This window comes from Diospyros lotus, chromosome 15 (assembly GCF_014633365.1).
Source record: "Diospyros lotus cultivar Yz01 chromosome 15, ASM1463336v1, whole genome shotgun sequence".
Classification (NCBI taxonomy): Eukaryota; Viridiplantae; Streptophyta; class Magnoliopsida; order Ericales; family Ebenaceae; genus Diospyros; species Diospyros lotus.
Window position 1 is genome coordinate 25,618,734 of NC_068352.1, and position 126,957 is coordinate 25,745,690.

The 126,957-nt window shown below is 34.4% G+C and overlaps 10 protein-coding genes and 1 long non-coding RNA gene across 12 annotated transcripts; 6 read left to right on the forward strand and 5 right to left on the reverse strand.

Moving 5' to 3' along the window:
- Positions 1-20,752: 20,752 nt before the first annotated feature.
- Positions 20,753-22,547, forward strand: LOC127792478 (uncharacterized). The gene is made up of 2 exons (XR_008021138.1): positions 20,753-21,551; positions 21,651-22,547. It is a non-coding gene; the product is annotated as an uncharacterized LOC127792478 (long non-coding RNA).
- Positions 22,548-38,795: 16,248 nt separating this feature from the next.
- LOC127791665 (14-3-3-like protein GF14 kappa) lies at positions 38,796-39,059 on the reverse strand. Its single transcript, XM_052321642.1, has one exon. The coding sequence runs from the start codon at positions 39,057-39,059 to the stop codon at positions 38,796-38,798; it is 264 nt and encodes an 87-aa protein (XP_052177602.1).
- Positions 39,060-41,413: 2,354 nt separating this feature from the next.
- Positions 41,414-46,714, forward strand: LOC127791666 (uncharacterized). Its single transcript, XM_052321643.1, has 3 exons — positions 41,414-41,515; positions 45,056-45,620; positions 46,068-46,714. Exons 1-3 carry the CDS (start codon positions 41,414-41,416, stop codon positions 46,151-46,153), a joined length of 753 nt encoding a protein of 250 aa, XP_052177603.1. The 3' UTR covers positions 46,154-46,714.
- Positions 46,715-64,584: 17,870 nt separating this feature from the next.
- LOC127791667 (14-3-3-like protein GF14 kappa) lies at positions 64,585-65,286 on the reverse strand. The gene has a single exon (XM_052321645.1). The coding sequence runs from the start codon at positions 65,284-65,286 to the stop codon at positions 64,585-64,587; it is 702 nt and encodes a 233-aa protein (XP_052177605.1).
- A 615-nt stretch (positions 65,287-65,901) lies between these two features.
- On the forward strand, positions 65,902-69,111 carry LOC127792114 (frataxin, mitochondrial). 2 transcript variants are annotated; one of them, XM_052322471.1, is made up of 5 exons: positions 65,902-66,162; positions 66,408-66,480; positions 67,218-67,265; positions 67,346-67,440; positions 68,784-69,111. In XM_052322471.1, the coding sequence occupies exons 1-5, from the start codon at positions 65,930-65,932 to the stop codon at positions 68,971-68,973; spliced, it is 639 nt and encodes a 212-aa protein (XP_052178431.1). In that variant the 5' UTR covers positions 65,902-65,929; the 3' UTR covers positions 68,974-69,111. The 2 variants fall into 2 exon arrangements, with proteins under 2 accessions (XP_052178431.1, XP_052178432.1); XM_052322472.1 differs by having other exon boundaries at positions 68,797-69,111.
- A 378-nt stretch (positions 69,112-69,489) lies between these two features.
- On the reverse strand, positions 69,490-78,099 carry LOC127791668 (14-3-3-like protein GF14 kappa). Its single transcript, XM_052321646.1, has 4 exons — positions 77,973-78,099; positions 72,749-72,845; positions 69,840-69,951; positions 69,490-69,621 (listed from the first exon to the last, which is right to left on the reverse strand). Exons 1-4 carry the CDS (start codon positions 78,097-78,099, stop codon positions 69,490-69,492), a joined length of 468 nt encoding a protein of 155 aa, XP_052177606.1.
- Positions 78,100-84,225: 6,126 nt separating this feature from the next.
- LOC127791367 (eisosome protein SEG2-like) lies at positions 84,226-86,835 on the reverse strand. The gene is made up of 3 exons (XM_052321190.1): positions 86,139-86,835; positions 85,531-85,853; positions 84,226-85,010 (listed from the first exon to the last, which is right to left on the reverse strand). The coding sequence occupies exons 1-2, from the start codon at positions 86,715-86,717 to the stop codon at positions 85,545-85,547; spliced, it is 888 nt and encodes a 295-aa protein (XP_052177150.1). The 5' UTR covers positions 86,718-86,835; the 3' UTR covers positions 84,226-85,010; positions 85,531-85,544.
- A 10,451-nt stretch (positions 86,836-97,286) lies between these two features.
- LOC127791502 (calcium-binding protein PBP1-like) lies at positions 97,287-98,052 on the forward strand. The gene has a single exon (XM_052321415.1). The coding sequence runs from the start codon at positions 97,481-97,483 to the stop codon at positions 97,838-97,840; it is 360 nt and encodes a 119-aa protein (XP_052177375.1). The 5' UTR covers positions 97,287-97,480; the 3' UTR covers positions 97,841-98,052.
- Positions 98,053-102,511: 4,459 nt separating this feature from the next.
- LOC127792529 (putative F-box/FBD/LRR-repeat protein At4g03220) lies at positions 102,512-105,013 on the reverse strand. Its single transcript, XM_052323049.1, has 3 exons — positions 103,946-105,013; positions 103,163-103,348; positions 102,512-102,814 (listed from the first exon to the last, which is right to left on the reverse strand). The coding sequence occupies exons 1-3, from the start codon at positions 105,011-105,013 to the stop codon at positions 102,512-102,514; spliced, it is 1,557 nt and encodes a 518-aa protein (XP_052179009.1).
- Positions 105,014-113,700: 8,687 nt separating this feature from the next.
- LOC127792345 (fasciclin-like arabinogalactan protein 21) lies at positions 113,701-115,193 on the forward strand. The gene has a single exon (XM_052322811.1). It carries the CDS (start codon positions 113,767-113,769, stop codon positions 114,832-114,834), a length of 1,068 nt encoding a protein of 355 aa, XP_052178771.1. The 5' UTR covers positions 113,701-113,766; the 3' UTR covers positions 114,835-115,193.
- Positions 115,194-120,034: 4,841 nt separating this feature from the next.
- On the forward strand, positions 120,035-120,811 carry LOC127791669 (uncharacterized). The gene has a single exon (XM_052321647.1). The coding sequence runs from the start codon at positions 120,035-120,037 to the stop codon at positions 120,809-120,811; it is 777 nt and encodes a 258-aa protein (XP_052177607.1).
- The last annotated feature ends 6,146 nt before the right edge of the window (positions 120,812-126,957 follow it).

Genomic DNA, 126,957 nt, shown 5'->3' on the forward strand with positions numbered 1-126,957 from the left:
TAAAAGCCCAGTAAAAAACAGACCAGGATAGTGGATTTGGGCAGCAAATATGGGTGAATTTAGGGTGGACAGATGTGGTGGGTTGGATTTGGACTTGAATAGGTTAGATCTAGCTAAATAGATATGAAGTGGGATGGGGCAAATCTGGACATGATTTGTTGGATCTGGGCCAAGTTTGGAAGGCTGTCGTTAATGGCAGAGGATGAAGGAGGGCCGACGGTTATGGTGAGACTTGGCGACGATGGCGGAGAGCAATCGACAATGATGGCGAATAACGATGAGGTATTCAGTTGATGTCAACAAAGGAAGAGGGCAGTCGATGATATAAAAAAAAAAAGAGATATGGTGAACAGACTGACATAGGAGAGAAGGGCATGGATTCAAATTTACATATAAAAAGAAAGTTTTCCAATTTCACGTGAGATTGGGTTCGGGTTTGGAAAACACTTAAATTGGACTCATTTTTGGTTTTAGTTTGTCCCCTAATCCTAAGAGAAGGTTACTTGCTTTATATTTTTTTTCCTTCTTTATATTTATTGTTTATATATTTTTAAGAAATAACTCATTACCATCTGTACATTATAATAAATTTTGAATTAAGAGATATTTAAAAATACTTTAATAAATAGTTTATTGGGCATTTTAATTATTAGAGCACTAATAATAATGTAGTATGTAATTGTGTCCCAAAAACATATTGAGACACTTACAAGTGTCTAAAAAATAACTATAAATTTAAATTTATTATGGCACTTAAAAATACCTCAAAATTTAATATAAATTTATTTTTCACATCTCTCATAAAGTCTTCTCTTAACTCTAACGTACCCCGCCCCTCAGTTCGAACTTTGAATATTTCCTTCTGTTTGCATGTGAGTTGTGAATTGTGATTTCGAATTTTACCTTGTATAAGAGTTAAAGGTCTAATCTGTAATTTACTTAGATTACTTCTCTAGCACAATCAAATGCACAGACATCGGAAGCCGCGGATCATGATTCCAAGATTCAAGTAGATAATCAGATAGTTAAATCTAACTTTTACTAACCCATTACCTATAAACAAACAAACACGCTTCTAATTTTATATTCAAACACGCTTCTTCTTCTTCACAATAAAACCAATAATCAAATAATATCAAATTAAGTTGTACCACTGACTAAACCAAGTTTGGAAGAGTAATTAATTATAATAATCTCATAAAAAATGCTAGAAGAATGAATTAAAATACAACCAATCTCATTAATTAAAAGAATAATGAATATTAATGAACATTCTTGATGAAAGTGTGAACCTAATTCTATGTCTACAACCCAATTCCAAAAGCTTTGAGACTCAATCTCTGATTTATGGATCTCCTCCTGGCTGTTGTCAACATCTTTTGAGATGACCTACAAAGCATCGCGGAGAGGGACGACCGATCGGGACGAAGTTGACGATGAAGGTCTCCAAGAACGAGCTACCGTGTCTTCGTAGCTATTAATCAAATCCACAAAGCAGCCATGACCATTAATGGCACCATCCTGGCTAAAATGGAAGTTCTCAACTCTAACATAGCATCACTTTCCAAGATCAGGAGTCGACTATAAAATCATCTTAATCGTGTTTAACACATCTTTTACCTTAAATGGTGAACTTTTGATTTTAGTGTGGAAAAGCGAGAGTTGGCGACACAATCTATCGCCATATGTGCAGTGCAGACAAGTTTTCGCCTGACCATCTCCTCGACTACCTGAACATAAGCTCTGAGCACGAGGCACTCGAGCTTGCATACAAAGTGGAGGGATCGATGTATATATATGGAGGCGTAAAGCCTGCATGAGCCACTCAAAAGCATCGTGGGACATGGTGAAAGACTTCATGTCAAAAATAGATCGAACTGACAAGGACCGGGTGCTGGCAGAGAGAGCAGAGATCTTCTTTTCTTGTCTCAAAAGGTGAACTCGCCCACCCCAGGCGCCCCTCACCCCCGGCCCGACAAGAATATGAAGGAATGTTAATCATGGTAACTCAGTTGGGCATAGAGACTAGACCAGTACTCATTGCGCATAAGGAGCCCCTCTCACATAAGAGATTGCTCCCACATTGCCGCTAGTGAGATTCGATCCTTGATTCTTGTTCCAAACTTCACCACCTGCGACCAACTGAGCTGCCCATGTGATATCCTAAGCTTGCACAGACAAGCCTTGATGTGTGCAAGATACAATACAACAGGGTAAGCAATTAAGTCTCCAATTTACTAGTTAAAAATAAAAAAGAAGAAGCAAAATTAGTAACTAGTAATTAATAAACATTCCAGATAAAAAATTGACGCTTGTGTTAGATAATAGTCTATCTCGTCAAATTAAACAACATGAATTCTTGATAAACAAACCAACAAACTAAAACTATGTAGCCAATTACGTATACTGAGATTAAAAATTAATGTGTTATTATTTATAATAGTAGTAACCGAGATAAAGATTTGCAGTCAATTTGCTTACAAAGAACAACTTGCTTGCAGTTGCAGAGCGAGAAAGCAAAGCATAAGGAGAAGAGGACACACATACATATATATAGGGAAGCTTTCCAAATACTACCTCATATAGGATTCTATTTAAATTTTAAATCCTTTCCTACTAAGATAATTAAGGATATATAGTACGTTGCTTTATTTTTCTTTACTTTTATTTTGTTATTAAAATGAAAAATAGTAATTACTACTTTTAGTTAAACTTTTATATATATATATATATATGTTTATTAACATTATTATTTATTATTCAGATAGGATGTAACACATTATCTCTATTATTATTATAAATAAATAATAATAAATAATTATTCAGCTATTGGAGCTTCTGGAAAAGGAATTGGAACATCTGTCTGGTCGACTGCTAGGATTTAGAATTTAAAACAAATTATAATTAAGCCATCACCAACTGATGAGGGAATATTTACAGGGGGCAATTTTACTGTACTACCCCTGGGAGGTTACCATTAACTCGGAGCCATGTGTGCCAGTAAAGACCAATATGCGATCGCCACGTGTCAAGACTTAGGAGCTCTGCTTATCTTTATAATCTTTATTATGATTTTGAACTGCAAAGAGATAAAGAAGAAGATTAAGTCAACCAATGATATCTTTAAATATCCCAAGAATTATCTCTATTATGGAAGATTATCTTTTCTCCCCATGGAAAGGGGATCAACCTCTCCTTTTGAAATATATCTTATCTCCTAAGGAAAAGGCCACGGGACATCTATAAATAGAGGGCAACCTCTACAGGTATGGGCATCTGATCTGATCTGATCTGACTCCTAAGGGACTCATATATTATTATACTCCTCAAAAACCCTATGAACTGACTTGAGCGTCGGAGGGATCACGGGGAGCAAGTCCCCACCCTTTTTGCAGGTACTTGGTCCGAGACAGAAGAAGGTGATCGGCTCCGCATCATCAATTGGCGCCCACCGTGGGGCCTTCGTCTTTTCCTTCTGTTTTCCAAGTACAATTTCAAGCCGTAGGAAATCTATTCAACTCAATTACACGTATTTGCTGATTGCATCATGGGTACGCTTGTTTCTCTTTTAATATTTTTTGTGCCTCCTACGATTTTATTTTTCAATTATTGTTTTATGTAAAAATAATTGAAAGAGAAGGCCAAAAGATTCATATATATATATATGTTCAATCACATAAAAGAAGCGTAATTCAGCCATTACATTCATATTATATGAATATATATATGTTGGAGAAAAGCTTATCATGGAAGCCTAGCGGAGTAAATAAGAAAAGAGGTGTTATATTATAATATTAAAGGGGAAGACTTCTTGGAAAAGGGGTATATACCCAGAAACCACCATGGATGAGCCAGGCAATGGCCGCAGCAAGCAGCGATAATGGTTGCGACGGAAGCTCCGTTAATATCGCTTTGGTTAAAACTTATTTCCCTTGTTTTATCATTCTAGTGTTTTAACTACTATTTATTGGAGAATTGCTAGATATATGCAAAAGGTTTTAATTTGAATTGCTTGATAGATATGCTCCAATGACTTGAATTTTAATTGATTCTGTTAAAATGTTCGGGATTAATAACGTTAGCAGACGAAAGGCTCGCCCCGAACACCTGCGGATGTAGACGTTATGCCGAACCGCAAAAATAAAATACTCTATTTAATTGCGGACGTAGGCGTTACGCCGAACCGCGAAAACAAAATATTTGTTATTCTTTAATTGCGGATGTAGGCGTTACGCCGAACCGCGAAAATAAAATATTTGTTATTCTTTAATTGCGGATGTAGGCGTTACGCCGAACCGCGAAAACAAAATATTTGTTATTCTTTAATTGCGGATGTAGGCGTTACGCCGAACCGCGAAGACAAAATATTATTATTCTTTAATTGCGGACGTAGGCATTTCACCGAACCGCGAAAATAAAATAAGGATATTATTTGAAATCCCGTCATCAACTACAATCCAAGCCAGCATGTGCGCATGAAAACCGAAGGTCCGAAAGGCCTCAACAACGCAAGAGTAAAGGATCAGATGTGATCCTCGGGGGGCCCCGAACCCCCGAACACTAAAAAACAAGGGATCAGATATGATCATCGGGGGGCCTCGAACCCCCGAACACTCAAGATGAAAGGATCAAATGTGACCCTCGCAGGGCCTCGAACCCCTAACCAGAAAACATGAACGACTCAAAGGGGACCACCCCTACTAATTAAGGCACCAGTTCGGAGGCTACGAACCTCCGCCAAAAGAAAACCAAAGGGGACCACCCCTACTAATTAAGGCACCAGTTCGGAGGCTACGAACCTCCGCCAAATGAAGACCAAAAGGCATCAGTTCGGAGGCTACGAACCTCCGCCAAATGAAGACCAAAGGGGACCACCCCTACTAATTAAGGCACCAGTTCGGGGGCTACGAACCTCCGCTAAATGAAGACTAAAGGGGACCACCCCTACTAATTAAGGCACCAGTTCGGAGGCTACGAACCTCCGCCAAATGAAGACCAAAAGGCATCAGTTCGGAGGCTACGAACCTCCGCCAAATGAAGACCAAAGGGGACCACCCCTACTAATTAAGGCACCAGTTCGGGGGCTACGAACCTCCGCCAAATGAAGACCAAAGGGGACCACCCCTACTAATTAAGGCACCAGTTCGAAGGCTACGAACCTCCGCCAAAGAAGACCAAAAGGCATCAGTTCGGAGGCTACGAACTTTCGCCAAACGAAGACCAAAGGGGACCATAGCCTCAACCAACACAGCTTCGGCCAAACGGCCCCGAAGATAAGGCAAGCGGCCTCGGCCCCCACAGCCTCAGCCAACGGCCTCCGAAGACGAGGCACGCAGCCTCGGCCAGCGGCCCCCAAAGATCAGGCATGCGGCCTCGGCCACTATAGCCTCGGCCAGTGGCCCCCGAAGACAAGGCACACAGCCTCGGCCAGCGGCCTCGAAGATAAGGAAAATTCTCGAACGTCACTATCACCTCGAGCGACCTAATCACCCTTTGCATGGGAATACTGAAAAGGCACCGGGAAACTTAAAAAGCGAATTCAACATCCGAGAAAAACAGTGACAACTACTCCTTCAGCTGCCCAACCTCCTTACTCGATCAGCTCAAGGAGTGGGGGGCAAGTGATGAGGGAATATTTACAGGGGGCAATTTTACTGTACTACCCCTGGGAGGTTACCATTAACTCGGAGCCATGTGTGCCAGTAAAGACCAATATGCGATCGCCACGTGTCAAGACTTAGGAGCTCTGCTTATCTTTATAATCTTTATTATGATTTTGAACTGCAAAGAGATAAAGAAGAAGATTAAGTCAACCAATGATATCTTTAAATATCCCAAGAATTATCTCTATTATGGAAGATTATCTTTTCTCCCCATGGAAAGGGGATCAACCTCTCCTTTTGAAATATATCTTATCTCCTAAGGAAAAGGCCACGGGACATCTATAAATAGAGGGCAACCTCTACAGGTATGGGCATCTGATCTGATCTGACTCCTAAGGGACTCATATATTATTATACTCCTCAAAAACCCTATGAACTGACTTGAGCGTCGGAGGGATCACGGGGAGCAAGTCCCCACCCTTTTTGCAGGTACTTGGTCCGAGACAGAAGAAGGTGATCGGCTCCGCATCATCACCAACCAATACAACCGAACATAAAATTTTAACGTGAAAAACTTAAAGTAAAATATTATTGAGATAATATTAATAATAATTTTAGGATATTAGACACTTATTTATAGATCTAACACTCATATGTAGGTGTATATAATAAATTATACTCTAATCAGAAGATGAGCCACGAAAATAAATCTTTAAATGAAGATGAATCCCAATCACAATCAAAATTGAACTCTTAATCACAGACAATTTAGAAGTTTTCAATCACGGATGAATTTGAATTTTAGATCACAATTAACACAATCTCAACTTTGACACAAAATTCAAATATATAATTTTTTATAATTCTTTCTTCCAATAATATCATGGAAAACTAATTTTCTCGATGAATATTAACCAAATCCACAACAACAAAGAATACGAAACAAATTCACACAATATTCACTATAGTGAATATCTTTAGTCACGCTTAAATTATATGTAACAAAATTAGTCTCAACATACCTTTAAGGACCTTTAATATTTTTTCTGAGTCTGTCTTTTACAATACAATATTTGGATAAATCAACACTTTTTTTGGGGACTTGACTAACTATGTTGACCTGTAAACTCCACCTAACTCTACTAACCTATAGGGTTATATTCTTTTAGAGACAAACTACGAAACATGACCATTTCATCAAATATAACATTTCTGCTAATCATAACTTTAGATGCTTTTGAATCTCATAACTTATAGCCCTTAATACCAAATTTATAACCAATAAAGACACACCATTTAGATCTTGGTTCCAACTTTTCATCACCAACATGAGCAAATGTAGTACATCCAAAAAATTTTAAATCTGAATAATTTGCAGGAACACTAGACCATATATCTTTTGAAGTTTTCTTATTAATGGTAAAGGAAGGAGACTGGTTAACCAAAAAGCATGTCATGTTTGCAGCCTCAACAAAAAATGACTTAGGTAAATCAGAATTAGACAGCATGAAATGTACCTCTCCATCAAGATTTTGTTTATTTGCTCGATTATACCATTTTATTATGGTGTACTTTGAACTATTAAATGCCTTAAAATTCTTTGTTTCCTACATAAATTATTAAATTAATTTGAATAAAATTCTAAACCATTATTAGGACAGAGACATTTAGTCTATATTTTAGTTTATTTTTCAATCATAGTCTTTCACTGTTTGAAGGTAGCAAAAACATTAGTTTTCTATTTCAAGAAGAATACCTAAACTTTTATAGAAAAATTATCAATGAAAGTTAGCGTATATCTGGCACTATCTTTAGAAGGTACTTTGGCAGGACTCTAGAGATCAGAATGAACATAATTTGACTCATTTTTGTTTACCAAAGACAATGCTCGTAGAACTCTATTTTTTCAGTACTCTACCCTTTCTAGAAGTCATCTTTTACTTAATTCTATTGTTATACTTTTGTACAATAGTTTTAATGATGAAAAACATATATTAGTTTAATCCCTAAGTCATGAGTCAAGTATGTGGTTTTCAATATATATTAATTTCAATATCAAGTTTCACTTTGTGAAAATAAAAACCCTATTTTGACTAAGTCTGAAAGGTTAGCACCTTATAAGGAGAAGTATAAGATAATGGTTTCTTTTGAGATAACTAACTCCTGGTAATTTGATATCTAACATTCATTAGTGCTAAAACGATTTTTAATGAATTTTTCATTAAATAGAAAGTATATATTTTGGAAGTGGTATTATTGCTAAAACTTGAGTTTGTACTAAAACTCAAAATCTACTTTCTTATTTATTTGGATTTTGATTTTTTAAGTATTTTTATTGAATCCAAATAGAGGGTACTTCGTTATTTACATTTATGTATTAAAGTAAATGGAAGGTAAAATATAAATAAAATAAAATGAGGACATTTACTTAAACTAAAGAAATGTAAATAAGCTGTGATGTATACATGCTTTGGGTTGTGCTTTCAAGCAAATCTTTCTAAAACTCTTTCATATTTCTATGCATGTTTCGAAACCCCTTTGAAAAGGTTTTCAATATTTTCAATGTATGCTATTTCGAAACATCTATGCAATGTATGTGTTTTCAATTTAGGTTTTGAACCATGTTTCAAAACCTATGTCTATGTTTCGAAACCTCATTTCCAGAGAGGTACGTTTCGAAACCTATCATGTCATGTTTCGAAACCTCTGACATTCTGTCAGCAAATCTTTTGAAAACTGAGATGCATTTGTTTTGCAATTGTGTTTTATTCTCTATCAATTGTTTAATGCATTCTCCATGATAAGGAGATTCAAATTTGAATGTGAAAGTGGAGACCATTGTTTATTCTTAATGCCTATAAGATTCTTTAGAATCTGTCTCCCACTATCTGCTGTCTTGAAGTGCTTGTCCTGCTGTAAAGTGTTGTATGTTTCGAAACCTATGTGTAAAATTGTGATGTTTCGAAACCTACTTTTTTGTTTTGTCTCTAACGGTTATAAACAGCCAGATTTCTATCTCTTGGTATAAATAGCAGGTATTTGAAGACAAGAAGGATCTGATTGAGATTGATTGAGAAAGAACAAAATACAACAAGTGAGCACACACTAGAGACACATACAAGCACAAATGATCTAAATCCGTTTGAGAAGCATTCAACGAAGATCCATTCATTCATAGATGTGCATTCACTACAAAAAATTTGATTTTTAGCGGCGGTTTCTAAAACCGCCGCAAAAAATGAAATTTTGCGGCGGTTTGCAAACCGCCGCAAAATACTATTTTAGCGGCGGTTTTTTTTTACATTTTGCGGCGGTTTTCAAAAAATCGCAGCTAAATTTAGAAAATAATTAAATAATTAAAAAATAAAATTTAATTTAGCGGCGGTTTCTGAAAAACCGCCGCTAAATTCAAAAATTATTAAATAATTTAAAATTAAAATTAAATTAATATTTGCGGCGGTTTTCAAAACCGCCGCAAAATTCATTAAAAAATTTAATTTAGCGGCGGTTTCTGAAAAACCGCCTCTAAATTCAAAAATTATTAAATAATTTAAAATTAAAATTAAATTAATATTTGCGGCGGTTTTCAAAACCGCCGCAAAATTCATTAAAAAAAATTAATTTTGCGGCGGTTTCTGAAAAACCGCCGCTAAATTCAAAAATTATTAAATAATTTAAAATTAAAATTAAATTAATATTTGCGACGATTTTCAAAACCGCCGCAAAATTCATTAAAAAATTAATTTAGCGGCGGTTTCTGAAAAACCGCCGCTAAATTTAAAAATAATTAAATAATTTATAATTAAAATTAAATTAATATTTGCGGCGATTTTTCAAAACCGTCGCAAAATTCATTAAAATATTTAATTTAGTTTTCAAAAAAGAAATTTCCCTCCAAAACTTGCATTAATAATTTACAATTAATACTTATTGTATTAATAATTTATATTTTATAATTTGCATTAATAATTTAAAATTTTCAATTGCTTTGAAATAATAAGTAGTAATAAAATTTTTCCCCAAAATTTGCATTAATGATTTACATTTAATACTTATTGCATTAATAATTTACATTTTGTAATTTGCATCTTTATATATATAAAAGAATGATAGTTTTCGAAAAAGAAATTTCCCCCCAAAACTTGCATTAATGATTTACAAATAATACTTATTGCATTAATAATTTGTATTTTGTAATTTGCATTAATAATTTAAAATTTTCAATTGTTTTGAAATAATAAATAGTAATAAAATTTTCTCCCAAATTAATGATTTGCATTTAGTACTTATTGCATTAATAATTTACATTTTGTAATTTGCATCTTTATATATATAAAAGTAGGATAGTCTTCAAAAAAGAAATTTCCCCCCAAAATTTGCATTAATGATTTACATTTAATACTTATTGCATTAATAATTTACATTTTATAATTTGCATCTTTATATATATAAAAGAAGGATAGTTTTCAAAAAAGAAATTTCCCCCCAAAACTTGCATTAATGATTTACAAATAATACTTATTGCATTAATAATTTGTATTTTGTAATTTGCATTAATAATTTAAATCTTTCAATTGTTTCGAAATAATATATACTAATTATGTAAAATTAATAATAAATTTTAAATATACAAGTTTTTCAATGCTAATTGTTTTCTATTAAATTTGCATGAATTTTATGAGAAATATTAATAGACAACTTAAACTATTAATTAAGTCATAGAAAAGTATCTATTTATTTAATATATTATTTTTATATCTTTATTCTATGTATATTTATATAATAATAAAATATGATAGTGAAATAAAGTATTTTGCCAAATGTCAATTAGTAGGGTTGTCAAGTATTAGAGTTTTTCAATACTAATTAATATTTAAGGTATCACATTTTTAAGACTATGGAAGAAATCAAAATTCATTTTTTTTAAATTTTGTTATTATTGAAAAAACTTATTCTTACTCATATTTAAGAGTTTTAATTTATATTTATAATTATAATATAATAAATAGAAAATAACGAACGTTTTAGGTGAAAATATTATAGATTTTATAATATTTATTTATAAATAAATATAATATAATAAAAAAAATTTATAAGTAAATTGAATTAAAAGTGTTCTCCATTAGCATATTGAATAGTGAATAATTAAGTAAACTTAAATTTTTTCAATATGATTAAAGATTAAAAAAATTATAATTATCAATTTAGTTAAAATTATTTAAAATAATAAATTTATTTTTTTATTTTTAAATTAAACTCTCCCACATATCACGCGGGTTCACCACTAGTTAAAAATTTAATTTAAAAAAATAAAAATAAAAATAAATTTAACAAAATTTTAATAATTTTAAAATATATATATTTTTTTTATTTTTAATAAATTAATTTAATTCAATTAATTTATTTTTAATTTATTCCTTTATTCTTTTAAAAAATGATAAATTAATTAATATTTTTCTTTCTATATTAAAAAATATAAAATATAATTCTGAAAAATAGTGGTATATAATTTATATATGTAATTATATAACAAGGGAAGTTGGTAGATCAGGCGGTTTCAAGCATGCAATGGCATATGGGAGGTTGTGGGTTCGAAACTGGGGAAGGGGGGAGGCTGGAAATTTAATTTCCAGCCTCGCCACGTGGCGCGCGGATATGCGGCCACGTGGCTGGGCGGGTGGGCAACCATGTGGGCGCGGGGGGGTGAGAGAGTAAAATTTTTAATTTTATTTTAATTTTAGCGGCGATTTTAAAAACCGCCGCTAAAATTAAAAATTTTTAATTTTTTTTAATTTTAGCGGCGGTTTCTAAAACCGCCGCTAAAATTTTAAATTTTAATTTTTTTTAATTTTTTATTTTTTTTAAATTTTAATTTTTTTAATTTTTGCGGCGGTTGAAAAACCGCCGCTAAAATAAAAAATTTTAATTTTTTTTAATTTTAGCGGCGATTTTTAAAACCGCCGCTAAATCACTGATTTTGCGGCGGTTTTAAAACCGCCGCAAAATCAGTGATTTAGCGGCGGTTATTCCAGCGGTTGGTCAAAACCGCCGCTAAATGCTCCACGACGGCTGGTTCAGCGGCGGTTAAAAACCGCAGCTAGATGCAAAAAAAACCGCCGCTAAATGCCAGTTTTTTTGTAGTGATTGTGATGTGAAAAAGGAGAAGCAAATGCAAACAACGAGTATCATCCTCCAGCTCTCCTTACCTCAAGTTAAGAGGTTTGTACAACCATGTGGTAAGGCATTTATTGCTCTTTGGGTTGTAAAGATAAATTTGATTATCTTGATTGTTGTAAGGTTTGAGTTTAGCCTAAAACTCATTTGGTGTAAAGGTTTGAGTTGAGCCTAAAACTCATTGTGTCAAAGGTTTGAGTTTAACCTTAAAACTCACTTGGTGTAAGGTTTGAGTTAAGCCCATGAAAAACTCATTTGGTGCTAGGTTTGAGTTGAGCCCCTTAAAAACTCATATTGTAAGGTTTTGGGGTGAACCGTGATAAAACACTTGTTGTGGTGATCACTAGTAAAAGTGATTGGGATTGCAAATCCTTCAAGTGGGTAAGCTTGAAGGTAGTGGAGTAGGCGAGTGCCGAACCACTATATATCTTGTGTGCAAAGTGTTCTTTAGCTTTCATGTATCATTATTGCCTATTGCACATGCTTGCATAAGTTTTGTTATCAAAGTCTAAAATAGTTTTCTTAAGAACAAGTTTATACATATACATAGAAAACCTATCTTTGATATACAAACATCTTTGGTATACTCTTATTTATGTATATCATCTTTACCAAATATCATTAGTTTGAAATATAAGTCAAAAGATTTCGAATCAAGCAAAATAGTGAAGTAGATTTCGAAACATACATTTCATATTTCGAAACTAGTTATAACAGTAAGGTATATTTCGAAACACATATAATAGGTTTCGAAACCTACTTAACAGAAATATTTATTTCGAAACATATAGCTTATATTTCGAAATCTAGTATTCTACCAACAATCAAAGTTTTAAATTATCAAAAATCTACCTAATCCCAATTCACCCCCCCCTCTTGGGATATATTTGACATCATTAAGAACCAACAAATTCATCTATACATATTTAACTCATATGCCCAAGACGCATATGCCACAATTGAGTGATATCAGTATCTGACAATAAAGAAGTAGTAACAACAATATCACCTATAATAGTAGAATCTTACAAAACATATAATTTACTAAAAAACTTTTTACCTTTCATCACAACAAAAACACATTTACTGATCTTAATGACTCCATATTCACCAATGAACTTATACCCATTTAAATTAATAGTATTCAATGAAATAAGATTTATCTTAAGGTCAGGAACATATCTGACATGAGTTAAAGTTATAACAATATCATCAAATATCTTAATTTTAATTGTTTCAATGTTAATAATTTTACAAGAAGAATTATTTCCCATCAACATATTACCAATAGTCAAAGTTTTCATATGTTAAAAACCAATTCTTGTTAGGAAATAGAAGAAACGCGAATATTATGTCAATGATCTAATATTCGCAAGGTTTGATAATTTCATTAATTACCACCATAAGTTTCATATCACTACTATTATTTTTAACAATAATAGTTTTACCTGAAGTCTCTATTTGCTTTCTTTTATGGTTAGATTTATGTCTCTTAAGTTTGAATAGCATCTTAAAATACTTATTTTTTTGTGTCATTTATTCTTACAATAATTATAGGTTTTTTGTTTTTATTTTTAGACTTGGATATACATTTTCCTTTGTTACTAAAATTTCTATCATGTGTTATCTCTCTGATCAACAAACAATTTCCTTGATTTTTAGAATTTTCTAATAACTGCTTATCAATTTTCTTTTTCAAGAACAAACTTTCATAAATTTTATCTAAGGTGAAAGTATTGAGACTATAGAGTATGGTGTCTCTAAAAGTTGAATACGAGGTCGGTAGAGAATATAATAAAATTAAATTCAAATTTTCACCATCATATTTAACCTCCGTACTTTTCAAATCAGAAACAATTTCCTTAAAAATTGTTAAATGACTTTCAATAGTTATACCTTCTTTTATTCGATGAGAATATAACCTCTGTTTTAGATGCAACTTATTGGTCAAGTTTTTAGTCATACACAATTGTTCTAGTTTCAACTATAGAGTAATAACATTTTTTATTTTAAAACATCCTACAAAATTTAATTCGATAAATGCAGATGTATATAAAATAAGGTTTTAAGATCCTTATGCTATTTTTTTTTAGTACTCCATGATTGTGATATTTTATCAAACTTCAAAAGTGCATCATCTAAATCTATTTGTGCTAAAATTACACGCATCTTAATATGTCATAGTGAAAATTTAATATTTTTTTCCAACAATGGAATATCATACCTTAAGATAGTCGTTAATAAGATCAAATAACTACAAATAAAGTCAAATGGTCAATAAATAAAAGCCCAGTTAAAAACAGACCAGGATAGTGGATTTGGGCAGCAAATATGGGTGAATTTAGTTTGGACAGATGTGGTGGGTTGGATTTGGACTTGAATGGGTTAGATCTAGCTAAATAGATATGAAGTGGGATGGGCAAATCTGGACATGATTTGTTGGATCTGGGCCAAGTTTGGAAGGCTGTCGTTAATGGCAGAGGATGAAGGAGGGCCGACGGTTATGGTGAGACTTGGCGACGATGGCGGAGAGCAATTGACAATGATGGCGAATAACGATGAGGTATTCAGTTGATGTCAACAAAGGAAGAGGGCAATCGATGATAGAAAAAAAAAGAGATATGGTGAACAGACTGAGATAGCAGAGAAGGGCATGGATTCAAATTTACATATAAAAAGAAAGTTTTCCAATTTCACGTGAGATTGGGTTCGGGTTTGGAAAACACTTAAATTGGACTCATTTTTGGTTTTAGTTTGTCTCCTAATCCTAAGAGAAGGTTACTTGCTTTATATTTTTTTTCCTTCTTTATATTTATTGTTTATATATTTTTAAGAAATAACTTATTACCATCTGTACATTATAATAAATTTTGAATTAAGAGGTATTTAAAAATACTTTAATAGATAATTTATTGGGACATTTTAACTATTAGAGCACTAATAATAATGTAGTATGTAATTATGTCCCAAAAATATATTGAGACACTTATAAGTGCCTAAAAAATAACTATAAATTTAAATTTATTATGACACTTAAAAATGCTTCAAAATTTAATATAAATTTATTTTTCACATCTCTCACAAAGTCTTCTCTTAACTCTAACATACCCCGCCCCTCTGCTCGAACTTTGAATATTTTCTTCTTTTTGCATGTGAGTTGTGAATTGTGAGTTCGAATTTTACCTTGTGCAAAAGTTAAAGATCCAATCTATAATTTACTTCTCTAGCATAATTAAATGCACGAACATCGGAAGCTGCGCATCATGATTCCAAGATTCCAGTGGATAATCAGATAGTTAAATCTAACTTTTACTAGCTCATTACCTATGAACAAACAAACACGCTTCTAATTTTATATTCAAACACGCTTCTTTTTCTTCACAATAAAACCAATAATCAAATAATATCAAATTAAGTTGTACCACTGACTAAACAAAGTTTGGAAGAGCAATTAATTATAATAATCTCATAAAAAATGCTAGAAGAATGAATTAAAATACAACCAATCTCATTAATTAAAAGAATAATGAATATTAATGAAATCCTTGATGAAAGTGTGAACCTAATTCTATGTCTACAACCCAATTCCAAAAGCTTTGAGACTCGATCTCTGATTTTATGGATCTCCTCCTTGCGGTTGTCAACATCTTTTGAAATGACCTACAAAGCATCGTGGAGAGGGACGACCGACCGGGACAAAGTTGGCGACGAAGGTCTCCAAGAACAAGCTACCGCATCTTCGTAGCTATTAATCAAATCCACAAAGTAGCCATGACCATTAATGGCACCATCCTGGCTGGAATGGAAGTTCTCGACTAACATAGCACCACTTCCCAAGGTTAGCAGTTGACTATAAAATCATCTTAATCGTGTTTAACACATCTTTTATCTTAAATGGTAAACTTTTTATTTCAGTGTGAAAAAGCAAGAGTTGGCGACACAATCTATCGCTATATGTGCAGTGCAGACAAGTTATTGCCTGACCATCTCCTCACTATCTTGGTCTTGTGTTATGAGATTTTCTTAGGTGTAAAAGGTGAAATTTCTCATCTTAAGAGTTCTTTACATATTGTCCCATGCACGTGAAATGAATTAGTCACGGTACACTGTAACGCATCAGGTAAGAGGCACAATACATGGTGCCCACAAGAAGCCACTCCACAAAAGGGTGAAACTCTCACGTTGCATCTGCCATGAGTCAAATCTACATTCTTGAATGTAATCTGCTACTTAAGAACCAACCGTGTTACGCCTGTGGGACAAGATTTTGATTTTCTTCTTCTTCCTCTTCGACGGCCGTGACCATTGATTATCGGTACGTTTGGTTGTAAAATGGAATTGCCAATGTTTAGTTAAAAGAAGAAAAAATAAAAAAGGATCACTGACTTGCACTTTTATAACTGAGATATATAGACACACTTGAAGAAGGGGACTTTTGCAGACTAAACATTTTGTACTTCATCAATTGGCACCTCCTGCGGGCTCTCGTGTTCCTTGCGCGTACAATATGTACAAGGTTGTGCGAGGGAGAAGGCGAGCTCAAGGAAGAGAGAAGGTGTGAAAATTGAGTTTGCTGAATGTGACCAAGTAAAATCGTAAAAATGATACTAAAGTTTACGAAATATGAGAAATAGGCTAAGGGATAAATTAGATTCTTTTGATAAAGACTTGCATTGCAAGAGAGAGTCTTAAAAAATACACAAGACTCCAAAATCTATGATAAAGATGTAAGATGAATTGTTCGTTGATTTAAGATACTATAATGAGAAAATTAAAATAAAAAATTTGTTGCAAGAAAGTAATACGCGTTAATTGACATAGAAGTTACGTTGATGAAGAAATTTTGATGGAATAATCCAATGAAAAAGAATACTATAAATAAGATAAAAAAAAAAAAAGAAATGCCAAAGTATAAGTGAGTTGAGAGATGATTGTGATAAAAATAATAAAATATTACCGCTATTAGAAGCATCGTATTGAAAAAAAAAACTTTATTATAATTAGTTATTTTAGAAAGAACTTCGACTATAAATACAAATAATTTAAATAAAATGAGAAAAAATATATTTTTATTTATTTAAATTATAAAAAGATCCTATTTATTGTGAAAAATAGAGGATTAAGTTAAATGGAGAAGGAATGTTACTAATTTATTTTTTGATAAATTAAAAAGTTAATATATATATATATATATATAAATGAAGCTGAACTGGGCTGGCCTTTGACCAGCCCAGCCCGAGAGCGAAGCAAGCAAAACTGGAATGGCCAGCCTAAGCTGCTGAATCGGGCGGGTTATACCCTGTCGGAATGGACCCCACCCAGGTCCACCTGCTCTAAAAGGGAAGATGAAAAGGAAATTAGGGTTTGGAGAAATCCTCTGCCCCGTGGCTCTCTCATCCCTCCCTCTGCACTCCGCCAGGTCAATACAGACGCTGGCCACTACCGGCTCTGCCACCATTTTCTCCCCCTTCTCCTTCCCCCCGAAAGCATCAGCTCGCTCTGTCTCTCTCTCCGGTTTGCCTTGCGCCGTCCGACCGCCGCTTGCCGAATCCTCCTTCAAGCCGGCCACCACCACCGCTTGTCCGCCATCACCGCCTACTTCATCTCTCCTTCCGCCCATCTCCTCTCTCCATCGCGAACCAGTAGCCATCATCTCCTCGTCTTTTCCGTTCTCTGACGGCCGCCGCCGCTGCCACGGCGCAACCACCATTAAAGGCGACCACCACCGAGGGCTACCACCATCACCGACCACCTCATCCATCACCGTCTCCGTTTTCCGGCGCCGCACAGTCGCTGGTCAGACCGTCGGTGAGTTTCGGGTGACCTTTCAAAGTTTTTTCGAAAATTGAAGACTTAGATCTACTAAGATTTAACTGTTAAACTTAGATCTACTAGAATGGATAGTAGTCCAGGAGAAGGTATGGGATCTTCAGAATTGAATTGACAAATCCCGAAGCTATTGCTAAAGGTGCGATTTATGTGTAATACTGGGTGAAGAATGTATTGCGTTTCATGCCAAAAAAGTCACAAGGAATGGTTGATTTTGAAATAGGAATTGGAACATCTGTCTGGTCGACTGTTAGGATTTAGAATCTAAAACAAACTATAGTCAAACCATCACCAACCAACACAAAGTGAAAATCTCAAATTAGAAAAAGGTGCTGGTCAAAAAACTAAAATATTATTAAGATAATATTAATAATAATTTTAGGATATTGAGCAACTGTATATAAATCTAACACTCGATATATATAATAAATTATATTTTAATTAAAAAAAGTCATAAAAATAAATTTTTAATTGAAAATGAATGTCAAATCACAGTCAATTCAGAAATTCCAATCACTGATGATTTTTGAATTTTACATTACTGTTATCACAATCTTGACACAAAATTTAAGTATATAATTTTTTATGATTCTTTATTTCAATAAAATCATTGAGAACTAATATTCGAGTATCAATCAAATCCACACACCAAAAAATATGAAACAAATTCACACAATGTTTGCTATAGTGAATATGTTTAACCACACTCAAAGTATATGTAACAAAATTAGCCTTAACATACCTTTGAGAATCTTTGATATTTTTTCTGACTTTGTCTTTTGTAATATAATATTCAAATAGATCAACACTTTTTTTTGGGTGAAAATTGCAAAAATTAATCACCTCTCAGGTACAAAATTCGTTTTTAACCACTTTTTGAAAAAAAAAAAAATATTTTTGACATTTCAAACAAACTAATTACATGTATCCCACTGTGCACAATGTATATACACAATGTTGCACAGTGTTTCTTTAACAATTTTAAGTGATATTATGCCTGAATTGAATCCTAATATGAATTGTTTTTTTCTTTTTTCTACAGATGGCAAACCAACAAATTAAACAATTTACTTATGTTCATGCAAACAGGGTAATACCGTCGGGAACGCGGGTCACTACGCATTGTGGGATCAAACACCTCGATACAATTTATCGCGCTTTAGAGCGATATAAGTTATTGGATAGATTCGTGCAGGGCCCATTAGGACATTTTTTGGAGATCTCTCTATCCCTCCATTTGACTGCACCACAATTGATATCTCATGTTCTAGTTAAGGAAGTGACATTTTCAGGTGCCCGTGCCGATGAAATGTGGTTTGAAATTGGCGGCACGCCATACAGGTATGGGAAACAGGAGTTCATACTTATTAGTGGACTTCGGTTTGGAGTGATTGATAAGGAAAGTCTTGAAGCTAAATTTGTTGAACCTAATAGTTTACGTGCGCGACTGTTTCCATTGCATAAAAAAGGAGTGTCTGGAGACGACATGAAATTACTACTTAGTACCAGACATGACCTAGTTTCAGAGGATGTCCTTAAACTAGTTTATATATTTGTAGTCAACATATTATTGTTAGGCCAGGATGAGCGCGTATAAGTAAATGATTTCTTTTGGACTCTGGCTGAAGATTTACATACATTTGAGACGTTCCCTTGGGGGACGTATGTCTATAGTAAGAGTCAATATTACATCCGTCTAGCCACGAGTGATGGGAAGTTGACTGGTGCGGTTGGGAAGAAAGTCAACATTTATGGTTTTGTGTGGGCATTTCAGGTACAATCAGTAATATGTTTCTCTCCGTATTGTATTATATTATATTATTGTATATGATTTGTCTAAACTGACTAAACGTTTTCGTTGTTTTGTTTTTTATTGCAATTTTTTTTTCCTTTTACAGTGGTGGTTGATTGAAGCATTTCCATGGATTCAGAATAAATGGGCCGTTAGAATATCCGACCAAGTCATTCCCAGGTGCAGAAAATGGTTATCGAATAAAAGGCCGCAAATAAAAAATTACTACGACTGCCTTACGAATGATGTAAGTGTGCAATTTAACCTAAATTTTGTTTAATTTTGTATATAACATCTATTTAAATAATACAATTTTGAAGGCACAAGGATTGAGTCCGATGCTCGAGCCCACTGATGCTGAGCGTGAAACAGAATTTTGAAGGTCTTTTAACCCTCATCACGCAGTTGGAGTCGACGTATATAAATTTGGGGGTGGAGGGGGTCACGAAGAGGAGAAGAATGGTGGAAATGAGAAGGAGGTAAGTAGAATACATGAGGACACATTGGGAATATGATGGCAATATGATAAGGATGAGGATGAGGAAGAGCTTGTACATAAAGAGGCGAGATCAGAAGTTAGGCAAGAGGGAGGACTCCCTGACAGTCCACACCACAGACAGTATGAGACTAGAGTACGATTATTATTATAATAATAGTTTTAATTTATATTTTTTTATAATTATTTTTAATTTTTAATTTAATTTTTTGCCTTTTGTAGATCACTGAGATGTTGACTTTAACGCTTGAGACACTACGAAGAATGGATGGGAAAATGAGTCAGATGAGGATACGATTTGACTAGGAAATGGGTCAAATGAGGACACAGTTGCAACGACTAGAGAATGGCCAAGCAACACTGGAGAGGAGGCAGGTAGCAATGTGTACTTATCTACGCATCCCGTATATTGACGAGTCCCTAGATCACAGCGACCCAGATCATAGCGATTATGACAATGAGCAGCATCGAGGTGGTGTTCAGATAGATCCTATATATGGAGTAAGTTTCAAATTTGCTTTTATAAGTTTTACATAACATTTTGAAATACTATTTTGTAACAGTTAATTTTTGTACAGTTGCAGGAAGAGAAAGTGGTTAGGGTCAGGAGGCAACCCGTGCGAGACAGAGTGTCATCGCAAGTTCGTCGACCACCTTATATTGATGCCACCCAATCGAAAAAAAGAAAGACGGATGTCTTGGTGGAGAGGGCGGACATGGATTTAGTGCCGGCAATACTAGACCCAGTATCGGACGTGGAGACAATGCCATTAGTGCCCGAGGAAGGGGGGGCGATGATTTTACCCTCCTTAAACGCTACACTGAATTTGTAGCTTCCAAAGAAGATATAAGGTCAGTAACAAGTATTATTTTTCTATTTACATTAACAATAAATTCTAATTATTTGTGATTGTAATTGTGACACCAATTTTCCTCTCTATCTATCCCTGGCTAACTTTCGATGTATAAAGGACGAGAGAGAATGGTTGGAGGGGCATCAAATTGATAGTTACATGTGTTGCCTAAGGCATTTATTGTCTCGTCATCTGTACAACGCAAATTACGTTATCTTGTCAACTGGGTTATTTGTGATTGCTGCACTCATCTTAAATTTTTTTTTTTTTTGTTATATCATAATTTAGGTTGCGATCAATGTTTTTATTTGATTTTGCAGGCATCTATAATTGAATTTTGGGAAATATAATATGGGGGGACAACATGAGGGTTTTTGTGCCTTTTATGGTGACTGTCTTGAAACATTTGGCCAATTTCGTCGACGAGGGCATTAACGGGAATCTACCTTAGTGGACGATCAACTATATAAATGTTATTTAATTTTATTTTATTCATGATTTCTGTACAACTAACGTATTGAAATAAATGCAGGTGTTGCTCTCATGTAATTACCAGAATTATCACTAGTTTCTCATAAAGATTTATTTAAATGATAGAAAAGTTGTCATATATGACTCCAATGCCAAGATTGAAGACAGTTGGAGGATTAGGGAAGAATCTGTACAACCACTAGTGAGCCTTCTACCTATTCTACAAAAGAGCATTGCATATTACGAGCATGTAACTGTAACCGTGACTCTAGAAAGAGAATGGGATGTGGAGAGTACTGATTCTCAGAATGTGCCTCAACAAAAAAAAACAGGTAAATTAACTAAAATATAGTCAATTGAATTGAAAATATGGTTATGTTGTTATTTGAAATGACAATTAAGTGTTATGTCTAATACATTGTCAGTTGCAGGTGCTTCGTTTTAAAATATGTTAAGGATATCTTTAGGCATAATGATGATCATTGGCAGATACAACCAACTCCAGATGTTCGCACACTCCATAGGCAGATTGAAATATTTTTTTTATAGACATAGCACTATAGTAGAATAGTATTACATCCTTAGGTATAAAGGGATATATATTTTTGTTATGTAATTAGAATTTTTCATCTAGTTCAAATGATATATATTTTGTATATAAATTGCTTAGTTGATGATTTTTGCAGATATGATGTGGTTTGTGGTGTTGTTGAGGGTAAGGGAGAAGTGGTTGTGTGGTGGTGGATTTCTAATGCAGGTTCAATGGCCAAAAATAGGGGAGAATTTGTCAAATTTTTTTAAAATTTTAATTATTTAAATGTGTAGACTCAAGAGAATGAAAAAATATATCTCGCAAAGTATGTGGTTATAATCGAATTTTGTATTTGAAAATGAATTAGTTTTAAATATTGTAATTTAAAGAGATCATAAATTTTAAATTAACAAAATTCATTTTTGTTAAATTAATTTTGGTTAATATCTTTCAATATTTTATTTAAATAATATTATTTCTTTAATTGTGCATATTGATTGAGTTACAATCCTACAAAAAAATTTAAAAATTAAAATAAATTATATTACCGAATTTAGTGGTCCATAAAACTACTTCCATTATAATTTCAAAATTACACTTCCATTGTAATAAGGTTAGTGTACGTGTTTTGCTCTATAAAATACTAATATGTTATGTAGTAAAAAAATAAATAAACATAGCAAACAAAAAAATAAATATTTTCATTCCATTAGAAAAAATAAAATGTACATGACAAAAAAAAAAAAAAAGTACAATAAAAAAATCAAAAACAAAATAAATATCCATTCATCGATTAGGTTATAAGGAATCTCCACCTTTAAGTTTGATAACTTTATAGTCAACTATGTTTTCAAAATACTTGAGTGTATGCTATTATTAATTGACTATAGATAACTTTATACTCAATGCTAATTGAGTAATTTCTTTGTGTTTATAATATCCTGAAAGTCCAGAAAAATTAGTATATATCAAGGATAGTGTAAGAAAAAAAATAATACTATCTAGATATTTTTTGGACTAAATGTTGGCAAAGATCTCCTAAATTAAACGTGCTTGACTTGGGATAATTTAAGGATGGGTGACCCCTGAGAAGTTCGCTTAGATCCATTAGGATAAGTTGTTTCAGTCCTTCCTATCGCTCGATGCAGGATGTTACAGATGGTATCAGAGCCGACCCTTGGAGAAGGCGATCCAATGAGGGTGGGGAGTGGCGCCGAGGCGTGAGGCCTGATCAAGGAGCGGCTCCTAACAGGCTTCTAAGATGGCAGCCTTCAAAAGGGAGAAGATCTGAGACCAGTTGTAAGGTCACATGACGAGGACGTCATGTGCTTAAGGAGGGGAGAATGTAATACCCCGAAAGCCTAGAGAGGTTAGTATATATAGAGGATAGTGTAAAAAATGAAACAACACTAACTGGATATTTTTTGGGCTGAATGTTGGCAAAGAACTCTTAAGTTAAGCGTGCGTGACCTGGGGTAATTCAAGAATGGGTGACCCCCTGGAAAGTTCGCGTAGGTCCATCAAGGTAAGTTGTTTCGGTCCTTCCTATCGCTCGATGCGGGATGTTACAGTGTTAATCAAGTAAAGTTTTTGTAAAAAATCTAATCGAATATACTTTAAATCTAATTGAGTAATGCTCAGATCAATTTTAAATTAGTTGATTACATGTATTAGTTTAATCGAGTAAAAATACTTTATAATCAATATCATAATCTTCTACTTGAATAATACATCTTTTTATCTTTTTAAAAAAAATAATCAAGTAAAAAATTTTTTAATTGAGTATCAATCTTTTGTACTCAAGTGAGCCTTGCATATAATCGATTACATAGTATATCTAATCAAGTAAAGATCCATATCAATAGAGTATTTTTTGTCAAATTTTGAATTTTATAACTGTTACTCAGAAAATAAAGAAATGACAATCTTTTATTTCTTTATTTTAAGAAGTTTGATCATGTAATAAGCAAAATAAAGTCATTAATTACCTTTTTTGTCGAGTTTATAGGTCAACTAAACCCGAAACTAAATTTAAACTACTTCTTTGTTTTTTGAACTATTAGTAAATGTAAAATATTTATTTACTTTTTGAAATTTGTTTTTTATTTTCTTTTTCTCGAGGTACGAGTTGTAAAACTCAAATTCGTGATTTTTAACTTATAAAATAATAATCTTATTATTAATATCATTTTCTAATTTTAACTAAATAAGTAGTTTATAAAAAAAACAAAAATTACACTCATAAATTTAAAAATTTTATAAAAAATTTTGGAGAATTTTAACATAACACATTTAAGACACTGACTTTTAAGTGTTTAGTTTTTAATTTAATTTTTTTAAAAGTAAAAATTATTTTTGTTAATTAATATGATAACATCAAATCTAAGTTATTTTACTAACAATCATATATTGAATAATATATCAAATTATTTAGACAAGTATTATTAAATAAAAATCATACATATAAGGATATATAAATTTAGATTTACGTAATAAAAAAAAATTTATACTCAATCCAAAACCTAATCGGGTTTGGTGGAGCCACGAAAGCCGATCGGGTTTGGTGGCCCCAAGGTTTGGTGCCCCCATATGAAACCCAATTGGGTTGTTTTAGGCACATAATAAATCATCTTTTTGGGTTATCTTTCTCTATTCTCTTTTTTTACATTTACTTAATTAAAATTTTATAAAAATTTCGACAAAATCTCCCTTGTTTTCGGGCTATTGAACCTACATTAGAGATTCAGTCTCTCTGTCCAACAACATACTACTACACAATCTTTCAATCATCAATTACAAGTTTAAGTAAAGGAAACCAAAATATTACCGTTGCTAAAATATGAATAAATATTAGTTTAAATAATAATGTAAAAAATAACATTCATTTCTGAAAACCTTTATATATTTGAGTGATATTGTGTCAGAAGCCTTTTGTTCATCTTCTTTTTGTCGTGGCAATGATTTTTGAGTATTGCTAAAACACGAAAGATCATATGGTCAGTAAAAAATCCATTGTAAATGTGAGTAAAAAATCACATTATTGTTCAAAAGATATAACAACTATTAATAAGATAAGTGATGACATTATGCCATACGTGAATGACTTCATGTCTATTGATTGTTTGCATTATTTCTAATATTATTATCACCTGGAATGCACAACTGTATAGGGTACTGACGACGAATGTGTCCAGTCTCTTTGCAAATGCTGCATTTTCGACTTACCCTTGCAATGGCCTCGTGGGTGACCCTGGATTCCTGAGTAGAGGCTGTGCTCAACTCTCCAATTGAGGAAGTCCATTCATTAAGGTAACTAAGATGGTTGTGTCCCTGTGCACCACATTTTCTACATTTTTTCCTTCGAGGAGCTTCCCCAATAGAAGGAATCCGACTCTCTCTCGATCTACCCAGTTGTCTTGTTTGTATGGGTGAGAGTACAACCACACCTCTGACATACACATGAATAACCCAAGCGAACTTGTTAGGGAGAGGATTGATGGGAGGTGCATGTGCGCATCTAACACAGTCTGTAGTGTAATATTAATGGCAAAACGTATGCATGTGTATTAAATTATCACATACAACAAAGAAAAACAGAGTCTTAATATATCATATTAAATAATGAATGTAATAAGTAAAGCAAAGTTATACCATGATACCTGTCAATAGCAATTGCATGAAGACATGACAATTGATCAAGATCCCACTTACGACAACTACATGTCCTCACAGCAATGTCAACTATCCCATCGCATTCTTTAGCATGTTTCACCAGATACTTGTTCCCGTGTATTATAGAAACTATACAACATCCTCGATCTAATGCTTTATCATAGACAAAGTTGATATGTGCCACTATAGCAGAGGTAACATCAGTTTCGAGTCTGACAGCAGCAGCACGCCTATTGCTAAACCATTTCTAAAGCATATGTCTCAGAAATTCACATGCATTTATTATAGGCAACCTGTAACATCCTGCATCGAGTGATAGGAATGATCGGAACAACTTATCCTGATGGGCGTACGCGAATTTCCCAGGGGCCCATCCTTGAGCTACCCTAACTCAAACACACTTAACTCCGGAGTTCTTTGCCTACATTCAGCCTAAAAAGGTATCCAGCTGGTGTTATTTCATTCTTTACTTATCCTCGATATATACTACTCTTCTCTGGGCTCTCGAGGTATTGCATTCTCCCCCCTTGAGCACATGATGTCTTTGTTATGCGACCTTACAATCGGTCTCAGATCTCTCCCCTTTCCATGGCCGATGTGGGATTTGCTTAAGGTGCCTACACGCACCTCCCTTAGGGACTCAGCGCGTTCACTGAGGTTTGCCCCACCACCACGCTTAGAGGCTCAAGGGTCGGCTCTGATACCACCTGTAGCATTCCGCATCGAGCGACAGGAAAGACCGGAATAACTTATCCTGATAGGTCTACGCGAACTTCCCAGGGGATCACCCATCCTTGAGCTACCTTAGCTCAAGCACTTTTAACTCCGAAGTTCTTTGCTTACATTCAGTCCAAAAAGTATCTAACTGGTGTTGTTTCTTTCATTGCTTATTCTCGATATATATTACCATTTTCTGAGCTCTCGGGGTATTACATTCTCCCCCATTGAGCATATGACGTCCTTATCATGCAACCTTACAACAGGTCTTAGATCTCCCCCTTTACATGGCCGATGTGGGATTCGCCTAAGGTGCCTACATGCATCTCTTTAGGGACTCAGTGTCTTCGCTGAAGTTTGCCCCACCACCGCGCTCAGAGGCTCGAGGGTCGGCTCTGATACCACCTGTAACATCTCATATCGAGCAATAGGAATGATCGGGACAACTTATCCTGATGGGCCTACGCGAACTTCCCAGGGGGTCACCCATTCTTGAGCTATCTTAGCTTAAACAAGCTTAACTCCGAAGTTCTTTGCATACATTTAACCCAAAAGGTATATAGCTGGTGTTGTTTCATTCTTTGCTTATCCTCGATATATACTACCCTTCCCTGGGCTCTTGGGGTATTACATTCTCCCCCCCCCTTGAGCACATGACGTTCTCGTCATGCGACCTTACAACTAGTCCTAGATCTCCCTTCATTACATAGCCGATGTGGGATTCGCCTAAGGTGCCTACATGCACCCCTATTAGGGACTTAGCGTCCAGGCTGAGGTTTGCCCCACCACCGAGCTCAGAAGCTCGGGGGTCAACTCTGATACTACCTGTAACGTCATGCATCGAGTAACAGAAAGGACCGGAACAACTTATCCTGATAGGCCTACGCGAACATCCCAGGGGGTCACCCATCTTTGAGCTACCCTAGCTCAAGCATGCTTAACTCTGGAGTTCTTTGCCTACATTCAGCCCAAAAGGTATCCAGCTGGTGTTATTTCTTTCCTTACTTATCATCGATATATATTACTATTATCTGGGCTCTTGGGGTATTACATAACCGGCGTGCTTTTATCTTGCATTTATTGAGAGGCTTGATAATGTTAGTGGTCATCATGGAATATCTTATTTTCAGACAAGATCCACGGGACCACTTTTCCAATGTTGCTTCCACTAATGTTAGATGCATTTGAGGATGTATCGATTGAATTTATGTTAAGTATGTATCACACTTTATTGGGGTGTAGCTATATGCTGCACAATAGAATGCATTAATCACATCCTTTCGCTGTTTACACTGTCTCTTTAGGTTTTGCTTAAGGTGGAAGAAACAAAACATATGTGGGACAAAAGGGAAGACACGACTCATCACGTTCGCAATGCTTTGGCGATGATTGGATATGATGGCCAAATCAACCCGCACACCGATAACGTCTCTCAATTTCATCAAAAACCAAATCCATGACCTATCAGACTCACCATCTCTGAATCCAAAAGCGATGGGATAAATCATCTCCTCCCCATCTTTGCAAGTGGCAATGAAAATCACTCATTTGTATTCACCTTTCAAATTGGTAGCATCAATGACAACAATCGGTCTTATGAAAGTCCGAAAACCCTGATGGAAAGCTTCAAGCGCAAAAAATGAATATAAAAAATGATTATTTTCATTTGTCTCTATTGTCATGATACTGTCAGGACTTGTTTCTTTTAACATGTGAAAATATGAGAGTAGTTGCTGAAATGATTCATCTGCATTGCCATAAGTGAGTCTTTTTGCATGTTGTAACGACCTCCAAATTTAGTGTACATGATTTGTACATTATGTTGCTCTAACAACTCCCCTATTAGCATTTTAAGTGCATATTCACCACTCGCTACTCTTTCTGAAAACAAATTTCTGATGACAATAGCTTTCTCACTCCGAAAATGTGAATCGTAGATGTTCGGAGTACATGTGTGACACGACATAAACTTCACCACATGCCAAAATGAACAATCGGGTCTGCATCTTGCACGAAGCAAAAACTTGTATGTCACATCCTTGAAATCGGTCTCAAATCGAACCCTGCATGAACGTTTAATTCGACAGTCTATCTTCACATCAACACAATAGTGTCCAAAGGTCAAAATCAGTTCCTGTTACTTTTGAATTGTGCGCCCTGATAAAAAATATCATCCTAGTAGGGAGTCGGCACTTCAAGTCGCGTTACCTCAATTGCATAATTTTCTATACTAAGAACGATCCAATTCCCATGTAAAGGGTTGTCATCAAATTGTGAAACTAAAAATCTTACTTCTGGGTACTCTAGACTGGCTCTTCTTTCATCATCACCACCATTATTATTTATTTCATTATCACCATTTGTATGATTATCATCTATTTTATTATCACCATCATTGATGTGTGTAGCGTCATTTGACAAACCAGTCATACTAAATATACTAAAATCATCATTCCACAAATGGACTACATGTAACAGTAAGTGGAATGACAACACCTGAATCCTGATTACCACCACTATATGAAGGCAATTGGTTTTGCGGCTGACTATGTAGATTAGAAACTCTAGCATCTTTGCAAATCGTATCAACATAGATCAATTCATATCTGCTTTCATCGAACATAATAAACCTGACACCATGGTCATCCTTGATAAGGAACTTGCTAACTGAAAGACTGCTTGAGGGTTCCATTACAAAACGAATGATGATATCGTATCTTGTTTTTATCAATTCTCGATACTGTGTAAACAATCTCAACCAATTCAGTAAAAGTCATATTCTTGTAGGCCCCTAGACACATCTTATTACCCCCTATATACTTATTATTTTTTCATTCCCTGTTTCACACGATGACCAAAGACGTTACATCCGTTGCTGCAAGATTCAAAGGAAGAAATTAGTCTCATTATCATTATGGGTGCAGTGGGACACACACATACGCGCAAGTCGGTAACCCATACCGGATTAAATTCCCCAATTAAACTTGGTCCTAACTAATAGTAAATATAAATGGCTTATTTGTTTTTTGAAATTTGTATTTTATTTTTCTTTTTCTCGAGAGACGAGTTGTAAAATTCAAATTCATTATTTTTAACTTATAAAACAACAATTTTATTATTAATATAATCTTCTAATTTTAACTAAATATGTAGTTTATGAAAAAAAATTAAAAATTGCACTAAAAAATTTTATGAAAACTTTGGAGGAGGCACAAATGTTAGCTTTTTAAGTGTTTAGTTTTTAATTTAATTTTTTAAAAAATCAAAATTATTTTTGTTAAGTAATATGATAAAGCAATGTGAATACAAAAATAAAAATAATGAAAAACAAAACAAATAATAATCGATACTTTTAGATTTATTGAGAATGCTTGTTGGAGAGAAAGAAACTTAGTGAATGCACCTTCAATGAGGTCCTAGTTGCGATTGATGAAGAAGTTTGAATGACCCAACAAGCAAAATTTTGAATGCAGGAAGAATGGTTGAGTAAGGGCTCACTCTCAAATATTCCAGCTAGCATAGGATATTCGAAATGAGGTCATCACAGTGATGATATAGAACAAATCATATTAAAACAAATAACTCATTTCATTACTAGCAGCGTAAACTAAAATAAGGTTCAATTAGATTTCGAATATCTCATGAGTTTAGGCTCGAATGCTATACAAAATAAATAATAGGCTCTATTGTGACTTAACAAAATAAAAACCATTTCATCACAAGCCTTACCAAAATGCTACTAAGGGTTTTCAAGTTAGGACTCGTCTCTGTACACCACTATTCCTAGGCCTTAGTCCCACTGGACTTATCTCCAATAACGACATTTTCTTTGCTTAGAATGAAAAAAAAGATCAAGTGAGCCACAAGACTCAACAAATTTGAGAAACAATGAACAATGAATCGGATCTGAGAATATGGTGAAACGAAAAAGAGTAATCAATGACTCAACAATTATATACAAGATTCGTAATTTATGACTTGATCAATTCCAAGTTAAATGCATCATGCCACCATATATCACTATGCAAATGTGCATATAAATTTAATGTCAGTATCGAATCTCGTAGGCTCGCAAGCCATCAATCAACATATGCCAAAGTGCATCATGTAAATAGAATCTTACAAATAAATATAAAGTCAACCTGCTGGGTTATGGCCACTTCATCCTGTGCTAGGTGTTCTAGGGTACCCTTTCCTTCCGCGCAAAATAATAAGTGCACAAGATATATATATATATATATATATAACATGTACATATATGCATCATGTATGTATTTTCCCTAAACCACATGCATTTAAATTCTCGTTTCCTCAATATTCATACTTTCAACACCATTTACCCATACCGGGTATTTTACGATCATCAGATAAATTCAACAAATCTTACTTCATAGCATTTACCACATACAAGATGTAAATTATAACACAGAAATAATTTTGAGAGATGATATTTAAGGTTAAATCTTGGTTCACCATTTGAGGAGTATTATAGATTTAATATGTTATTTTTCCTATCATATAATCCTTTATTCATTCAATAATTATGCTAATTTGACATTGATATGTATTATGGGAAAAATTAAACAGGACATTTTAATGGTGAATAAGTATATATGCAAGGGCTATTTGAATCAGTCATGGGCGTGTATATATATAAGGCTATTCGAATTAAGGGGGTATACATATAAGGCTATTCGAATTAAGGGGGTATACATATAAGGCTATTTGAATCAGTCAAGTATAGTTGGGGGGGTGATTCGAATGGGGTCAGGGCTTTCAAATAATGTGTATGTGTATATATGTGTGATTCAAATGGATCCAGGGGATATTCGAATGGCTTGAGTGTGTACATATATGTGTGATTCGGATAAGACATGGTCGATTTGAATGAACTTGTATGTATATATGTAAGTAGGTGACTCGAATGGTATAAGAGGCATTCGAATAGGGCATGTATGATTCAAATGGTACAAGGGCATTTGAATGGGGCATGTATGATTCGAATGGTACATGCATGATTGGAATAAAACATGTATATATATATAGGGTGATTCGAATGGACCAAGGGTGTGATTCGGATGGCTTGAGTTTTTAGTGTGGGGTTATCCCGTTGAAGCCCAATTTTGACCATGATGTAACTCGAATATCTCAAAACTCAAAGTATGAAAGTTGTAGCTCTTTCTCTTTTTATTCTATATCATCTTGAATCACCTTAATCGGAGTTCAGATAAGAGAGTTATACTCAAAATTCGAAAGGATATTAAAATTGTCTAGAATATGCATTTTTTTTATTAAAAGCCTATATATGTGTGTGTATATATCTCTATAAATCTCAGCTTCTTCGGATACAAAATGAGTGAAGTTTAGTACCCTTACCTATTATAAATTCCATTCACTAGAAAGGAATAGGGGGTGATGCAAGTCCCCACTGAAACCTCAATAAGACTTGTGTACATACATATACATATATATATATAGACAGATATGTGTAGCTTTATTATACAATAGAGCAAAATAGCATGAGGGGTAAAAATATATGTATATATATATGTGCTACGCAGAGAATTAACAACATAAAACCAACCAAGGGGGTTAAGAGAACTTGTAGGCATTAAAAGGTATACAAGAAAGAACTTGTAGAATGTTAAAAAAGGATACGGAAGGAACGTGTTGGAATAAAGAATGCATAAGATAACTTGCCTGAAGAGATGCAAAAATCCAAGAGGAGCCCCACCAGCGCAACGGAAGCAACAACAATGAACAAAGAAGAAAAGAATAACGCGTAGGAGGTGAAGACAAAAAGCAATGGAACAGTGGAATGAAAAAGAGAGGATACGACCCTAAAATAAGAGATTTACACACAGCTAACAGAAGAAAGTTTAGCAGAAAAAAGGAATGTGTACAGATGTGTACGCTGACTCCAACAATTATCAAAATGCCCTCCCCTTCATATAATAAACAAAAATATCTAGGGGCTCTAATGACAAATACTACTTTAATTTATTTTCTTTTCCATTTTCTTATTACACCACCAATTCTATTATTTTCAAATTATTTATCACCATGAGCCTAAGCCTAAACCACAAATACCCCATATATATATATTCCAAACCCACCAGGCTTAATTTCCCACTTGGGCCAAACCCATGAACTCATTACTAATTAATTGTGGCCCATTTCATTATTACCCAATTTCTTAAAGACTATATCCATACACTTATTTTTACGATCACATGAACCATAAAATAAAATTATACAAAATCTAAAATGATTTCTATACCATCAAAAAAATTTATCATCAAGTATTAAGCTACTTAGACCCACATTTAAAATGTCATTAAACTAACATTAAATAATAAAACACTTAGACCCATTTTAGGGTCATGACATTGAGTTTGGGTGGTTTCAGCAATGAAGAAAGTCAGAGCGTGAATGTTGTAAGAAAGGTAATGTGAAAGAGATAAGGGTATTTTGTAAATGAAATTGAGGGTAATATAGGCTTTTTATTTTAAAATTTCATTAAGGGTATTTTAGGTATCTTACATAAAAGTAGTTATAAAGTATAATTAGTTTATTTATTTTGGACAAAAACATTTTTTTTCCTGTAAAGAGATTAAAAACAATTTTATACATTTATTTTAGGTTAATTATAAATCCCCCCATTTTTTTGGGCTTGGCTAACTCTGTTAACCTGTAAGCTTCACCTAAATATCATAACTCTACTAACCTATAGGGTTATATTCTTTTGGAGACAAACCATGAAACATGACTATTTCATCAAATATAACTGTTGTTGCCAAAAATACGATAATTAAATTTATGATGTGGGGTCCACATGAGCTTGGTGTCCGGTGAAGTGAGGTTATCGTGAGAGAAGTTGTCTCAAGGGAGCTTGCCACAAGGATGCTCGTTGCAAGGATTTTGCCACTAGGATCTGTCTTGCCATAAGGGTTTCGCCACAAGGATCTTCCTCGCCACAAGGATTTCATCACAAGGATTTGTCTTGCCATAAGGATTTACCTACGCCACAAGGTCTTGCCATAAGGATTCGTCTTCGCCGCAAGGATTTGACTTCACCACAAGGTCTCATCGCAAGGATATGACTTCGATGCAAGGATCTTTCTTCACCAGAAGGTCTTGCCACAAGGATTTACCTCCGCCACAAGGTCTCGCCACAAAATCTTACCACAAGGATTCATCTTCGTCGCAAGGATTTGATTTCGCCGCAAGGATATGACTTCACTGCAAGGATCTTTCTTCGCCACAAGATCTTGTCACAAGGATTTTACCCTGTTGATGCTCAAAAATGGGTTAGAAGGATCGCAAGAATCCTCGTCGCTCACGATGACCCTCCGATGCCTCAATCAATGCCGGATCAAGATAACTATTCTCGAAAATAGTAAAAATACAGTCAATATGTTGAAAGTTTATCGAAATCGAAAGTCCTCTTCAATGTCTTGTAGCTAGGTATTTATAAGGCATGATTCTCAAGAATGGCTAGCGCTGACACTTGACGATTGCTGAATGGAGCTTAGGTTTCGTTGAGAAAAGGCTTTTGCTGCCAGGCTGGCCCTCGCGGCCAGCCTCTAGCTGTGAGGCTGCTCGGGGCAAGCTACTGCAAGACTGATCCTCGCGGCTAGCCCCTGCCACAAGGTAGCTTGCGGCAAGCAGTCGCAAGGTTGCTCACGGTAAGGTTACCGTGAGGCTGACACTCAAGACTATCCCATGCCGCTAGGCTGGCCCTTATGACTAGTCTCCAGCCTCGAGGCAGCTTGCGACAATCCTTTTGTCACGAGCTTTTCATCATTCATCCATTTTTTTCTTAAAATTCCACATTTTTCTCCTCCCTATTTTTCATGGCACAACAATAACATTTATGTTAATCATAAATATTGGTCCTTTAAGGTATGGCCACTTAAGAGGGGGGGTGAATTGAGTGTTTAAAATTTTTCTCCTTTTTAATAAATATTATTGATTAATTATTTTCTCTAAGAATATATATAAATTATTTTCTTTTAATTAAATTCTTGTTATTTAATTTTAAACAAATTAATATTTTATAACTATGTATATGTAAGTTTTAGATTAATAAATTGCAAGGTATAAGATATAGCAAGAATAAATAAATGAGGCACAAGACAATTTATAGTGGTTCGGTGTCTCAACACATACCTATTCCATTCTCCCAAGGTCTCAACCACCCTTGGGGTTCCACTAATCTCACCAAGGTTTTCACACTAGCTCATCTTGGAAACTAGATACACTCCTAGATTACAATGGATTCTAGAAAAACTACCAACACCAAGGTTTTCTCCCTATTTTACCTTAGAAACTAGATTCACCTAGATTTTAACGATTTTAAACGATTTTAGGAAACCTATACAATCCACAATAGTAATTTAAATGTTACAAATAATTTGTCCACACTTGAACACAAATAATCAATTAAAAACAAATTATACAAGGCAATAATATTTAAATAAATAAATAAATAAGCAGTGACCTCAGTTTGAATGGAGAAGATCGGATTCGGCTTTGCGATCTCTTTTTCTTCTCTTGCCTTGTGACTTTTCGATAAATGAACAATGAATCTTTAAGAGCCTTGAAATGCTTGAAAATTAGCTTGAGAGTTTTTGGGAGCTTTGGATGTGCAATATATGCAACGGATACTCAAAAAATGAGTTTGAGGGTATTTATAAGCATTTTAGACACTAAAGAAATGGTTAATATGAAATTTGGAATTCAAAAAATGTTTAGATTTTCTCAAACAATAAGAAAACATGTCTCATATTTAATTCAAAATATATTTACTTTTTGCATGAGAAATCAAGATTGAAAAATTCAAATATAAGTTTTTGAGACATAAATGATTAAAACAAGAAAACATGTCTAAAAATAATCTCCTTTAATTCAAAATAAATTTACTTTTTTTGTATGAGAAAGAGAAAACATGTCTAAAAGTAATTCTTCTTTAATTCAAAATAAATATACTTTTTGCATAAGTAATAAAAGCATTTATCAATAAATAAAAATTCAAACATAAACTTTTGAGACATAAATGATCAAAAAAAGGAAACATGTTTAAAAATAATCCACCTTTAATTCAAAATAAATTTGCTCTTTATACCCACTTTTAATTCAAAATAAATTTATTTTTTTATATGAGAAAGAAATACATTTATATCATAAAAATATTTTTGTTAATCATCAAAACTTAATTAATATGAGCAAGTTGGCTCAACGAGGGCTATAGGTTATGATATCCAAAAGCATCTAAAGTTATTGTTGAGCCAACTTGCTCATATTAATTAAGTTTTGATGATTAACAAAAATATTTTTATGATATAAATATATTTCTTTCTCATATAAAAAAAATAAATTTATTTTGAATTAAAGGAGGATTGTCTTTAGACATGTTTCCTACTTTTGATCATTTATGTCTCAAAAGTTTATGTTTGAATTTTTATTTATTGATAAATATTTTTATTATTTATGCAAAAAGTATATTTATTTTGAATTAAAGGAGAATTACTTTTAGACATATTTTCTCTTTCTCATATAAAAAGTATATTTATTTTAAATTAAAGAAAATTGGTTTTAGATATGTTTTCTCTTACTCATGGAAAAAGTAAATTTATTTTGAATTAAAGAAAATTGCTTTTAGACATGTTTTCTTATTTTAATCATTTATGTCTTAAAACTTATATTTGAATTTTCAAATCTTAATTTCTTATACAAAAAAGTAAATTTATTTTGAATTAAAGGTGAGACATGTTTTCTTATTGTTTGATAAAATCTAAACATTTTTTGAGTTTCAAATTTTATATTAATAATTTCTTTAGTGGTTAAAATGCTTATAAATACCATCAAACTCATTTTTTGATATCCATTGCACATATTGCACATCAAAAACTCCCAAAAGCTCTCAAGCTAATTTTCAAGCATTTCAAGGCTCTCAAAAATTCATTGTTCATCCACCGAAGAGCCACAAGGCAAGAGAAGAAAAGTTCTTCAAGTATTCTACGACAAATCTAAACTTCTCTATTTGAGGTTACAAATTTATTTATTTATTTAAATATTATTGCTTTGTATAATTTGTTTTTAATTGCTTATTTGTGTCCAAGTGTGGACAAATTATTTGTAACATTTAAATTATTATTGAGGATTGTATAGGTTTCCTAGATCCGTTAAAATCTAGGTGAATCTAATTTTCAATGTGAGCTAGGGAGAAAATCTTGGTATAGTGGTTGCCTAAAACCCATTGTAATCTAGGTGTGTGTCTAATTTCCAAGGTGAGCTAGTGTGAAAACCTTGGTGATTTTGATTTAGTGGAACCCCAAGTGTGGTTAGACCTTAGGAGAGTGGACTAAGTGTGTGTGAAGACACCGAACCATTACAAATTGTGTTGTGCCTTATTGTATTTATTTTTGTTATATCTTGTGGTTTACATTTATTATTAATCTCAAATATAATTTATTATATTTATCAAATATATATTTTTCAATAAAATCATTAATAAAAAATATTTATTAAAATTGAGAAAAATTGCAATCACTCAATTCATCCCTTCTCTTTAGTAACCATACCTTAAGGGATCAACAATTGGTATCAGAGCAGATCCTAAAATATTTGTGTTTCAAATCTCAAATCTTAGAATAAGATCTTATAATGACCTCTTATTAGCCAATCCCTAAATGATCTCTCAATTCCCTCTAGTCCTCCAATGCTCATTAGAAAGGATTATGCTTTTTGGAAGATTAAGATGGAAGCCTATATCATTTTCATAAGCTATCTTTTATGGAGACTTGTTAGGGATGGATTTGATCCATCCTCTCAATATGAGGAAGAATGGTCTGAGGAAGATCTAAGAAAAATAGAAATGGATCACAGGACAAGGTATTTAATTATTAGTTCTTTAATGTCTAGTGAGTGTGAAAAATTGTTTTCATGCTCCACATCTCATGAATTATGGAAAGAATTAGAGAGAATTTATGAAGGAACCAATAATTCTAAAATGAGTTTTCTTATGTCTCAAATCAAATATGTAAGTTATGGCTTAGTGAGAATTCATGAAGGAACCAACAATTTATAGTGGTTCGGTGTGTTCACACACACCTAATCCACTATTCCAATGTTTAACCACCATTGGGGTTCCACTAAAATAATTTCACCAAACTTTCCACACTAGCTCACATTGGAAATTACATTCACACCTAGATTACAACGAGTGTTAGACAACCACTACATCAAGGTTTTCTTTCTATCTTATCTTGGAAACTAGATTCACCTATATTTTAATGGTTCTGGGAAACCTATACAATCCATAATGGTAATTTAAATGTTATAAATAATTTGTCCATACTTGTACACAAATAAGCAATTAAGAACCAATTATATAAGGTAATAATATTTAAATATATAAAATTGGAACCTCAAATGGAGAAGTTCGGATTTGTCGTAGAAGACTTGGAGAACTTTTCTCTTCTTGCCTTGTGACTTTTCGGTAGATGTGCAATAATATTTTGAGAGTCTTTGATTGTTTGGATGCTTTGCTTGAAAGCGTTTGAGAGCTTTTGGGTGTTTTGAATATACAATGAAAGTATTTGGATACTCAAAAAATGAGTTTGAGGGGGTATTTATAGCTATTTTGGGCACTTTTCAAACGATCAAAAATTTGACCACTATGGCATGAAAACTTAGCATAACTTAAAATTAATATGTGCACTCAAATATCCAAAAAGGCTTGTATATCAGCTGGCAAGGAAAGGCTTTAACAAATAGGAGGTCTTAGGTTTAAACCCAAGTACATGCACCTAGTTGTTAAAATAATTTTTGAGATACATATGATATAAAAATATTATTTAAATTAATCTAAAATATATTTAAAAAATATTTTTAATAGAAAATAATATTTTTGATAATGCATATGCTATGAAAATATTTTATAAATTAATCTAAAAAATATTCAAAAATATTTTTAACAAGAAATAATATTTTTGGTAATACATATGTTATGAAAAAAAATGTTTTATAAATTAATAAAACATAATTTGGTACTATAATTAATATATTTAAGAAAAATACTCTTTTTGTTAATCATCAAAAATACTATAATTTGTATATTAAAAATTCTCTTTTTATTAATTATCAAGACTTAATTAATATGAGCAAGTTGGCTCAACATTAACCACGGTCAAATTAGAAATCTCAATCACAAATGAATTTAAATTTTGTGTCATAATTATCACATCAACCGTTTAATCTCTTTTTATGGATCATGGATCCCTATTTGCCCTTTCTTGATTGCATGATTGGCCTCAACATTCTAATCTTATATTGAATTTATGGAAAATTTACAACTTTTACATCTTTAAATGTTTGATGGAGATGACAACATCCTTATCTCTATGATTACACCTTTGAGGTTGTGCAACAACTATTTCATAAGCCTCTCTTTCCATTCCACAAGCGTACTCTAGTTCATGCAAAATATCGTAGTAGAAGACTGCAAAGTTGAGCATCAACTAAGCCTTGTGGGGTGTCTCAGCTCTAGTATTCTAACATCTATTGTCTTCTCAGCTGCTAGATATGAAGCCCTAGATTTCTTGGCAATCTCTATTCTTTTGCGTCTTCTCTCGAACTCTACCATGTACTGTTAGTAATCCCATTCCATCTTCAAGTAGATGACTCTCAATTCGTTTGTGGTAGCCACCGGCATTAGATGCAAGCACAAAAGCTTCATGATCCTTGTGCACAGTTTGGAAAGCTTCGATCCAATCTTTGATTTGTAGCGAAAATGGAGTTCCTTTTTGTTGTTGTTTGTGTCTTTTGAGAAGACATGCAAATTAAGCATTGCGGAAAGGGGCTTACCACCAGCGGGGATGAAGTTGATGATGAGCATCTCCATAAACATTGCCATGTCTTTGTAGCGCCTAACTTGCTCTGCTAATTGGGCCGTGTAGAGATGCTAGTATCTGGTTATTATTTGATGAGGGAAAATGCCATCGGGTTCATAATTACTCCTATATCCCCAAAATACAGCCAGTAATAACAAGGACACGTGTTTCCCAAGAAGCCAATCTAAGGTCGCCATCCAGACTAAATCTGGGAGGGACGCGTGACAGATACGTCTCAATAAACCGACTAGCCTCTTGCTCAACAAAGATTCCCTGGATTTTTCGGCCTCAATTATCATTCCGAAAATCATGGAGATGGGGATTATCCCAAACCCCTCAGAGACGATTATCATATTCATATTACCAAGATCATGGCTTTGCAAAGGACAAGATTCGGATCCCGGATGTTCAAAAAGGGAATTCTTATCTTGACAAGAGGATAAAAAGGAAGCAACTAAGACGCGTAAGAGATTCCTCTTTTCCTTGAGTTTTCAGCTACATATTTTAACTTAGATAACTCTATGAACTAATTTGAACATCGAAGTGATTACGGGGGAATGGGTCCTCGACTCTGTTTTGCAGGTACTTGATTCGAGACAGGAAAAAGTGATTGACTTCTTCATCATCATTATTGATCAGAATTGCAAAGAGAAAAATGACAAGCATTTGCAGAAAGTAGAAAAAAAAATGTTGCTTGAGATAGCAGATAAGGGCATGGATTCAAATTTATATATAAAAGAAAGTTTTCCAATTTGACGTGGAATTGGGTTTGGGTTTGGAAAACACTTAAATTCGACTTATTTTAGGTTTTAGTTTGTCTCCTAATGCTAAGAGAAGGTTACTTGCTTTATTTTTTTTTTTCCTTCTTTATATTTATTGTTTATATATTTTTAAGAAATAACTTATTACCATCCGCATCAGCGTGTGTATTAATACATATAAGAGATATATTCTTAATGACTAGAGAATATAAATCTATATGATATAGGATAATAGTGTTTTAGGAACTTACTAATATGGTACCTTAAGAACTTTAGGAATCATTACTAATATCGTGATTATTATTATTATTATTAGATACAATTTGATATACTTATCTTTTAGGAACGAACTTGTACATCAGTGTTTGATAGAAGTGACCTATTTGCGAATAGTAATAATATTTAATAACTGCATTATTTTCAAATTAATTATTTGTATCATTCTGGGCTCTAAATCATGATTATTGAGATCCGATTATGTCAATTGGTTGTTGAATTATAAACCAATCATCAAGATCAAGCGGGTCACATTCATAAAGCATGCCATAGATGTGTTAGAAATTTACCCTATTGGGATGAGTTAGAAACTTTTTCTTGAACTAATTAATACAAATTTTAATTTTCTTTATATTCTTATAATTAAAAACTCTAATCAATTTTTTTCTTTCTTTTTCTTTTGTTAAAATAAATATATTTTTGTATTAATTTCATATTCTATAATTATAAGTTATACACAAATTTTATTAAAATATAGTTTTTAAATAATGTATCTTACATAAAATAATCTTTTTATGAAATACCTCAATTTGATCATATATAATTTATTAAAAGTATTTTGTAAGTTATTTTTTAGATAACTAAAATTTTTATTCATATAATATTTTAACTTATTCAACTTGATCAAATTATACATAGATTTGTTAAATTATCTTTATATGTAATAATTACTTTATATATATATAATTTATTTCACACATAATTTTAATTTTTATATCCTTTTTAATCATTTAACATTCACAAAAGATTTACTTACATTAAATTTCAGTGGATACTTAGATAGTTAAATCTAACTGTTATTGGCCCACTACCTATAAGAACATTGAAATTGCCCGGATGATAAGCAAACAAAAATTGCTTCTCTCTCTAGTAATCAATTCTATTGAATTAGGTAACTTAATACGTACGAAAGAGAGTAAAACTTTCAAATCAATGTCAAACATGCTTCTTCTTCTTCTTGACAATAAAACCAAACAAACAAATAATTAATATCAAATTAAGTTGTACCACTGACTAAACCAAGTTTGGAAGAGTAATTAATTATAATAATCTCATAAAAAATGCTAGAAGAATGAATTAAAATACAACCAATCTCATTAATTAAAAGAATAATAAATATTAATGAACATTCTTGATGAAAGTGTGAACCTAATTCTATGTCTACAACCCAATTCCAAAAGCTTTGAGACTCAATCTCTGATTTATGGATCTCCTCCTTGCTGTTGTCAACATCTTTTGAGATGACCTACGACAAAGCATCGCGGAGAGGGACGATCGACCGGGACGAAGTTGATGACGAAGGTCTCCAAGAACAAGCTACCGCGTCTTCGTAGCTATTCATGGCGATGCATCGACGTGGGTCTGTTGTGACATATGTTCGAGAATATGTAGAGGTAGAAAGCGAAAGCGATAGCAAAAGGAGAAAAAAAGCTGAAGAGCGTGTACGTAGCATGCGAGAGCAGGCATTGATGATGATTTATAGCGAAAGCAAAATTAATATTAAGGAGAACAGAGAGAAAAGAACAACTTGCTTGCCAGTTGCAGAGGGAGAAAGCAAATCACAAGGAGAATAGGACATACATACATATGTACATACATATATATAGGGAAGCTTTCCAAATACTACCTCATATAGGATTCTATTTAAATTTTAAATCCTTTCCTACTCAGATTATAAGGATATATAGTACGTTGCTTTATTTTTCTTTACTTTTATTAAAATGAAAAATAGTAATTACTACTTTTTGGTTAAACTTTTATATATATTTCTAAGTTCATACAATTACAAACATTAGATTACATACGAATTGACTAAGAGGGTATTTGTTAATCAAGATAAGAGAGAAAAAATATTAGATATGGGAAGTATTTCGAGTGTTTGGTCTTTCTAACATGTTTGTTAAGCTTATCTGACCATTTCCAAAAAAGCTTTCACGTAACCTCTTATCTCCCCTTTTCAAGATAAATTTATCCGGACTCCCCCTCAGATAAATTTATCTAACTCTTTTAAGATAAGGTTCAATTACTTATATGCTCTTTCTAGGATAGTTAAATGCCATTTAATGCATTTTAAAATTTTAAATTTATTAAAAAAACTTATTTATTTAACTCTTATAATTAATATTATTTAATACATTTTTAAATTGTTATATGTTTTGACAATTTTTAAATTTTAAATGACATTATTTATTTCATTGATTTTTAAAATTTAAATTTCTCTCTCACTCTATATATTTTATTAACTAATATAATTCCTTTCACCAATTTTTAAATTATCTTATTTAGTTTTATATTTTATTACCTATTATTAAAATATGTTTTGGCCATTTTTAATTATCTAGGTGAAATTATTGTAATTCTAACAATAATTATTTCTACTTTTCAACTCTTTTTAAATTTATTTTTGAACATGAATTTAGAAAATAAAATATTATTTTAATCATAAATTTGGTAATAGGGATATTTTGGTAAAAAAAACTCTTATCTTGGTACTTATCATATGCATTAACAAACGTATAAAAAAAATACAATTACCAGTAAATTCCAAAAAAATTAACAAACACTCTGATAGAAATTTTGGAATACTTTTCAGCCTTATTTTAATCATTTCATATCTTAATTCAGAATACATTTCAAACTTATCTTGATATCTCTTATCTTGTTCATTTTAACAAATGTCCCATAAACAGGAAAAATTTATTAACATTATCTCTATTATTGTTATAAATGAATAAATTTAACATAGTTCAAATTATTAAACAATATGAATTTCAATTAAGTTATAATGGGTCATTGCTACAAGCCTACAAATATCTATATAATAAAATAGAATGATTTTTTAAAATGTCTAACATATATTTTGATTTAATAGTTGAGATAATTTTGAATGTTAATCAATGATTGAGATCAAATACTAACATATTTTTTCTCTCCAAAACCATCTCATCTTCTCACTACCCATCTCTCTCACAGACCCACCCAATCTCTTCTTCAAAGTCTTTCTCTCTCTCACCTACACCATTGCCCGCCTCCAAACAAACACATACATATACACACACATAGACGCATACATATACACACACATATACATATATGCACATACACAGGCATATATACATGTGTTTCGAAAAAATAGATAACCTATTGCACCTACTGTTCCTTCTGGCCATGCTTTACCAATCCACTTGGTAGTTGAAAAACATTTGGGACAGACCATGGGATGGTGGGTGACAACTATAAGAGAGCTTATAATACCTTAAAATGTACATCATGAATTGCCATTAGAAGAAGAATTGGGATATATGCCTTAAATGTAATTTATCCTTTGTTTTATTAGTCGTAAGTTGCTATACACACACATGCGCGTAGATATACATACACACACATACACATACATATATATACGCACACAGGCATATACACACACATACGCATATACACATAGAAAAAAAAAAGCAAAAGCAGGAGGAAGAAGAAGATGGGAAGGAAAAAAAGAAAATAAAGAAGAAAAAGAGAAAAAAGGAAAAAAAATAAAATAAAAAAATAGAAAATATAGAAAAAAAAAGAAAGGTTTTCGCCATGAGAAGGAGGAAGAAGATGGAAAGGAAAAAAAAAGAAAAAATAGGGAGAAGTGGCATTGTTGATGGGCGTGTTTTGACACAGGAAAGATAGTCAAAGAACGAGTGTGAGCATTTGCTGTTATTTTTGAATTATTTAAGCCTTTGATTGGTGTTATTTGGAAATTGATGATGGGTGGGTTTTGCGAGTCGGGCCTCTTTCATTGTTTTTTATTTTTATTTTTTGTAAAAATATTTTTAGATAAAATAGTTTAGAAAAATATTTAAAATTAAAAACATTATACTTATAATTTGTGTCTATTTAAATATGTTTATTAATAAAATAAAATTACAATTATAATTTGTATCTACTCGACCACTATAAAATAAAGAGTATCATAGACTATGAATTTTTTTTTTTATTTTTCTTAAAGAGTATCATTCTAAATTTTTTAATTTTAAAAACATTTAATACTTAATTTTTAAGTATTCTAAATATCAATAGTAGTTACAGTATAAGTGTAAATTTTGAAATATCATGTAAGTTTTAAATAAAAAAACACTAATAGTGAAAGTTTTAATGTATAAGAATTTGACATGGATGATTTAAAAGAAATAAAAATATCTTTTTAAAATCATTGATGATCAAATGCTATTTATAGTGTCAAATTTTATTCAAAGTAGGAAGTTTAATTCAAAATTTAATATTTTTATCTTTAGGTATTGAATCTTTGATATTTAAAAAAATGTGAAATTGCTTAATCTATCCTATTAAGTTACTTAAAGATGCAAATATTTAAAAAGAATTTTTTTTAATTCTAATTTTTTTTAATTTTTTAAAATTAAAATAATATAAAAATCAAAGAGTTCATGACTACTTATGGTTAGAGAATTCAATATTTAGGAACACAAGCATTCTTGACCACTCACGATCGAGAACTCAAGGTTCTCCAACCTTGAACCAGAGTTCCCCCACCTATTGATGGCCATGGCCATCGCTACTGGTGACGATTGGTATGTATTGTTTGATATTTAATTTTTAATTTAATTTGTTTAGATACTAGAACACTTAGTGATATGTTTTTTTATATAAATTTAGTAATTTGTTTTTATTATAAAACACTAACAAGTATATAATAATTTTAATTTTATTTTTTTTAATATTTATAATTTTTTTTATTTACTCTTATATTTTAATTTACAATATTAGTGAACATTATAAATTTTATATGTTTGACTTTTACATAGAGTTTAATATAAGAAAAATTATTATAATATAATATATAAAAATTATAATTATATTTTAATTTTAATATTATTTATACTGTATCTTTAATCATATAAATGAAGATGAACTGGGCTGGCCATTGACCAGACCAGCGCAGCCCGAGAGCGAAGCAAGCAAAACTGGAATGGCCAGCCTAGCTGCTGAATCGGGCGGGTTTTACCCTGTCGGAATGGACCCGACCCAGGTCCACCTGCTCTAAAAGGAAAGACGAAGAGGGAATTAGGGTGTGGAGAAATCCTCTGCCCTGCGACTCTCTCATCCCTCCCTCTGCACTCCGCCAGGTCAATACAGATGCCGGCCACTACCGGCTCCGCCACCATTTTCTCCCCCTTCTCCTTCCCCACGAAAGCATCAGCTCGCTCTGTCTCTCTCTGCGGTTTGCCTTGCGCCGGCCGACCGCCGCTTGCCGAAGTCCGTCGCCACCGTCTCCGATCTTCTCTCTGTTCTCTTTCAAGCCGGACACCACCACCACTTGTCGGCCATCACCGCCTACTTCATCTCTCCTTCCGCCCATCTCCTCTCTCCATCGCGAACCAGTAGCCATCATCTCCTCGTCTTCTCCGTTCTCTGACGGCCACCGCCGCTGCCACGGCGCAACCACCATTAAAGGCGACGACCACCGAGGGATACCAGCATCACCGACCACCTCAGCCATCACCGTCTCCGTTTTCCAGCGCCGCACAGTCGCTGGTCAGACCGTCGGTGAGTTTCGGGTGACCTTTCAAAGTTTTTTCGAAAAATTAAAACTTAGATTTACTAAGATTTAGCTGTTAAACTTAGAGGCCGTTTGGCTTGGCTTACCCTTTTTTATTGGAGCTTTTAAAATAGTTAGCTGTTAGTATAAAAGTTATATAGTGTTTGGATAAATGTATTTTTAAGTTGTCAGTTAATAGTTATGTATTTGGTTTGTAAAAACTGATAAGTTGTCAAAACTTGACTAAAAATTTAAAATAAACATGATGCTAAATAATATAAATAAAATTTATAAAAATATTATTTTTATAAAAAAATTATAAATTAATTTTTAAATATTAGATAAATTATACATACTTATTAAAAAATATATTAATATAATATATATACATCTTTTATTTTTTTCCTTAAAAATATTTCCATTAATATATATACAATATATATATACACTTACAGGTATATATATATTGTATATACACTTACAGGGGACGCCACTGGTGATGGAGGAAGAGGCGACGATTGAGGCTGGAGGCGGCACCTGATGGCGATTGCAATAATGGAGGAGGGTCGACGATGCACGACGACTTGTGGTGATAGATCTGGATCCAGATGCAGCGATGGCGTGACCCACCAACACTTTGGCTACTTGCGGCAACCCAGCTAGACGACGACGACGACGACGACGACGGTTATGGAGGAGGGGTGACGGCGGTAGCGGCAACGACAATAATGGCTGAAGCGGAGGGAAGATGATGGGATAGGGTATAATAGTCTTTTACTTGGTCAACATAGTAGCATTTTGTGCAAAAGCTTGGGGGTACTAGCTTTGCTCAAACGCTATTATAGTAGTGTTTAAGCTACCTAGCATTTAAGCTAATTTGGTTTCCCAAACACTTCACTCAAAAATGCTGTTTAACTTAAACGCTGCTTATGCAGCTTATAAGCGGTCAAACCATTAAGCCAAACAACCTCTTAGATCTACTAAAATGGATAGTAGTCCAGGAGAAGGTATGGGATCTTGAGAATTGAATTGACAAATCCCGAAGCTATTGCTAAAGGTGCGATTTATGTGTAATACTTGGCGAAGAATGTATTGTGTTTCATCCCAAAAAGTCACAAGGAATGGTTGATTTTGAAATAGGTAGGTAATAGGGCAATAGGATTGGATATGGTGGATGTATAAAAGTCTGCTATCCATTTGTGCCAAGGTGATTGAACTTGAAGAATGACGAATCTAATGTGAGCTTGAATGAGTTGCCTTGTAGTTCGGAAGCTGGATGAGTCTTCAAGGGCAAGCTTGGCTTTGTCAAGTTATTCTAGGATAGTTTCTTCTGTAAGCATTACTCTTTGTTTCCCCATAGCTTTTCCCATTTATAAATTTGAGCTTTAAAAGCAAGGTCACACAAACTCTTGAGGATGTCTGATCCTTTGAGTGAAGAAATGAATGATTTAACGAACAAAGAATGAGGGAACTAGCAGTCAAGGTGATACCCATGGATGGAGTCATTTGACCATTCTAATGGGTTATGTTAACATTTTTTAAGGGGATCATGACCGGTGAAGATGATGAGAATAAGAATATTGGAAACGAGAAAAGTTTTTGTGAAAGGATAGTAGTAGGGGTAATAATGGGAAAGTTTAAGAGAATGTTAAGGGCTTGATCATTATATATATGAGAGTGGGTAAAGGATAACAACAACAACAATGCTTACTTTACTCTTGGGAGGTGAGAAAATATTTTGCTAGGCTCTTAGGATTCAATGAGTATTTGAAATCTAGAATGTTTTTTGTTGATCTTCATGGAATACTTCTTAACTTGCACTAAATGAAGGAGTTCCTCTTTGTATTGTTTCATTCAATTTAAGCCATTTGCACTCTCTTGGGCTATGACTTCAATTTTCTTCTTGAAGCCTTTGATTTTCTTTTCTAGCTCATTATTTCTTTGGCGGACCATTGTTTGCCCTTGCTTGTAAAGTGATAACGAACTCTCGTTGGAAGATAACTTTTCATTAAACTCTTTTTTTCACTCATTGAGTTTAGATTACAAGGTGAGAATATTTGAGTTTAGCTCTATGCTACAATTCATGGCAATCTAGGTAGGTAAAATATGTATTTCATTAAAAGAGTAAAGGAAAAGTCCTCTCATGATTGGAATTGGCTCAAGGCAATAGCCAATTCTTGTTACATCTCGAAGGGAGGTTGGAAAGATGTTACGGAATAAGTTGCTCTTCTTTCATAAGAAAATGTACTTGGTGCTTTTGTGTGTAGAGAATGCTTTTAGGTCTTTTCATGACTTTGCGACTATCTCATTCGTTGCTCTTGTAGGTCTTGGTGGTAGGGCAGTAAGAGTTAGGGCAAAAGGATCAGTGGACGAAAATGGCCTAAGTTGGAGGGGCATACTCCATGCCTCAAGGTGATGACTAGAAGACCCCTTTCTTCCTAAATTATATTGGAAAAGAGAAAAATTGTACTTTTTATATTTCTTTTAATTGACTAGTTCCTCCCATTGCCTTACCCTGAAACCAATGGGTCCTTTCTCTCTAATGGGTGATGAGTAGGCAATATCAATTCTATACACATTGTAGAAAGAGCCCGACTATTGGGATTTTTGAGGCGAGTCCATTTTAGGAAAAAGGCCTTTTCTTTTTACCTTTTCCCCTAAGGTGTTAGGGAAAGTGGGGGGCCAGATGACCCAATCACTTGTACCTTCAATCAAAGGAATTGAATGAAAGGGGGGAGTCTCAATATGGCAAAAGCACAAGGAGCAATAGTAGTAGCTATAGGGAGCGAAATGTCAACATTTGTAAGCTCTATTCTAACCTCCAATGAATGGTCGCCCCGTAACACCCCTTCCGATTTGATAGCAAATATTGTTTAGAGGCAGCATTCGAGGTTTATGGTTACCCTAGTAGCAGATCAAGTTTTTCGTTGCCCTCACAAGTCACATTGAAGTTACAACCAAGGAATCACCAAGCTTAGCGAGGCCTTACCTGGCTAAGCAAAGGTTCTCGAGTTAGGGCATATCTCGTACTCTTGTGAAAAGCCTGAAGTGATCCCCATCTTAGTAGATTACTTGTCCTGCTCCTCCATTTTACTAACCCATTGATTTCGATGCTTATGGCAACATGATCAATCATTTGTCAGTAGGCAACCATTCATTGCTAGAAATTAGTTGAATCAAAGATGAAATTCCTGTGTCTTTTCCATCCCCGAGTTGATCTACTTTTGTTTTTGATAATGTTGAAGAATCGATGAATTGTTCCTTCCCTTTGCTTGACAAATAGAGTGTGGTTGGCCTTCCTACTTGACACCCTACACCTATAGGTGAGACTAATTTTGTTCTGGGAGGATGGAAATATTTTCTTATTTTAAAATGGATTAGTGCTTAAAACAACTTACATTTTAGGTGGAACGTCTAATAGCTAGAAAGAAGATGGGCTATTACTTTAAGCCCACTCTAGAGATTAGGTATGATATGTTTCACACATCCAAGTTAGATAGGCTCGGCTTTATTTGTAGTGGCTCACTCCCGGATAATCCTGCTAGCATAGGATATTTGAAAGGAGGTCATCACAAGAATGACATAGAACAATAACATTCAACATTATAAATACTATTGTCAAGATAAATTCAGTGGAAACTGAAATAAGGGTTTACAACATCATCAGTATACATCCACCTAACACCATGGCCTACACATAATGTATACGAGGACATTAATGAAATTTACAACATAAAATTTCCTCACAACATGCTCTCATCAAACCACTAACATGGATCGTCTAGTCTAGGATTTGTCTCTATACACCTCTAAAACTGGACTCTAGCCCCACTAGACTTGCCCTCAATCACTACTTTACCTTTCCTGGATATGAGAGTTCAACAAGGTGAACCATAAGACTCAACAAGTATATATATATATATATATACATAAAACATGGAGAGATAGAATCAAAGGCATGGATAACCAAAATAGAGTAAATAACGACTTTATGAAAATGTGTAAGTAGGACACAACTCACAAGTTTTCCCATTCACACTCATTTTCATGCTGTGATCATTATACATACAATATATTCATTTCCATGCTCATGCACATACATCAATAGTAAGGAATTTTTCACATATTCCACATGGCTCCCACGACCAACATATCCATATATGTATACATACATCATGCAAATAATTTCACAACAAAGAAAGTTGAGCCTTGCCTACCAGGCCTATGGTCACATCAACCCGCATCAGACATTCATAGGATATTCTTTTCTCACCCATGGACATAGTCGCCGCGCAAAATAATGGGTGTGCAAATCAATATAATCATGCATCACATATATATATCCCAATTTTATGTCAATTCTCAATGATTAAGAAAAATCCTGCATCATGCTTATCATGCACAATTATATAAATTAAGGTGTGCACTATCTTATGATCACATGGTAAATTTCAATACATTTATTTTCTCATTCATATTTATAGAAATGCCCAATCAATATTCACTGTATATTTTTACCCCAACAACAACTACAATAAGCCAAAATTTATACATGCAAGAAACACCAAATCTTGCATGACTCTAGACCCTAATTAAGAAATGTGCCATTCCTTAAGACATATAAGGTGATACAAAACTCTATTGAGACTTTTAACAAGATTCCACAAAAATACAAGAAAATTTCAAAATGTAGCACAACAAGGGAGATACAACCCATTTATCAAAATGGAGTTTTTGCATAAGCAAGAACCATGATATTAACATAGGAAGTATAGCAACACAACAAATTTTCAGATTTCAACTACAACTTTAGGGACCTATTATGCGCTCATAACTTAGTCAAATATTGCAAATAATATACCCGAATCAAAGACCTGGATCTCTAGTTTCTAAAACAACAAATGGATTCGGAATTAGAAATAATCATAATGAGTTATTGCCCAAAAATCGAAACAAGGCAGAAGGCAGAATTGTTATTGTAAAATTACAGCATTCTGGGCAGAATTCAACAAGGCTGTTATGGGTTCAAATCATGACCAAATTTCAAATTCTATACCAAAACGAAGCCTGTGATGTCTAGTTTACAGAGCAATAGATGGATTACAAATCGGATATAACAACAAAAAGTTATATCACAAAAACCTAAGCAAGGTCGAATTACATGGAGCAATAAAGTTACGAATTATTTTTGGCAAAAATTAACAAGGTCACTGGGGGCTCAAATCGAAGCCAAAAAATTCAAACCTTATATTAAATCGAAGCTCATGAAGTTTAGTTTATAAGGAAACAAACGGATCTTAAATCGGATATAAACATAGGAAGTTATACCCCAAAATGTACAACATGTGCAAATCTGTCAAAAATAAGAGTTCTATGTACGACATTTCGAAATCCGAAAATAAGGGCTTCAAGTATTGTAGATGGAAGGAGAAAATTTCTAGAATAGGAGAGGGGGGGGGGGGGGGTTTAAGAACTTGCATTAACAAGAATGAAATAAGGGAACTTGCACAAACAAAGAAGAAGAAGAGAACTTACATAACAAGAAGAGAAGCAAGGAGAACTTGCCTTTCTTTTGATGTAGATAAACCAAGAAGAACTTGTCTGCCAACTTGAAAACTCACCCTTGAAGCTTCAAATGAAGGAGATGGAAATGGAGAAGAAGAAGAAGAAAATCAAGAAGAAGAAGAGGAAGAATTCTCGGAAGAGGGAAATGAGGGAGAAAAATGATTGAGAGACAAATGAGAGGAAAATGGGGAAAGAGAGGGCCATATGTCTCCCCCAATCATCCCCTTGCCAAATGACCCTTTTGCCCTTCACTTGCACACACAACCACAATTATTCTTATGTCCTTGTTGGATATTTCACAATTAATTACATTTTCATTTAAATTTATCTCATCATTTTGCAAATGGGCTTAAGCCTAACCCATTAATTCAACTCTTATTAAGTAGGTCCAACTTACATAAGCCCAAAGAGTTTATTTTTCAAATTGGCTCAACCCATTACATTTGGATTTAATTAAATCCACAACCTACATCGCTTAGGCCCATTCCATTAGAAATGGGTTTTATTTAATTTTTAGCTATCCCAAGCCTTTGGGCTTTTCACATTAGCCAAATTCTATTCATTAAACTCAACCCATTTTTATTAAATTTTTAATCTTTAAATTTCTTTATAAACCAATATATATTTTGGTGTATAGATATATATTTATATATCTTGGTTTTTAAAGAAATTTAAAAATTAAAAATTTAATAAATTGGGTTGAGTTTAATGAATAGAGTCGGGCTAATGTGAAAAGCCCAAAGGCATGGGATAGCTAAAAATTTAAGTAAAAAACATTTTAAATGGATTGGGCCTAAACAATGTGTGGGTTGGATATTTAAAATGAAATGGATTAGGCCAAGTTGGAAAATAAATTCTTTGGGCCTAATTAAATGGGGTTGGACTAGAGCCTATTTGCAAAATGATAAGATAAATTTAAATGGAAATGTAATTAATTGTGAAATGTCGAAACATATGTCCCATTCTTTCCCCATTTTCCTCTCCTTTTATCTCTCCATCATTTCCTCTCATCTCTCTCTTTCCCTTTCCCGACAAGTCTTCTTTTTCTTCTCCATTTTCATTTTCTTCATTTTTTGGCTTGGAGCTTCAAGGGTAAATTTTCAAGTTTGGAAGTAAGCTTCTTCTCCTTGGTTTCTCTCCGTCAAAAGGCAAGTTCTCTTTGCATCTCTTTTGATATGCAAGTTCTCTTCTTATCTCTTCTCCATTTATGTGCAAGTTCCTTTCCTCTCTTCATGTTATGCAAGTTCTTCTTGCACCTTCTTTTGTTATGCAAGTTCCATTCCTTTCATTTATTTCATTTCGAAGTTATTAAATTTTCTGCCAAATTGTGTAGCTTATATTCTTTTGGCCATAACTTTTTGTGGTTATATTAGAATTGATATTCGTTTATTGGGTTGTAAACTAGACTTCTTAAGCTTCGTTTTGATATATTACTTAGATTATTTGGCTAATTATTGAGCCTGTAAGTGCCCTGTGAAATACTTACTCAAATCTAAAATTTATGTTTTTGTGTAATCTAACCATGCTTCGGATTTTGGGGCATAACTTTCTGTAGTTATATCCGATTTGCAATCCATTTGTTGATTTGTAAACTAGACATCATAGGCTTCGTTTTGGTATAGGATTTGAATTTTTTGGTTATGATTTGAACCCATAACAACCTTGTTGAATTTTGCCCAGAATGCTGTAATTTTATTTTAGTAATTCTGCCTTGCTTCGGTTTTTGGACAATAACTCATTGTGATTATTTTTGATTCTAAATCCGTTTGTTGTTTTAGAAACTAGAGATCCAGGGCTTCGATTCAGATATATTATTCATAATATTTGACTAAGTTATGAGCTCAAAATAGGTCCCCGAAGTTGCAGCTGAAAATTTGAAAATTTTGGGAATTTGTTGTGTTGCTATACTTCCTATGTTAATATCATGGTTCTTGCTTATGCAAAACCCCATTTTGATAAATGGGTTTTATGTCTCTTGTTTTTCTAAGTTTTGAAATTTTCTTGTATTTTTATGGAGTCTTATTGGAAGCCTCGATAGGGTTTTTTATCACCCTATATTTCTTAATGAATGATGCTTTTCTTGGTTAGAGACTTAGTTTCATGCAACTTTTGATGTTTCTTAATTGAATGGTTGCATGACAGTTGTTTGTGCAACTATTATTTTGTGCGGCGGTTATGTCTACGGGTGAGAAAAAGATATCCTATGAGTGCCTGATGCAGACTTAGGTGGCCATAAGCCTGGTAGGCGAGGCTCAAATTTCAATTGATTATTGATTTATTTTCATGATGTATTATACATGTAAGGATGTAATGATGGCCTTGGGAGCCATGTGGAGCTTGTGGAAATTATTATTATTGATGCTTGCACATGAGCATGGAAATGAATATATGGTATGTATGATGATCACAACATGGAAATGGTTGTGAATGAAACTTATGAGTTGTGTCATACTTACACATTTTTGTAGAGTTATTATTTACTCTATCTTGGTTATCCATGCCTTTGATTCCACGACTCCATGCTTCATATATATATACTTGCTGAGCCTTTTGGTTCACCTTATTTTACTCTCGTGTCATTCCAAGTAAAGGTAAAGTAATGGTTGAGGGTGAGTCCAGTGGGGCTAGAGCCTAGGTTTAGAGGTGTATAGAGACATCCCAGATTAAACGGTCCATGTGAGTGGTTTTGATGAGGGGATGTTGTGAGGAGATTTTATTTGGTTAGATTCCATTAGTGCCCTTGTTTACATTTTGTGTAGGCCATGGTGCCAATATGATGTTGAAAACCTTTATGTTGGCTTCCATTGATTTTATTTAAGGATAGTATTATGATGTTGAAATTATTGTTCTATATCATTCTTGTGATGACCTCCTTTTGGATATCCTATGCTAGCACGAATATTCGAAAGGAGGTCATTACAAGAATGTACAACACCATATTATTATCCTTAGATAAATTCAGCGGACGCCAACATAAATGTTTACAATATCTTGGCACCATGACCCACACAAAATGAAATATAAGGGCACTAATGAAATCTACAACATAAAATTTTCTCACATCATGCCCTTATCAAACCACTAACATGAACCGTCTAGTCTGGGATTTGTCTCTGTACACCTCTAGACATGGGCTCTAACCTCACTGAACTCTCCTTCAACCACTGTTTTACCTTTATTTGGAATGACATGAGAGTATAACAAGGTGAGTCACAAGGCTCAGTAAGTATATATATAAAGCATGGAGATATAGAATCAAAGGTATGGATAACCAAGATAGAGTAAACGACGACTCTATGAAAAAATATCAGTAAAACACAACTCATAAGTTTTTCATTTTCAACCATTTTTCATGCCGTGATTATTATACATACCATGTATTTATTTCCATGCACATGCATCAATAATAAGGAATTTTCCACATATTCCTTATGGCTCTCACAGCCCATATATCCATACATATATCATGAAAATACATCAACAAGCAATTAAAAATTGAGTCTCGCTTATCGGGCTATAACCATCTCGACCCGCGTTAGTAGCTCATAGGATATCATTTTCTCACCCGCGGACATAGTCACCGTGCAAAATAATAGGTGCGCAAAATTAATAATCATATTATACATCTCACATGAAATCACATGATCATGCCAACCATGTACGTATCATGATAATTTCCCAACATGATTATCATGCTTACTTACTTGATTCAAGTGCATACTATCTCATGAATTTCATATTTAAGCAAGATTTACTGACCTGTTATGGGTTCAAAATGTAACCAATTAATTTCAAGAATATGCCATGACAAAGCTTATAAGGTTGAGTTTATGGCACAAAAATCGGATTTCAATTTGGATAGCACCACAGGAAATTATGCCAAAAAACCAGAGCATTTTCGGATTACAAATAGAAAAATCAGATTCGAGTTGGTACTTCACAGGCCCCTAACAGGATCAATTCTTATACAAATTGTACACCAAATCAAAGTTTATCGAGTCTAGTTTACAACGCAACAAACAGATCTCAAATTGGATATTTCTATTGAAAGTTATGCCTAAAATAGTAGAGCATGCGTAGGCTGTCACAAGCTGAAAATGGTCGATCATTTCCCAAAAACGGTCGACAGTTCAGAGTTGAGAGCTAACCCGAACACCCTCAAAACAACAAGTTAAGCACAAATACTTGCACCAACTACATTCTAACAAGAAACAGATCATTCCTAAAGGGTTATAGGGTAGAACAAGCCTTATTCTGAAGATTTCATCAAGTTTTAACATAAATCAAGAAAAATCCATAAGATGAACAAAATAAGGATAAGATATCCACAATACCAAAAATAAATCTCAAAGGAGAGAAGCTTGCATCTTAAACGTAAAAGAGGAAGAATAACTTGCACAAAAAAAAAAATAGAGAAGAGAACTTGCATCACAAGAAGAGATGCAAGGAGAACTTGTCTTTCTTTTGATGGAGAGAAACCAATGAGTAAACCTTCCCTTAAATCCAAAAATCCACCTTGAAGCTTCAAATGAAGAAGATGAAAATGGAGAAGAAAAGAAACAAAGAAGATGAGGAAGAAGAAGAAGACTTGTCAGAAGAGGGAAAGAAGAGAGAGAAGAAAAATGGGGAAAAAAGAGGGCCATATGTCTCTCACCAAATGACCCTTTTGCCCTTCACTTGCACACACAACTTCAATTATTCTCATGTCACTTTTGGACATTTGTCAATTTTTTTTTTTTTTCCATTTTCTTTATCAAACTCATTTATACAATTTCCCATTTACCCTTATCTTTTTCACACCCAACATAAGGACCTCAAGCCATTTCTTGACATTTCACAATTAATTTCATTTCCCTATAATTTAAAACATCATTGCAAATGGGCTTAAGCCCAACTCATATAAGGCTAAAGATTTGGGATAGCTAAAAATTAAATAAAACCCATTTTTAATGGATTGGGCCTAAGCCCATGTGGGTTGTGGATTTAGTTAAATTCAAATGTAATTTGTTGAACCAATATGAAAAATAAACTCTAGGTGAGATTTGTGGATTGAAAGAACACTATTTCAAATTTACCAACCCATTGACTATGGTCGATTCTTTTGCTGGACAGTCTGCCCCATGTGGCATTATTGTGTGGCTGTGTTGTAGGGAAATCATGATTATTGTGTTATTAGTATTGGTTTACTTCCCAGTATCGATGGCTAAACACCTTCGTGCAAACAAAAGTAAGAGTAATAGTAATCAGATGCTTGTGAGTGAAATGCACTTCAAATTACTATTTAATAATAATTGAATTTTACTTTTTATGAAATAAAAAAATAAGAAAACAAAAAATGGCGAAAAATTAAGTGCTTTGCATAGAGCAGTGCCGCTGGCTGCTTTTTTATCAATACAAAATGAGGAGGATTGCGTGCGCCTAGAGCTGAGAATTCTTCTGCTTGAAAGTTCTATCAACAACAGTTATTCCCCTTGCAAGGGCTATGTTTAACAATGGCTTCTTTTATAGTTGCCTACTCTGTAACAACTCCTTCTCTAACATCCGATTATGGTAATAAATGACTCAATTTGAGGGTTCTTGCAAAGACCCTATCGTGCGAAAGAACCTCAAATGCTATCTAGATAATAACCCGAAACTCGAATGGTACCCTACTATCTACAATTTGAAAGGCAAAAATAGTGATTATTCTGGGCCAACAAAGAAAGTCGATTCTCGATCCTTTTCCAATTACACAACCTATGAGCTAATTTGAATAATTCTTTTGACTAATAAAAGATACGCATTATAGCAAACTTGCCATTGTAAAAAAAGAATGCCATACATGCCCAGTTGAGTGAGATTGTGCTACTTTGAAATCTGATGATGTTTTTTGTAGCAATGTAAGGGGTTGGTTGACTTTTGGCATACTTCTTTTGCTTTGTTTTTCTTATTTGAATTTTGAACACATTTTGCGTGGTGCTAGAATCTTAGAATCTTGTTCAGAGATGTTTTTGTTGGTAGTGACCCAGATTTAGATGCTCAGGTGGAATTTTTGGAGCATTCCAAAAAGCAATATGGATTGAAAGGATTGAAGAGGCTTGTAGAGAAAAAATATTTATAAGAAGATTTATTCATTACTGCTACATAAAGTACTATATTACATAAACAACCACAAATGTCTTTTCTAGATCTTTAAAAGCATTATGCTAATTACATTAATGTGTTAAAAAACATAAAGAAGTCAAAGGATAGGCCTTAACAAGTAGATAGAAGATAAAGTAAATACTTTTTTTAATTTTTTCTAGTGGTATTCTTGGTCACTGAGGAGGATAGATTGTACAATGAGTGCTTGCTGCTCCTCCTGCAACACTTGCAGCCTTCTCTCCAAATCCCTTATGTTCTCTCTGGTAGCACCAATGCATTCTTCTTTCTCTACAAGATCTCTTGCTCTCTTAACATTTCTCAAAATGAGGTCTAGCACTACTCGACGCTCTTGAATTTTATTTTTCAGTTGCCCTATTCCAGTAGCAATTGTAGAAAGCCGATTTTTAGCATTCATAGCCATATGTGTTATTACTAAATTTCTTTGATTTGAATTTGATGAAGGCACTTATTGAGTCTCTCTTTATAGTGTATTATAATATTCCCATGCGACATGAATTTGATGATAGGCACAACTCTTATGAGTTTTCTGCACGACGCAAGGATATTACAATACATTCTATAAATAGAGACTCAATAAGTGTTTTTGTCAAATTCAAATCAAAGAAATTTAGTAATAACACATATGGCTATGAATGTTGAAAACAAGCATTCTGCAATTGCTGTTGAAATGTGGGAACTGAAAAATGAAATTCAAGAGAGTCGTGGAGCTCTAAAGCTCTTTTTGAGAAATTTTAGAGCAAGAGATCTTGCAGAGGCAAAAGAACGCATTGGCATCACCAAAGAACATAAGGGATATGGAGAGGAACCTGTAAGTGCTGTGGGAGGAGCTACAATGCACTCATTGTGCAGGTTGTCCTCCTCGATGATCAGGAAAACTACTAGAAGAAATTAAAAAAAGTAGTTACTTTATCTACTGTCTACTTGTTAAGGACTATCCTTTGACTTCTTTATGTTTTTTAACAAGTTAATATAGTTAGCATAATGCTTTAGTAAAGGCATATGTGGTTGTTTATATAATATAGCGCTTTGTAGTTGTAATGGATAAATATTTTCTCTCTACAAGCCTATTGAATCCTTTCAATCCATATTTCTTTTTGGAATGCTCCAAATTCTACCTAAACATCTAAATCTAGGTCACTACAGGCAAAAATATCCCTGAACAAGATTCTAGCACCATGCAAAATGTGTTTGAATAAGAAAAACAAAGCAAATGAAGTATGCCAAAAGTCAACCAACCCCTTAGACTGCTATGAAAAACACCATTGGATTTTTAAAGTAGCACGGTCTAATTCTCAAATTTTACCATATATCATCTTTTTTTTTTTTTTCACAATAGGAAGATCGCTATAACACCTATCTTTCATTAGTCAACAGACTTATTTAAACTAGCCCATAGGTTGTATACTTGGAAAAAAGATTGAGAATCGGCTTTCTTTGTTGGCTTGGAAGAAAAGTAAGAGCTATAAATGAATGCCTAGAATCTACTGTTTGAAATTTGGCTGTTAGGTAATTAATTACTATTTTTAACTGTAGACAGTGGGGTACTAGTCACATTTCAGGTTGTTATCTGGACAGCGTTTAAGGTTCTTTCGCGTGATAGGGTCTTAGCAAGAACCCTCAAATTAAGCCATTTCTAAAGTTAGTCGGATGATAGAGAATGAGCTGTTATAGAATAGGTAGCCATAGAAAAAACGGTTGTAAGCATAGCCCCCTGCAAAGGGATTATCATCTGTTAATGAAACTTCTAGGTAGAAGAATTTTCAGCTCTAGGCGCATGCAATCAGATCAAGGATTTATTGTTGGCATGTGATCGTTGGACCTAGGGCATGCGATGGTCAAGGCCCATAATAATCAAAAACTTGACTGCTGTCTTCTTCGTTATTTTTTATTTAAAATAATTTGGTTTATTATATCTTGGGAATCGCTAGGCAAATATGTACAAAGGGGCCGCATTCTCTGTTTCCTCTTTTCTATTGATAAAAAGGTAGCCCGCAACTCTGCTTTATGTGAAGCAATCAATTTTCTGCTATTTAAATTCAAGTAGTATTTAAATAATAATTGGATGTGCACTTCACTCACAAGCATCTGGTTACTGCTACTTTTGCTTTTGTTTGCATGAGAGATGTTGAGCCATCGATACTTGGAAGTAAACCGATAATCATGAACACAACCCCCACGGTAATGCCAACTGTCCGGCTAAAGAAATCAGCCATCTTTGTATTGTCAGATCGGACAATTGGCAATGCAGGCCCAACAAACCTGAAATTTTGACCTCCAAACCATTCACAAAATTGGAAAATTCTCCGTGGGCTTTCTTAGACCAAGCCCTCAAGATTCACTTATTGCTGTTGAATTTGATACATTCCAGTTTTGAGTCAATCTCTTTTTGATATGCTCTGTTGCTTTGCATTTGTGCTTCTGAGAGTTGTCAGTTAGGTTATGCTCTCCATTTTTCATTCCCCTTGTCAGTCTTGAGGTCATGTATTAAGTGTAGATGTTGGAGATATACTCTAATGCTTTACGTGTCTTTGCTAACTCATATTGTTGACGAAGTCTTAAGCTATCAAGCTCCTAGGTTGGTTTGACGGTTGGGGAGTTATCCTCTTTTAGCTTGGTGCTTTCCACTTCTAAAATTTTTATTCTTGTCCTTGGTGGATCCTCTTTCGACATTCTTTTTTCTTGATCGTCTTCAGCTCTCCTTGAAGCTTGGCTTTCTGTTACCAATAATTCTAGTTATGCTTCTTTCTCTTTTGCTGTGCTCAAACGTAGGACACATTCTTTTTCTTTGCTTTTAGCTTCTTGAAGTCGTGCCATCAGATTTGATTCGTTTTTAAGGGCTAGTGATATAATCTCCTTTAGTTTGCACTGTGTTGAAGCTCTGAGTCTAGACTTGCGCTTGTTTCTTCTTTTTTTCTCTCAAGCACAACCCTATTTTACCTTCTTTTTATTTGCTTAAGTCAATTGTGTCCTTAGACGTGCTTCACTTTTTGGCTCTAGTTGGAGGGTACGAATTTTCACTTCTTATCTCTGGAGGCATTGTGACAACTCATTTTGGGACTCTAGTTGGTTCAGAGTTGAAAGTCGGATGTTTTCTTCTGACAATGTTTTTCCTAAGTCTTGGAGTTGGTTAACTTGTTCGACAATTTGTTGTATTAAATGTTATTTTTCCAAGGATAAATGTGATACTATTTCGTTGGTATATTCTAAAGTTGAGTAGAAGAAAGCTCGTGAAAAAGCTTCTCAAGGTCTGCTTGGTTCCTTTGAAAAAGAGAATTTTTTTTTTGAAATATTTGTTCCTCAACCTTTTAATTCTTGAATTTTGGTCAAATACTCTAAAAATAAAGTAATAATTATGGGTCAATTAAAAACTTAAATTATGGTTGACATCGTAATGTAAGAGGTTTTTAAACACATGGAGCTTAAGGTGTGAACAGATTACTTCATGTTTGGATAGATGAAGCTTGAAGGTTCTGAAGAGCAGCTTGAGCTTCTTCATAGAGCCGGTTGAGTTTTGTTTGGCTCTCCGTGGAATTTATCAGCTTTTGTTTTAGGTTGCATATTGTTTCTTTGTTTCTCTTGCTAAAGCCTTTAATGCTTCTAAGTTTGATGCGAGTTGTTTCTTGGGCAATTGGCTTTGTTCATAATAGACTTGGAACTTGTTCATGTTTTCGGAACAATAAATGCATCTGTAAACTCATGAAGCAAAAAAAGGCAGTCAGTTCATAAGGCAAGCGAAAGAGCTAAATCTATCATAATGGCTAATTCCTACTTGGCAATGGTAGGGTCTTTTTTAGCAAGGAAGACTAATGGTGGCTGGTAGTGAATAGTGGCTGGGTGGCTAGGTTTGATGCCTTTCTCAGTCAAATGATTGTACTCCGATGGGTTGCTTCTTGGCTTCTTTCCTGATCTCTGTACAACCTAGTGGTTTCACCTAGAAATTTTGATTGAGGCTTCGGTTTTGGGAGAGCATCGACATCTCAGAGAGGGACAGTAGGGTCAACCTCAGTGACAGTTTATTTTTTTTCCAAAGAGTAGATCTCTGAGGGTTGGTTTTACTACTTCAAGTTGGTTTGTTTCAGTGCTCGTGGTGTTTTTTTTTTTTTTTTTTCCTAGGAGAGGTGTTGACACAATAAGTGATTTTCTGACTCTTGTCATTTCTCTCAAATTTTCATGTTTTTAAGCTTTCACGGGGTTTTCCTCAAAATGGTCCACAGTTTCGGTGGATGTGTGCTTGGTTGGGCAGATGCATGTTTCGAAAGAGGATGTGTATTTTGTAATGGCCTCTATAGGAAAGTTGTTTCTTTTTGTTTTGAGCTTCGTTTGATTTGAAAGCGAAACTTCCTTGGCTGGTCCTTAGAGGCTTGGGTTGAAATGAGTGTTTGAGGGTGGAATTGTGTTCGATTAGTTTGGGGGAATTAACTCCCGAAGGGTCAACCATTTCTAAAGGAACAAAGGGAAAGGAAAGGCGTGATGGATCTACAGGGACGAGTGTAGGTGTGATGCAGTCAAAACCTAGAAGACGAAGCAAAATTTGTATTTCAAGCAATGCAACAAGGGTTTTTAATGGATGGACTATAAATATTGCAATAAGTAAAAAAGAACTACGAACTTACCTCTATTTGGATAAGCTCAGCCTAGAGGTGTCAAAAGGGCCGGGCGGCCCAGCCCGTGACGGGCCCGGCCCGTTACTGTTCATACAAGCCGGGCCCGGCCCAGCCCCCCAATGGGGGCCGGGCTGGGCCAAAGAAATTGGGCCCACGGCCCAGCCCGTCTAAGGGCCCGGCCCGGCTTGGCCCGTCTAAGGGCCCAGCTCGGCCCGGCCCGTGGCCTGTTGGGCCCTTATGGGCCAGGCCCATGAGGCCCTTATGGGCTAGTAAGGCCCTTACTCATTTTTTTTTTTAATTTTGTTATTATTTAGTAATTATTGATATTAAATATTAAAAAATTTAATTTCGTAATACATATAAATAATAACCATCAATTAATTTATTTAAAATTTTTAAGTTAAATTTTTTATATATTTAAATTATAAATAAACATTCACCTTTTTATATGTACATTATTTTTCATATCAATTCACAAGAAAAATTATAAGGAATATAAATTAATGAAATAATATTTAAAACTTAAGAATTAAGATAAAAAATATTTTAAAAAGAAACAAATTAATTTTTATATATGTATATATTGTATGTATTATTTTTAAAAAAATTATTTAAAAAAAAAAGAAAAAAAAAGGGTCAGGCTCGGCCCGTTAGGCCCTGTGGGCTAAGGGCAGGGCCCGGCCCGGCCCTCTAGCCCACGGGCTGGCCCGGCCTGGCCCCTTTGTAGGGGGGCCGTGGGTCGGGCTGGGCCCTATCAATGATAAAAGGGTCGGCCCGGCCGGTTTAAAAAGCCCGTGGGCCGATTCGGGCCGGCCCTTTTGACACCTATAGCTCAGCCTTTGATAGAGAGGATTCTCCGAACAAACTTTCGTCATCAAAATCATCTCTTATCTTCATCAAACAAGAAAGATATTTAGACGCTTGTTCATCACTGGCAGGCAAAGATAACCTGCCATTCGTTGTTCACGTCCCATGCTTTATCGTTGTAAGGAGAACTCTGTAGTGGGGGGCGAACGAAGGCGTATTGCTAGGACCATTACCCAAGAAATTTGTTCGCGGTGGGTTTAGGGATAATCTTCTTCTTTCCTCGATAAGGGGTAACGACGTACCATTTGCTGGCTTATGTAAGATGTAACAAGCAATTGAAAAGCTTTTGAGAAAGGTTTGACTCTTGTTTGTGATAGATGAGGAGGAAACCCATAATGTGACGTCGGGAATAATGGGAAAAGCTGCAAGGGAACCAAACCATGGAAGTCTTTAAGATCTTGACAATTTGATTACGAAAGGGAAGCTTGAACCCATATGCGAATGTGTAATGGAAGATGCACAGACAACCAGTAACCGTGCTGAAAGGATGACTAGTGGCGTTGAATTCAATTGTCCAGTTTTCAGGGACGTCGTAATCGACCAAGATGCGAGCCTATTCTTTAATTGACATATATTCGACCTCTGTGAAACGGGTAGGATGGTTTGGACAATTTGTTGGAGAATTGTAGGCATGAGTGGAGGCCATTTTCTTGAAGAAGATTAAATGGGGATTTGTTGCAAGATAAAGTTTTGTTTAGACTGAAGAAGCGAATGTGTGTAGGGTTTTCAATTGGAAGGGGTGTCCGGCGCATATATAGGTAGCCGAAATGGGGATATATGCAGTTGCGAGGAGCCATTCAAGAAAGAAATCTTAAAAGTGGCGGCTTTAGATAGAGTTTTCCAAATTTTGAATCCCAAAGATTATGTGATTAGGAATATCTAAAACCATCTAAATAAAAATGGGTGGAATATCAAGGATGATAATTCATTCGTGGGATTTAAATGTATGCTTTGGAAAGGGTGCTATAGGTGAGCTTAAACTGGGGGGACAATGGTTGTGAGGGCATTTATTAGCTCCAAGACTACTAGTGGAAGGATGTTTAAAGTCTTCCAAGAATATATTTGGCCGTATATAAACATTAAATGATTACTCTCACCTCTTAAAAAAACTTAGAACGTTGGGGATCCTTGATGTGGTGAAAGGATTAGGTAACATTGATTAGCTTCAAGACTACTAGTGGAAGGGTGGTTTATTTCAACTCCTCCAAGAACGTTTTTGGCCGCATCTAAACGCTTGGAGGGGATTTTTGACAGACTCAACATTCTATCCCTCGTCGTTTTTGTGAAAAATTGGTATTTTTGTCTACATTGGCCATTGAAAGCGAACATGTAGCCTGCATGATTAAGGTCATTTTGCTGCATAGTTAAAGTAAAAATTTGGTATTTTGGTAATTCCATGTTTAGTTTTTAGACATAAGAAGTGACAAATTCTAATGAAGAAAATAATTTTATTTTCTAGTTTTGTTTAGGATTTAATTAAGTTTTAAAAGTTTGCTTCTCTTTTACAAGAAGAAAGTCGTTTTTCTTCATTGTCATGCAAAAATATTGTTTACTTTTCGCCAAACGATACTATATATATATAAGAGTATTCAAACCAGTTAATTGACAGTATGACTAAAAGGACAATCAATATGAATCCCTATCAAAGTATAAAATAAAAGGCCAATAGTCAACAATAAAATTGAAGATGATTTGAAGACCATATCTAATCCACAAAATTTCACCTAAAATAAAAGTGTGAATCCCACCTAGCTAGCTACCTAAAAAGCAAAGAAAGAGAGTTCGAACTCCATTATATATCTGAAACCCAACGGCTGTAGTTGTCTTTGAGTAGCTGCATGACGGAGAGGACAACACCCTCATCCCGGCGAGTGATCGGCCGGTGGGCAGCGGCCATTTCATAGGCTTCTCTCGCCATAGAACAAGCATATTCTGGTTCGTGCAGAATATCGTGATAGAGAACTGCAAAGTTGAGCATCAAACTAAGCCTTGTGGGGTGCACTGGCTCTAATCTATCTTCTGCTATCTTCTCGGCAGCTACATATGAAGCCTTGGCTTTCATAGCCGCTTCCATTCTCTCTCTCTCGCTCTTGAACTCGATCATGTATCGCTGATAATCTCCTGCCATCTTGAAGTAGAAGACTTTTGACTCGTCTGTGGACGCTTTCGGCATCAGATGCAAGCACAAAAGCTTCATGATCCTAGCGCACAATTCCGAAAGCTTCGACTCAATCTTCGATCTGTAGCGAACATGGAGTTCCTTCTTCTTGTTGTCGGTGTCTTTGGAAATAACCTGTAACGCATCGCGAAGCGGGCTGGCTAGGTTCTTGTAGGCGGAGAAGAGGAGGTTTCGCTCTTCGAGAGTGGGCTCGTCGCCGGCAGGGATGAAGCCAATGACGAGGGTCTCCATGAACGTTATCGTGTCCTCGTAGCGTCCGGCTTGATCGGCCAGTTTAGCCATGTAGAGGTACTCGTGTCTGGTTGCCAATGCCATTGATCGGATTTGCAAAAGAAAAGAGAGAATTTGCAGAGGAAATTGAAGAAAAGAACGCAAGTTGAATGATGGGCTTGTGAGGGAAAGGCATTGATTTATAGGGAAGTTTTCCAAATTAGGGTGGGATATTGGTTTGACGGTATCTAGGATTAATCTAGTCTAACTTCTGAATTGATAAGATTTGTTGCTTTATTTTCCATTCTTTTAATATCTTTTTGAAGAAGTAATTGATTGCCACCTATGTTACACGGAAACACTTCGAGCCGTTTTTTCGTTTTCAAGACGTTTCCTATTCTAGTTTCGGATCCTATTTATGTTTATTTTTTTTTAAAAACGTTCAGTTCTACGTTTTCGTGCAACATAGCACCATACTTCACAATAAATTATTCAAATAAAATGACATCCTATCTAATATTCTAATGAATTAATTAATTAATTAAACACGGCATAATTAGTTTACTTGAAATTTTGGTGTATAATTAATTTCAATTAAATTTTACTTCATTATTTTAAGGTTACAGTACAAGCCTACAAATATTATCATAGGATAACGTTATTATAAATATTTATTTAAAATATTTTTAAATTAAAACCTAACAAGTGGTTGAATCTTAGGGCTAGAGTAGAAGGGCGAAGGCATGATATGGCTTCTCCTTCGACGGCCAAGTTGCTTCTCCTGAGAAGGCTTTCCAGAGCTCTCAAATCTCTCGAGTCTCCTTCTTTGTCTTGTATTAAGAGATCTTCTGCCTATTCTCCTGCGTGCTTTCTGGAAGCTTCCAAGCGCGCTCTCGACCATCCTGTTTCACCCTGTTCCAGAAGCTTCTGCTCTCCCCCTACCAGTCTCAAAGATGAAGGCCCCGCGACCATTGACTACCGGTACGTAGTTGTAATTGAAAATCCATTTTTGCCTTTCTGATCGTTTGGTTGATGGGGAAAACTGATATCTTTTTCTTTACTTAAGAAATAAAAATAAAAAGGTTATTTGTTTCGCTGAACAGATTGCCAAATTATACGACGAATCCAAATTCTGTCTCTTGGTTTTGATCTTTTGTTTTTTCTTTTGAACGTGGATTGTTGGAGTTGAAGTAAAATGGAATTACTAATGGTTAACGTAATTACAGTTCTTTACTGCAGGAGGATGAATTTCACAAGCTCGCTGATTCCACAATACAGGACCTGCTTGAGAAATTAGAGGTAATATCTTGTTGTAGGAGGTGTAAGCGGATCAGTTTTAAAAAATATTTTCTAATTGCTTACCAAAATTTCAATTCTAATTTTAAAACTATTCATGTTTTAAAAGGGCATATCATTTACTTAAAAGAATTTAGAAGCCTCAAAAAAGATGTTTATTAATTTATTCCATAAAGTTGAAAAATTAGATAATCGAGTTTATTATTTATGCTAACGAAAGATTAAATCAGTTAGAGATGAAAAATAAAAAATGTTTTTTACACCTGACCAGGCCCTAATATTTTTGTTTGTTTTTGTGCTGGTTGGGCAATTTTCTATGACGGGTGTTAAGGTATGCCTAGTAGTGTTTCTTCATTCCTGTCAATTTCATGAGCCCTCTCCTTTGGGAATTATAATCATAGATGATTGTCAGTGGTTACCTTCTTGGAAGTAAAGGGTGCTATTAGCTAATGGAAACTCTCCCTATCTTATCTGAGCTATTCCATCTTAGCTAGGCAATCTATTTAGTTGGTCTTCAATAACCTTTTGGAGATGGGTGCTCTAGTGCTTGAGTTGGAATGGTTTTAACTGAAATTGTATCAATAATCTTTGATTATCTATAGCCAAAAGTAATGACACAAACTCCTTTGCAATTGGTTGATTAGCAGTGATGCACAAAATTTCACTATTCTATACCTTACGATATGTTCTTTAATTTGCTTTAGTTATTGATGTCACTGCAATTTTTTGCCTTTTCACAGGAATATGGTGACTCTACTGATATTGATGGTTTTGATATTGATTATGGGGTAGGTTAACTGACTATAGTTCCTGTTCTTGAAGTCTGTCTATTCTGTTTGTTTGACTAACACTTGCATGGGTTTTGCAGAACCATGTTCTGACCCTAAAGCTTGGGACACTGGGCACCTATGTGTTGAATAAACAAACGCCCAATAGACAAATTTGGCTGTCTTCCCCAGTGAGGTAGTTGCTCCTAATGCAATGAGTTGATGCCTCTTGCTAGATGGTCATTTATGTTGTTTAATGCCAAATTTTTTTGCTTCTTATACTGGATTGCATTACATGGTTAGAGGGAGAGTAGTTTCAGGTTCCCAATTAAGACAAACTCAAAATTAGAACTTAATTGGCCCTCTCTTGGTTCTGCTACCCGGACCCCCAATAAGCTGTGGCTTTCATCATTACTGGTGATTCGGTGCAGATGCTTTACTTAAGGATAGAGGGTGAATCAGTGCTTACAATATCCTTTATGTAATCACTCCCCTATCATTGTTCACCTCAGCCTTGTTGTTGAAAGGAGCCCGAAACCTTTCAGATTATTAATATGTTGTGGACGAGGCTTCTTTCGTTTCAGAAAACAGTGCAAGAAGCCTGGCAACCTTTAAAGGGAACCCCATGTTCCAGGTAGCCCAGAAGCAAACATTTGACATATATCAACCATGCATTTTCTGGAGGAGAACCGTTTAGTGCGAGGAGTTCCGACATGAAATTTAAAGTTCTGTTATTATTTTTTTTTACATATCATAGAATTTAGAATTTCTGCGTTGTTCTGTGTGTTTGAAAGATCCTTATTGGTTTTGAAAGGGTAAGACAGAAAACCTTGTTTCTATTCATGATTTACCTCCGCATCCATGTTTTTACTACCATGGATTTTCTCTGAGGCCCTGGCCAACAGTGTCAAGTGTGTTTCCCCCTCTTTTCTACTTTTACTTTTTTTCCCCCTCTTGTGGGAGTGAGAGGTAGAAATTAGAAGGTGTGACAAAAAATTTGTGGCGTGAGTGTCTAAGTTTGCTGAAATACTACACGGAGAACTAAAAGCCATCAGTTTTAGTTTTTAAAGTACTGCTGTTTGGCCAAAATTTTGGTAGTTTTTTCTGCATTGACTGTTAAAAACCTATGAAATCTCCTCATGGAGTCTAGAACCTATGCCTCTAGTGTTCATAATTGGCCAATTTCTTTTTAGGGGTGAAAGACATGCAGAATGATCATGCATTTCTTGTCTTCCATCACGGTCATTGGCATCTTCAAAATCACTCAGCAATGCATTTACTCGATTTGATTTTACACCCAAATGCATTTACTGTGGAGAATTTTGCATCTATATATAAGGTTATCAAATGCATTGCGAGTCTTTCCTTTCTTTTGTAACCACGTCTTCTTGGATAAAGGGTCAAAGCACAGATAGATAGAAGGTCCATTTATGCATATTCTTTGCATCATATATCAGCAGATTAGTTGAAAATTTTTACTCTACACAATAAGCTGTTTTCACATCTTATTCTTGATTGTATGGCATTTTGACATGTCAGCTTTCTGTTGCAGTGGACCATCCAGGTTCGACTGGGATCGAGATGCTCAGGCTTGGATTTACCGAAGGACCAAAGTGCAACTATTGCAGCTTCTAGAAAAGGAATTGAGACATCTGTGTGGTCAACCGATCAATCTCTCTTGATCAATCACGGATCCTCCCTGTTTGGCCCTGTCTTGATTACATGCTAGTCGTCAACATTCTAATCTTATATTGAATTTGTGGAAAATTTTACAACTTTTACACCTTAATATTTGTTTGTATCCACAAAAATGCACCTTTTGGTCAAGTTGATGCAATCTGTTAACAATTGTCTGTTAGTTTGCAGAGTTGCAAATAGGGGCTTTAATTATTTACTAGTTATCGAATCTTTTATGAAATCAACAGTTAACGATTTTTAATCTATGTAATTATATATTTTCAGTTACCTTTTTAAAATGTCAAGTAATAATATATTAGTCTTGAAAAAATATTTAAGTGCCATCTGTCGATCATTTTGTTTAACCGTGCCTGGGCCTCATAAGAGTACTTATTTGGGTAAACTAATCTCGTTAAAAATAAAGATAACAAAAGGGTTATATCAATTGAAATACGACGAATCTCCTAGAAACCAGATTGATAGGCATTGAACTAACATTTCAAGCCCACCAGTGAATAACAGGTCCTAGTTATACATTTGAAACCCAATGATGCTAGTGAATAACAGTTCATATCTTCTCGGCTGCTAGATATGAGGCCCTAGCTTTCTCTGCAATCTCCATTTTCTTGCTCCCGCTCTCGAACTCGGCCATGTATAGCTGGTAATCCCCTTCCATCTTCAAGTAGAAGACTCTCTTCGACTGTGGAAGCCGCCGGCATCATATGCAAGCGCAAAAGCTTCATGATCCTCGTGCACAGTTTCTGAAAGCTTCGATCGATCCAATCTCTAATTTGTAGCGAACGTGGAGTTCCTCTTTGTTGTTGTCTGTGTCTTTTGAGATGACATGCAAAGAAAGCATCGCGGAGAGGGCGGACTAAGTTCTTATAGGCAGTAGAGAGAGGTTTCGCTCTTCAGGACTGGCTGATCGCCAGCGGGGATGAAGTTGATGACGAGCGTCTCCATGAACGTTGCCATGTCTTCGTAGCGCCTAGCTTGCTCGGCCAATTTGGCCATGTGGAGATGCTGGTATCTGGTTATCATTGATTGGAAGACTTTTTAAGGGTCAGATAAGTTGACAAACGGACTTACAGAATAAAGGTTAAAAGATTAAAATACCCTCACTTACATTACATTAAAAAAAGTGCAACGCAATGTGACCAATGATATTTTAATCATTTAGCCTCATTCTGTAAGTCTATTTGTCGGTCAACTTATTTGACTATCAAAAAATTTTCTGATCAAAATTGCAAAAAAAGACAAAATGAAGAGGATTTGCAAAAAGTACAGAAAAGTTGCCTGGGAGAGTAAGGGAATGGGTTTGGGATGATGAACACTTAATTCGACTATTTTTAGGTTTTAAATTGACGCAATTTTAGGTTGTTTATCTATAACAATATTCTATAAACAGATAAATCAACAAGTTAATAGCTGAAATTATTACCTTTACGCGGTTCTTAGTGTTCGTGTCATCGATTACGCAAGGAAAGATAAATTATAAATTAAGTCTTTGACCCTTACGTAGGAAAGGAGAAATCGAACTCACAATTCACTGAATTACACCAATTTATCATCTGACCTATGTCTTGAAAAAAAAAAAAATCACTTTGTACTATAGAATACATAATTTTATAACAAATATTTTCTTTTGTAATGGCACACCTGCCATGCCCAATGGTAGACCAATGGCCGACGGTCGTATTTGAAATGTAGGGTCATTACTTTGGGCTCAAATGGGCCTGAGACCTTGAATGAGGCATATACTCTGCCTCTACACAAATAATATCTCATGTCCAACCGTAGACCAATGGCCGAAAATGATTTGCCATTCAGGCCCATTGGGCATGAGATGGGCCTGAAACGGACGCAGCACAAACAAATATGGATATAATTAAGGATGTTTATCATCTTAATTCCTTTCTATTCATAATTCTATTTTTACAATTATTATTGTGATGGATGGGTTCATTTTTTCTCAAAATTTTTTTAATTTAACACTTATAATGACCTTACTTTCCTAATTTACTACTTAAAAATTATTTATTTACAAATATTTAGTATTTATTTATTCTGATTAAACTTTATTCTTTTTTTATTTATAAAGAAAATAAAAATAACTCGACCTTTAGGAATCATTAATTATTCATTACTAATATGGTGATCATTATTATTAGATACAAATTGATATACTTATCATTTTTATCTTTTAGTATCTTACTTATAAATGCAAGTGATTTGTTGGCTTATTTTTCTTAAATATACTTATTTTACCTTTTTAAGAATACTAATACAAATTTAACTCCCTCTTATGTCCTTACAAAAACTCTTAACCAAATTCCTATTAATTTCATATTCTATAATTATAAATTATACACAAATATATTAAGATGTATTTTTTAAATAATGTATTTTTCAGAAATAAACTTTTTTTTTTTGTAAAACACCCAACTCAATTTGATCATAATTCATTAAAAATAATTTTTAATTTATTTTCCATAATTTACTAAGAAATATTTTTAAATAACTAATCGTTTTATTCATTTAATATTTCAACTTATCAAATTATAAAAAGATTTTTGTTAAAATATACTTTATATGTAAAATAAAATTTATATATAATCATAATTTTTATGTTTCTAACTCAATTCAACTTTAGCCTTTTACTGAACAATCTTGATGATATGTCCAAAACCCAATTCCAAAAGCTTCTAAGAGAGTCTCTGACTTGTGGTCATTATGGAGATCCTTCGTCTTCTTGTTGTTCTTAATGTGATTTGAGATGATGTACAAAGCATCGCGGAAAGCAAGACCCGAATACCCAACGTGCTAATCGAAATAGAGGCCATGCAAATGAAGAAATTCTGATTGAAGAATCCGAAGAAGATGAACAAGAAGAAGAAGAAGATTAGGAGGAAGAGAACCGCCAATGCAAAAGTGATTTTATGATCAGAAAAGACATCATAGCCATCGCCACCGGAAGGATGGCATTGATAGAGAACTTTGAAACCGGCGAAGAGAAGCACCTTGTCCAGGAAAAAATGCATTTGGATATTGCTATTGATCAAGAACCATTGCATAGGCTAATGAAAGCTATGGAGGAAAAGCTTCAAGAAAGTGAAAAGATTTTTGTTCTTGTAGATAAATATAATAATAATTGATAATGGTCAATTAATATTTAAAAGGATCAAGATGACTTAATCTAATCAAGAATGAAATAAGATGAAATAAGTTTTTATTCTAAAATAAATAAAATTATCTCTATCTAAGATAATTTCGAAATTAGAATTCTGATCGATTTTTATCTCCTAAACCTTATCAGTTAAGGTTTTCCCTTATAAATAAAGGTTATTACTGTATAAGGTTTAAAACACATAGAAAGTTAATGAGTATCGTATATTGTGAGTATTATTAGAGAAGAGTGAGTATTTAGATTATGACTTGAGTGCATTTTTCGTTTTGTGATTTTGCACTTGACCTAAAAATTTGGGAAGGCTCTTGACATGACAAGTTTTAAAGATTCATAATTTTCGTAGTCCATCAAGTATTTATTTTTGTGATATTTACGATTTATATATAGAATAACTAACATATGGTATCAGAGCTACTCGTGTATTTTTCACATAAATTTGTTTAATTTTCGTATTTGCGTATATCAACTTGTACGTAAAATAAAGAATAAATGAAATTTCACGTTTTTGAAATTGTCGGAAAGTTTAATGGTGGTTTACGACGAATTAACAGCGGTGGAAGTTGCTCGTCGTTGAATAGCCATCTGTGTCTGCCATGGCTATGATCTCCTTGACAACAATTGCGATTGATGAATGCGTTACCTTCTGCTGTCATCTTCGTTGCATATTGTCACTGGCATGAAATGATGGTCGGTTGGAAGGTTCGCAAAGTCATTGGTGGTCGTGGCATTATGGATTTCTATAAGTCATGACAGAAACCAATAGCCATGAAGCCACACGTCCCTTGGTCTTCCCTGCCATAACCGGTTGCCTTTGCCCGTTGCTAATAGCCATGACTTGATGTGTTCGCTATGGTCGTGGCCCTTTACCTTCTACTCGTCGTGGCTGTTCGATTAGTTGGCCATCGGCCCCTTGGATGACACTGTGGCCGTTGGTCTTGGATTTTGTTTCACAATAATGTCAACCATTGGATTTATGGATTGCACCGTGGTCATCTTCTCGACTGTGGGTTGATTTTCCTCATAACAATGGCTGATGAAGTGAGATACACCCTAGCTGAAAGTTTGTTACTTGCCATGGCAGTCGGCTTTAGGCTTTGCGAATAGAGAGTGGCTTGCCGACGGTCGATTACTTTTTGGGCAGCTAATAAAAGATGTATACCAACCGCCAACGATGAAAGGCAAAGAGGAAGAAGGCAGTGGCAGAGCAAGGCATAAAAGAAAAACCCTAAAGAAAAGCTAGGAAAGAAGATGGGTTTTGGCCCAACAAAGTGTTGGGTTGATCCACTAGGTCGGATCCGGATTCATAAAGGATCCATGAGAAAGATCTGGACCGGAGTCAACCCGATCCATTAAAGGATGATCTGCGCGGGTAGGACCCTTACCTGACCATTAATGCAGATCCATGCACGATCCAAATCCAAACCCCAATAACAATTTTTTTTTTTTTTAAAAAAAGAGAGACAAATTCTTTTTTTTGTTAGAAATATTTTTTTAAGACAACATATCCAAAATTTTTGTAAAACTAATTTTTGAAAATTAGTGATGTTATTTTCATCTCTATGACATGTTCTATGGTACATATGCATGGATTAAATACAAATACTCTAGGTAAATTTTATGTAAATTTTGTCTGAACTTAGAACACATACTAGGGATATATGTACACTTTAATTCTTGTGCACAATCATGAAAAATTATTATGTGTTTTAATTTTGCCATAATAATTACTTTAGTTGCAAGTATTTATATTAAAATTAAACATGTATATGAGATAAATATGTCATGTATACTTTATGTGGATTACACAAATTATAATTAATTATATAATAGTCAAACATGTGTATATGGATGATGATTGAAAGCATTGATGACCTTTCGATTCCAACACACGTGACATTATTATATTTTTAATTTGTTTTGTTGCAATTTTAATGTTGTGAAATTATATGTTAGCTCATGGATTGTCATCTCCCTTAATTAGTTACCATGACTACTATAATCAAGAGTATAATTGTAGAACTCAATAAGGGTGAAAAGTTGCTTAAAGGCAATTATGACATGTGGCATCGAAATGTGCAATTTATGCTAGAAGAACTCGAAATCACATGGACTTTAACAAATGTCATAGTGGCATCGAAATGTGCAATTTATGCTAGAAGAACTCGAAATCACATGGACTTTAACAAATGTCATAGTTCAGCTTAATGGTGGAACTACGGGCCAACATCAGAAAGATCGGGAGGCATATAATGCCTAGAAAAGAAAAAATGCCTAGTTCGCATCACATTGCTGAGTTGTATGCAAGATGACATTCTTTGTCAATTTGAATATTATGAAACTGCTAGAGATTTGTGGAATGCCACAAAAGAAAGATATGACAATACTATATTGTCAAGATAAAGGATTCTTACAATCAAATTTGACACTTATAAGAAACGTCCAAATTATAACATTAGAGAACATCTTAGGGTGATGTCAAATAAAATTAGAGAACTCCAATCAATGGGATACAATCTCATAGACGAACAAGAAGTTCTGGCTGTTATAAGATCTCTCTCTGCTACTTGAGAACATATGAAAGTGAATATGACGCATAATGATAACATCAGAATGTTTGATGATATATATATATCACATCATTTGGAGTTGGAAGATGAGCACTTGTAGGCTATTGGAATTCCTAATCATGCATATAATGCCTAGTCAAGCTCTAAGAAGTCATCTCACAAAAGAAAGTGGAAAGGAAAAGGTTCTCAAGGCAAAAAGGCTAAAAAGTCAGACATAGATAAACTTGAGTCCAACTCGAGCCAAAGAGGCAAGTGAGGTAGGAAGAAAGACATCTCAAAAGTAAAATGCTACAATTGTGGTCAAAAGGACTATTTTGCTGGAGATTGTACTAAGCCAAAAAAGGTAGTATTTCATTCCATTCATATTGCTTTTGTCTCTAGTTATATCATGATAATTGACTCTTTCCCTTTTTGAATTGTAGACTTAGTATCAATCGACCACGTAATTAAATACTGTGGAGCTTTCGTGGAATATCACCGAATACTTAAGAAGTCAAGATGGATATTTGTGGGAAATAATGCAAGAGTCAAAGTCAAGGGCATAGGCATTTATCAACTCCAACTTCGTGGTGGACGGACTCTGCTTCTTCATTATATCTTGTTTGCTCTGGATTTCAAATGAATTTTGATTTTCGTTATAGTCCTTCTTAGCTTAGGTTTTAGATTAAATTTCTTCGGTATTGGAAAATTAACTCTATTGCCTTTTCCAAATAGTTTTCTAGTTATTTTATGAACTAGGCAATGTTCACATGTGGGCAAGCCAATTTTAGCAAGTGAGCCTAAAAGGCCTTCTTGAGTTAGCCTATTCATTCTTTCTTGCCCAATATGACCTAGCCTAGCGTGTCAAACATTCACATTTACATCCATATTTTCATGAGATGTAACAAAAGAGAAGACTTGATTATAATTACTAAAATCACAATACATAACCATAAAACCATTCAAAAGAAAAGCAGAACCATAGTAAATTGTTTCTAAAAACAAATCCATACTAATATCGAAGAAATTTAATCTAAAACCTAAACTAAGAAGGACTGTAACAAAAATTAAATTTCATCGAAAATCCATAGCACACAGATATCATGAAGAAGTAGAGTCCGTCCATCACAAAGTTGGAGTTGACAAGTGCCATATGCTCTTAACTTTGACTCTTGCATTATTCCCCATGAATATCCATCTTGACTTCTCGGGTATCCGACGATATTCCATGAAAGCTCTACAGTCTCTAACTACGTGGTTGGTTGCTACTGAGTCTACAATCCACAAATGACAAGAGTCAGCCATCATAACATAATTAGAGACAAAAGCAACATGAGTGGAATGAAACACTACCTTTCTTGGCTCAGCACAATTTCGAGCGAAATGGCCATTTTGACCATAATTGTAACATTTTATTTTCAAGATGTCATTTTTCCCACCTCGCTTGCCTTTTTGGCGCAAGTTGGCCTTAGATTGATCATCGTCTTACTTTTTAGCCTTTTTTTCCTTGAGAACATTTTTCTTTCCACTTTCTTTTGTGAGAGAACTTCTTTAAGCTTAACTCAACAACATATGCCTGATTAAGAATTTTAGCAGTCTGCAAGCGCTCATCTTCCAACTCCAAATGACGAGCTATATTATCTAACATTCTGGTATTATTATTATGCGTCATATTCACTTTCATATATTCTCAAATAATAGGGAGAGATCTTATAACAACCTGAACCTGCTGCTTGTTTGTGAGATAGTGTCTAGCAAATTGGAGTTCTCTAATCATATTTTTTGCATTGTCCTAAAATGTTATCTCATGTTATAATTTGGACGTAGCTTATAAGTGTTAAATTTGATTGTAAGAATCATTTGTCTTGATAGCGAGGCATTGCCATATATTTCTTTTATGGTATTCCACAAATCTCTACTAGTTTTATGATGTTCAAATTGACAAAGAATATCATCTCACATACAACTCATCAACATAATTTAAGCTAGGGTGCTTTTCTTTTTCAAGCATTATATGCCTCTAGATCTCTTCGATGTTGGGCCATATTCCTATCATCGGGCTGAACCATGACATTTGTTAAAGTCTTAATAACTTCGAGTTCCTCCAATATGAATTGCACCTTTCGATCTCACATGTTATAATTGCTTCCAGACAACTTTTCACCCTTATTTAGTTATGCAATTATACTCTTAGTTTCAGTTTCAATAGTCATGGTAACTTATTAAGAGATATGACAATCCATTAGCTAGCATATAATTTCATAACATTATAATTACAATAAAACAAATTAAGAATATAATAATGTTACGTGTATATTAGTATCGAAACCTCGTGACGCTTCCAATCATCATCCATATACACATGTTCAACTATTATTATATAATTAATTATAATTTGTCCAATTCACATAAAATATGCACAACATATTTATCTCATATACATGTTCAATTTCAACATAAATACTTGCAACTAAAGCAATTATAATGACAAAAAAAAAAAGAATAATTTTTCATGATTGTGCACATGAATTAAAGTGTACATACAACCCTAGTTTGTGTTCTACCTTCAAACAAAATTTATATAAAATTTACCAAGAGTATTTAATCCATGCACATGTACCATAGAACATGTCATAGAGATGAAGATAACATCACTAATTTTCCAAAAATTTTGGATATGCTATCTTAAAAATAATTATATTTTTTTATCTCAAAATGGGTTTATTATTTAATTTATAAGTTTAGGCTAAAAAATTAAAAATATTAATTTATGGCCTAAAATTTTAATCCAAACAATTAAATAAATAAATAAAACCCATAATAGAAATATAACCCAATATTTATATAGGTTGAGTTAATAAAATAAGGCCAAAATAATTTTAATTAAAATTGGTCCATTTTGTTAACAAAAATAATGTTCTATGTCATTATTCCAGCCCAGCTGGATTTTTGTTAACAAATGGCTCGAGCCCAATTTGGGACAATCCCAATTCTTGCATAGGCCCAATCGGAACAAATCCGTTTTCATTAATATTGGTCCAATACCCAAAAGGAGAGCCTAGGGCTCTTCGTGGGTCTCCATCTTCCTCTTGCCAATATCAAAGAGGAAGACCGGACGGACGTGGGTTACTGCTGCACAGCGCAGCCACCGCCGCACAAGACAGCCACTGCCAGTTACGCCCATGGCCGCACGTTGCCAATATTATATAATTAAAATAAGAACTTATCTCATATTATTTTATTCTTGATAAGATTCACTCATCTTGATTGCTTTAGAATATTAATTGACAATTATTAACTATTATTATATCTATCTACCTATCCCCCCGCTCTCACTCTCGCTCTTGAACTCGGCCGTGTATCGCTGATCATAATCTCCTGCCATCTTGAAGTAGAAGACTTCTGACTCGTCTGTGGATGCCACCATCATCACCATCCCTCCCATCCCATCGAGATGCAAGCCCAGAAGCTTCCTGATATCCTCGCGGACAATTCCGAAAGCTTCGACTCAATCTCCGATTTATAGCAAACATGGAGTTCTTTAATGTTGTTGTCAGTCAGTGTCTTTTGACTTAACCTGCAATGCATCGCGAAGCAGGCCAGCTAGGCTTTTGTAGGCGGAGAAGACGAGATTTTGCTCTTCAAGATTGGATTCACCGATAGCGGGGATGAAGCTGAAGACGAGAGTTTCCATGAACGTCGCCATGTCTTCGAAGCTCTCGGCTTGCTCGGCCAATTTGGCCAAGTACAGACACTCGTATCTAGTTGCCATCGATGGAAGTTGAAAAGAGAAAAAGAAACAGAAGTAGATGGAGAGCATAAACTGAATGGTAAGTCTATATGTTGCTTGGGAGAGAAGCCAAGAATATATATATATTCCTAAATTGAGGTGCAATTTTATTTGGGAGTATTCCACACAATTTTTAGATTTTAAATACAAGTACAATTAAGATACTCTATTCCTATTTAGTTTTTTTCTATTTAATATTTATGTTAAGATACGTTTAAGGGCACTGGTATAATTATTTTGAATTAATTTTAGGTTAGATGTGAGAGATTATAGTTGAAATTTTATTAGCCAAATCCATATTTTTGTTGTTATATTTTCACTTTTTTCGTGTAATTATTTAAATTTTTCGTTATTTTAATTATACATTTTTTTGTGTGGTAACTCGATTTTTTCTTTGTTTCAATTATATTTTTATACTTGTATTTTTAACTCAATTTAACCCTTGTATTTTAAATGTGTAAAAAAATAAGCATTAAATTGACTCATTTCACTTTATATTTTTATTTTATACTCAGAGTATAAGGGTTAAATTAATTCAAAAATGTAGGTATAGATGGTGTAATCAAAACAATGAAAAGTTTAGATTGCCACAAGAAAAAAAATTAAAGTACGTAAGTTAAATTAATTTAAAAATATAAATATAGAGATATAATTGAAATAAAAAAAATTGAATGAAGAAAAAACATAAAAGTATAAGGATAAAAGTATAAATTTAGCCAATTTTATTCAAACAATATTTAAAAAATAGTTTGAAACATCACTTTATTCACAAGATGTCATAAAATCAAAATTGTTTATTTGCTTGTATAAAATAAATAGATATATAAGCATATATAATTGATAATATTTAATAATTACTACTTTTATTCTATTGTATTTCCAAGTATATATATACACAAGAGTTCCTTAAACTACAAATTACCATGAACTTAGTAAAAGTCCAAATATATATATATATATATATATTGATTACAGGCGTGTTATTATTAAAATTATTTCAGATCGGAGCCCAATGCTTGTTTTCTACTTGAGAGTTTATGATTTCATACGAATGTATTATGTTATGCGCATAAGTCAAAATAACATTTTTTTAACTCAGACAAATTGAGAGGGGAATGTGAACAACTCAGACAAATTGAGTGGGCAATGTGAACATTATGTGATGATCATATGTGAGATCGGCCATCACGTGCCGTCTTGACAATTAGACCCCAGGAGTGGTTATTTCGGACTTGATGATGTCTACCTCAAAAATATAGCTTGCAAGACAATAGAGCATCGGAGTTAGTATTCCTCGAGGTAAACTCCAACAATCAAGTTAGTAGAGTAAATGTAAGTGGTAGAAAATATAAGAGATTGAGACTTGTCATACCTGATGAGGACATTTATTTTTTATAGATAGGTCCATTATAGGGTATTTGAGATAAAGTCCAAGATGGGCAACATGGCTCCCGAGGACCCCGATCAAGCTAGAACGGGTCTCATGGTTTAGTCTGAATTTTTCGAACTCCACTCTGGATTACTCTACAAGCGTTGTCACGTGTCCTTTAACTGGTCGTATATTGTTTCACACTCCGCATTGTGGACTTGCCACATGTCAGTCTCTCGGGTTATCCACGTGGCGAGTGGACTATTAGCACGTAGGGGGTATTTTAGTAATTTAGGTAATGCCACATCAGTTGCCCCCACTCTTTAAGCTGAGCTAAAAATCATACTAGGTTGAGAAGTAGCCTAATTTCTGAAGTCATTTAAGTGTAGACTTTTCCCGATATGGACAAAAGTATTTTAAATATGAGATTAACGTTTAACAAAATCATTTATTACCTTAAAATTATAAGGGATGTTTGGTTGGAAGGCTTCCAGATCGCGAGACTCGTTCCAGCTTGATCGAGGACCTCGGGAGTCATGCTCGCCCATCTCAAGTTTTATCTCAAGTACTCTATAACGAACCTGCCTATAAAAGGCAGGGGGTCTTCACCAGGTATGACTAGTCTCAAGCTCTTATATTTTTTACTACTCGTATTTATTTTACTGATTTGAGCGTCGAAATCTACCCCAAGAGATCCTAACCTCGTCACTCCGTTATTTTACAGGTTGTATTCTCGAGGCCCAATATAGCTAAGTTTGAAATTTCAACTCTCAAAGTTCATTTATCGAGGCGATATGTGGTGATCGGTGTCAAACACTATCATCACTATAAAAAAAAAGGGATGAGACCCATGCAGCTACCCTTTATTAGGGATGGCAATTCGTGTTGGTGGGTCGTAATCATATCGTGTCGAAACACATGTATAACACGTGTCAGGCTAACCCGAACACGACCCGTTTAATAATCGTGTCAAATTCATTAAACCCAAACACGACACGTTTATTAAACGTGTAACACGACACGACCCGTTTAACCCGTTTAACTAAACGTGTCGTATCGTGTCGTGTCATCTGTTAACATGTTTAACTCGTTTAATTTAAATGGGTCGTGTTGTGTCACCTGTTAAACATGTTATTTAGTTTTAAATGTGTTATTTCGTGTATAATCGTGTTAATGTGTTCAGATCAACCCACTAACCCTTTTAATTAAACGTGTTATTTCGTATATAATCGTGTTAACGTATTCAGGTCAACTCGTTAACACGTTTAATTAAACGTGTCATTTCGTGTCTAAACGGGTTAGACGGGTTGACCTGCCTAAGACACGAAAATAATTGTGTCATAAACGGGTTGACTCGTTTATGACGCGAACCCAATTAACCCCAACTCTAACCTGCTTAACTCCGTGTCGTGTCGTGTCGTGTAATCAGATCATGTCCAAAATTACCAACTCTACCGTTTACGAAGCGTGATTTTCGTTCTATTTCACTCTCGCACAGGAAATAACAATTATCTCTCTAATATTTTATAAGTAAACAAGTTCACCAACTTCAATAGTTAAAATTATCATAACTGATTTCACTAATATGATATGTAATTTAATTTGGTAATAATTATTATTTTGTCACGTAGTGATACATGATTTGAAAACCTGATTTGAAATTAATGTCCATTAGTTTAAGTTTGGCGGATCCGCAACTTGGGAGAAACGAAGCCCAAACAACTTGAATTTAATTAAAGAAGCTTATCCTCTTAATTTCATTCTACATTTACTTTTATCTTTATAAATAAATGTCACATGGGGTGCAAAAATTACATAATCTAACATTTTTAATGAGCCTGGTTTCATACTTTGTATATTTATTATTATTTCATTGGAGCTTAGATATACATTAATGCTTGATAAAACTGATCCGTTTGATATTAGTTTAGTAGCATCAATATTATCATAATTATTATCTTGACTTTTTCTATGGATTAGAATTGACAGCCATTGCCTTTCACGTTTATGATAGTAGAAGTCAATGAATTTGCATGATATTTACACAATATCCTTCAACTTCAATCAACACAACTAAATGAGTCTATAGAATTTTACCAATTATTATCATTTACTTGACCTCAATGAAAAGATTTACTTTTTGCTTTTTGATGGATAGAATAGTAATTTTACCGGCAAGTGATGTCCCCTGCTAACAAATGAATTGACTTGCTTGTAGAGAGGGGTAGGGTAGCAGCAGCTCATGTATTAATTAGCACTCAATATTAAAGGGGATGCTCAGTAGTAAAGTAATTTATTCAAAAAGCAGGAGCGCTATTGTCATTATGCTCTAAGAACGCTAATTTAGTGGCTGTTAGTTACTTACATTGATGAATTCAGAATCTAAACGCGTTTTTTAGGTCTTCATCTTTGTTAATTGAATTTTAAAGGTAAAAAAAAAGTTAATAACAATACTACCAAAACTTAATAAATAATATTTTGGATGTCATGAATGGATTTATGAACGTAACTAAATTAAGTTAGTGCTTTTCATTCACAACTACAGAACCTGCCTAGTTTAGTCTCATGGTCAATGGGTAGAGCAGAGCCTCAAGAAGAAAATTCGTTAATCGATCGGGAAGAAGGCGGATCCGGCCTGAATTGAGGCTGTGAGAGAGGGACATATAAACTGGCACACAGCTCAAGTATATATAAATTATGTAATAGTCATCAATTAGACTTCAGACGGGGTGAATTTCTTTTGTCCCAATCCTATCCCACCCACAGCAGCAGGGGTCACAGTCACAACACGTCTGGGCCACTCTCTATAATATCTCCACAAACAGAACCCCACAGCCACACACGAACCGCCACCTCGTCTTAGGCTCCCCGCGCCCTCAGAACAATCAATAATTCTCAGCCACAGAAACAGACCCCCCACCACACAACCACCCCCGCCAAAAAAAAAAGAGAAGAAGATTTCTTTAATACCACCTATTGTTTAAATTTTTTTATAATTCTGAATTCTTAATACATAAATAAATCTTTCTTATTATAAAATTCCGATTACACCTTGACCAGAGACACAAAGCAGCGTGTAAACCACATCCACGTAGAAATCGTGGCGCAAAACAAGTGAGAATGCCAAGAAACTCCCTCAACCACAATATGAAAAGTAGAAGCTGTAGTATTTAATATTTTGATTATGGTTTCTTGTTAAGACTAATATGATGTCTGGGTGTGGTGTGGCCGGTGATTGATTCTCCGTTTCAATAAAGTAGAAAGTCGTCTTGCGGATGGATAAAGCTTGCCCGGGCTTTGATGTGATGGCCGGCCATAAATTGTGGCTTTAGTTTATTCGGAATGTGTGGGAAAGCAACTAATCTTTTACTGTTAGTCTGTAACACAAGCTTCAATGGGCGTAACTACCCCCAGATATTTGCTCAGGAAATTAATTGAAAAAAAAAAAAAAACTCAGAAATATCTCGCGTACCGATTCGAATAGAATAATCGCCGTTGAAAGCAACTCGAGTCTTAAGTCTCTTTTACGTCTCGACGGGGGAAAAGAAAGATGGGTGGGTGGATGCAACCAAGCCGATTAGGTCGGGAAATAGGAATGAAACATAAAAATAATAATAATAATAATAATAATAATAGTAGTAAAATTCTTTGCAGCTTCCAAGTTTACCAGGAACTTGAATTCTTTATGTATTTACATGTGTGTTTGTCGCAGGGCCTATATTTTGTTGTTGGCGTTGCGAAACAGAACAAAATGGTTGGTGTGAGCTTATCGGCAAAGATTGTTTCTTCAAATTCTCAATTAGCATTTTACGGTCACCGAATTTGGTGTTTCTGAAGGAACAGTACAAGAAATTAATTTTGGGGAATCATATGGGGGAAGTAATTTTAGAAACAGACCCCAACACGCGTAGGCAATTCAGTCGCATTGCACGAGGAGCCGTTTACTGCCTGCCACCCTTAATTGGTTAGCTCTACAGTGTCCTGTGCTTCCTGAGCACATTCTAATAGTTTTCTTGAAATGACATTTTCAATTTACTTTTTAAGTTTTGTTAAAAAAAATTACTTTTGTCGGTTCATTCTGTGAATAAAAAAATAACGAAAAATATTTTTAAAATTTTCTAAAAATAAGTACTGTGCATTTTTGAAACATGAAATCTTATAACATATTTAATTATAAAATAAAATTATAATTAAGAGATTAAAAATTATTTTCTATAATTGATCAAGCTCTTAAATTTTTGCTTTTACATGAAACACCACCTACCATTACATTAAACAGCTAATGGCCTCAAAAAATGATAAATTTTACCTAAACTCCCTGTAATTTAAATTTTGTTTGTTAACACCTTAAAACTCGAAACTAAGGAATGGGCTGTTAAAGAAAACATATAAATCTCAAATATTAAATCTAAAGCCAGGGTGTATTTACCCAACATTCCCACACTGCTAATTACCTATTTAGTAAGCCCATAAAAAAGGTCAAAACAACGAAACCATGATTCAATTATTAAGCCCAAACTAAGAATACTATTATCACTACGCAATTTGTCGTCTTTTTGACTCTTTTACACGGAGAGAGACGGAGTATGTGGTGCCAGGGAGGTCGGACTTGGAATATTTATGGCGACCACAACGCCACGGCTGCTTTGGAAAGATTGAGAGAGAGAGAGAGCGGGCTGTGCCACGGAGGTCAGCGTTGGAATGTTATGGTGACCACATCGCCACGGTTGCTTTAGGAAGACTGGGTAGGTTCATGCATTGGAATTAAGGCACTCCCAAGAAAAGGAGAAAACGAACGCCGCAACCCTCCTTGTTTAGAGCCCACAGAAAGAGAAATATAGATACAGGGCGAGGATGGGTGAGGGGGTCCCTAGCCAGATACATTGTATAGTGGATGGATGCTACCGTGTCCTAAAATTAGCCATTCCACCTCTTGGATTTATGCTGACTGGCACTCTCCATTTCTATCTCCTCATCCAGGACATGGTACATTGAAAGTTCCATTCCCTTCACAGTATGGGGACTGGGGTGGGCAAAGAGAGAGAGAGAGAGATGGAAAGGACTCGGTTCGATTCCAAGGGACTAAATTCTTTCTCTCTGAAAAGAGAGTTCCCACCACTGAAAACCTGGCTCTTGACGAGTGCTTAAAAGGCACAGCCTAACAAAATCCGGAAGAGGTAGCAAGCAGACAGATTTCCTGAATATAGATTTTCAATTAGAATCATATCCCCTACTAGGAACAGAAAAGAAAACAATCAATTTGCAACATCATGTTATGCCATCATTGCTTGGAGGCTGAAATGAACATAAAGAAGAAAAAGGAAAATAGAACCCTCGAAAGATGGAAGCATCAGAATGAATGGCTGAGGAGATGAAAAGCAAATGAGTTTGAAACAGAAAAAGAGGCAGTTTTATACCTAAATTAGATCACAAAGCAGTTCTAGCAATGATTTGAACACAAATTACATTCCAACATAAATCCCACCAAGAACCAGAATGCACACCATTGGTACACGACTCGGAATATATACTTTGCTTTGGAAGTATGAATCTTCCAATCCCAACATAAAATAAGGATTAAATTTAGCAAAGAAATCATATGTTCAAAGAACCTTTACCAACCTCATACAAACTAAGATTTGTTAAGAAAAAAAAAAAAAAAGGAATTGACAAGACGTTCTAATGTTAAGGGAAGGTTAATCAGGGGATTAGACTACCTCAAATCAGAAGGCTATGGCATCCCAGCCGAGTCCAGATCGACAGCTGCCGAATTCTTACTTAGCTCACAAATTTCAACAATTGTTGAGGACGCGTCGTTGCCTGATGTCAAGTTTTGTCCACGAAATTTCTTCAGGGAGTCCAGGAGAGATGCGGTTCTTGAACCGGCCGGTCCAGCCTGAACCATAGCAGCGCGTACGGGATCAGTTGTTAAGCGTTTCAAAGGCCTCAATGAATCCAGAAAGGCCGTTTCGCTGTATCCAGCGAACCAAGTCGCCGACGGCGAACTGTTGCGGTGCGAAGATGAACAACCTTGATCATCCTGCGAATGGATAACAACAAATCCTCAGGTTGAATACCAAATGTACGGTGTCTTGGAGATTATCAGATATTAATGTAGGTGATAGCGCAATTTACGGCTTATTCGCAGTCAGTTGTAAACGACTGAAGATAGAAAACATAACCATAAACTTCCAAATTTTAAAATAATTTCGACAGAACAAATTAGTATTAACAGAGTATTGTCAAAAAAATTGGATCCGTGGGACGCAACGAAAAGCAATGAAAACAAAAATAGAACATAACGAAATTGCTTGAAAATCCATACATCGGAGCGAAGATCAGTGGCTTTATCGCGGAACCGCTTTAACGAAACTGCTCCATCGCCGTTACAGAACCTGCTAGACGACTCCTCGCTGCTTGAGGAACTTGCAGCCGGAGGCGGCGGCGGCGGCGTAGATGACCACGGCACGACCTGATTATCGCCGTCCTCATCATCCTCGCTAACCTCCTCCTCCTCCTCCTCCTCATCATCATCATCATCATCCCGATCCCCATCCTCCTCGTCTCCTTCATCATCAAACTCGTCGTCGTCGTCATAATCGCCATCTTCAGTGTCAACTTCACCGGCGTTGCTCCCTCGTCTCTCCTCCTCTCTATTCTCTTCCACTCCCTTAGTGTCGTGCTCCACGCAACTCCGGCAGACCGAGACCGTCGGCCCGAGATTCGAGCCGGAAGCACTCCACGCCGTCGGCGACTGGCAGACGTGGCAGAGAAGCGTCCTCGAATGCCTGGCGACGAGGAAGTTCGCTGAGTGAACCTTGGCGTCGCAGTCCCAGCACAGGCTCGCCTGATCCGACTCGCAATACATCCTCGCCACCGACCTGCACAACTCACACCTCCTCATCTTCACAAACACCGCCACACACAGTCTCTCTCTTCTGAAACTCCAGGAAAAAGAAGCGAAAAGAGAAGAGAGTAAGTTTGGAAGAAAATAAAAGAAAAAGGCAAGAACAAGTTGCAGCTGCCTAAGAAACCACCCTGATTTTCCCCCAAACTACGAAATTACCTACTCGTTATCGACCGATCGTGGGGGCGTAATGGTCATTGCAATCGAACTTAACGAAGCCCAGGGTTCTCAGAATCCGAGCCTAGCCAATGGTGCCAGGGAGTGCCAAGTGTAGGCTCGTCAGGGAAAGAGAGGTTCTGTGGTCCGGAAGCGAGGGCTCGATTCCTTGGTTCGGGTGCGAGATATTTTTTTTTGGGGGGGAGATCGGGGTGACGTGCCGGCCAAATGGCGGGCTGATTGTCTCGCGGATTCTGATTCGCTGACGTGGCTTGAACTGGTCCACTGCGTTAGGCTGTGGCCACGTGATTCGCACCTGAACGGGTGGCCGACGTGGAGTATGGAGCCTCCTGAATTTCAGCTTGCTTTCGAGGCCTTGCGCTTCGGGGTCGAATAATGTGGCTTGATCTGTTAGCGCAAGAAGATGAGGCACTGCTTCTACCCACGCGCTTCTACTACTTATCAACTTACTCATTATATATTCACATAAAATATTAGTAATATTATATTATTTTACTTAAATTAGTCGAAAACTTTGATGGATTGATAATAAATTTATTATATTTTAAAATATTTAATCAATTAATAAAATTATTTAAATATTAAAAATAAGATATAATAAATATATTTTATGTAGAAAATAACATCTTAACCATTAACTTTTACTAAATGATTAAAAATCAAATTAAAATTGTATGAAAATCGATTCAATGATACCACTAGAAATATCTAAAATTAATTAAAATATCTTAATTTTATCATAATAATTAATACAATTTAAATTTCTAACAAAAATAGAAAATTTTGATTTTAAGATAATAACACCGACAGTTAAGAGTTGGTGTGGGGTTCACGCGCGAGAGAAGCGAGTGTGGAAGTAAATAGCGACCGCGGCGCAGGCTTGTGGTGTGAGAAGCAACGTAGCGGCGGCGTTCCAGATATTTAGTTTTGAATTTGGTGATTAATTAATAATTATAATCAAAATTATTCTTTTGGTGGTTGTGCTGGTTCGACGTGTCTACTTAGGTGGCAGCCCACGTGAATGCAGCCGACGTGTCGGTCTTTTAATGAATCGATATCTTCCCGAATCTGATTCTAGCCTATTGTTACCTCCTGAAATTACGATACTAGCCCGCAGTGTACCTATAGACGGATTTCAACAATTGTACTAAATGTAAATTATATTAAATCCTTTCCTTATTTTACCTTCGTAAAGAGAAAAAAAAAAATGTAATAAATATATTTTGTTTTAAATAAATTGTATTTATTATATTATATTTTAAATTTAAAATATAATTAATTAATTAATTAAGTGCCTCGATTAATTTTCCATCAATCAATAGAATTATTTAAAGACTACAAATAATTAAATATCTAAGAAATTACATTTTATAACATCTTAAAATAATAATTAACATTAATCAAAGAAAAATACGGACCGGACCATATATTAAAACTGAAGACACACGCTAACATAATTTACAGTCAATACATAAATGAAATTCCCTTATTTCTATATTGAAAAAAGATCTCTGCATAAAGAGAATAATAAAATTTATTGGTATACGTTTAAAAATTATTAAATTTACACAGTGATACCTTCTAGGTCTTAAGCCAAGCAGATACGAAACCAAGTAAGCTTGTTTGGAGATGGGATTGGCCCCAATGTGAGCAGAATTGGGTTGCAGTAGATACTCGGTTATTATCTAGTCTGGGCCAACCCTCTTTAATCTTTGGGCCGGCCTGGCTTGCCATAGTATTGGGGTCACAAGTTTTTGCACCAATAAATATGTGGGTTGGGGAATTCACCACCTTTGCTATGCCTGGCGGGAGGGTGAAGCCTTCCTAGAAAGGCCCTCTCAAGTTAATAGATAGAACAGGAGTAGTTTGTGCCTCAAGAGGTGAGGTTGGATGCTAGTGCGTAGGCCAGCATTCTTCCATGATAGGCGCCGTGGGCTAGCAGGTTTCTTTTTGGGGGCAGAATTAACCTGAGCTGGGTGCGGTAAAAGTGCAAGACTGTTGAGTTTGAGAGGTGGTGAGTATTGGGGGTGCACTAGGAGTTTGAGAGGTGGTGAGTCTATATAGTGAGCCAAATGAACTTTGTCTGGTGGGCCTTATGACTACCTATCTCAAAACTCACATGATAAGGTTTTTCAAATTTCTGTACATCAACTATGATTGGTATAATGTGTTGTACTTTGCTGTGTTGATCTTAAAGAAGTATTGACTACAGAATTAGTATTTGATTATTGTATTATAGATAAGCAAATGAAAATTAAAAAAAATAGTATATCTTTTTCATATATAAAAAATAATTGTAATGTCCACAACCTTATAATTACTATGATTTGTTGGTCTTCACCTAAACCACCTTCAAAGATAATATACACACACACACACACACACACACACACACAAAGAAAACAACCATATTCTGAAACGTAACAAAACCATACGAGCACTTAGTATTGCAATAAATTTTGATATGAAAAATTAGTCCATTATCCAACCAAAAAAATAGCCTGGCAAGGTCTATTTATAATTGAAATTGGATGTACAAATGACTTGTAACGAAGGCATTCTTCTAATTACTAGTAGCTTCGTATAAAAAATGAAAGCAAGAATGGGTTTTTTTTTTTTTTTTTTCAATATTGAGTATTCAAGTCTTCAATTAATAATTGTAATACGAATAAGATATGGTATTAATTATTATCTTATTAAGTGAAGATAAATCTTTTTATTAAGTGATGATTAACTCACTCAGAGATGTGATATCATATTCGTCATCTAAGTATTTACTTACCACTTATGATAATTATTTTCACAAAGATGGTTATACCTTAAAAAATTCACAATCCCATTACCTTAATCTCCCTTAATAATTTTAGAGGAGTTATTTACCATATTAATTTACGGCATGAAAGCTTATACTGTATATGAGTCTCATTTACCAAATACCAAAATTAATAAGGGTAAGTGTCCCTAGTATGTTGGGATCCCATGGGACCAATACCAGACAAACTTAGCTGTCCCACAATAAACTAAATTAGTGCTGCTGCTGTTGGTGATGAGATCTCAAACAGGTTGGCTCTGCCTCAACAGTTCATTTAATCTGTAGCAGACAAGACCAGCATCTCTCAGTTTTCTTGTTCTTTTTCTTTCGTTTTTAGGTACCTCGACAACAACCATCTTCATGGAATCTTAAACTCATCACTTTCCGCTCTCCAATTGTTAACAACAATGTCAATATGTCACGTGATGATTCTCCTTTGAATTTAATACGCTGGTTTGTAGTCAAAATGCTAGACCATGTTGAGAAAATTGTAGAAATTCTAATAGAAAGTGATTTTGAATTTGAATTAGGGTGTCTTTGATTGGAGGAGTAAAATGGTGCGGAATTCTAATTTCATGAAATTTCAATTCTTTCTCATCCCACCTCATCCCTTAGGAATTGAAATTCTAATTCCTTAATTTTAAAGAAAATCTTCACTTTTTAAACTAAAATGGAATTCGAATTCTATAAAATTGAAAAACTGTTTGATGGAATTTCTTAAAATTTAAATTAAAAATAAATTCCATCCCCATTTTTTATTTCTATCAAATGCACATTTAATTTATTATTTTAAGAATTATTTACTTCTATTAAAATTATTATAGAAATAATGACAAATCACCTCCAAAATTAATCACAGGTCGCAAAATCTGCAATTAGTAATATTAAACTCACTTTACAACTTGTTTATAATAAATAAATAGTCGCATTTAAAATATATCACCATACACTCAAGAGAAAGGATGAGTTGGTTATTTTAAAAATTTATTTGAGATTTGAATTTTTTTTTTTTTTTTTTACTTGAAATGAGGTTTTAGTACAATAGAACAACAAATGTAAGATAGTATTTGCAAAACTTGAAAAATTTAAAGTAAGAATAAAAAATGATACAAGAGATTTATAGTAGTTTGTCTCAATCGGCTTACTCCACCTAAGTTGCACGAAAACGTATTTGGGACGTTGTTTTGGCGTTTCCGAACTATTTTACTTTTCGAAGACGACAAAGATAGCTTGAAACGATTTTTGGGCTATTTTTGTAAATTGTGAAACATGCCAGGGTCGTTTCGCAATTTATTGAAATTAGATGGAAATGCATTTTTGTCGAAAATGCCTTTCCGGCAATAGTTGCCCACGTCGCACGAATCCTGAAGCTGACTAGACCCTCCATTTTTCCCTCACTTTTCTTCTTCTTTTTTTTTTTCTCTTCTTTCGCCTTGTTTCTCCGAATCTGTCATTATTCACGCACCGTAGACCACTAATCCATTGATTGTTTCGATTTTGTCACTCACTCACGTTGCTGCTTTAGGTGCAACCTCGCCGCCGACCATCGATCTGTCACACGTCACACATATTTTGAAGCTGGTCGAACCCCAATTTTTCCCTCTCTTTTATTCTTCTTCTTCTTATTCTTTTGCCTTGTTAATTTGAATTGGTTATCACTCACACACCACCAATTGCCAATTTGTCAGTCATTCCAGTTCCGTCGCTCACTCACATTGTTGTTCTAGGTGCTCCCTCGTCTCCAATTGCTGATTCGTTGCTTTCGATTCTGTCGCTTTGGACTCTGGTCGCCTATCAATCTGTTTGGTATTTTGTTCCTAATTTTTTTATATCAAAACTAAATTAGTTTTAAACTAATCAAATTTTTTCAGTAATATTACATTTACACTAGAATTTTGGTTTTGGCTAATTTGGAATATGGCATATGATTATATGAATATCTTAAAGTTATTAGCATATTGCATATTAGTTTGGAATATGGCACGTGAATATCTTAAAGTTAATTTGAATAATTTTTTATATCAAAAATTATATTTATAAAAAAAATCTATATTTTTTAAATTTGCAATTTATCCCACTTTTTCGTTTCCTATCTTTTTAGAAAAATGTCATTTCAGTGTTTCCGTTTTGTATTAGAAACATTTCGTTTTCCACTTCCGTGCTACTTTGTACTCCTCACTAAAGATTTACTAAATTACTAAAACTTTTTATTTGAACTCAACTAAGCCATATACAACCATCTACTTATACAAAGTAGCTCATCTAGCAATACCGTTAGAAAATATACGATATTTGATACAAAGAAATGATCAAAGAGATAAGTTTTCAAGTTACAAAGTGTCTCAAATATACAAATGAGAGCTAAAACAAAATAATACAATTAATATATATAATCTAGTGGGAGTAAAATTTAAACACAATGAGCCATTGAAAAAGAAAGATTTGACTTTTGATGTTTGATCTATTCCATTCATTCATTAGACTATATTTAGCCTTCTGTGGTGCTTCCTTGGACTATAATTAAATGAATTGTTGATGGAGTTGTTGGGAGCCTTTAATTTCTATAAAAATTAGTCATTTTAATTTGTTAGAGGAGAAACTATTGAAAGATGTTAAAATTAGTTGACTATTTTTTTTAAAAAAATATTTAAAATTTTAAATCAAATTTTAAGAACTTTTGACATTTAAAAAAAAAAATAGTCGACTTAATTAGACAAACGATCAACAGTTTTAGGCGTAAGGTCGACTGTTTTAAAGAAGGATCGACATTTTACGGTCACTATTGATTGTTTCTGAACTTAGAATTAAATAATTGAGAGCTTGAAAAATGTCTATCAATAGTTCTTAAAGATTGTCAATTGTTTTAACTCTTAGGCTAAAAATGATTGGCATTTTAAAACACTATGCCGACAGTTTTTTATCTTTAAAATAGTCCATAAGATAAAGAGATAAATCAATCGACAATTTACTTAGAGAAATTGACAATTTTGCCTTCATCATTTAAAATAAGTGTATGATTTTTGAAAACAACTTAGACATGATTCATACATATATTAATTTGATTTCAAACACATATTTCTTAAATTAAATAAAAATGAGATAATTTACAAGATAAAATATTTGCCAAAAATGGATTACATAGGGCTTGACAAAATGGTTGGAAAAATTGACATCCTTAGGCATTTTGAACTTTAAAGGATATACAAAATATATCAATTTCAATTTTCAAGCTAATATGATTATACATTTGAAAATCAAAGGCTATGAAAATATTTTTCATAAATAAAATATAATGAAGTTTTGCATAATCAAAATAATATAAAAAACATAACACCATTTATTTCTACTTGAAAAGATATAAAAAAAAACAAATCAGGCCTATCATCTCTCTTTTAAATAAATAAACATATTTATTGATAACAAAACAGAATATTTATTTAGTGGCCTTCAAAATAATTTAGCCGTTTTATTTTTAGTATTTTATTTACAAATCACAATAAGTATGACACTCGGTGTTTATTTATCTATTTGCTTACTTTTTTAATAAATTTTTAAAATATGTCTTGTGTCAATATCTTTTAAATATGAATTTTTTAGATTTATATTAATTTTAAATAGATAATTAAGGCTTATTTTAATAAATGTTCAAATAAATTTTATTTTTATTACTCAACATATGAATTTTTCATAATTATTTTAATTTTAAATGGATAAATGAGACCCATTACCATCCTCATAAAATAACAACGCAAGATAAGTTTATAAATGTGGTGTCTGTATAAATAAATGGTTTGTATAGTAGATCTTACTATAGTTTGGTTCAAATCGTGAATTGAACTGAAATCTTTTTTTTTTTTAAATCGAATCAAAATTGTGTTTTTAGTTTCGATTAAAATATTAGAACCAGAATTGAAATCAAAGACTTACGATTTGATTCGAATTCCTAAAAATAAAGAACTAGAACTAACACCGAAATGGGTTCAAATTGTTAACAAATAAATTAAATAAATATAAAATATATAATACAATGCACAATAACTTATATTTTCAAAAATAATTTCAGTTAAGATAAAAGAGTTACAAATTTAAATAGTGAGTGAATTACGTAAGTTTTGATTTCTTTACACTGTAAAATGATATGTAGGCAATTTAATTTACATAAATTAAATTAATTTTTTTTCTTTTTTTTAAATCGATTCGAACTAGAATTGGAATCTTTTAGAACTAGAGCTTAACAGGAATTGGAACCAGAATCATCTATAGATGGTTTGGTTCGGATTCCACCAGTAAGTAAAATAAAAAAGGAAAATGCTATTTGTACAGAAGATTTTGTACAGAATGTTTACAGAAATGATATATCGCGATATATTGACATCAAAATATCGCGATATTTTGATCTTGTTCATCCCCTTTTCCCTCTCCCCCCTTCCTTTGCCGCTACAACTTTGCCTCCGCCTACTCTCGCCGCCACCTCGCCTCGCCGCTGCAATCTCCGCCGCCTTGCCCGTCGCTTCTACTGCCTCACCCCGTCGCCTCGGCTGCCTTGCCGCCGCGCCTCGCCTCGTCGCTGCCGTTGCGCCTCGCCTCATCGCTGCCGCCGCGCCGCGCCTCGCCTCGCCTCGCCGCTACCGCTGCCACCGCCGCTGGGGCCGACGATGTGAGAGGGAGAGAGAAAGAAAGAGACAGAGGGAGAGATAGATGTTGCATTTGGGGCATTTAGGTCATTAATTGTAAGGGCAAAATGAATATTTTGATTGCCCTGTAAATGTTCTGTAACATTTGTTTTGTACAAATAGCATGACCCAATAAAAAATGCCATTTTGGAAACCGTTGTTAGGCCTACTGTATAGGAGACTAGGGTTGACCCTAACCCGAGTCAAACAACCCAACTAAACTGTTGGGTTGGGTTAGTTTAGGTTTTGGTCTAAAATAATAAAAAATTAACTCAAATTAATCTAACTTAATCCATATATTTTATTATAACTAATATTGTATAATATATTAATTATTTAATAGAAGTTGAATGATTAATTCTTTTATAATATATTATGAATTTTTTCCTATTTAATTATACATAACATAGTTATTTAGTAAAATTAAATTATAGGTAATCTTTTTTTTTACTTCAACACAACTTGATAATAATATTATAAATAATAATTAAAGTATATTTTACAAAGAATAAACTCAACCCAACCTAATTTTTTATGATTTATGTTAAGTTGAAATTTTTTTACTTAAGGTTAATTTAGATTAAAATTCATTAAAAAAATTATTAAGTTGAGTTTAGATTGAATATCAACCTAAACCAGCCAATATAGCCCCCCTTAATAAGGACGGATGTCTCAGGCATCTCTCTATTTTAATAAATTGTGAGAAGTAACTTTAAATTTTGCTAATTTATTTATAATTAAGTAAAAAACAGTTCATATAATAAAAAGTATTTATAACTTTCACTAACAACTCAGAGCCTGGCCTGGCCTGGCCATTATCCTATTGAATAAAGAAGGAAAAGGGGATCTTCTTGACTACATTTTCATAGAGCGTGTCCATGTCGTGTCGCGTGATAATTGGCGTTGGTTGACTGACTGGAACTCTGAAATAACATTTGGGAAGGAGTAGTCTAATTTGACAATTGACGGGAGAAGGCTCCTCATTCCTTTCGTAGGCAGAATTACGTACCGGGGGAAGTCAGCCTGACCTCCGTTCACCTCCAACCATTTATAGTTTGAATTCAACCAAATTTGTTCTTCTAAAATTGAATTGAAATAGTCATTTCAATTTTAATTTAAAAATAAAAATAAAAACTTATGGTTCGATTCTAATTTTGATTCTTTAAAATAAAGAATCAAAATTAAAATTGGTAGGTTATGATTCAAGTTAAAAAAAATAATAATAAAGATTTATATAAAATTACGATGGAAGGTACAATAATTAGTATTTCAGAAAATAATTTTAATTAAAGTAAGAGAGTTATAAATTTAAATAATAAGTGAATTACTTGGAGTTTGATTCCAACTTCAAATGAATACGTGGATATAAATTAAATTATTTGATTTATATAAATTAAATTTAAAGTTTTTATTAAAAAAAAATAAAAATTTAAATATATAATATATTGTACCTTCAATTCAAATTAAAATCGGAATTGAAATCAAACTGTTAGGGACAGTTCGATTCCAATTCCACCTTCTATTGAAACTGTAATTATCGATTTTGAAAGTATGGTTAAGTCTAAAGGGAAGAATGTGTATAATGAAACTTAAAATGTATAATGGTTAATTATTAAATTAATATATTTTTATTTTATCAATTTCCATTTCTATTCAAAATAAAAATATATTTTCCATCGCTTCTTCTTATCCCCTAATCTACTGTCCCAAATGAAGAGATCATATTTTCTCAAAATTATTATTAATCACACTCTATATTTTTGTGACGTGATTATATTATACAGAAAGGAGAGTGTAATTAACAACACTAATATTTATTTACAAAGAAATCAACACTCAAATGCTTTCGGGGGATCAGGCAAACAATATGTTGAGTTCGCATCGATGAGTCATAAGTTCGATTTTTATCTTGCGTAGTAAAATAAAATTTAACACTTGTAATTTATTTTATTTTTTAAAATTAAAAATATAAGCGATCGAGATCGCACAAGGATAATCATCCCAAAAATTCAATACTCGTGTATATTTAAAAGATTAAGAGAGAGCCTAGAAAAATTTTGATTGAGCGTGACTGTGTTAGTCAATTATGAAAAATTCATAAATAAAATATTACAATAATCACACGAATTCACTCCTTTTTATGTTTTAAATCTAAATAATCACAAATTGAAATCACGTGTGAACTGAGTAATGGTGAGAATGGAGAGACCTTGAACTCAAAAATCCCCTTCTCAAGCGTGATTCTAAAACCACGACCTCTGCTAGTCTTTTAATCTCAAGTCTATTTTAAGTCTTTTTGTGGTATCCCAAATGAGGGGTAGAATTAGCTGTCCAACATGCTGAAATTGCAAGAGTGCCGCCCCTTGTGTTTATATTAAAATTTATTCTCGTATTATATATATATATATATATTACAAATAAAATGAGAAAAGACACTCCCTTGTCTAAATTCATTATATTGGATTTGCCAATTTTTTTAATATATAAAAAATATAAGTATAAAATATTTACACTAAAAGAAAAGAGAGAAAAATATTAATAATGACTTTGAGTCCGTCAGTGTAACAATATGTTCTTTTTAGACTCCAATAATGGCATCGTAACTGCACCTTTACCTTCAGACTGGATATTACTTAACGAGGAGTGACCTAACAAACAAGGCGAAAAGGAAACTTCAAAGGCCTGCCATTTATTTACGATGATTTACCCTCGTAGGTCCTGAACAAAAAGTCGGCTAATATCCACCCCCACCACCACCACCACCAACAACAACAACGCCGCGTTGAAAAGGCAAGGCAGCCGATGCAATTTCCCAAGGCAGATTCCCATTGGAGCAAGTCAACTAGCCAGAGACTTCAAAATGTCGGTTCTACCCCTGGCAGGCTTCTTCCAAGAAAGAGGCAGGTAATTGCACCCCTGCCCTGCACTGCCCTCACCCCAGCCGACCGCCCAACCATCTATCTTCTGTACTTTGGCTGTCATCCATTCCCTCCCTCCACGTATAAAATCCCCCGTTGTTTCCCCTTCTTCCAATCGAGAAAAAAAGAGAGTTATTAAGATTTACGAGATTCAAATCAGAGATTTTGACCCCAATATTAATGATGGCCGGGACAAAGGGTAGCTCCGCCGCCGAGTTCGAAGATCTGTTGCCGATGATGGCGGGCAAGCTGGGCGGGGAGGGGCTGATAAGAGAGCTGTGCAATGGATTTAGCCTGTTGATGGATAAAGAAAGAGGGGTGATTACGTTCGAGAGCTTGAAGAGGACCTCGTCGCTGCTGGGGTTGCAGGATTTGACGGACGACCAGCTGAGGAGCATGGTGAGAGAGGGCGATATCGACGGCGACGGCGCGCTCAACGAGATGGAGTTCTGCGTTCTGATGTTCAGATTGAGCCCCGAGTTGATGGAAGGCTCCGAGGCGTGGCTCGAGTGGGCTCTGCAACAGGAGCTCGAGAGGTGATTTTGACGGTAGGGAGGAAGAACAGTTCGACTCAACGGGCGTCGTTGGAGGTGCCTCTGTGGAGAATAAACTTTTCTTTTTCCGGGGGAGAAAACGCAGAACATGCTTTTGAAGTGAACGGAGAAAGAGAAAATTTGGGTGCTTAATTGATTTGATTGTACTTGTATACAGATCATCCCGCAATAACATTTCTGATCTGGGATTTTGATTGATTTTTCTCTCTTTGCTCTCTCTCTCTCTCTCTCGCATTTTGATAATATTAAAAGTTAGAGATCTGGCTGGCCCCCGTTTACAGCGTTCGGGAGAGACCTTAGCAGGGGTACAGCCAGAAATTTTAGGTAAGGTGAGTAAAAATTAAATCTTAAATTTTAAATTTTGTCCAAAATTAAATAGACACATTTTTATATTTTAATAACCATATATAATAATATCATGATTAATTTTATTAAATATTTATTTTTTAATATACATAATTAAATTATCGTTCAATCATTAATCTCTAATTCAATTGTATAATTGAATCTTGATAAGTTCCATGATAGATTGTTGTTCAATTATTAATTTTTAATTTAATTATCTAATTAAATTTTGACAAACTTCATAATAGAAAATATATTTTCTACTATAGTTTTAAATATGTAATTGATAAATTTGTAACAAAAAATGAAAAAAAATTAATCATTTTAATTAAAACATAATTAAAGAAAATATCATAAGAGATTAATATACATAAAAGAAAAGTGGGTCAGATTTTTATATATATTTTATTTTTAATTTTTAGCCAATACTGAAAAAAGTACTAACTAGTGGTCGGTTGTTTTCGACGATCAGAGACAACCACGCAACACCTTTATTTTTATCAACTAATATATCAAAAAATTAGTAAAATTTAATGGCTACATTTTATATATCTAAACTTAAACTTTTGACTAAACCCAATGCACGTAAATGCACTAGCAGTTGCTATTGGCTATCGTGGTTGACGATTTTCGACAATCAAAGGTAATCACCTGACACCCTTATCCCTATTGACTAATATACCAAAAATTCATAATTTTTTAAAAATTCAGAATGAATATGTAGAGAAAATAAAATAAAAAATATTAAATTATTATATATAATATATATATATATATTTTAAATCCAAGGCTTGGGTGTACTTGGCTCCGCCACTGCTGAGGAAGGGCGTTTGATTGAGGAGACTTTTTCAGATTTTAAAAAATGTTAGGTTAAATATTTATATTTTTATATTTAGTATAAATTTTATAACAAAGAAATTTAAAGAAATTTATATTTTATATTTTAAATAAATTTAAGATTTATTTTTAATCAACTTTAAAAAAAAAATTCGGGGGAGGGGCTGGAAATCTTGGAATTTTATGAACTTAAGAAAATTTTTAATAAATAAAAAATCTAAAACACCTCTTATTCTCTTATAATTTTATAATTTTTTTTGATAAGTTACTTCTTATAAATATATATATTCATATAAATATATAAAATATGTATATATATACACACATATTATGTATATATATACATACATACATATATATAATATGTAAAAAAAATATTTTTTAATTTTCTAAAAGGTTGTGAATCTCAATATTTTATATATATTAGAAAGAATTTATCATTTTTAAATAAAAAATCAAATAAATGTAATTTAAAAAAAAAACATAGATTCCCATAATATTCTATTTAAACTAAACATAAGAATGTGAAATTTTTAGAAAAGAATATTTAACATTTTTGAAAATATTTAAATCTAAATAAATATAAAATTATATAAATCCTGAAAATTAAATATTTTCAAAAATATTTTTCAAAAATTATGAATCTCAAAAATTTAAAAATTTCTCGCATACCAAATATCCCCTAAATACAAATTCTTGGAAAGGAAAATGTGTAGGAAGATTTGATAATAAAATGTTATTTTATATGTCAAAAATAATTTGTATCTTCTGTTTCAATGATCCAATTCTTCGCTATATGCTAGTCAACTCTTCCACCGTTGACATTTTGTTCCAGATCAAATTGGTTGAGGAACTCATATATAAAATATATAATAATAAATCCATATTTTTAAAAAGCATCTAGTTCTTTTTATTTTTTCTTCACTCCTTTATTAAAGAAAAAGAAAATTTAAAAAATTAATAATTATTTAATATTAGATAATCAATTAAAACACTCCAATTTATTTGAATTCAACCAATTCAATTGGCCGTATCAGTCATTTTTTTTTTTTTTAAACTATATATATAGATATTGTTATGATTTAAAGGAGATTAACTTTTTCTTTTAGGTGAAACAAAGGAAGGGTAATCTACATTAATAAATCTTAATTATCTTCGGGTGCCCTCACTTGCAAGACAAATCTTAATTATATTAATATATATATATAAGAAGGATAGTCATCAGAAAAAAGTTAATAATTTTTTCTCCAAAAACGTCATCTACATATACATATTAGAAATTTATTATGGCAATTTAATTCTCTAACTCCAGTTGATGAAAAGTCAAATTTTCAATATATAAAAATGCAATGAAAATGGGTAATGAGTAATTCGAATTCTAATAAAAATTAATATAATTTTAAGAATTAACAATTCAAAATGTTTTCATTATATACAGATAGACATTTATTATTAAGAATTTAATGAGTAATCTCCAATTGATGAGTAATAAGAATTTCAAGAAAGAACAATAATGCAGCCGTACTATGATAATGAATTTAATTTTCTATAGTTTTTTGGGTTTCCCATAATGGATTTAAATAAGTTGCTATTTCAAAAAAAATAACATAAATGCACAACAACAATAGACAATAATGCAAGAGTTTTCCAATAATGAAATTAATTTTCCCACAATTTTTTTATGTTTCCCATAATGGATTTAAATAAGTTGCAAATTAAAAAAAAAAAATAACATCAATACATGAACAACTGTGTGAAATAATGCCGCTGTCTTATGATAATAGATTTAATTTTTGATGGTTTTTTTTACTTTCCCCATAATGGATTTAAATAAATTGCAATTTCAAATAGAAAATGTTACTAACAAATATTAGGAGTTAGTAAATTGTTAAAATTTTTCTACCTAAGAGCTCCTGTGATGTCAAATTTGTTGCATCTCTCACAGTAGAATCGATTGCCAACACAACTGACTTTCTTTGGACACTTTGTACATGACAAATATCACCAATTTTGATCACCCTCAATTACAATGATTATAGCAAGAACCCAACAACTGCCAACCTAGAAAAAAAAAAAAGATTATCAGATATTTAAAAAATCATTTTAATGTTAAATATCAATTCATATATGATATAAAATAGTTTACCTCAATAGATTTCAATAGTTCTTCAATTATTTTCACTTAAGTATGGTCATTTGAGATAAAATAAATGGACGAAGACGAAATCTGACTTATCCTTTAAGACTGCAATCTCATTCGTTCCCAATTTTTTTCAAGATTTTGAATAGTTTGAACCATAGGGAAAGAATCAGTAAATAAGAACAAAATATTAAAGTGTTGAATGTTGAAGAATGAACATTGTAACATTCTTGTTTCAAAATTCACTAACTTCCTTGATTGAAGCGTCAATCAACAATTTAGTAATATAATATGTATTTGAAATCTTAATTTCACCTATGATTAGACATTGGTTTGAAGTTAGCAGTGTGATTAATCACATTGTATGTTGTTATGAGTATTTCCCGAACTATCTTTTATGGGTTGGACTCAACCCGGCCAATAGACCTCTTGCCCAATCTTCTGAAGCTCAATAGACCCAAGGTCGAACTCATTAGAACAAACTCACACGTCATTGAAATCCGAGCTCAAAACTACAGAACCAGGTGAACTCCCAGCGATAGCTTCAACTTGCTGGTCAAACCAAATGAGCTTTCTGCGATCCACCAGCTCGCTGGTCTAATTCATTAGCTCGCATAACAACAAAACCACGGAACAATCGGAGGTAGTGACCCACCTACTTTATCTAAAGCAAATCAGATCATTGCTAATACGGAGCCCACTCTCAGTTTTATGGAATTGATAAGGATATCTTGTCTTCGTGATGTCGTTCTTCCACTTTTGAATTTTATACAACTGTAAACACCCCTCACATAAATAAGGGTCGAAAATCATTGAACAAGAGAGAACAACAAGAATAATATATTGTTACTCTACCAGAATACCAAGAGAGCAGTCGTGGAGTAGGTATTATTCTGATCGAATCATGTAAAAACTTTTCATGTACGTTCTATTTTGTTTCTTCTTCTTGCATTTTGACTTATCTCTCACTGCAGGCCTACGAATTACGGTTGACTAATTCTGAACGTTGACATATGTATATTTAAAAATTATCCCTATAAATTCCTTTGAATTTCTTTGCTCAATATATTTGCAGAATAATCACAACAAGAGATAATTATTCAATTCTTCTGCAGTCGCCCCAAAGCGTTATTCTTTTTATAGTAAACAAATAAAAAATTATTGCATTGGTGTGATTATAATTTTTTACTGATTTTAAAGGAAAAAACAATTATAGTAATAGGAGACATAAAAAAACTACTGCCGTTCATCGCACGGGTACAATCTAGTTAGCATAAAAATAATAGGAAAGAATTGTAGTCCAAAGAATTGGTTGGAGATGCGAAGAATATTTAATTATAAAAAAGAAATTTGAGCATTAGAAGAAGCCTTGGAGAAACCCATCATCTGCGACTTGATTCTCTCTCGGCGGAGGGAGTCTCTGTGGGTGTAGTGTCCGGAGCAGAGAGTCATCTCTTGCAGAACCTTGGCGTGCTTGAGCAAGAACTTGGCCAGAATCACATCGTTCTCACACTGTGAAAACCCATGGATCGTCACCACCTTTAGGTGATTCAGGAACTGCTTCAATGCCTGGCTCTGCGACTCCCAGAACCGCTCTTCGCCCGAGCTCGACAAGTCCCACAGCTCCCTGTTCCATTGCTGAAACACGGGGAGATCAAAGAAAGCTGCTGTTACCAATCAATCTCAATCAATATGGGTAAACATACATACATATTATACATATACATATCTATATCTATGATCCAATCAAACTGTAAATTCTTCCTATGCCCTTGTATTCAGATTCATCCCCCATTTTCGAAACAAAAAATCATTCCCCTTAAGAAAATTAATTTCATGTGATCCTTTGTCGTCCTTGTACTTAATTTTCCTTTAAAAGTGGCAAAAATCACATGCAATAGTATTCTGGATAGAATTTGGCCAAGATATATAGGTGGATACATGAAAATCAAACGGTGCAAGAATGAATCAATGAAGGGCACTCACTCTCCTTTGGATCTTGTGGTCGTTGATGATTTTGATGATAAGGGTGTGGAGAGTGGGTGAGCTACGGAAAAGGCATGCCAGCGCCGGAATGTTGTGCTTGTCCAACTCGGTTCGGAGTTCCAAGGTTTTCAGGTTGTTGAATGGTTGCAGCAGAACACTTGCGAAATGATTGTTCCTCGACAGAAGCTGCATGCACTCATTCATTAATTAATCATCAATAACAAATTAACGGCCATAATAAACACAGTTTTCATCTGTCACTTGGAGAAAATTATTAACATGGATCACTTTGTATTTCAGAGTTGGCACCCCATCGTGCATGCTTTGTAATTTAAACAAACTTCATGAAGAAGAACTCTTGAAATTAAAGTGATAATAGGAAAAATGAGTATGGATGAATTAACATCATTAGAACCAGACAATTTATGTAACTGATCTCTCTCTCTCTGAAATTGAGATTAAGGTTTATGGCTGTTCGATATAAAAACTTGTGATCCATCTCTACTACTCTACTCTTCCTATTTGGTGACTCCAAAGATGATTTGATATTTGGTTTTGAAAATTTTCGGCAAACCCTTTTGCCGAAACTCATGTATCTTTTCACGAGGATAGTTACATCTTCCAAGTATTACTATTTAAGAACAAAGGAGCGGAACAAAGACAAGGGGAATGCGACAAATAATTAAGTTGCTATCATTACTTTAGGCGAGCAAACCCCAACACCCCCCGCTCTCTCTCTCTCTCTCTCTCTCTCTCTCTCTCTATCTATATACATATATATACCTCCACACATTGGCTTTCAAGCGTGAAACACTGGGCGCGAGACAGTCCAGTCAGGAAATTAGCAAGGCTCCACCGCTTGGCCGCAGTTATCTCCTCTTGAAGCACAAAGAACCCAACTGAGGCTTCATTGATGGAATCCAAGTTCTCTAGAGACGAGCTCTCAGTGATGGCATTATACTCCCAAAGAAAGGTTCTCAGTCTTGGCGCATCAATCTTCACCCAACTATGCCCGCCATAAGCGTCGAAGCAACTCGCCACTCGCAATCTCTCCAACTTCCCGCAACAAACGCTCAAATCATGCAGCTGGAAACAGTTCTCTAGAGTTAAATCCTCGAGCGCCCGACAACCAACTGTGAGATGTTTCAGCCCGAAACAGGCGTCGAGGTTGAGTTTCTTGAGAAGTGGAAAGGACGATGCGGTGAACAGATCGAGAAGAGAGGGTTGATCGTACAGAATTATGAGTGAGAGAGAAAGGGTTTGGAGCGATAGGAAACCGCTTTTCATTATCGGCGATGGAGGAAGCCGGAAACCGGGATAACGAGATTTGAGCTTGAAGATTCTTAAAGATTCGCAGGTTATGACACTTCTAGGGAAGTTGAAGTAATCGTTCGTGGCGACTTCGACGTCGAGTTCTTGCACATTGTTCCGCACAGCGCATCGGATCAAGCTGTTGAGCCGGGAGAAGCTCAATTGGGCGCAGAAGCGGAGAGTTCGGAGATCGGAATGCTTGTCGCGGAGGGCGAGAACGTTGCTGATGAAGTCCATGCTCTTGGCGACGGGAGAGTGGACTCTTTTCCGGCCGCCGGAGGTGATGATGGTGGAGGAGGAGAAATGGGGGATAGGGTGGCTGACGGTAGTGAAATCGAGGTCCGGGAAGGAGGACCAGAGCCATCGCCATCGCTTGGAGAGGACGCTGGTTTGGGCAACGGATTTGATGGGCAGGAGGAAGAGGATGCGGTGGAGGACGGCGTCCGGAAGGTCGCTGATTTGGTCGACGTCGGCGATCGGATCAGCTTCGTGCTCGTCTCGTAACTGGAGACGCTTCCTCTTAGCGGATCTTGTTTCCATAATTAATTTGATCTTTCTGTTAGACTCTTTTGGTGAATTTGGCGTTCTTGATGAAGAGGATGTGAGGGGTTAGTTTTGAGTTTGAAACTTTCAATGGGAACGGCATAGGAAATAAACTAGGAATATATATATCATTTAAAAGGATAATAATTTAGATTTAATCTCTAGTGTTGAAATAATAATTAAATAAAAGATAATTACCTAAATTTAATTAATACATCTGAAACAAAACTACTGAAAATTGAAAATCTCTTTTAACATAGAAATTATTTTATTAGTTATCAATAAATTGAGTATATCCCTTTTAATTAATTTATTTAAAAAAATTGATTTCTTGTTTTTTTTAAAAGGATCCAAGGTGCTGAATAATTCAAGATCTAATTAAAAATATATATATAAAGGACACCTTTAAATAGAATAAACAAAAAATAACTAAAGCTAAACTAACCTGAAATCAATGTTCATCATTACAACAAACATTGAATAATAGCAGGGAATATATTTTAATTTAAGCAAAATTTAAATATCAAAAGTTGCCATGTCAAATTAATTATAGTGTTCCATTAATTAAAAATTTAAATTGGATGCATCAATAGAATATAAAAAAGGACATGGAATTTTTCTTTTGAATTTACTAGAGAAAATAAATAACAATTATTATTTATATTAAAATAATAAATAGTAAAATTCTTACATAGAATTTTAATTATATTAAAATTGTTTTAATTAATTAGGTGAGGCAAAGCTAAACCTTCTTGCATTTGGATTTGGATTAGTTACAATATGTCTATATATATGAATATACATCCGGAGGGATGCTCATGCTCTCCACCAGTCCATTTGAATCCAAGCCATTCTCATCTGTCCTGCGAGCTCCAAGCGCAACGTCTGCAGCATCTATCTACTGTTCCCGCCGGGTTGGTAATTTGTTTGAGATTACGAGTTAATGACTACTCTAAGAAAACTTGCTTGTGGAAAACCAAAACCAAAACCAAAACCAGCAGTACCTTTGAGAACTGTCATGGGGCCGGGCATCGGTCGCGGGAGGGCGCCGGCTATGAAGAGAAAGCCCGTCAGCCTCAGCCGTCAGCACCAACAATCCAGACCTAGACGCAAGAAGCCAACAAGGAAAAAGAAACTTGAAGAAAAGCCACGACTACGAGGCGCTACCACCACCACCACCACCAAGAGAACTTCAGCAAGGCCATGGATGTGGGATATTGTTATACCGGGGCCTCTTCCTCCTGATGACTTCATCTTAGGAGGATCCGATGACGATTTCTTGCTTAATTTTTTCGACGATATTCCCGATTTAATCGATGTTTAAGAGGATGTATATATACACGTTGTAATTTCTTGCTGCAATGAAGTGCGAGTCCCGTCACACTCATCGACCGTTATTATTATTGTGATTATGACAAAAACATTGGGGATTTTAAAAGGTTAAAAATAAAAAGACGATTATCTCACTGAGGAGAGAATTCCATTAATTAAATTTAATTTGTTCGTCGACGAAGGCGGACCCACACGCTTTTGTCGGCTGCCGTCACCGGAGACGTACGGACGTACCTTAACCTGAATATATTTAATTATTTGTGATTTCGTATCACGTTTTCGATTTTTTTTTTTTTTATTACGCCCTGTTATTGACATCCTCAGCCATCCCATCCCTAAAATTACACTGAGGAGATAAATCGATGAATGTGCCCAAGTGATTAGGGTGATAGACCTAAACACTAATAATATCACTCCTAAGATAGACCTAAACACCAATAATATCATTCTTAAGATCCTTCTCAGAAGAAAGTATTCTACTTCCCCCGAAGGTACCTTACATTTATTCGTGCGAAAAATTAAAACACATTAAAAAGAAAACTGTAAATGTTATAAGGCTGTGATTTCACAATCCTCCATTAATTATGAATTAGTATAACAGGGGGGAGTGATTTCATTTGGTATTTTCGGTTTTCTTTTTATCATGTGCCATTATATTTTATTACACTCTGACCAATCATGTCTCAATTAGGCGTCTTTAGTTCCACCATGTTAGTCGCAATGGACTTAGAAAAACTCAAAAGTAATTATAATTATTAGAGATGTAAAATCATCACTTACAATCATTTGAACAAGATCACATAATTGGGATACAAAAATATACAATTTCTTTCTTCTATCTTTCTATTTTAATTGCAAAGTTATATTTTTAGTTACAAAGGTATATTGTAGTTACAAAAATAGGCAATTTTGGGGGGAAAAAACATATAAACTTGAACTAAATATATAGAACTATATTTACAAAAAATATTTTATAAATAAATTTGAATTAAATAAAAAATATAAACTGAAATTTGGCAAATGCTGTAATACCCTAAGCCATTATGAATAAATTTAATGGTATGTTTAGTTTAATTAAAGTTATGCTTATATGATATATTTATTTAGTTTAATATGATATGTAATTAATTTATTAAAGTATGCCAAAAATTATATAAGTATGTAAATATAAGTAAATATAAGTATGTATAAGTGTGTAAATATTAGTATGTAGATATGAATAAGTATAGGTATAAATGTATGAGTATGTATATATGTATGGCATAAAGATATATATGTATATAGGTAAATATCCGTATGTATATATGATATATATATGTATATATATATAAAAAAGAAGAAAAATCGCAGAAAATCTGGAGCAAGCGCACGACCGCGCCTACAATCGGCCGATAGGAGTAAGGGGGAGCTTTAAATGCTCCCCAGAACGTCGGGTATGGCCTCTAAGACACGTGGGAGCTTCAATTGGACGTTCGCGGTGGAGCTTTGGCTATAAATAGTCGAATTTGCGCATGGCCATTCATCGAAAAATTTTACTTCTTAGAGCAGTCGATTGGGGCAGTGTTGAGAAGTTTTGGGAGTAGGGTTTTGATCATCGTTTCGTGGGCAACGTTTCTGTCAAGTTTGGTAACCAACGGAGCAAAGGAAGACGCGAATTGAAGCTTCACCGGAAAACGCATAACTCGTCGGAGCCGCACCTTCAATCGACAAATTAAGGTATTTCTAATGCTTTTTTCTCGTTTTCAAGACTATATTTGGAATCAGAGGGTCGGATTTGAGGGAATAAGAGTGCTTTTTTCAAGCTTGGAGTAGCCGAGGCATCATCGGCGATGAAGTGGCCGCCGGAGAAGAAGCCCCCAGTCGAGCGCGTGTAGCCACGCGCCCGCGAGTAGGAAGAAGGCGCGTGGCCTTCACACGCCTGACAAAAAAAGAAAATAAAGAGAAAAAGAAAAGAAAAGAAAATACAAATAAAAGAAATAAAATTTTATTTAAATTTGGAATATTGTTTATGTCTTATTTTGTGAAAAATTTTCTGGAAAATGCTAAATTTATTAATTATTTAAGTAGTTTTTTTATTATGAAAATAAAGAAAAAATAGAATTTTAATTTGGAAAATTCCAAGAAAATTTCAGAATGTTAGAAGTATTATTTAAGAAATATTAGTGAAGGGAAATCGAATAATATAAAATTTTAAATAATTATTATATAGTTATTTATTTAGGGAATTTGGTTATTATGGAAATAAGGGAAAAATAGGAATTTAAGTTGAAAAATTTCAAGAAAATTTCAGAATTTCAGAAATATTATTTAAAGAATTCTGGTAGAGAGAAATTAGACTTTATGAAAGTCTAGATAATTTTTATGCAATTTTTGGAGAAATAAGGCTTAAAAATAAAGAAAAATTATAGAAATTATGGAAAAATAGTGATTTCTAAAAAATAAATTAATGTTTTAGGAGCCCTTGAGGGCAAGAAGATTGAGAAATAGCCGCTCGGCATGATTTTCGAGAACGACACGTCTTTCGAGGCAATTTAGTTGTAAGTGTACTGTTTCGAACTTAGTACGATTATAAATGTGTACCTTCGAGAATGCTTACATCATAATGACATGCTATGATATGTACCCAACATGTAGACTGCATCCATGACATGATTATAAAATGCATAAATACACGTCAATGTCATTGATCACTCGCATATGAGGCTGTAGGGAGTACAAACTGGCATCGCTACCTTACCAAGGGTACACCCATACACCCCGGTTTCGATAGAGGTGGTCGCTAAAATGGTAGGTAGACTGAGGGTACAGTTGACACCTACGAGGTAAGACATTGCATACACACATGACATAGCATTATGTACCCTTACTTAGATAGTTTATCATCTAACTTGGGTTCGTCCCTGGAACATTCAACGTTCCAGTCGGGACTTGCAGTGATGATACTGAGGTTGGAGATGTGTAGGGACGCGAGATGAGGAAATGAGCCATGTTATGATGTAATATGAATGAGTTTAAAAATTATGTACAATTGTTTTATTTCCAGAAGCTTATGTAATAACTTTGTAATAAATATTATGTCTAATTATTCATGTATAAATTGTCATGAGCAGGTTCGATTTAACTTCCGCTTTATATTTATTTTCTAGTGTAAACATCTTGTCTAACACTAGATAAGGTCTTAGGGAATTTCGGGATAATATAACAAAAAAAAAAAAAAAAGACCAAATTTCTTAAGGCATAACACGCCCTGAAAAGGTGGACTGTTACAAATGCAACCTAATAATGGGGTTGTAACCCCCACACGATGATAGATAAGGGTTTCCAAATGCAACCTAAACTCTAAATGTTTATATTAAAAAATTTAAAATTACAATCTTATACTTGTTACGAGGTGTTTGTTATTACTTATGTTGCACTGTGTTCGTTATTACTTATGTTGCACAGAAATAGAAACGAAAAATATTTTCAATAGGAAACGGAAACATGGAAACGAATATTTTTTTTAAAAAAATAGACATAAATAGAGTCTAAAACGAAAATAGAAAACGTTTCGAAAATAGTGAAACGACTTCTATGAGGTGTTTTCGTGCAACATAGGTTATCACCAGGAACAAATGTAGGGGGTTGGCACAGACAACTAAATAGTAAAATATATATATTTATATATATATATAAGCCTGAACAACCCAACCCCAACTAAACATTAATATAGCTCAATCCCAAAATCCCTACATCAGCCCCTAATCATCACCTAAGTTACTCTTGAGGGCAAAGTCCATACAATTCACATTAGAGATTGTTATAATTTAATATGAAACCTACACATAGAAAAAAATAATAATGAATGTTTATTTATTTTTCAAAAAATTGCTTATTTTGAATTTAAATTTGTGAAAGGAAGAAAAAACTTTGTTTATTGTGTTTTAAACCAATATTTATTATTATTGTAATACCTGAAATTTTTAAAATAATTTGAGAAATGAGAATTTATTATTTTAGATAAACAAAAATGAGTTTAATTGTAATTTCATATGATTTAGGAGCATTTTGTTAATATTACCAGGTCTTGAGACCCCATGTCGGGGTGGTTTGATAATTTATCAAAAGATTTCACTTGATGTAATTTTCCATAGTATAGGCCCATAGTGTAATTTTTCAAAGATTATTGGAATTTTAGGGTAATTCTCAGAAATTTTCAAGTTAAGTTGCAGTGAGCTTTGATATAATTTATAAAAGTCATACTGCAATATATTAAAAGCAGAGGGCTAGAAATAAGGGATTAAACTGAAATTAACCAAACTTGAGGGATAAAGTGTAATTTCTCCAAAACTCCCTAGGATCTGGCCAGGGAATGAAGAAATGAAGAATGAACGAAAGAGATGCAAGTATTTGGGCAATTTAGGCAGTGGCTTTTAACAATATAAATGGAAAGGTTTAATTTAGGCAGTGACTAAAACATAATCTAATTTATAAACCCAAATTTATGTTAGTTTTACAATTATAAACTAAAACATAATCTAATTTATTTTATTAGAACAATATTCCTTTCATTTTCTATTTCAGTTATTAAAAAAAAAACTATTAAATTACATTGACCTAATTTAAATAAGTGTTTTTTCGTTCTTCCATTTTTGTTATTAGAAGGAATTTGGAGGGCTTGAACAAATTTAAATAAATTTATAAATTTTTATAATTTAAAAATTATTTTTAAATGTATAAATAAAATAGGTTTTGAAAAATCTATATATTGTTTCTACAAATTTTAATATTGTCTGAATGAGTTTAAAATAACATTTACATTGGTTCCTCTAATATATTATATTAAAATCAGTAACATCAATTCTTTTTCTATTTTCTCATTTTTATTATTCAAATGAATTTGTCGTGTTAAAATAAAATAATCTTTAAAATTTTATGAATGTAACTAAATTTATTTATATGAAAAATAATTATATTATTGCCTTTTGAAGTATTAAACCAAATAATTATTTTTTTTAAACATTGTCAAAGTATAAAATATTTCACTCAATACTTATTACACTTTTAAAATTTTGAGTATAATTTTTAAAAACTAATTTGTTGATATTAACATAATTAAATATACATTCAATAAAATTAAAATAATCTCATAAAATATTAAAAATACATAAAAATTCAAATTAAAATATAATTATATATTAATACGTGCAAACTACCCCCAACCATAATTATATTTTATGCTTGCATGTAAAATAAAATTTGAAATGGTCTCCATATGTTTTTTTTTTTTTTTTTTCTAGTTTAGGTGAAACTTTAACAAAGAATTCTCTTAAAAAGTATGAGTAATGTTATTTATTTAAATTAAAAATGAATCTTTAATCTAGTTTGGGGAGAGCATTCGGTTATAATCGATCGAACCGTCAACTTTTTTATCAACCGAACAGTCAACTTTTTTACCAATCGAACTGAATTGACCATAGCCCACTAACCGAGCCGAACCGAACCGATAGGATATGCTAATCGAAAAATCGAAATCGAAATAAACGAACTTCACTAAAACTTACCGAATGAGCGAGCATGATCAGAGGGAGAGAGATGCAACTAAGGCGGTGTCGGCCTCTGCATAGGAAAGGAAACAAAACGCCGGAGACAAAGACGAATGGCCAGCCCTTATTCAGTTCGGCCCTTAATCTTTGAGTGTCATGTGGCCATGAGATAGAGAGAGATTATCGTGAGGCGATGGGAAGGGATCAACGGTCATGAAGAGACGGGAGGGAGAAGATGGACCGACTGGCGCTGGTGACGAACCGGAGGGAGAGGGTGACAGACCGATTGGCACTGGTAAGGCCGGAGGGAGGGGGCAACGGATTGACTGAAGTTGGCGCACGCGCGCGCGCGAGAGAGAGAGAGAGGGGATGTCTGACATCTATGAGGCTGAGAGGTTTTGGGCGAGGGAGAGAGAAGTTTGGGGTTGAGGGTGAGGGGAATAGAAAGTGTCAGGGTCACGTGGGTGGGGTAGAGGGGAGAAGAAGTAAACCATGTGCGGCGTGACTCGTAGAGATGTCAAAAGGGCCGGGCCGGGCTGGCCCGAGTCGGCCCACGGGCTTTTTAAACTGGCCGGGTCGACCCTTTTACTAAAAGGGCTAGGCCGGGCCCGGGTCCTTTTTTTTTTTTTAAATAATTTTTTTAAAAATAATGCATATAATATATATATAAATATCAAAATAATACATATATAAAAATCAATTTTTTTAAATATTTTCTATCTTAATTCTTAAGTTTTAAATATTATTTCATCATTTTATATTTCAAAATTCTATATGCCTTATAAATTTTCTTGTGAATTGATATGAAAAATAATGTATATATATAATTACTAAAAAATTTAACTTCAAAATTTTAAATAAATTGATGGTTATTATTTATATATATTGCGAAATTAAATTTTTTAGTATCCAATATCAATAATTACTAAATAATAACAAAATTAAAAAAAAATGAGTTAGGGCCTAACTAATTGGGCCATAAGGGCCCAACGGGTTGGGCCCAATTTCTTTGGCCTGGCCCGGCCCGTTGGAACAGTAACAAGTCGGGCCAAAGTCTCGGGTTGGGCCAGGCGGCCCGTGGGCCGCTGGCCCTTTTGACACTTCTAGTGACTTGTGAAGGAGAGAGAGAAGAAATTTGTGTGTGTCGCCGCCGGGGGGGGGGGGTTGGGGGGAACTGTGGGCACTAAAATAAAACCATGGCAGTAAGGGATGGTTCGTAAGGGAAAACAATAGGTAATGGAAAAAGAATTTGATTATTTCAGTTAACAAAAATATTCGAAATTTTTTATAAATTTAACCAAACTGATTTTTACTTGCTTAATTAATTGAACCAAACCGACCAATTCGATTAGTTCGGTTCGATCGATTCTGTTAAACTGAAAAAATGAGACCCATAAATTTAGTTGACATAATTTTATTAAAAAATGAGGAGATACAGATGTATAGATTTTCAATGAAAATATATCAACTAAATTAATCTTCTATTTAGATAAATAATATTATTTAAAAAATATATTTTAAAAATAGGAGATATGTAGATTTTCAATGAAAATATATCAACTAAATTGGATCTTCAATTTAGATAAATAATATTATTTAAAAAGTATATTTTATTTGTGATATTTTATATGTATTTGAATCCCTTGCATTGATTTGATTTAAAGTTACTAAATTTGCTTTTTATTTTCCATTAAACTTCCATTTGTTTTTTTTTTTTTTCTAAATTTACTTTTTAGCTTTTTGACCTTTTACTTTATTTGAAATTTCAAAAAATATGCTTTAAAATAAAATTATTTCTTAATCATTTCATTCCCAGCAACCAAAAAACCTTCTCTCCATGTGGCTACGTCTTCTTCTCTCCCGCTCTGCAATTTGGCGGCACGGTACCAGACAATGCCAATGGCGGCTTCTTGCTCACATTGGTGGCACTGCCCATTCTACTTCGCCATGGCCGTAACCCTCGCCGTGATATCCATCTATGCCTCCATGCCCCCACGGCCCAACCATTCAAACCCAACAGCAGCCGCCGCCATCCACAACCGTCTCGCCTTCAACGCCTCTCGCGCTCTGCGCAACCACGGCTTCACCGCCATGGCCACTATCCTCCAAATCTACCCCGAGCAATTCCTGTCCTCGCCCCAATCCACCATCTTCGCCCTCCAAGACGCCGCCATCTCCAACCTCTCCGCCCATCCCAACGCCGTGAAACGCCTCCTCCAATACCACACTTCTCCTTCCAATCTCCCAATTAAAGAGCTCTTAAAGAAGCCCCAAGGCACTTGCTTGCCCACTCTCGTTCCAGGAAAGAGAATCGCCATGACCAAGAACGATGCGAAGAAAGGATCGGTCGAGATCAACGACGTGTTGATCGCTCATCCCGACGTGTTTCTTGACGGAGCCATTTCCATTCATGGCGTTCTTGGGCCTTTCTCTAGACCAGAACTTCATGAAACTGGTCAAGATTGGGAAATCACTGAGCCGCCGGTTTGTGATTCTCATTGCGGCATTTTGTCAAACTCGTCGAAGATCAGTGATGAGTGGACAAGAATAGTTCGATTTCTGAGCTCTAATGGGTTTGTGTCATTTGCGATCGGATTGCATTCTCTTCTTTATGGGATTCTTCAAGATTACCCCGACTTGAATTCGGCCACAATTTTTGCGCCTGTTGAATTTGTCTTTGTGGCTTCGTCTAGACCTCTGCTGGACGCGATTGTCAGGTTTCATATTCTGCCAAAGAGGCTTACTTTCATGGAATTGACTTCATTGCCTGAGAAGGCATCTCTTTGGACACTACTTCTGAACAGAAATCTGGTGATCACTTCAAGTGCTTCTTCTAAGCAAGTATTGGCCATTAATGGGGTGAAGATAACAGCACCAGATGCCTTTTCATCAGAACACTTTGTCATCCATGGAATTTCTCGGGCTTTTAGTACGGAAACGCTTTTCAAGATAGCTGAATAGGTCGGTTCTGGTTTTGGGGGAGATAGTTTGCTTGCATTAGCAACGGGTATATAGATTCTGATTTAGCGTACTTTTTTCTTTTCACTTTTGAAATCTACTGAATTTTTGTGACATTTTTGCTTTCACAACAGAAAAGTTGTTTTGTCACTTTTTGTTTGAGATATTTTAGCTTGATGTATGCTCAAGTTAAGGAAAAAAATGGTGTAGGTCAAGTCTTGCATACCAATGAATGATGCAACTTATTTTCAAGAAAAGTGTTAGGGTAGGGGACCAACTGTATGTCTTAAGTGAAAGTTGTTAATGGCTTTGCTTTTTGTATCTCATATAAATATGCAACTAATGAAATTTCAGTTGCGGTTTTCCTACAACATTCGTTCTTCTTCTTTTTGCTGAGTTCCTTCAGTTTATAATATAACAAGTGGTATCAGAGCTTCTCTGATCTTAGAGGGTTGTGAAGTGAGAGAAAAACTTGAAAAGCTTTCTCCATAACATGTTGTTTCTTGACAACATAAGAATTGAGAATTGCTTCTAGTCACTATTCAACCCCTTTCTTTTCCTTAGTTTACAGGGGAGAACTATGTTATGTGGTTGATTAAAATGAAGCCATATCTCTAAGCATTTGGCTTATGGGAGGCTGTGGAAACAAATGTTGATCCACCCCCCCTGCAATTCATGCAGCTGTGTTTGATGTTATCTTCACTAGGACCATGGCATGCACTACAATGAAAGAGGTCTGGGACAAGCTGAGAAAGGGGTTCTAGGGCAGTGTGAGAACTATGTAAATGTAGGCTCTCAACTTGAGAGTTTGAGTCATTGAAGATGAAGGACTTAGAAACTGTGAATGAGTTTTCTAATAGACTCCTTAAGTGACAAAAGGGTGGTGGAGAAAGTGTTTGTCTCCTTGCTAGAAAAATTTGAGGTTGAAATCTCATCACTAGAAAAATCAAGGGATTTGTCTCAAATTTACCTGTCAGAATTGGTTAATTTAATGCAAGTAATAGAGCATAGGAGGTCCATTAAACAAGAGGAGGTTACTGAGGGAGCCTTTTTGGGGAACAAAAGACAAAGCCCCATCAACTAGTGGGGTGAAAAAACAAGGAGGAAGAAGAGATGAAGGAAGAAGAGGAGTGGCAAATAGAGAAGGTGAAAGCAAGAAGTATGCCCAATGCTTTCATTGCAAGAAAGACAATCATGCTGAGAGATTATATTGGTTTAGGCCTAATGTGCAATGCAGGGTCTACAAGGTTATATTGAAAATGTATGTAAAAACAAAAACGAGCAGACACAACAAACATACCAAGCACAGGTCATTGAGAAAGCACAACCAGAGGAAAGATTGTTTCTTGCTACCTACTATGCAACAAGTTGCAGCAAGGATGCTTGGATGGTGGACAGTGGTTGCACGCACCATATGACCCATAATGCTAAATTTTTCAGAGAAATTGATAGGAGTTTTGTCTCCAGAGTGAAAATTGGCAATGGCTATTATCTTGAAGTTAATTGCTAGGGTGAGGTTGTAGTGCATACACCAGCAGGCACCAAATTTATTTTTGATTTTTATATTTTTCAAAAATTAAGTGTAGGACAAATGCTTGAAAAGAACTATTCCTTGATTTTTTACAATAGGTCCTGCACTATTTATGATAAAAAAGGATGTGAAATTTTGACTGTTTACATGAAAGACAAAAGTTTTCCTATTTAATGGAAGAAAAAGGAATTTTTTGCCTTCCATGCCAAATTCTCTAGTGAATCTATGATTTGTCATAAGATGTTTGGGTACTTTAACTATGCATCTCTGAATTTGTTGCAGAACAAGTATTTAGTGGATGGAATGCATGTTGTACGTGTGAATCAAAGTGTGTGAGGTGTGTCAACTTGGAAAACAAAAAGATTTGTCTTTTCCTATGGATGATGCATGGAGATTGGAAAGGTTCTGAGAAGCTTTAATTGATCAACAGTAATGTGTGTGCCTTATATGTACTCACTACAAAAACAAATTTAAGTTTAGAGACAAAAAAAATCCTCTCTAATCTCATAAAATACCGTCTCTAATGGTTCAGAGATGGATTTTGGTTCCTTTCTAAAAGGTCCGTTGCTAATAAATTAGAGACAGAATTTCTGTTTCGTCTCTAATTAGAGACAGACTATCTGTCTCAAAAAATAAAAATTACGTCTCTAATTTTGTTATGAAATTAGTGATAGAATCGATTGAATTTTGTTTTTAGAGACAGAAACAACATTCCATCTCTAAAATTCATTTAGCTAAATTTGGGGGGCATCTGGGTGATCCCTAAGTGTTGGAAGAGCGCATGTATCATTTCTTGCTAAGCGTGCATCATCAAAAACTAGGCTTTAATACCATATTTTGTTAGATTCAAATCCCGCACTAAAGGGACACACACACACAAGCCGTTTTACTGGAAGAAAGTAATTTTATTAACTTGAATTAAAATTTAGTACAGATATCTATTATTACCAGCATCTAAAGAGTTTAAATAGATAAGTTCCACATGACTTATTAAACACACTTTTTCCTAAATTTTTTAACACTCTTTGACACATAATCACGAACACTTAGTGGGCACTATTTCCACTTAGCTAAATTCTAGAACAAACAATTAGCAAATAGTTAAATAAAAGGGATAATGACAGACATGCAAAGAACAATTCAAAACACACAACTAAGTCTAGCCGAACTTGAATTAAATCCTAACAAGGCTTACTGCAATTTAGCTTTAAATGCTCTGTACTCTACTCTTGTAAATGGGAGGACTATTTTGATTACCATCGCAGCCTTGCGTCGTTCAGCTGACAGTTTGAATGACGCACTGATGAAGCAAAAAATAATAACAAATCTCCTTTTATTTGTCTTACAATGTCCTTACAATATTACATTTTCAATGCCTTTGCTTCAGATTCACGTCGTATCTTTACTATTTAATCATTCTGTCCTGTTGAAACAAATGATCAATCAGGTAGTTGGTAAAATCGTACTTCGCTATTGGAAAAGAGAAAAAAAAAAATTATAATCTATCCTCTGGACCCCTGTAAAGAACACAATCTACTGATTCTAAATGTCTTAATATTGCATTATCCCATTTGTGCCTTTATTTGGAGGGTCCAAGAGTCAATGCATTAGGTTCTACTCCGTCAGAGTGGCATGGCAGTTGCATAATCATGCAACTGTGAATCCATGGCCTTGAAAGCAACAGTAATTGTAAGGAAAAAGGAGATGCTGCTTTTTGACTATTTTGATCAAATGGCTGTAGGAAAATATGAATTTTAAGCTGGCATGTAGAAGCAGGTTAAATTGACAGCAAGTTTGCAGCTGGATAGTAAATTCTTAGTTAGAAAGACACTAAAACTAGACCTCAATCTGAAGTTTCGTATAGCAGTAACTACAAACAAAACCAGTTAATTACATGATCTTTGGGATTTATCATCAACTCAGACTCACCTCACCAGAGTCTTAAAGTTTCTGAAAAATGTCGAAAGATTGTGCTATATTGTATACCAATAATTGAAATGAAGACAGATATTTTCATGTCAACGATGTTTCTTGGCCGCAGGTTGATTCCAATGGCAATCAGTGAATTTAACTTCTGAAGACAGGTGAACGTGCCATTTCAGCATTCTTTACCTTTAGAAAAGTTGACGAGTAAAGCACCTTTAGATCATGCTTTTTAAAAAGTTTTTTTTTTTTTTTTTATGACCCAGTCCGCTTGTACCCGTCTAATCTAGGGATAGCAATTCCGGCTCCTTAGTGCCGCTACTAGGTAAATTGCAGGATGTGCCTGATTGATCAAAATTTAAAGTTGGATTCACTGATAACACCGTCAAGATTCTTCCCCTAAAAAAGCAAATATCCTCCCCCAAAAGTTAAACCCATGTTGATTGCCTCTGGCATGACATGCAACCCCCTCATTTGGCACCCACATGTGCCCCGTGGGCTATTTTTAGAAAGATATTTTCATTGTTGAAGTTCTTGCCAAGGCTGCTTATGGAGTGGGCTCAAGTGTAGAGTGTGATGCCATGCTTGTTGCTTGAGCTACTTAGAAGTTAGCCATTGTTACATGCTGCAGTCATTCCCTTGCAATGTTATAAACCTAGGATCTTGGAGAAAGATAGAGGAGGAAAAGGATGAAGACAGTTCTAAAGGTGTTGTCTGCCGTAGGTTAGTAGCCGTGCTTTCAAACTTAATTTCAGCCTACTGTCATTCGTTTTCCTATAAAATCAATGGTTGGAGAACATTTTTGAATTGCTCAATTGGGAGTATTTGGCAGTTCTGTGTACTTGTTCTTATCAGCTAGTTACTTCTCTATCTGGTGAACTCCAAAGAAATCTTCATATGTTTGTTTGTCATGGGCTCGTCTGTCTGTGAATCTACTCTTGTTTGTAATACAATAAGGTAATGTACGATGGTTTTGGTGCAAACAACGCAAGAACTACTATTCAAGTAATAATAATGTTAATTTTAAATCATTTTTAGTTTAAAATTTAACTGAAAGTAAAGGGACGGACTTTAGTTAGCTTTTGTACTAAAACTGAATTAAAATATTAGTTTAAGAATAAACAATAAGTATGAATTAGATGAAAGACCAAATATTATATTTTTTAATAGTCCGAAAAATTTTGGATATATAAACCATTAAAGGATGTTGTCCTTGACATATTTTGAATAACAAGTGATGTTGAAGAAGAAGAATGATAAATGTAGTTATGAAATAACTTAGAAAGTCCTACTATAAGAAATATGTGAAAAACTTTTAAGGCATGACATATGTTGCAATGGGGTTCTAGTGAAATGATCACTGGTTGAGATAACGGAAATCTTAAATTATATAAGCATTGTCTTAGTGCATTTATATTATTGTTTTAATTAAAATAAGATACTAACTAAAATAATATAAACTAGATAAAATTTAAATTATTTTTAGACATTTACAGTTGAGACAAGATAAAAAAAATTATTTTAATACAAGTTAGTTATTATAGTTATTTGCAAGTCTAAAATCAAACAAATATATAATATTAGAAGAAACTGGGCTGGTTCAATTTTATGCTAATATATGTATGTACTTTTTTGGGTTGGGTTGGGGTTTGTTAACGATTCAATTGGTCCGGCCCAAGTTGCAACCGACTGGCCCCAAAAAACGACACCGTAGAGAGGGCAAATCTTGTGCTTGGCTGTTCGTCAACAATGGAGTCACAGCCATTCGAACCAGAGAGAGAAAGAAGAGAGAAAGAAGAGACAGAGAGCAAAATCAAAATGGAGAGACATATACAGAATCTGCTAAACAGGTTATCGTGCGCATCGGTCGCCATAGCCACCATAACCCTCCTCGTCCTCTTCCTCCAGACCCCCGAAACCTGCCTCCCGCTGCCCCACCACCCCTCCTCCGCCGGCAAGGCCCACCTCCGCCACCCCAAGTCAACCTGCGACTTTTCCCACCGCTCCTTCACCTCCCTTGAAAAGAAAAACCACCGCATCTGGTCCACCAACGGTTGGCGCAACAAAGTCCACTCCTTCACCTCCTTCTTCTCCGACCTCCAATCCCGCCACCGCCTCTTCCACAACCACTCCAAAGTCCTCTGCGTCGCAGCCGGCCCCGGCCACGCCGTCATGGCCCTCCACCAGATCGGCGTCGCCGACGTCACCGCCGTCGAGGTCATCGACTCCCCGCCGCTCGTCAGGCGCGCCGATCCCCACAATTTGCCGTTCTTCGATGGCGTCTTCGATCTCGGCTTCACCGCTTATTTCGACCTGGCGCTGTTCCCCGAACGGTTCGCCGCCGAGATGGAGCGGACGGTGCGAGTCGGCGGCGTCTGCGTCGTGGCCATGGAGGAGTGTGGAAGCTCTGAGATCGAAGAGGTGACCGGGTTTTTCCGGAAATCGAGGTTTGTTAGCGCCGAGAATGTTACCTTAACTGGCTCAAAGATGACGAGAATTATATTGAGAATTATTTCTCCTCCTTGAATTTGATGTGAATATCTGATTGTTTGATTGATTCATTTAATTGTACAGTGTAGATTTCTGATCGTGTCAATGGATTTGGAGTTGGTAATGCTTGTTTAATTGATAGCTTTGTAGATTGTCCCCAATTGACGTATTGCTTGCTGTGTTTTCTTTCTTTTGCAAATTGCTCTGACTGTTAATAATTCCATATACTGTGATTGTTTGATTCCATAAAGACTTTCAAAAAGCGCCCATAGATTGAACCAATAGAAAAAATCCATCTCCCTCTCCTGGAAGATCCTCCCTTGCCCTGGGCCTTGGCATCAAGGAACCGAATTCCCGATTCTGAAATTACATCCAAACAGGTGATTATGCAAGATTTTCAGAAGAAGAAACATGAGAAATAATACCACCTTTACTTGCTTATCTCTTGTGAACTGAAGAAAATCGAGGAAGATCTTGCTAAGTTGACGACTATTACATCTCCTGTCTTTGTAGAACTCAACTCTAGAACCAGACCCTAGCTCAGAACTAACTTTGTTGTAAAGGGCACTGAATACTCTCATAATGCCACTCCACAAGCCTACCCCAATGGAACTCCTAAGCCCCATTAGTCCTACTATCGCTAGAGATGCCCATGCTTGCTATAACCTTTCTGCAAGGCTATCAACTTCATGGGAAATATCTACAACTTCTTGCCCAATAATGCCAAGTTTCACAGCCTACACTTTCTAATCCCCAAACATCAGATAAGAATCAGATGAAAAATCTTAATCTGTCCAGTTAACCAAGTGGTATTCAAATTCATCTTGAGACCACACCCCAAATAAAGTCTCTTCATAACTTTCAAGTCTATTCACTAGATACTACTAGTCATAAAGCAAGCGATGGTTAAAATAGATGGAACATAAGTGGGAAAACTAGATAGTGCACTTTTAGTGAGAGCAAGTTTCCCTCTTTTAATGGATACTTGACTGATCTTACAGCCCAGAGAAACAACCAACTTCAATACAGCAACCTTTTCACTCCTTACATGAATTCACGCATGTGAACATAAAGTGACACAGCGGCCAACTTATTCCCTGCTTCAGTTTTGTGTTAGCTGTTGTGTTGGATATTCTCCAGCTATTCTGTTAGTTATTAGTCAGTTAGAGGTTGTTGAGTTTTTAGCTGACGTGCACATTTGATTCATTCATTTTTCTTTCTAAGGTTTTAGTAGAAGTTCAATTCTTCTCTAGCATTCCTTTCTCATTCTTCGTCTACAATCATGAGTTATAAGTTTCTGATCTAAGCTTTCATAAAGTTTCACAATTCAAAGCCTGGCACTGCTTCAAAACAAAGAATGACTTTAATTAGCCCCAGCTTCCCTCCATAGATTCCTATAAAAAAATTGTTTTGTCCACTAAAGTAAACGAGACACCTTCACCTCTCTATTTCTCTCACCTACACCAGAGCTACCCTTCCTAACCATTTTTTGAAGCATAAGACCAAAAGCCTCCTTGCACATGATAAACAGGAAAGGGCCCCTCCTACCCACCTTTTTAAAAGCCCTATTCCTTTGTATCTGAGTGGTCATGTTATATCTCTGCATAAAATGCTGTACATGACAGCCTATCAACTTGACCAATAATATGCTTCTTCGCCAATTTAAGAACAGTTGATCGAAGAATTTATGATCATTGTAAATTCTTGTTTGGTTGAAAGCAATGATATGGAGGGTATCTAGCCTTCTAATAGTATTCCTACCAAAGTGAACGGAGCTGCCAGACCCCTGATAAAAAGACTAATTCTTCACTTGATCTAACAACAGCTACCACTTGTGGATACTCTCTTGAATTTAAGCTTCATTTTCATGGGGAACTGGGAATACACACTGACACAGCTAGAATAGGAAATTATATATGATGAACTGCTGTAATGTGGAGTCCACATGTTAAAAGTGTAAAAACCTAATGTGCAATCTTTGGTTATATTTGAAACTGCGCTCAAGGAAAGAAGTGGAAATGAAGGAACTTGGTGAAAATTTGAACTGCAGAATATGGGAATCCATATTTAGTTGTTTGAGATGAGGCAGATTTGGTTGGAGCATTAGAAAGTAGCTTAGAAGTTCCTAGCGAGGGTGAAAAATAAAGGTTTTGCCTTTACTTAGCAAGCATGGATGGTGCATAGCAAAAGAAAATACAAAAATCAATGTTGATCTGCTTTTGTGAATGGAAAAAAATGGGTGGCGATGCTGTACGAAGGAAACATGTTGGAACTTAGGTAATCGGGAGTTGTGGTTAAAACAGTTTCGGCTGCTGTAATTGAAGGTTCTAGCTATCAAAATTGCTCCACTTTGAGCTAGATCAAGTGGACGAAGGACATTCATCTTTACAGCATCCGACAGTTGACACCTTATCATTGTTCCATCAACTCCGCATCTGGAAATTTGGCTTTCCATGTCATGATGCTATAATATAGCCGCTCTTGATCTAGAGAAATATAGGATTTTGGAAATAGTGATTTGGCAGAATTGAATGCTTTGATTTTGGGTGTTTTCGCCTTTTATTTTGATTGATTCATTCAACTAAAAATACAAATTAAACGGAAACCCCAGGTAGCCACAAACCAAAGTGTTGGATTATGTGATGTTTTCAATGAGGCAGATTACTTTCATACCTTCTCAACTCAAACAGTGGACCGATATTTCTAGTTTTCTAGTTATTGAGTAGTCGTATATATGGTCTTCCCTTTTGGATTTTGTGGATGGCTTGAAGTAGATAGTGTAAGGGTCTGTGCTTCATACTCTCTCTCGTGTTTCAGGAAAATATGAAGTTGGATTCATGTGAACTTGGTTCTAATTTGGATCCAAGATGAATATCGTGAAGTGCACTGTCAAGCTTTTCATTTCCTGATAAGTTTCTGTTTTCTTCTTCCGAGTAAAAGCGGAAAACCTCGTAAGTAATTTGGTAGCACACTTCCATTGTTGCCCAAAAAGATAATTCTCACATCTGATCAATAAAAGGCTATTAATGGCTTCGCATTTGATCATTGAACCACGCAGTGATCTCATCTGGAAAATGGTCATTTGCAAGACTCGATAAAAATGGGACCCAAATTCAATTAAAAAAAAAATTTATGGTGACCCAATAATCCGCAGTTACCGACGCAGTCAATACAAACGACCCAAACCAACCTATAAGTACCGTTTGTGAAGTCTTTTTTATTTGAATAGATGCATTCTAAAAATGCAATTAAATGAAGCACTAAAATATAATTCATCAATTCAATACTAATCATATACAACGCAAGCAAATCTAATAGTGGGAGAAAAATCTTATTCTTGGTAAGAATTTAAGTCTTGACCACATGAACTTTCATTAAGTTTGCTAATAGTAGAATTTGTTAATGAAAACCACTTAGTTTTTTTGTTCTAAGTGTTTTATTTGATTTTTTGTGTTGAAAAGTGGCAGAAAAATTCAATTATTTGGTTATAAACTTGTAAGTTATTTTTTCGGGCAGTGTTTGTTAAAACGAGCAAAATAATATTGTATTAAGATAAAATTAGAATGCTTTCTGAATTAAGATAAGGATAAAAAATATTTCAATATTTTTACTAAATTATTTATTAATTTATTTTTAAATGTATTGGGAGAGCATATGGGTTAATTTTTTTATCTGTAAGATTTAAGATAAATTTATTTAAGGGAGGAAAAGTGATAAATTTATCTGAATAGTTTTAGATAAAAAATTACGTGACTTTTTATTTCAATGATTAGTAAATAATTTAACAAATATAATAAAAAGTATTTTTTGTCTAAAATACTTTTATCTAAAATACTTTTCACATCTCATTTTTTCGGATCCATATTTTAGTTAACAAATATTATCTCAATCAAAAGTTCATTTCATTTTATAGGTTTTTGATAACACTTTAAAAGGGCTTTTGATTTTTAAAAAACCAAAAACTCATTGATAAATAGGTTCTAATATTGTTAAATCAAACACTTTATAAATTTTTCATAAAAAAATCCTCAAAAGATCTATAATTTAAGCTTAAACTCCACCTTGAGTCACACAAAACCAACCATAAGAGTCAAATTTTGCACTGTGACTAGTGCATCTCTTGGTTTTTTAGGGTTTGTTTGGTTTTAGTTTTTATTTGTCTTCTTTTGTTGAAATTAAACTCAAGTGTTTGATTTCAATATATAGTATAAGCAACATTTTGAGCGAAAAGCTCAACCTATTTTTTGAATTTCTGTCAAATTCTTAAAAGGGAGTAGTTTTTGATTTCTCAAGAACTCAAAAAATCATTGATAAACATATTTTTATACCAAAGACTTTACAAGCTTTTCATAAGCTTGCTTCTCACAAACATCCACAAGCTTAAGTTTTTATCTTAAGCCACACTAAATCAACCCTTATTTAAGTGGTTTTTTTTGGTCATCTTATCCACCATATTAAGAATTCGGGAGTTAGATGGCGATACACATTTTCAAAAACTTGTTGCTTACACATCAAATATAAACAAAAAAAAAAAAAAAAAAACACAATTAGTTAAAAAAAAGAAGAAGAAGTTGTACTGTAAATAATATTTTAAATAGCTTTGGTGGCGTGTTCTTAAATCTGTTAAATAATAATTTTGGTAAAATGCACCCAAGCCCATTATGGTTTGGATAACCCCTTATGGGTTAAAAATGCTTCTAGAAGTTCTTGTGATTTAATTTAGTTGTTAGACAAACTCTACTCATTAGTTTTAAGAAAAGGAAGGCGTTAATTAAGGTATATTTCATTCATTTTTTTAATCTATCTCTAATTAATAAATTAAATAAAAATAATTAGGGAAGAAGATGCAGCCTTACTGGTGAGAAAAAGGGTCACCCCTAGCAATGTTTTGAAAGAGAGGCTGGACGAGAGAGAGAGAGATCATCTCCGACATTGTCGTTGAAAATGTTGGTTTTAGGACGAAACTCACCAGTTGCAACTACTATTGCTATTGCTTCTGTCTGTCTCTCTCTCTCACTACTATGGCTATTGCTTCTGCCTCTCTCTCTCTTTCTCTCTACTATTGCTATTGCTATTGCTTCTGCTTCTCTCTCTCTCTACTATTGCTATTGGTTCTGCTTCTCTCTCTCTCTCGATCGACTTCTCCTTAGAACCAATTGTCTCCAGCGAAGGGTGTTGCTGGGGTCGATTTCCAGAACCCATCAATGGGTTCAATGACAAAACTTCTAGCGATGGAGTTGGTTTTTCAGTTAGAACCAAATCAAAATCGAAATCAGTGAAGAAAATAAAACGTCTTCGTCATGCCAATTTGACTTTCTTCTTTCTTTTTTTTAACTTCTTCTTCTTATATTTCTCTCTTTGTGTGTATCAAAACCCACCCACCATGAGCTCCTTTTGGAACCTATTACCTATCGCCAAATAAGTTCTACTAATCTTTGGAACCCATTTGGTGATGGGGAATTCTATCCACGGCCTACAAAATTACTCTTCACGGCCCCACTTCCACCAAATTCTTCAATAATTTTAAAATACCTATTTTACCCCATACAACCAACAGCCCACTCTCTCCTCCGATCACCCCTGATCGTCGGCCGTCGCCTTACGTCTCTCTTTCTCTCCCGCACCATATACACACATACACACACAAACACATACATATATATAAATATACACGCCATGGTTAGGTCAGCTATGGCCAACTCATATACACAGATATATATATATATATACACACACACGACTGTGCATGGCTGAGACTATGGCAGTCGTGGCCATGGAACGCCCTGACTGTTGGGTTCCATGGCTGCGACCATGCAACAATCGTGTGTGTATATATATATATATATAGAGAGAGAGAGAGAGGTGCATGTGAGTGTGTGTGTATATATATATATATAAGTGTGTTTGTGTGTGTGTGTATATATATATGTGTGTATATGTGTTTATGTGTGTATATGGTGCGAGAGAGAAAAAGAGATGCGAGGCGATGATCGACGATCAGGGGTGATCGGAGGAGAAAATGGATTGTGAGGGTAAAATATGTATTTTAAAATTATTGAAGAATTTGATGAGGTATGGGATGTGAAGAGCAATTTTTGTAGGCTATGGATAGAATTTTCCTTTCATGATTTACCATCACTAATGGGAACCCATTGCCATCGCACGTGTTGTTGGTAACTGGT

Coding starts and splice junctions, on each gene's coding strand:
- LOC127791502 (XM_052321415.1), top strand. CDS start 97,481: ATGATGGCCGGGACAAAGGGTAGCTCCGCCGCCGAGTTCGAAGATCTG.
- LOC127792114 (XM_052322471.1), top strand. CDS start 65,930: ATGGCTTCTCCTTCGACGGCCAAGTTGCTTCTCCTGAGAAGGCTTTCC. Junction 66,481..67,217: donor ACCTGCTTGAGAAATTAGAG/GTAATATCTTGT, acceptor GCCTTTTCACAG/GAATATGGTGACTCTACTGA. Junction 67,266..67,345: donor GTTTTGATATTGATTATGGG/GTAGGTTAACTG, acceptor TGGGTTTTGCAG/AACCATGTTCTGACCCTAAA.
- LOC127791666 (XM_052321643.1), top strand. CDS start 41,414: ATGGCGATGCATCGACGTGGGTCTGTTGTGACATATGTTCGAGAATAT. Junction 41,516..45,055: donor GAAAAAAAGCTGAAGAGCGT/GTACGTAGCATG, acceptor TGGCCAGCCTAG/CTGCTGAATCGGGCGGGTTT. Junction 45,621..46,067: donor AGTCGCTGGTCAGACCGTCG/GTGAGTTTCGGG, acceptor ATACACTTACAG/GTATATATATATTGTATATA.
- LOC127792529 (XM_052323049.1), bottom strand. CDS start 105,013: ATGGAAACAAGATCCGCTAAGAGGAAGCGTCTCCAGTTACGAGACGAG. Junction 103,349..103,945: donor TTGAAAGCCAATGTGTGGAG/GTATATATATGT, acceptor GAGTGCATGCAG/CTTCTGTCGAGGAACAATCA. Junction 102,815..103,162: donor ACCACAAGATCCAAAGGAGA/GTGAGTGCCCTT, acceptor CCCGTGTTTCAG/CAATGGAACAGGGAGCTGTG.
- LOC127791667 (XM_052321645.1), bottom strand. CDS start 65,286: ATGGCATTGGCAACCAGACACGAGTACCTCTACATGGCTAAACTGGCC.
- LOC127791367 (XM_052321190.1), bottom strand. CDS start 86,717: ATGAGGAGGTGTGAGTTGTGCAGGTCGGTGGCGAGGATGTATTGCGAG. Junction 85,854..86,138: donor CCACTGATCTTCGCTCCGAT/GTATGGATTTTC, acceptor ATCCATTCGCAG/GATGATCAAGGTTGTTCATC.
- LOC127792345 (XM_052322811.1), top strand. CDS start 113,767: ATGCCAATGGCGGCTTCTTGCTCACATTGGTGGCACTGCCCATTCTAC.
- LOC127791669 (XM_052321647.1), top strand. CDS start 120,035: ATGGAGTCACAGCCATTCGAACCAGAGAGAGAAAGAAGAGAGAAAGAA.
- LOC127791668 (XM_052321646.1), bottom strand. CDS start 78,099: ATGGGAGGGATGGTGATGATGGTGGCATCCACAGACGAGTCAGAAGTC. Junction 72,846..77,972: donor GAGTGAGAGCGGGGGGATAG/GTAGATAGATAT, acceptor CATGACTTATAG/AAATCCATAATGCCACGACC. Junction 69,622..69,839: donor TCCCCGCTGGCGATCAGCCA/GTCCTGAAGAGC, acceptor CGGCTTCCACAG/TCGAAGAGAGTCTTCTACTT.
- LOC127791665 (XM_052321642.1), bottom strand. CDS start 39,059: ATGGCAATGTTTATGGAGATGCTCATCATCAACTTCATCCCCGCTGGT.